The sequence below is a fragment of the Carettochelys insculpta genome, chromosome 12 (assembly GCF_033958435.1).
Source record: "Carettochelys insculpta isolate YL-2023 chromosome 12, ASM3395843v1, whole genome shotgun sequence".
Lineage (NCBI taxonomy): Eukaryota > Metazoa > Chordata > Testudines > Carettochelyidae > Carettochelys > Carettochelys insculpta.
The window spans coordinates 18,056,310-18,200,488 of record NC_134148.1 but is presented as its reverse complement, the minus strand read 5'-3'; the positions used below and the strand labels follow the sequence as shown (position 1 = coordinate 18,200,488).

Here is a 144,179-nt window from a genome sequence, read left to right as displayed (position 1 = left end):
TTATTTTTTTCGCTCAAAATACTTGATTTTATAAGAAAATAATACAGCACAAGGAGAAAGATTTTATGTGAAGATTTTGCTGGGTTTCCAAATAATACCCTTATTGAGAAGTACTTTAAGTGAAAGGGGGAAAAAGTGGGTTTGTATATATTTTTTCTTTGCATGCTTATGTAGTGCTACTGGCTTTTTAATGACAAATTGCAAGTTTCTTCATCTGTCACAGGAATATTTCTTGAAATTTTGGAAGAGGAATTAAATTGGTGACTTTTCAGAACCTTGACATTTGGATTTTGAAAGTTTAAGAGTTCTACGTGGAATAATTTTCTCAATGGGTGAGCTGAAAGCAATAGTCTTAAACCTAGATCTCTCTATTGTGTGATACAATTTCTAATTATCTGGTCTTACCAAAATCATCATCTTAGTGGATTTTGGGATTCAATAGACCTTTGTGAGCTTTAGTTCAATATACATTTGGAGGACTTATTGTATCCATTTTTGTGTACTAGAAGAAAATGAGAAAACCAGACAAATCACCTATTGTTAGTGGACTCAATAGCATGGGAATTTAAACAAATGTTACATATGCCTTCAAACAAATGGTCAACTTCTGAAGCACATGTTTAGCTAGAGCACTTCTGGCTCTGTGGTGATATTTCTCTCATGTTCTTTCTAAGGATATTGACTATGCCTAAATGTCTTCCAAGAGTTAACTTACAAGCGGGATGGAGCTAAAGGAATTGTCACATCTGACATTACAGCTATTCTTTACTATTCTAATGAAGTCAAAAAATCACACTTCTTCCACTGGGAGAAATTAAAGTGCTTGACCATCTGCATATGCATCACAGCTTGGGTTTTCTTCCCATGGTACCTGATTTTGATGTTACATGCTGCTTAAATCGGTCTGGCCTTTACATAGAGGAAAGTTGTCCATCCAAAATCACATCCTCATAGGAAACAAATACAGAGTTTTGTTCCTGAAATGACACTTTTTGAACTACCTTGATAGCAGTCAACTCACATTTTTTCTTTTGTTCCTTAACTGTCAATCAGACACATTCTTAATTTAGGTTTATGCAAACACAGCAAGAAAGAACAGAAGACTTGCCTTCCGAAATAGATGTTGTCCACTTTCTTTCATTACTTCCTTTTAAAATGGAAAGCAACACTCCTGACTATAACTTAAAGCTTTCATCTTGTATGTTTTCAGGCATGGATTATGATGAACCACTGTGCTCCTCACTATAGGCAGGAGAATCAATTTTAAGATGGCTTTTAGGACAGATGACTTGCAGATTAAGAATTACCATAGCCATCATCTTCACCATCCAGATATCTTTTGCTGTAACCAAGGGCAGAAACCAGAATTCCAGTGCCATTTCTGTCAAGTCTGAATGGTTTCAGATATTGAAATTCGGGACTCTAGCTCAAGGAGCTACAAAGTATTAGTTTGAAAGGGCTTCTAGGTATTATGGGTGGTGAATAATCATATATCAGAACTTCCCTTAGCCCGGCTCCTCTGGTTGGAAGGGCTACAACAATCTCTCTATTAACTCCTTGTGCTAAACTGACATCAGTTATTCCAGCCCGTTATTTAATTCAACTGCTCTCAATAAGACTTGCATGAATTGCAAGTACTTAATGAAATGCAGATGTTGCCCTAACTTCATGGTTAGTAAGAATTACATCAGAACATTATTTGTATGCACAATGAAGCACATTGATTAATCAAACATTTATGTGTCAATGACAATCGATTCAGGTTCCTGCGATTTATTCCAGTCAGAATTACATGTTTATATTAGAGGAGTGCTGAGGGAATCATTGGTGATTTCTTTGGGTTTTTTTTTCATAAAAGTTAGGTACTTTGGGCCAAATTCCACTTTCAGGTACAGGATGCACCTCCCTCGTCCATCGCCCTCAGGATCTGATCTGTCCCGGACAAGGGAATTTGCTGGACAAAGGGAGGTTCCTTGCCTGCATGTGCGGCCCCAGCTGCTGACCCTTTGGAGGCCAGCTGCAGCCAGACAGCTGGCTCCAGCCTTACTGCTGGCTCCAGCCTCGGCTGGGGAGATGGCACAAACCCTGACCAGATTGCTGGCTCCACCCCAGGCAGGGAGCCAGCACAAGCCCCATCTGGGGATCGGGGCTGACAGCTTCAGCCTGGGTGGAGGAGCAATACCAGGGACACAGGGCTGCCTGTTACCCATCCTTTACATAGCAGGCTCCCAGCCAGGGCTCTCTGATCCAGTAACATCTATGGCCCTGCCGGATGACAGATGTTGCTGGATGAGATAATTCCAGTTTTGAGGGGTAGAACCTTTTCACACTTGCACATGCTTTGACTTCAATGTGAATCTAACATTGGTCAACATTCTGCCTTTATTCCTTTAATGGGGGTTGGGGGAGAGAGAGTGTTACACCTGTTTTTATTAATTGCACATTTTAAAACGTGGTGTGCGTTGCTTTTGGAAATAAGAAGTGTGAGAGGACATGGCTACTTTCCCAACCACGATGCCAAGCTAGAGGATGTACTGGGCATATTGGCTTACTTACTGTCAGCACTTTTTTTTTTCCATTAAATAGCAAGATACTGTAGGAACAATCAATAATTTCCTTATTTTTTGCACAAGTGCTAATTTCAGTAAGCCAGGCTCAGGGTAAAAACATCTGCCAAGAAGTATTTCCGTATCTCAAAGGCAAGACGAGTATGTATGGCAGTTCTAGAGGATTTTGCCACTAACAAAGCTTAAACCCCCAGATTTGGGCATGGATATTTAATACCTGAATAAAACAAACATCTAAATATTACAAATTTATTTTATAAAACACTCTTTCCTTTGAACAGCAATTATCCTCCCCAAGGCAGGCTTGCTTTCTGGGCTAATGAAACAAAGGGGAGCAGATGGTTTCCTGTATAAATCCATGCAAGCAATCCTATGCCAATGGAATAATGCTTTAAAATCTTGCCGTAGGATTGCACGTAAGGGTTAGAGAAAGAGTTTGCCCAATATTTTCCACAGAGGAGTGGGATTTGGGAAACTTGGGTTTGGGATCTCCCACTGACATGCATTGCAGCCATGAAGAAGTCATTTACAGTCTGTATCCCTATTTAAGTATGCATCAGTCAAATGTGGCTATCTACACCTTGGATTAAGCTCTTTGGGTAATTTGTTTTTATTTATCACAGGAAGAGAGTGATTTTTCTATTCAACATTAATATTCCTACGATTCTTTCAGCTAACTACAGCCAATATTGATCAGGCCTGCACTGTAGATCATAAACTTATTGCATGATTATTTTGAACTTGAGTGTTTTCAGTGACCATGGAAAAAGCTTTTTCCTAGCAAAAAATATAAAAAGAAGTCACAGATTAAAGGTTCTTTACTGAGATTTAGTAAATATTTCTATTAAAAATATTGCTTCAAGCCATAACAGTAACTTGTTTGTGTGTAGCTATACAGCTCTAGACTGGTAGGCTACATCCACATAGGAAGCCTGTCGACAGAAAAACCTCAGCAGTACCTCTGTTGACAAATTGCGTCTACACATAAAAGCAGATCGAAAGAGCCAGCTACTCTGTCGACAGAGAGCAGCCACATTGCCCTGCCCTCTCTCAACATAACAGCTGACCAGAAGCTCTGCAACCAGGGCTGCCCAGGGAACCAGAAGCCCCCTCTGTCAACAGAACAGTCCACACGGGCACTCTGTCAGCAAAGCACTGTCAACAGCGGCTTTATACCTGATAGGGAACAGGGATAACACTGCCAAATGAACATCTGAGTTCTGTTGACAAACTCGTGACAGAGCTCGTTAGCTATGTAGACGCTTGGTGAGTTTTGTCAACAAAAGGGCTGTTCTGTTGATAGAAGCTGTCCAGGTAGATGTGGCCCTAAAGGCCTTTTTAGATTATTATTCTGAACATAAAGCAAGCAAGTGGTAGAGAACAGAGGCCTCACTTCCAAAATATGGACTGATCTTAGTGCTCCCAGGGCAGCTCCTCGTTTTGCTATCTGTGAGCCCACAGGGGAGAACTGTTTTCAGCTGAAGTCAGAACTGTGCCTGGATGTTAGGGTTGCCTCCATTTATACCAGTTCCAGGACTCACTACCCAGCCTATTTCTTTCCAGTGAGATCCTCTGTTCAGGAGTTTAAGTGGCTGCTATAACTTGCCTGAGGCTGGGTTCTGTGTGTGCTAGCTAATGAAGGGCCTGTTCAGGTGGGGTGGGGAGGGGTGAGTTGTAGCCGACAGGCTGTATTTTGAAGCCCTGTTTGGTGCCCCCTGTTGGGATGTGCACTAAATCTAGGCCCATGTTTTGAAGCCTGAGCTGGGAATGACACCCAGAACTGGGTTGGAGGGAGGTGAATTCATCTCACTGTGTATTTGTTTCTGCATTTTTTTGGAGGGGGCAGAGCACTAGGTCCCCCAGGGTGGAGATTCCGCTGGTTTCTAGGGATTCCAGTGGGAAAGAAAACAGCTTAGGAGTGTGGAGATTGGGAGAACAACGAATGCACAGAGGACAGCTGCTTTGAATTTACTGGGACAGCTCGTATGCTTAAACTTGAGTGCCTGTTTAAATGCTTTCCCTGGCTTCCCAGCTGAAGCGTCCTACTCCAGTGGAGCGACTTGGATAGCAGAAATATCTCGTCCAGGGAGGGGGATCGTTTATTTCTCTAATTTCATAGATTGGCCTCTGCAGCCAACAAATACTGTTTGGCTTATTTTTAAAGCATGACAGCAAACCCCAGACACCCTCAAGATTTAGAGGAACCCTCAAACATATTTTTTCAAATATCTACAGCCATCTGTCTCAGTCAGTTCAGATGGCACCCACTCCCTTCATTCTGCACCACCAGCCCAGGCACCACCGTCCCATAGCAATCTTGAAAGCCCATGGTGATTTCAGGAATGGTTACAACCATGTCTTTCTCTTCCTTTACTTTCCTAATAAATGTAACTACAACTCCCTTGCACCCCAAATATTCGGCGAGAGATTGTCACATAATTTATATTAAACGTGTTTTAGGAAAAATTGTTTATAATCCATCGCATCACACCACTGCTGCTTTGACTGTGCATGCACACATATTGCAGGCTTCTGATAGCTCCCCACCCAACCCAGCTTTGCTTGTGGGTGGATGAAAGCCCTGGAATGCCCTCCTATGAATGGGTCAAGCCTCTGATGTTAGAACAGCACTTTGCAAAAATTAAAGCAGCGTCCTGCCTGTGTTTTAAAAACTATTTTCTAGATTTTGGTGGAAGGGCTATAATTCTATATTAATTTTTATTGTTGGGAGAAAGAATAGGCCAGAAGGAAGTTGTTATTCTCTATTATATGGTATACATCTTTTCCCATAAGCTTCTTCTTTCTGGTGTGACAAAGTTTGCCCTGTGAAAGTTCCCCTTTAAGACAGGGTTGGGGAGAGTAAATAGTACACCCAGACGGCAGGTCTCTCCAAACACAAGGTCTTTGGTATGCCTGGTACATCCAGGCACAGCTGTTAGCATATGTGGACAACTTGGCCCCACACCTCCATTCAGCATGTAATCTGGAGGTGAGGAGTAACTGCTGAGCTGCCTGCTGATAAGCAGCAAAGCAGAGATAAGCATCTTCTGCTTCACAGCTTTTATCTGAAGACAAGGTAATGATTATACTCTTAACGCTGTCAGCAAAATGGTTTGTGCTCTAGCAGCAGACTGGAAAGAGACCATTTGTCCACAAAAATATTCCATGCTTTGTCCAGGGAAAAAAAATTCTCCAAGGAAGTAGCGGTGGAGATACGTAACGAATGAAATGTATAAAGCAGCAGAAAAGTAGCACTTGAAAGACTAACAAAATGACTTTTTCAGTGATGAGCTTTCGTGGGACAGACCCACTTCTTCTGAATGGAATGTATGTAATTTGTTATGGGTTTGGCCCTACAAAACTCACAGCCATGCAAAATGTGTCACGGACCATGAAATGTAGTGTCCTCCTGTGAACTCTGGCCTTTTGTGTGCTTTTACCTGACACTATCCAGATTTCACTGGGAAGACCAGCATCTATGGTGTAGGGTGCCTGACCCAAAAGAGAGTGCAAGGTTATTTTAGGAGGTTTGTGGTATTATCACCCTTACATCTGTGCTGCCTTCAGAGCTGGGCAACTGGCAAGCAGTGGCTGTGATGCTGACTGGGTGCCCAGCTTGAAGGCAGCACCCTGTCAGCAGCAGTGGAGAAGTAAGTGTGGCAATACCACACCCATGTCATCCTTAGTTTTCTATTGCTGCTTTCAGAGCTGAATGGCCAGAGAGTGGCGGCTGCTGACCAGTGTTCCTTGTAAGTGGGGTGCTTGTGCAGCCCCTCAGGAGAGATTCAGGTGCCACTCTCCTGATTAGCAGAGCACCCACAGCTATGTTTGTTTCTGTTGGTGGTGCACATGAATCTACCTTAGTGCACATAAAAATTTATTTTGCATATGGAGGAAAAAATCTGCACATAGATGGAAATGATTAGAGGGAACACTGTTACTGATTAAGGGCCCAGCTCTGCAGGAAGCAGCACAGAAGGAAGGGTGGCAACACCATAGCCTGCCGTCCTTACTTCTAAGCTTCTGGTAGCAGCACCGCTGCCTTCCAAGCTCGATTACTGGCCAGGAGCTGCCAGCCTACAGCTGCCCAGCTCTGAAGACAATGACGCTACAGCAGCAGTGCAGAAGTGTCACAGTACAGCAACCCCTTACAATAGCCTGGTGACTCCCACACAACTCTCTTTTGAGTAAGGAGCCCTTCAACTACACCATGATGTTTCACATTTAAATAGATGAAATTATGAAACGGACCATTTTAAGAGTCCCATGACCATGAAATTGACCATAGCAGACTGTGAATTTGGTAGGGCCCTGGATAGGGGAGGGGACTTTAAAATGAAGAGACTGGAGAAAACTGTATTCACATTGACAATCCCAAATGACGCTCCCACAATACAACAGGGAAGATTGTATGTGAAGGTCCATTAATAATGCTCTTCACATATGCTCTGAAAAAGAGGCTGAACTTGCTTTGTTTTGGAACAGGTTAAAATGAATCCACTCTTCTTTTAGGCTACTGAATTATTTTAAAAAAATCAGCCCTTGTTCTGTGCGGTTTACCAACCCTACATAGTTATGCAATAGTTCTCATATGGAGGGGAAAGTGATATTATGGAAAACTGTGCAGGCTTCTTCAAGTTTTCCATTATTTATGGCATTGCGCCTAAAAACACAAAGCGGTGGAGCAGTGAAAGGTGCAACCTTTTGCCAGCATGAGGGCGTGGGATTTTTAGTCTGAGTCTTGCTGTACTTTCAGACAGTAAAATTACATTTTGGTACCTCCCACCATTTTCCCTTCTTCAAATGGAAATAAATCCATACACTCAGAGCTGGTGCAGCCAACGTACAGGTTGAATCTCTCTAATTTGGCAGCCTCAGGACCTGACAGGTGCTGGACAAGAGAAATTACTGAACCACAGGAGGTCAATATTGTCTAGCAGCGTTACCAACATTTCCCCTGCTAACCGGGCTCTTAGAAGACATTTAGGGGTACATTAGAGCTAAATAATAGTGAGAGCCAGGATTTGTGGCTGGAGACAAATTTTATGGGACATGGGAAACTTGGCCACACCCTTGAAAATTGGTAGTCCAGCTAACTAAAATTATGGCAGATTACAGATGTTCCTGGACAAGAGAGTTCCAGATTAGAGAGGTTCAGCCAGTCCAATAAGGAGGCACATGCTCATCCAATGATCCACTCAGGATTGTAAGACTCGAAGGGGTACAGTAACATACAAGCATTCTCCAGGGAGATAGAACATTGGATGCCGTTCTAGGACAACTGAAGGAGAAAGCAAAAAACAATAACATGCATAGAAAAATGTTGATGATTTGGGCCCTATTGTACTTACATATTCTTTGAGGTGGCTTTCATTTACAGTGGCTTCAAACCAGAGTTTTTTGCCCTGGCTTTCGATAGGCATTGCTTTAGGGCATAAGGAAGGAGGATCAGTACTGTTTTAAAAGAAAATAGCTCTGGAATATACTCAGAATAAGCATATTGTATTCTTGGCTGTACCTGTCGAATGGAAACAAACAACCTTACCAAAGAATCATCAGAGACATTTGTCTATTATAGTTGATGCTGAATCTGCCTGCGTATATATGGTACAGAGAAGTTATGCAAATAACATACACACATACAGCCAAAAATATGTTAAAAGAATGTTAAGATTGAAAACTTAAGCTGGCCCCAAGCGTATGTATTAGGAAACAGTCTTCAACCCACTACGCTACTTGTTCCAGTTTATTCCCTTTGCCCCCTTAGGCGTTACATGAAGAATGAAAGAAAATAGAAGTCAGGGAACAGAAGTTAACACTGGACAAAGTATGAATTCACAAGTGGCCTTATAGACAATGTATAGCTCATCAATAAAGAAATAGAAGAAATTCTTAATTTGTTATAAACTTCAGTTGCATCTTTGCTTACTTGCACACTTTGTATTGCATGGATATCTCATGAGCTATATAGCGATTGCATTGCAAAATTAGTAAGTCAATTATAGTGGATAAAGGCCCACCTCTTCTTTCCTCTGTATGTGAATCAGGCAGCTTCCTCTTCCAGGAAGCACACACACCAGCAGTGGGAGAACCAAGAGCACAGGAGAGAGTTTCTCTGCACTCCATTCCAGTTCTGGGTGCCTGAATGGCCTGGAAGGACAAATGCACAGTCCTACTTGATTTCTTCATCCCAGGGCTGGAATATACTCAGTTCTGTGACATCTTCACGGAATTTAGCTGTTGAATACTAACAAACTTCTCGTGAGCATGTGCTAACTGAGATTTGTCAAGGACATTTAAATTGGCCAAAGTTGCGCATTCCCCACAGGAATAGCAAAAGGCATATCTCTGACACAAGGACAAGTCCTCCTCCAAAACATAGAGGTGCTAGAGCTCTCCAAAGACCTGGTTTAACTAAGGCAAAGCAGTCTGTTTTCCCCTAATTTCAGGCACCTGGAATATTCAATTACTGGTGCATAGTTAAAGTTTTGCCGAGATCTCAATTGCTTGAAAGGATTTGATTTTCTATCACTAAATATTTATTCAATTGCACACACACACAAATATTACCATTCATAATGACCACATTTTACAGCTAAATGAAATATGAAAAAAATGCTGTTTGAGAACTTATTAGAGTAAAAAATTCAGAGCACTAGTCTTTTGAATTAGGCTTGTTATAACTAGGCTAGAGAATGAATAGCAAAAACAAGTGAGCTTTGATTTAAGGATATTTCCTTTGTATATTGTGACATGAGGCTGAAAATATAATGGTTTATAAAGCTTTAACTTTTTGAACCTCAATAGCACCTCTCATTTCACAATTTTATTAATATTATTTTCTGTAAATATGAACATTTAAATAGATGAAATTTTTTAGATTTCTGCCAAACTCAGTTATAAAGTAACTCCAGTCAGCGCTTACAGTGGGAGGTGTTGAATCACCTTAAGTGTTCATGTTGTTACTGGTTCCACCCATAATATGTAGTTAATGCTTCCTGTATCAACCATATTTATTATTTGCTGGTGTTTTCGTAGCCTTTACATTGTATGTGTAGACATAGGACAATAATGCCTGTGGACTGAAGTGCTTAGCCAAACAACATTAGGAAGGATTAAAAAGAGTGGTTTGCAGTCAAAGCCAATTGTGTACATCTGTGTCGTTTAGTTAAAAAAGACAGCCATTGTTCCTCACTGTAACTGTTGCTGGGTGGCCAGGTTCTTGTGAGTGTCATGGAAGAAACCTAGGAATGTGTTGAAGGGGAGGAATTCGGGGCAGTGGTTGTACATGGCATATTCAGGCCCCAACCAGTTCAGCATCCTGCTGCAGGGCAGCACTTAGAGACTATGCACATCTTTAAAGGCCATCCTGAATCAGGACAGTATCAAATTTTGTGATAGTTGAAGCAGCAGATGGACTCAAGCAGTGATGTCTGTCGCTGTGTATTCTGGGTGGACATGTCTTACACAGGTTGCCTTGAAACCCTTCTATAATTTATGACATCTAAACTGTACCTGTATCACCTAACTCCACCCCCCCGCCCCCAGACCTTGGGGCTGACCGTCACTGCAGGCCCCAGGACAAGGTGTGGCAAGGCAGTTCTGCACCCCCCAGGAAGGGGCAAAATCGAGGGCAGAAAGAGTAGGGCTGAAGGTAGCCACCCACACCCTGGTGCACCCCAGCTGCCAGATATGTTGGGGCATGTGTTGCATATCAAGATCACAGGGGGAATCCAGGATGGGCAAACCTTTAAACATTAGAGAAATTAAGCTATTGTCCACAATATCAGACAGGTAGGACTTCACAACGTGTGTTGAACAAGAGCATTTGCCAGACCACAGGAGGTCAATATTTGCTAGCACATTGCCAACACTTTCACTGCTTACTGGGCTCTTAGAAGACATTTAGATGTAATGTAGAGCTAAATAACAGCACAGAAAACAAGAGAGTCAGGACTGGTGGCTGTAAACAAGCTTTCTGGGACCACAGGAAACTTGGAAACACCCATGATGTGGTTTTCTGGCTAACGAAAATCATGTTGCATTATGGATGTTGCCAGATGAGAGGGCTCTGGATTAGAGAGGTTCAACCTGTACCCTGAAATGCTGATGCAAGACCCTTTGGTGAGGGAAATAACTTTCCCCATCACAACCCTCTGCTCTTCTCGTAGCCTTTGAATTTATGATGTGGGAATCAAATGGCTTGTCCTGCAGGCCAAACCTCACCAACCCTCTTGTTTTATGTCCTGTATGCCCCAATAGCTGCCATTACAGGGACAGGATAAGTCAGCACAAGAAAGTCACTCACCCTTCTTGTTCTGCCAGCCTTAGTGGGCTGAGTGGCAAGAAAAATTAAAGGCCCTCCTCACTGGTGCTCTTGCCATTCCTTGTTATTGCCAGGCTCTTGCTCCCATCAAAGTTCCACCCTGAATGACAAACCTGGAACGTTTCCAAGTGGGTGCTTGCTGACCTGCATTAGCTGTGACTTACTGAGTCAGTTTCCACATGGGAACTTTAATCATGAGCAGAGGCGGTCTTCAAGTGCTACACTGATTAAGTTAGTAGAGCTATGAACTCTTCCATTCCCTAAGGAAACAAAAATGCAGCTTGACTGAGCCCATTTCACCAGTCCCATTTGCATGTGGAGTGGGCATGTGATGAAGAGGCAAAAGTAATTTTGGCTCCCTTAAATACTCTTTTTACACCTAAAGTTACTATTCTTCAGTTCCCCAAAAGGAGAAGGGTATCCCACACCCACCACAGCAAATGCCAGTCAGTGAGCGCCCACTGATTGGTACTCCCTTCTTTTCATGAGCCTGTATAATTAGACCTGCTCTGGAACCTCCATTCCTTTGCATCTGATGAAGTGAGTTTCTGCCCACAAAAGCTTATGCTCCAAAAAATGTGTTAGTCTATAAGGCACCACAGGACTTCTCATTGTTTCTGCGGATACAGACTAACATGGCTACCCCTCTGATACTTGTCTCCAGCGTAGACTGATCCTGTCCCTGTAATGGCAACTATTAAGGAGTACAGGATGCATCTGAAAAAAATGCCCTTACAGCACAAATATGCTTCGTATCCAGGTCCCATTCTCTGTTCCATGAAGAAAAAAAAGATGATCAGAATAGCAGGAAACCCTCCCTAGTAATGCGATGTATCAAGATATGGAGTAGTTGCTGTCTGGGGCAAGGATGGCCAACCACTTAGAGATGAAGAGCAACTGACAGAGTGTAAAGAGTCACAAGAGCCACGTATATATTTCCCTTTCTCTCTCTCTCAGTATAGCTATAATATATATCTAGATAGCTAGATAAAAATAAACATATAATATGTAGCTCAATGCCCTCCCTCTTCCCAGAGCCAGGCACCCCTCAGTTTCCCCCTCTAAACCAATGCCCCACCCCTTCTCCAGAACCAGCCATACCTAGCTCCCCACAATAACCCAATCTCCCACCTCTCCCCCAGAGCCAGGCACCCCCCCCCACTTGATGCAAGTAACTCACCAGAGCCACTGCCCCCCGACCACTGCCCCAGAGCTGCTGCCACATCTCTGCTGCTGCTATTTGCTTCTCCCACCAGCACTGGGGCATGGGTGTGGAGTGGCAGCCAGCACTCCCACTGCTCAGCTCTGAGGAGGAGCCACCTTTAATGGATCAAAGAGCCACATGTGAGCTGGGAGCCACAGGTTGGTCACCCCTGGTTTTGGGAATTGGAGGAAGCTCCTTTGTCTGAGGCTTTGAAAATCAGACTGCACAAACCCACTCGAAAACAATCCGACTCCAGCAGGAAGAAGATCTTCTCTCATCCAGAAGCTGGGGGACAAGGAATAGCAGCTACATCATTAATGTGCTTTGGAGGCAGTTTGTTTTTTCCACCCACAACTCTCTCTATCTCTCTCCTTTCAGTTAATCTCTAGCTGGACCAGATTTACTTGGAAGCAGCTGAATAGTGAAGTACAGAACTTGCTGAAGAACTAACCCTGTATGATTTGGCTGGACATTTTATAGTGGTTTTTAGTTTATGATACAATTGGTTATAGAATACTTGCCAGTGGAACGTACGATGAGGTCCATTGGTATGGGTACACCCTCTATATGTTGTATAACCACTTTAATGGAGAATGGAGAATTGCACAAAGCAATTAAAAATAATACTGAAAAAGTATGATTATGGGACCACCACAGACTAATCTGTCTCTCTTCCCTTCGTCTGTGGTTAAAATCTGTTGGCATGTGGCCCACAACATATTGCCTTTGTTACAACACAGCAAAAGTATGCAGAAGTATTTCCTCTAACAATCAAAGCTTCAGTGCAAAAGTAGTGACCCAAATTAACTGTTTGGAAGAAAAAGGTTAAAGGTGTTTTGAAAAAGCATTCCTGACCAAACTGAAATAAATCACCCAACATCACCCACACATCCCCCAAACCTGCAATCAGCAATAATTTAATAGAAATAAAACAAATGGATTGCCACATTCCTTCATGTCTATTGCACTTCACTCTTCATTGCAGAAATTACTCCAAAATGAAAGGTTGGAAGGAAACTTGGCTGCTGGTAATGTCTTTATCACTTGGGTTGCTGCAAACCTTCACAGCAATGTCTACAAGGCATTTTCACGAAAGGTCCATTTCTGAGTCCACAAAAACTATGAAAATGCTTTGAGTTTTTAAGGAAAAGTGTAAAGAATTAATTTTGCACATTATAGTAATAAATAATTTATGAGGCTGCTTATCAATGAACACAATATTATAGCAGGGATGCGTAGAAGGTTCCGTGACGTGAAAGTAAGGGTTCCACGGTCAGGGGTCAGCAACCTGTGGCTCCAGAGCTGCATGCAGCTTAGGGAGTCATTTGCTGATTCTGATGCTGCTGCCACTAACTCCTCTGTGGCTCCCTGCCCTGCTGCCACCACTGACACTTCTATAGCTCCCTGCCCTGCTGCCACAGAAAGGGACTCAGACAGGTGCTGTGTAGTCCTGCTCCAGACCCTTGGGACTAGAGTCAGAGGAGCAGACGTACTTTTATCCACCATGTTGGGTGAGGTAGTTGGGTTGGATTGGTTTGGGACTGAGCGCATTTAAGCTTGAGGATGGCAGGGGGGTGGGGGGCAGATTTGGGACAGAGAAGGGTTAAGCCTGGGAATGGGGGAGGGGGCAGAGTCAAAGTTAAGGGGTTATTAAAGGTTCTGCAAAACTCTTTTGCATTTAAAAGAATTCTGTAGCCAAAGAAAATAGGGAAACACTGGTGTAAAACACCCTGTAGTTGAAGTTCAGTTTCAATTTCCGTTTTATCATTAGAACATAACAAATTATGACCTCTACCAGGAAAGCACTTGTGCTTAAGCCTTAGTAAAGTCAATTGGAATTGTGTCTTTCTTGAATTTGGGGGAGGAGCTATGCCTGAGCTGAAATTTTCAGTGCTCTGTCTCAGGCTGAAGAGGAATAAACAATGTTCACCTGCTTTAAAATAAACTCTGTGTACACCTTTCTTCTAGTTGTTATAAGAAATATTGTACCTCGATGATATGTTTAAATATACAAATGTTAGAGGCAAAAAGCTAATGTGTAGCCAGGTTGCCAAGAAAGATAAAAAACAGATCCACAAAACCATCCCCCTGAAAAATAAAAAAATTATTTCCAGGTTCCCACAAACCCTTGATACTTGTCCAGACGGAGTGCTGTGGCATATACATTTTTCTAATCCACTAGGTTTGTGAGAGGCTTTGTCAGCATCAAATTATGGTATTCTTGGGATGTGCTTTGCTACTTTTTTCTTCCTATAATACCTAGGTCACATATGAGATATAACCCTAATGTTTTTCATGACACAAGGTCCTGAAAATTTCCAAGGAAACAAGACAGTCTTTTTTAGCTAATTTAGATTTTTGATTGTGAAAGGGAATGGATTTTCTTAGAGCCTTATAGGACAGTACTTGCTGAATTTATAAAACTATTTCTGCCCAAGTATATTTAATTGTATATTTTATGACTGATTTGCATGTGACAGTTTATTATGAAAACATTGTGTTCTGTTAGATCATGGCAATAATAAACCGCAGGAAAAACTAACAGGCTTCCCCTAGATATTGGCAATACATCATTTTAAAAAGGAAAGCAATAATTTATGGTCTATTTTTTAAAAAGAGCCCAGTTCTTCCTGCTCTGACTCCCCATATATTTTTGATATTTAATGAAGTTTTAAGGTTATAATGTAAAAAAATATTAAGGTATTTAGGGAGTGCCAGTTGTTCTTAAATAACAAGGTAAGATTTTTTTCCCCTTCCTACTACCTTTTTCTTTTCCCCCTGTTTGAGAACAGGACACTCTCCTTGATAAGCCAACCATCTTCCCTTGAGATGGATGATAGGGTAGCGACTAGCCAATGCCCCAAAAGAGAGGCTTCAAGAAAATAGAAAAGATTGCTGCCCTACCACCATCCCACTTGTTGAAGGCAAGCGAACAACCCGAGCCCTGCCTCTTACATATGTTCTGGGAAAAGCTGCTCTTGGCCTTAGGAGTTAGAAAGCAGTGGAGCTGGAGGTCTCTAACTTGGGTGAACAGATTGTGAAATGAGTGTTGAGGGTGAAAGTGCTAGTTTGAGGCTTGGGGTTTAGCGATGAAAGATGAAATTGATGGGCACAAAGCACACGGGAAGAAGAAGAGGAGCAAAGTGAAACAGCAAGAAATACCTTTTTTATATGCTTCAGGAGTTTTGTGGAAATTCTATGGCCTGTGCTCTGTAGGAGGTCACAGCGGTCCCTTCTGGCCTTAGAATATATGAATTTATGAAATGGCAGATGATGGTTTAAGGGAGGCATATAAGTGCAGGAGTATAGGTTGGCTCCAAGTAAAAATATTGGACTGTGTCCATACTTGCATTCCTCTTTTGGAAGAGGAATGCAAATGAGGGAAGTTGAAAATGCGAATTAGGTACTGATTTACATATCTAATGCTTCATTTGCATTATCTATTTTCAGAAGAGATTCTTTTGAAAGAAAAAAGTAGTGTAGCTAGTTCTCTTTCAAAAATAACCCCCATCTCTGAAAGATCCCTTCTTCCTGAAACAAAATAGGAATGGGAATGAGTTAAATGTAGTATTGATGCTAAGAGATGGGAAAGAAGAGGAATCTGGAAGGAGCTTTGAAGAGTGTTGATGTGGATTTGTGAATTAAAGCACACGTGGGACAGGACAGCTACATGGTGCATGTGGATGCAGGGCACTGTAATAGAGTCACTGCCCAGAGATCACTGGATAAATATAGATCCCTTGAATTTTCTTTGGGCAGCAAGTGAAGGTTTGAGGAGTGATCACAGAGGCACATAGATTTGTGTGGGAAGGCCTTGGCCTCTGACAGGTTCATGGTATCCCTGGATTCTGAGGGTTGACCCACTCTTCTCATCCTCTGGGGAAGAAGATAAAGTTAGCCTAGAAATGACCTGTAGGAAACTTCACAAGGAAACTCTCCCTGCTATTTATTCCTCATCACACTCTACCCACAGGTGAGTGATCTGGCCTCTCAGCAGGTAAACATTTAGTAAAATACATTTACAACTAAACTAACCTGGACATAAAAATGGTCTTAAATTCATCAGGCCTTTCAACAGAAACACTCAACCTTTTGAGCCCCGCCCCAAACCAGAGCCTTTGAATACTGTACATTTACTTTTCCTAGCACCCTGTAGTTAAAGCTTTCAAAGTGTTTTTTTTTTTTGTACAATTTAGATATTGATATATTAAGCTTTACAGAACTCCTGTGAAGTAGGGAACTATGTTGATTGCCCTGGAGATACTTTGCCCCAGAGACTTTAAGAGCCTGGCCTAAAGCCAAGTAACATGTCTGTGGCACAGGTGAGAACAGGACACAAGAATCCTGAGTTAGTCTCATTGCCCTGCTCGTTGGTGATTTGTGTTTTGCTGAGTTGAAACAGTTGTGTATCTTTTGGTAGTTTACATTTAGTGCGACTCAAAGAGCTATCAAACTCCTTGGCCAAACCAAGTCACTGACTGAACAACCTGAACGTCTGAATCTTCTTCACCCTGTGCTTTGGTGGTTATTGCAATCATTACACAAAGAGCAGCTAATGTTAGACACACACGGTAAGGGAAATGAAGAAATGGGACGCCAAAGGGCAGGTTTGAACCCCAAGTGTGTGATTTAGCAGTTCTTGACAATACCCCATTCCTTCTGAGTAGTGGGCAGGAAGCACGTAAATCATGGGTTGGCAGGTTTGCAGAAATTTTGGTGGTGCCCAGAATGCCCAGAGTCCAAATGCCTCCCCCAGAACCTGCTTAAGGCTCTGGGAGGGAGTTTGTTTAGCATGTTTCCTTTTAATGCTTCTGATGTACTTAAAATTTTTTGCTATTACTTTTTGAGGTTTTGGCTAGTTCTTCAAAGTGTTTTTTTAGCCTTCCTAATTCCATTTTTACATTTTGTTTGACAGGGATCTCTTTTCCTCACTAGGACTTACCTTCTACTCTTTACACAACGGCTATGTCTACACTAGCCCAAAACTACGAAATGGGATTGGAATAAGGGGATCGGAAAAGGACCCCCATCTGGCCATTTCGAAGTTTTGGGCTAGTGTAGACATGGCCCATGTCTTTTATTTGTTACTGCTTCTTTTACTTGGTTGATACTACTTTTTTGGTTCTATTACATTTTAATTTGAGGCATATGTTTAAGCTGAGCTTTTATTATGGTGTCTTTTGAAAAGTTTCCATGCAGCTTGCAAGGAATTTCAGTTTTGACACTGTACCTCTTAATTTCTGTTTAACTAACCTCCTCATTTTGTGTAGTTTAACTTTCAGAAGTTAAATGCCATGGTGATGGGCTGCGGTGATGTTTTCCCACTATTTCCAAGTGGTCCAGCTATATTCATTTCCTGTATGAAATCCTGTGGTCCACTAAGCCAAGAATTACCTCTCCTTTTGTGGGTTCTAGAACCAGCTGCTCTCAAAAGCAGACATTTGTCAACAAACTTTACCTCTACATCCCTTCCTGAGGTCACATGTAACCAGTCAATATGGGGATAGTTGAAGTCCACCATTATTATTGAGTTTTATTATTTTTAGTCTCTCTCTCTCTCTCTAATCTCCTTGAGCATTTCACAGTCATTATCACCACCATTGTCAGATAGTCAGTAATATAGCCCTACTGCTATATTTGTATTATTAATCAGAATTATTATCCATGGAGATTTTATGGTACAGTTTGGTTAATTTATAATTTTTACAAAATTTTTTTACTAAATTTGATTCTGTGTTTTCTTTCACATATTGTGCCACTCCTCCAACACCATGACCTGTTCTGTCCTTCCAAATATATTTTCCCCTGATATTACCAATTCCATTGATTATCCTCCTTCACCCAAGCTTCTGTGGTACCCCTCAAACTCTGCCTCTAAACTCCATCACAAAACTCCCCTTAGCCCACCTTTTGTTTCTGACCTTTTGAATGGAGTACTTGACAATACTACTACTACTACTACTACTAATTAACCTTTGTACTCCACATGGAGCATAGGTCATCTACAAATCTCCTCGACTTTACTCTGTCTTGGGACAAAACTTGTAGCTGGCTCCAGAAGTACCCTAGTTGTTGTCCTTCAATCATCTCTACGTTGTCTGAGGTCTTTCTCTTTTGCGTTTTCCTTGTGGGTTGCATTTGATAGCTTGACACACTATGCTGGATGATGGTTTTCTGACAGCGTGAGCTTGCCATTCCCCACTTTCTTCTCTTGATTTCAGTGTCAGTTGGTTCTTGTCCTCTGTTCCAAAGCTCCTCATTTCTGGCAAAGTCTTGCCATTGAGTGTGAAGGATATAACTCAGGCATCTGTTTATAAATGTCTGTAGCTTGTGATTCGAAGACTCTTTCGTTCATCAGATCTCACATCCATATGCTTTTGTGATAATCTAATGATCCTTAGTTCACTTTAATGTCAAAACTTTTGTTTTGTTAATCACCCTGCCTCTTTTTTGTACACAAACTTCCTGCCGTAAAGGCTGTGCTGCTCCTGAATTCATGGCAGTCGGACTCAGGCTACGTTGCAGTTAATGTAGCCGGAGCTGAGCACCCAGGTGCCTGAGCACCTTGAACGCATATAACTTGACTCCTGTGCTGGTCTGTATTACTGGAGATGGATATTTAGTTTGTTTTTTTTAAAGGATATTGAATATTTGAGTTAGTGTTATGTCTGGATACAGTGGGCACAATTAAAACCTGACAGATTTGATTTAAGAAAAGAGATCAGGTAATTTCAGTGTGTTCACTGGTCTCTGGACTTCACTATTATTACTACAGAAAACAATCAGAATATTGGAAATAGTGAGTTAGGATTATTTAGCTCTCTAGGATAGTGGGGAAATTAATATTAGTGATCACTGCGTGTGTTCACAGTAATCAGATTGTTATATAAATGTGGTATAAATTTTAACATTTGTGAAAGTAAAATATGAAAATGATAATGAGCACCCTGCAACAACATGAAACAAATGTGACTGCTTTATTATATTGGAGGTTGGAGAAGGGATATTCCTCTGTGCAGAATTATTATGCTTCTGCTCAGCTGCCCCCTGGCCCTGATTACCTTTCTACAAAAGCTCAGTTATATTGTTTGAAACTGCAGACAATGGAAGCACAAATAAACACTAAAACATGTGTTTCAGTCTGCGATTTCTGTCATTCTGTCCTGGTGCAAAGATATCTACCCATATATAATTTCCCTGAGACAGCAGATTTTAAGTATGGAAACCATATCTGAAAGTCTCCCTTCTTCTTCCTATCATTAAAAAGAAAGTAAAAGGCCAGCACATATTGCAGTAAAGAAAAATCTAAGGCCAGCCATTTGAATATGTTGGTAGTTGTTCTGGAGTGAGCAAAACCCATCTCTTGATCTCATTTTAGGACAGGATACAATACCGAGGATCCTTATTTCAAAAGATGCACGAAAGATCCCTTCATTTCCTCAGAAGTGCTGACCATGGATGGTAATATGCTTTTGAATGAGTATCTCTGGGGCAAACTGTTCAAATAAAATTACTCTGGTTTTATATGAGGGATGAACTGTGCCCCTCATATAGGCCATGCTGATATGACTGATGAATTTGATGATGTAAGGTTACTTGAATCTGTGAGTATGGCCTTTTCTCAATAATAGCTTGCTACAGCACAATGTGCATCATATACTACAGACCAGGAGTTAGTTTAGTCATCTCCCTAGATTCCATTATACAGGCTGTTAAGTGGGGTGGCGGGGCAACAAATTTATATAATTGGTTCTGCTCCCAGCCCCACATAATCCAGGCCTTAAAGTTTAAACTCCAGCTGTTTACATTCTGCTCAATGAGGCTCAGTCAAAAGAGAGCAGGAGTTTGGCATTTCAGCTTTATTGATGCACCTTTGATGGAAAGGAACACGAGCTGTAACTGGGAAAATCCATTATAAGTGAGAATTGATGAGAAGGGGGCTAGATGGCAACACTAGAGAGCCTGAGTTGGGACAACTGGAGGAAATACCTCTTTCCTAGCACCATTCCACTAGGTATTCTCAGCTTTCACCATGGTCGTTGTCTAAGCATCCTTCTTCCAGTTCTCTAAGACTTCATTCGGTATTGTTGGCTTGGAGCCAATTAAGTGCTAATAGCCCCCAACCACTATCAACAGCACAGGTGCAACAGCACAAAAATTGCACAAATAGTTAAGTGTGATGTGATAACAAGGAGCAAGAAAAGCCTATAACTTTCCTTTTGCATCAAGACAGTTGAAACTGCGTATGTGTTGGTTTCTACCAATCTCAGTATTGTCTCAAAGGTACAATGTTAAACTTGGACTTCGAAAGTTATTGTCTGAAGAGGAGAATTGTTCTTAATTCTATGATCTCAATGCCTTAAACAAGTGGAGAAAAATATAAGTGAATTGGATGGAGGATATATTTAATAAACTCAGAGATTTGCTTTGAAAAATGTGATTTGGTGAATGTAATGTGTCTAAAATATTTAAAAAATACTAAAAATCTGTCTTGCGACAGTGGCAGCCTCACTATATAATCCTGATGCCAGCAGTAATGCTTGCTATGATCAATAATCTGTCTAGTGACCTTAAAAGTTTGTGGGTTTAATTTCAAAAGAGCAATGAAGACGAGGAGAAGCTAGCGAAAACAGTGCAGGTGCTAAAAAGAGGAAGGGAAATGGTACGGACTGATTATGAACATCGATAAAACAAAAACAATGGTATCTGGAGATAAGGAAATAAGAAGGAAGATCAGTGTAGATGGGACTGAACTAGAGAACGTAGAGAAGTTCTTGGGAGCAACATAATATATGATCTAGACTGTAAGAAGGAAATAGGGACTAGAATAGCGAAAGCAAGAGCGAGTTTGAAGGCGATGGGTAAGATCTGGGAAAGCAAAGCGATTAGCTTTGGAGTGAAGCTGAGCATTTTGGAAACGTGTATTCAGCAGTATGTTGTATGGATGTGAGACATGGGTGACGATATTTGAAGAGAAGAACGTTGGCTTTTGAGGGGAGCTGTTGTAGCAAGATGCTAAGAATAGGATGGATGCAGAAGGTCACCAAGAAGAAACTATATAGGAAGATACAGCCAAAAGAGAACCTGCTGCAGAAGGTTTATACAACGGATGTTACAGCTGGTTGGGCATATTTGCAGAATGAATGATGAATGAAAAATCAAGACCCTGGTATCTGGCATAATGGATGGTTTGAATGGGAGAGGCAGACCCCCACAGAGAATGGGTAGATGATACAGGAGATTGGTGCAGAGCTAGTCTACAGAAACTAAACCACTCTGCATCGGACAGGGAAAGATGGAAGGAAGTAATAAGAGAGGCATCCGGCACTAATGGGCGCTGAGTCCATGGCTGTTGTTGTTGATGATGATGATATTTATTTTAACACCCTCTGTCCCACAAATAAACAACTTTTATTCGAAGAACCCAATGAGCTTGCATTATAAGAATGCTGTTCAGCTAAGAGTTTTGGAATTAGAACTTTGGCTCAGCCCTTTGACTTCAGTGGATCCATGCCAGTTCATGCTAGCTGCGGATATGATCCAGTAATGTTCTTGGAAAACTATTTGATGTTTTGGATGGTAAATCAGACTCTTGCTCAAACGCAAGAGTAAACTGCAAATAACTTTTACATGGTCTTATAACATATGCACCTGCACTTCCTGGTTTTGGTGGATCTGCACTGAATTTGAAATTGTCAAAATAGCACCAGAAAGGCTGTCTCCTGTGAAGTTTTCAGCACCACCTGGCGTTGGATGTTTGAATAACCACATGTCCACCTGTCATTGAAAACAGGACAAATATTTGTCCACTGCTATCAATGGGGTAGAGTGGACAAAACCAACAGTAAATGTTACAGTCATGGTCAATTTTGATGCACAACAGGATGCCAAGAATAAGCTAATGTAGTTTGCAATATTATTGCATAATTAAGTGAGGGGACGTAGTCTTGGGTAGTCCTCCTCTCCCAGTTGGCCTCCAAATGTGAATAGCAAATTTCAAGTTGATATGATCTGAAATAGTAAAAATATTTGTCATATAGCCTGCGAGTTCTCTGGGCAGGGACCATCTCCTTTAGTATATGACTATCCATCATCTAATCCTTGACTGCTGTTTGTGGGCACCTGCTGTAGCACAGATAAGAAATTATTAACTAAAATTGAAAAGTCTAGATTTAGGAGAGGAACACAAATGGAATCTTACCTGTTGAGGGGCCAGTGGGACCTGGAATTATCGAGTCCCAGGTGTCCTGGTATTATTATTTATGCAAAATGTCATACTCTGTAATAATCCACCGTCCGCACTTCATGCATTATTTCAGAGACAGGCTGTATTATATGGCAACTCAGATCCACTGGATTTATTTAGCTACTCTCCCATAAGTTAATAGAAATCAGGCTGGCTGGCACAACTTACTGACCCTGTCAAATCATTCTTTCCTAGTCTACCACAACAAGGATTGGAAGGAGAGCATAAATCTCAGGCATTGTTTCAGTAGTTAGATACATAGTGAAAGCAAGAAGATGTTGGTGATTACTTATGTGGTAATACAGGGCAAAATTGTCACTCTCGACAATGCATATGCATCCCTGCTAAGGCACTAAGTACCCTCCGCTGCTGAAGGCATTGAACACGCACAGATGTTCGTAGGTAGTTTTTAGCAGGATCTGGTCCTGTGGATTTAGACTTGTTTAAATCTTTTAAATAATATTCTGCATTTATTGTTTGCTTGACTTACTTGAAAACTTGACAATCAGGAAATGTCACCCAAATCTTCACAATTTTAGCTTTATATCATCTGGACCCTTCTTTTGTTAAATTGGCAAATGTACAATTGGCTGTGGCACTGGGAACACAGAGCGAGTCCCATCTTGCTAAGAGCATGTGTGCTCCGTACCAGTTAACTGCTTTCATCACCTGCATTCATGTTATAGAGAAACATCTGGATACTATTACAATTATAAAAGGTGCAGTTTTTATCCTTAGTCCAGGTTTGGACTCTGATTTCACAACCCTGCTAGAAGAGTGAAGCTCAAGTAAATACATCCTGTCCCATTTATAATCGACATATGCTCAGCATCAATAAAACATCATAGATCTTTGTTAATTACATCTACATCATCATCATCATCAACTATAATTGAAGCAGCATTAATAAATCTTCTTGCTGAAGAGTAAAGCTTGTCAATGCAACCCTTGTCAACTGGGATCGAAAAGTAAAGATGGGGACTCTTTGGTCTTTTTTCAAGTAGCAAAAAGCCGGAATAATTTTTTTTTTGACTGTGAAGGGAAGCACAAGAGCCTTATTTGACACATGGAGCAAGTGACTGGTTCTTGTGCATGTGGAATAAAGCAGCAACATAGCTCAACCTGTTTCCACTGGTGTCTGTTGTAAATCATCTATTGTCTTTACTCTGACAGGAGAATTGAGCCCTGTTTGCAACCCTTCAAAAGCATTCTGTCTTTGGTTCTTTCTTTCCCCATGAAAATGGGAAGTGAGATATCCACACCTTTCAGCTGGCACACGGCAATGAGGGCTGACCTCACACACCCATTTTTCTGTTTGCACTTTGTCTCACACACACACGTGGGCATGCGGAAACAGAAGCCAGCTTGAGACATGCCCACAGAGTCCTTCCAGCATTTACAATGTAAACAGATGGAAGGGGACTGAAAATTGGGATGGGAAAAAAATGATTTGCCAAATTCTGAATGGAAAGGGGAATAAAGTGTCACTCACTGCCTGTGCTTCCTGTCTCTTTATGACGGTATTTTTGAAAGGTGAGAGACTGTTACTTCACCAGAGAGAACAAGGAAGCTGATATGTAACCACAATGTGAAATCCTGGAGGCGTTTTAGCTCATTTACAAATGTGTTCACACCATTTTATCAGTCAGGCATGGCTAAGCAGGTGTTCTAGTTTCCTCCTGACATTATCCTTTCCCTGTTTCCCACTTGTAGCTTAACTCTTTTCCCTGCATTTATTTAGTTTGCAATAACAGTATCCATAAGACACAGCCAAACTATATGCAGAGGGAAGCTGGATTTTATGTTATGCCTCGAAGTGCTATGCCCAGAAAGTAGCATATTTCAGGAGTGACATCATAGCCTCTGCAATCAGCAATAACTCATCTCTGACTGGCATGTGGTGGAGATGTTACTTTCAGAAATGACACCTTTCCAAATGAAATTAGCCAAAGCTTCAAAGATCTTGATCTGCCAGGACAACTGGTAATAACTCCTAGCATCAAATCATAGGCCTCCAAAACTTCTGTGTCTTGGGTACTCAAACATTTTTATACCAGTTTGGCCAATTTTTAGTGAAGAGCCTTTACCTGTGAAACACTGCTCTATTCAGTCCCTCCAGATTCACCTTCTTGCCTGGTTTTATTACCTTTTTCCTCTTGGTCTCCTTATCCTCAATTCTAAGGGCCACTTGTACACTGATCAGATCAACTGTAAAGCTCATGCAAACATTTCATACCTATCTTTTGGTAAACATCATCTAAATGTTTTTTATACCAGAGGAACATCCTTGTCTATAACCCATCTCTGCTCTCTCTCCCCTCTCTGCTCAGCCCTTCCAATTCACACCACTGCCTAGAAATTTGGCCTCATTTTTGAACCTGGAAAGTAGTTCATTTCCCGCATCTCATATGTCTGACACTCCCTCTGCCACATTGCGCACATAATCCAGCATCTCAATTCACTTCTGCCAAAAGCCTCATCTATGGTGGCTTTCACATCTTCCTGCCTTTTGCTATGAGATATCCTTTCCACAGTTTGAAGCTCTCCAGACTCCAGAGTATGCAGAATGGTGTTGGCCAGAGTTTCGGATAAACGAACACGCACCTGCACGTCTCCCACACCTCCAGTCAACTCATTAACCCATTCAAAATGGCTTTCCTTTGTCTAGGCTGTTTCACAGAGTGCTGCCTGCGGCCACACCTCCCTCAGTTCCACTGGCACAAGCCTCTTCTGCACACTCCCAGTCTTAGACATTGGGTCCCCCAACTCTAGCCTTCACAAAGATTTTTATGCTTCCCGGGTTTGCCGTCTTTTTTCAACTGGTGGTCTAGCTTCTCAGTGTTGATGTTACTATAGTGAAGCTCTTTTCCAACAGCTAAGAATTTGCACCATTTGCTCTCCTTTGTCTTGTAATTTCTGTATCTCCCTTGGCTTTCAGTTCTTATTTCAGCTTTTTCACATTAAATATTTAATTTTTTCAAATATTGTCAGGGAGACAGAGCTACCGGAAGAGGCAATACAAAGTGAACTGGTCTGTTAGGAGGTAGGTGGGAGAAAAACATCTGTCTTTTCTTTCACCCATGGGTATCACATTGACCTGAATACTAGAATGACTTTGGCCAACAATTGTATTGGGAATTATTAAAATATTCCTAAGAAATCCTGATGTCTTTATTATCAGACAGAAAAGCTCATGGTAACCAAAGGAACATTTTTCAAAGTGTCCTGACCATGGCTGAACTGAGCTCCCATTGAAATCAAGGCTATGATGCCCATTGATTTCAATAAGAACAGAATTATGACAATGGTAAGAGAGTTTTAAAAAATCCCATCCAATATATATGACAGGCATTTCCTAAGTCATGTCTTTTTAAATTCATCCCTATGAATTAGCTGGAGGAATGTCAGTGTGTGTACTCAGGGTCAGGACAGACCCATTGTGTAGCAAAAACCCAGACATCCTAAGTAGAGCACTTCTAATTTGATGGGATATGGGAATAGAGCCACATTACACTTGGTTGGAGGTTTAAGGGTGGGCTCGCTCTTTTTTACCTAGAATGTAGTTACTGTCAATTATGTAATACCAGCTAATGGCAAATCATTATGCCATTAAATTGAGAAAAAGCCTTTAGGCACATATGGAGGGCAGAACCGTGAGAGAGAAATGGCATTCCACATTCATGAGTTCTTAAAAATGGCCATTGACCACATGTTTGCTAGAGATGTGAGGAACATGTCATTGCTTCTTACAATTCCTGGTAGTTGATAGGAGTAAATACTGAGCAGACCTGCTGAAAAGAAGACATGAAAAAGAAACAAATAGAGAAACACACTGGCTGTGTCTATACTAGCAAGTTCTTTTGAAAGATTTTTCTAAAGAAGAGGGCTCTTTCAAAAGAGCCCATGGAATGTCTACACACAAAAAGTAAATCAAAAGAATGTGGTGTTCCTTTTGAAATCACTCTTCCTTTCCCGTTTCAGGAAGAGCGCCCCCCTTTCAAAAGCTTCTTTAGAAAGAAAAAATGTGCAGACACTTCACAGGGCCCTTTTTTCAGAAGAACGGTCTTCATTTTCAGTCCCTGGCCTGTTCTTTTGAAACAGTGGAGGCTCTCTTTCAAAAGAGCAGATCACTCTTTCGATCCGCTTTTTTGTGTGTGGACGCACTCTTTCAGAAAAGCTCTTTCAGAAGAGATTTTCTGGAACAGCTTCTTTCGAAAGATCTCTGTAGTGTAGACATAGCCATAGAGTGAGGGACTCTGCAAAGAATTCGTCAGGGAACAGGGAGAAGAAAAAATATATACTGCTCTGTCATCCTGGATTTCTTTTTTCACCTTCATATGACATAATGGGCCTGGCAGTAAGTCATTTTACAGAACATCTTGGCTATGTCTACACTGGCACAAAACTTCGAAATGGCCAAATCAAAGATTACTAATAAGGCGCTGAAATGCATATTCATCGCCTCATTAGCGTGCTGCTGGCCACGGCTCTTCGAAATTTCCACTTTTTGCTCCTTTGTGGCTCGTCCAGATGAGGGTATGAGGGTATAATCCCCTATAAGCTGATAGGAATAAGGGGATTTCAAAGTTGGCGGTGTCCTTTCAAAAAGGACTCCCTGTCTGGATGAGCCACGTGGGAGCAAAGAGCAGCAATTTCGAAGAGCTGCGGCTGATGGTATGCTAATAAGGTGCTGAATATTCATTTCAGCACCTCATTAGTTATCTTTGATTTGGCCATTTGCTTGGCCATTTCGAAGTTTTGTGCCAGGGTAGACACGGCCCTTAAGATATGGTGTGAATAGAACTATTTGTTACAGGGTAAGCGTGGAATTGCTTGTAACTGCAAATTATTGGAAGATGACTTTGGGGGCCTGCTTCTGGCTGAACATGCCACTGCTCAGCTCAAACATGTGGCCAAACACTGACTTTCTTACCATGCCTGTGGCTACCAATGTGTGTTTAGGTAAGTGCAGTTGATTCATTCCCCTTTGGAAATTTTATTTAAGGATGTCCTAAGATGATTTTTGCAGGTTCCATTGTCTAGAATATGGCATGCTGCCTACTTCTGGGTGAGGTTTTTCAGCGGGGCCTTAACATTGTGAAACAGATGTTTCAAAAGTGACCTTTTGAAATGGAATCTGCGTAGTTCTGGCTATATTTTGGTTACAGATGTCAAACATCTCGACATGTTGAACAAAAAAGGATAATATTTGGGACATAAAGCTAGGAGATCATTGCGAATGTTTGGGTGAAAACTCCTGCCAACCTCCCTTTACTTGTCTCTGCACATAATCTTTGTGGGAAGAGCCTGACCCCCTTCCCCGCTCTCCTGCCCCACACAAAGATAGAGTGAAGAAACAAAGGCACTAAGCAAAATTAAAGAATAACCTACCTGAGACAGTGCTGATCTGGCCTCATCTCTTCAGATCTGTAGCAAGTGTCCAGGGACTTCTGCTTGAGCTATCTGAATAAGATTAATGATTAGAGGACACCTCTAAGTATAGTCCGAGCATAGCTATGGAACTGGTTTTCTGTTTTTTCAAACCTATATTCCCTCTGTACTCTTTTCACTCTAGACTAGTGGAAGAGAGATTGTGCCCATCATAGAAGCAAAATGGCTGGCAACATGTATATTTAAATATGATGGTTGCTTGACAAGGTTCTAGTCAGGCTTTCCTGTTCAGCATAGGCAGATATTGTCTGTCTGAGAACCACACTGTTGAACCATGTTGTGGGCTGCTGTGTGGAGACTGTGGCTTTTTAGGACGGTTTGGTGAGGCTGTTTCTGAAAACCGATGCTAGCGAGGTGTGCCAATAACCACTGAGGGACTTGAAGTGAGTTTGACAGCTTCCATCTTGCTTAGCACACCGGGAACCTCCAGAGTGGAAAGATTTCTTTAGCTTGAGCTGAAATGCCAGGCTCTGTAGCTGGAAGCTGTAAAAAACTCACCTCCGATAAGCAATTGGTTACACATTTCCTCTAAACGGAGGAAGACATTTCTAATCCTCTGTGGCTCACAGCAGTATGAATTCAGGCTGAGCCCGCACTTATGCAGTGGCCACCATGTTGGCAGGTGCTGACAGAGCCAGGGATATGACTGAGTTAGTGAGACCTGTGACGTGTCCATATTCTCTGTGGGTAGGAGGCAAGGGAGAAGGAGAGGTTGCATATAACTTCAGCACAATTCTGCCCTCTTTATGGACAAGGACATACTCAGTTCTTCAGTTAATTTAATTTGGATTAATTTGGATGATGTTGCCAGTTGAACACCTTAATGCTACTTCATCCTCAATCCTGGGAAATGGAAGCACTTCTAGCAAGTGAAGTTTTCGTTACGAAGATGCTATGAAGATGATAATGCTTCCCTTGTGTCTTCTTTACAGAAGAAGATTGGTTAAGAACATAAGAGCAGCCATACTGGGTCAAATGAAAGGCCTCTCTAGTTCAGTATCCTGTCTTCCAACAGTGGCCAATGCAGTGAGTCATTCTAAGAAGTTTTTGAACATGCTTTTTGCATGCAAAACCATCGGTCAGACACTCTCAAGCTACGTCTACACGTGCACACTACTTCGAAATAGCTTATTTCGACATAGCGACATCGAAATAGGCTATTTCGATGAGTAACGTCTACACGTCCTCCAGGGCTGGCAACATCGACGTTCAATGTCAACGTTGCACAGACCACATCGAAATAGGCGCTGCGAGGGAACGTCTACACGCCAAAGTAGCACACATCGAAATAAGGGTGCCAGGCACAGCTGCAGACAGGGTCACAGGGCGGACTAGCGCTTCCGGGGCAACAGCTAGCCGCTCCCTTAAAGGGCCCCTCCCAGACACACGCAGCCTGCACAGCACGCAGTCTGCAGAGCCATAGGCATGCACACCTCGAGCGACACAGTCATGATGGACCCCCCAGCAGCAGCAGCAGCCAGAGGTCCACCCAGCCGCCCCTGCAGGAGCAGTGCTCGCCCTGCTCCATGCCATGCAGGAGGCAGCTGAGCACCTCCTTGCCACAGAGGAGGAGCTGCCCGCAGGGGAGGAGGACGCAACCCCCAACCCTGCAGCACCCCGCCCCCCCCCCCGCCTCATACGCCACCGGCTGTGGAGCTACCCCACAAGCACCGACTGGTGGGAGCGGCTGGTGCTTGGAGAGTGGGACGACGACTGCTGGCTCAGGAACTTTTGCATGAGCCGACAGACATTTCTGGAGCTATGCCAGTGGCTCATCCCCGCACTCAGGCACCAGGACACCACCATGCAGCGTGCCCTCAGTGTGGAGAAACGGGTTGGCATCGCTGTCTGGAAGCTGGCCACTCCAGACAGCTACCGATCCATGGGCCAGCAGTTTGGCGTCGGCAAGGCCACCGTCGGGGCTGTCCTCATAGAGGTAAGAGGACCCGGTGGGGAGGGGGAGGCAGCTCTGGGAGGGCAGGGGATGGGAGGGGGGCCCTGGCAGGGGAGGGCCACACACACCCTGCTCACCCCTCATTGGTGCTCTCCCATGTGCTTCCCCTGCAGGTCGGCCGCGCCATCAATGCCCTGCTCCTCCACAGGATCGTGAGGCTTGGGGACCTGGATGCCGCCATTGCGGGCTTTGCCACCCTGGGCTTCCCCAATTGCTTCGGGGCTCTGGATGGGACTCACATCCCCATCTGCGCCCCGGAGCACAGTGGAGCACGTTACATAAACAGGAAGGGCTACCACTCAGTGGTCTTCCAGGCCCTGGTGGACAGCCGGGGCCGTTTCCTGGACATTTATGTGGGCTGGCCTGACAGCACCCACGATGCCCGGGTATTCCGGAACTCGGGCCTGTGCTGCCAGCTGGAGGCGGGGACCTACATCCCCCAGCGGGAGATCCCTGTGGGGGACACCACCATACCCCTCTGCGTCATTGCAGATGTGGCATACCCCCTCCGGCCCTGGCTCATGCACCCGTACACGGGCCATCTGTCTGCCAGCCAAGAGCGCTTCAACCAGCGCCTGAACCACGTGTGCCAGGTGGTGGAGCGCTCATTTGGCCGCCTCAAAGGGCGCTGGAGGTGTCTCCTCACCCGCCTGGAAGCGGGCCCCACCAACATCCCGCAGATTGTGGGTGCGTGCAGCGCCCTACACAACCTGGTGGAGAGCAAGGGGGAGGCCCTCTTTCACGGCCGGGCTGTGGAGGCTGGCAGGGCTGATGTGCAGCCACCCACTGCCCCCAGTTGCCAGGTGGACCCCGAAGGGACTCGGGTCTGGGAGGCCCTGTGGGCCCAGTTCGACGAGGCCGCGGGGTGAATGCTGGCAGGCCCCCCACTGCCCCCCCCATCCTCCACAACACTCCCTGCCCCTACGCCCACACCACAGAGCACCCAAGAGCACACCCCTCCCCCCACTTTTCTTGTAAAAATAAAAGCAGACAGTTGTTTGTCAAATCAAACATCTTTTGAACTCTTATTGTAATGGAAATTCTAACTTATATATGTATATATTACAAAAACAGAGATAACATGAAAGGGGAAGACAAGGAAGGGGAGAACTATTTACATGGGGGGGGTAAGGATCATCATTGGAAAACGGGGGTCACAAATACAAACTATTTACAGCAAAAAATAACTTAAAAGTGGGGGGGGAATATATACAAAGGGGGGAAGCCATGTCCTGGGCCCCACGCCCCTACAGTCCAGCGCTGGGGGTGGGCGGCTGGGATCCCCGCCTCAGCCGCAGCCCTGGCCAGGGCTGGCTGGGGGCCGGGCGGACCGGGAGATACGGCCGGCGAGTGTCAGCTGGCCCCAGGTCCCCTTGGTGGAATGGCCCTCGGTGGGGGGTGGCAGTGCGATGGCGGCCGGCGTGGTGGCTGGAGCAGCGGGTGGCACAGCAGGTGGAGCAGGCAGGGCGGGCGCAGCAGCGGCCGGTGTGGCATGGGGGGGCCAGGTAGTCCGCAATGCGGTTGAAAGTCTGCATGTAGGCCCCCCATGCCTCCTGGCGCCAGGCCAGCGCCCGCTCCTGCAGGTGGAGGCGGCGTTGCTCCACCCGCAGCCGCTGCTCAGCGACCTCCACCTGCAGACGGTGGAGGGCCAGCAGCTGGGGGTCCATCGCCGGCGGCTGCTGGTGCTGGGTCCACCATCTTGCCCGCCGTGGGGGCTGGTCGGTCCTCCGCCGAGGGGCTGGCCTGGAGTGATGGTCCCAGAGGGCTTTCCGGGACCACTGACACCTCGCCGGCGCTCTCCGGTCCTTCCGATGGTGCAGCTGCGGAACACAGGAGTGGGGGAAGAAGAGTGGAGACAGCCGTTAGTGTGGGCCCTGAGCTGTGGCCCTTGTCCCCCGCACCCCTCTGCTGCAGGTTCCCCATCCCCGTCCCTGGGAGATGCTGCTGTGATGGGGTTCAGGGGTCCCCCTGCACTGCACCCTGTCTGCTGGCAGGAGTGACTCTCACTCAGCAGGTATGACAGGAGAGGTTTATTAGGCAACAGATGCCCAGTTTCTCCCAGAAGTGACAGTACAGCAGTCAGAGACGGTCCTTCCAACCCGTCCTGGGGAGAAGACTGCGAGGGGTGCCCCTCTGGGGTGTAGCTTTCCCCCTCCTCACGCTGGCTGCCTTCTAGCTCTCCCTTCCCCTAGCCTCTAACTGCCGCCCCCGATTCAAACCCAGCTCAGCTCCTCCCTCCTCTTTGTTCAGGGCAGAGGTGTAACCTGCCAGTTGTAGCCCCAGGATCATCCTTAGCCACTGGGAGCTATTCAGCTTGTTTCTCATATCTAGCCTGAGTCTCGCATTTGCACTCCCCCCACTCCATCACATGCTGCTGCTGCTGCTGGGTGTCCCACCCCCTCCCCCGGGGGACCCTAGAGGTTCCGCTCCCCCCAGCCCCGGGGATGGGGCATGGCACTGTCGTGCTGGGGGGGAGGGGCAGGGGTTGATGGACTGTTCTGAGGGACATGCCACTGCTGTCCTTGGGGCCATGGTCATCTGGGCATGTGGAGGGCCCTGGTCATATCTATTACCCCCGCCGCTCAACCCTGGGGGTGTGCACCGGGGGGGGGGGGCGGGTACATACCTGACGGTCCACTCCCACGCGTGGGGGACACCTGGGGGGCGGACGCCCGGCTGGAGCTCTGGGACAGCATCATTATTTGGAGCCCGATGTCGCTGGAGGAGGAGGTCCCCCTCCTCCTCCTCCTCCTGCTCCGGTGCCCTGGGGGTGGGCTCCTTGGGGGAGGGCCCCCGGGTGCGGGGCTTGCCTCCAGGGCGGACGCCACCTCCAGGGCCTGCTGGGGCTCCTCAGCCGAGGTGTCAAGAGTGGCTGGAGGGGAGGAGGTGTGCCGGGGGCCCAGGATGTCCCTGAGCTCCCTGTAAAAGGGGCAAGTGACAGGGGCGGCCCCAGATCGGCCGGCCGCATCCCGGGCCTGGGCGTAACCCTGCCACAGCTCCTTCACTTTACTCCGGACATGATCCGGAGTGCGGGCAGGGTGACCCCGGGCGGCCAGGCCCTCGGCCAGCCGAGTGAACGCATCTGCATTCCGCCTCTTGCTCCCCATTACCTGGAGCACCTCTTCCTCGCTCCAGAGCCCCAGCAGGTCCCGAAGCTCGGCCTCCATCCAAGAGGGGCCCCGCTGCCGCTTGCCAGCCTGGCTGCCCTGGCTCCCCTTGGGGGGGGTCCCCTGGGGGCGCTGGGGGGGGCTGCCGGGCTGCCATCGCAGCTGGGTGGGTGTCTGTAGCTGGCTGAGGGACATGCAGGCTGGCCGCGTGTCTGGGCTGCCGCCTGCACATTCTCTCAGCTTCCTGCACAGGAAGGGAGGGGGTGGGGAGCTTTAAGGGGCCGCTCCATGCAGCCACCATTGAGCTCAGGGGCTGGAGAGAGTGTCTCTCAACCCCTCAGCTGATGGCCGCCATGGAGGACCCCGCAATTTCGACGTTGCGGGACGCGTAACTACTACACGTTCCCTACTTCGACGTTGAACGTCGAAGTAGGGCGCTATTCCCATCCCCTCATGGGGTTAGCAGCTTCGATGTCTCGCCGCCTAACATCGATGTTAACTTCGAAAAAGCGCCCAACATGTGTAGCCGTGACGGGCGCTATTTCGAAGTTGGTGCCGCCACTTCGAAGTAGCGTGCACGTGTAGACGCGGCTTCAGTGTGTGTTTCCCAGCTGTACAGACTGTGCCCTTACTTATCTTGTGAAATCCTTGCAACATCACCATCAGTGTTTTGTGGTTGTGAGCCATGATCATATTATTCCCGCTCTGCAGTCTTTGGAACAAATTGACTACGAATTGCCAGAATGAAGCTAGGTTCATACTAGTAGTTTTTAATGTTCTCTAACAATGGTGGCTATATTAAAGACTTCTTCCTTGAGCCCCATCCTGATGTGTATTTGCACTTAGCACTCAGAGATATCACCATCATATCTTGTCAGCAGGTTATAGGGTTTAAATAACTTTTTTTATCTTATACGTTTTTTTTTAGAAATATTTTATTCTATTGCACTGTGCATGCTACTGTTATTTAAATGGATAGCAGTATCAAGCCCCATTACCTTGCTTTGCCATATGAACTCCAGATGCACAGTGACTGACTATACTTTCACACTGGAAAGGGGTTAATAAAGTTGCATCTCCAGGCATAAATCATTTTTGTCCCCAAAAATTATGCCTAGTAGCTTGATAATGGGATGATAAGGTTGTATAGACTTGAATGGACTATTTTAGCAAGCAGATTGCAGTAATTTGTGGGGAATGTGATGCAGAAATTGTTGCGATATGCTTAGGGTTTGGCTCTTGGGAACTTATTTGGTAATCAGAGTCACCTTCCTCTGTCCCAGCCTCACCATTCTGGCCCGTCAGACTGAGCAGCTTTAATTAAAGCCAGTGAAGAAATTCAAAGTAAAAGGGGAAAAAGAATTAGGGCCCTCAGAAATATTTTGTATTCTAGATCAGCTGAGCGGAGCGCAGGAAAAGAGCCTGATCCTGTTTGTTATTTATGTATGATGAGGTACATACAGAATGTATATACATGTATAAAATGTAATGAGACAATGTGGCATAAGGGTGAAGCACCATCCTGCAAGGAGCACCAGAGAGACCAACCCCTGTGGGACACCTCACTGTCCTGGCAAAGACTTCCACCATGGTGGTAAGGGCTGCCACTAAGGCTCCCTGTAAGCTGAGAGCTTGTGCAGTCACTCAGGAGAGAGTTAAATGCTGCTCAGCAGGGCTGCGTCTACACGTGCACGCTACTTCGAAGTAGCGGCAGTAACTTCGAAATAGCGCCCGTCACGTCTACACGTGTTGGGCGCTATTTCGAAGTTGAAATCGACGTTAGGCGGCGAGACGTCGAAGTCGCTAACCCCATGAGCGGATGGGAATAGCGCCCTACTTCGACGTTCAACATCGAAGTAGGGACGTGTAGACGATCCGCGTCCCGCAACATCGAAATAGCGGGGTCCTCCATGGCGGCCATCAGCTGGGGGGTTGAGAGATACTCTCTCTCCAGCCCTTGCGGGGCTCTGTGGTCACCGTGGGCAGCAGCCCTTAGCCCAGGGCTTCTGGCTGCTGCTGCTGTAGCTGGGGGTCCGTGCTGCATATACAGGGTCTGCAACTAGTTGTTGGCTCTGTGTATCTTGCACTGTTTAATGAAAGTGTGTCTGGGAGGGGCCCTTTAAGGGAGCGGCTTGCTGTTGAGTCCGCCCCGTGACCCTGTCTGCAGCTGTGCCTGGCTCCTTTATTTCGATGTGTGCTACTTTGCCGTGTAGACGTTCCCTCGCTGTGCCTATTTCGATGTTGGGCTGAGCAACGTCGAAGTTGAACATCGACGTTGCCAGCCCTGGAGGACGTGTAGACGTTATTCATCGAAATAGCCTATTTCGATGTCGCAACATCGAAATAAGCTATTTCGAAGTTGGGTGCACGTGTAGACGTAGCCCAGATGAGCAGAGCTCCCACAGCCAGGTGTTTGGTTCCACTGGTCGTGCATATTCGCACATGCCTGGGTGCAAATAAGAATTTATTCTTCATGTGGATGGAAAAAATCCGCACAATGCTGAAAAAGATTAGAGGGAACACTGGCTGCCACTGTACTACAGCAACACTTTGCTGAACAAAATATAAACTTAAGAATAATTTAAAAAACTCCAGTGTATCTGAGAATCCGATCCTTCCCTTTCATTTAAATCATTGCAGCTGTAAGCCGGAGAATAAGAGTCATGGTACTAACCTAGTGTGTGATTCTGGGCAAGTTACTCCACTTCTTGTTACCTGTTTCTCCTCCAACTCTATTTAGATCGTGAGCTCTTCAAGACAGGAACTGTCTCCTGTGGTGTGTTTGTACAGTGCCTGTAATGGGCCCAGTTGCTTTTAGATGCTGTTTGGCAGAGCCATCTCTAGGCCCCTGAGAAAGAAGGCATTGATCATTTATTCATATTGATCTGTCTGTCTTGTGCCTGTGATGACTTTGCTTTGGTATATAGTGACATCACTTTGAAGTGCCACCAGAGTTGGCTGTCCTTTCTGTAACAGTTCCTAGATGTCTTTTCCTCATCACTTGATAACTAAATTCAATAGGATAGAATAGCAGGTATGGATTATCCTAGTGAGGCGGGCAGCAACACAGTGGACAAATGAGCTTCTGATACCATATAAGGAGAACGGCGTGTTTTTTCTTATTACTACTCAGCATAAGTGAATAATAAGAGGGGTTGATATTTCTGCTATGCTGCATCTGCTCAGGGTCTTTTACAGAGAAAAATAAACATGCAGGGAGTTGGTGGGATGATTTGCTGGGTGCATGGGGTTTTCTGCGTCTCCTCCCTGCATCTCTTGCTTCCAGCTGGGTCTCCACCCTGGCTTTCTCCCACATTTCAGTTTATTCATTTTTATTTAATGACATTTTAGGTTTCTCAGTAAACTGCGCCCCCCCGCCCGACCATGTTCCCCATGGACCCCACTTCCTTTCTCACATTCCACATAGCTGCTTACCACTCTGCATCCAGAGCTGGTTAGTGGGCTCACAGAAGACTTCTTGCCCCGCGTTTTCAATCTTGGTCTGTCATTGTCATCAAACCAAGGAGCGCACTCTCACTAGTGAAACTGCTACACTAACAGTTCTCATGGTATTTGCAATTAAAAATTCCTGAAATATTTCCAGTGTCAGCCAGCAGAAAAGCTGGGTGATAGCAAACGAATGGTGACAGGAAGGCAAGTGGGAAATGGGGAATGGAAATTTAGGGTGAGACAACAAGGACAGAGAGAGAAACAAGCAGGGAACACGCACAAAAAATAGAGAGATGAAAAGCTGAGAAAATCTAATAAAGGGAATCAAAGAATGAAAACCCGGAATCAAGACAGATTGTGAAATGAAAGTAAATGAATGAAGTGCATGGAACAAATGTTTGGATAGTGGTCAAATATAGAGAGCAGATGCTAAATATGACTGAGAGCCAGGAACTCAACAAAGATTTAAAAAACCTGCAGGAAGATTTGGGCAAATCTCTGATTCTGATACCTCAGCTCTGCTACCTGGGAATCTGGCTGGCCCAAAATCAAAGTTGTTACTAGTTTTGATACAACTCTGTGTTTTATGCAGGGTAATTTCTATGGTGTTTTTTTTCTTTCTTCTTAATTAGAGCAGTCATGTCTGTAATTTGGATATATTCAGATTATATATACCATGACCTTTGTGCGAATGGGTTTCGTCCATCATCCATGTCGAAATGTAGTCACCCAATCCCTGCCCATGTCTCAGGGCAATCTTAGTTCCAAGGAAAGCTCTTTTTGCTGAAAGCTGCATATTCACTTCCTTCTGCCTAACCTGCTAGGGGGGCAAACTCACAGGAAAAAAACAAATGTCCATGTAGAGCATCCTGGGTAAAGGGAAAGACCATTTCACCCAACAAGACAAATATCTAGATGAAAGAAAGAATAACGGAAATGAGCATTGTATAGGGATCTTTCCATCAGGCCAGAGGAAGGACAGATAGCTTAATTTACAGCTTGCTCTCAGTTATTAATTCACTCTTGTTAGGAGCAGCACCTTTACTACATATCTTTTAATGGACGCTATCTTGGATTAATAGCCTTCCTCCTTGGGCACTCTACTTTTCCATATGCATTTCAGGGGAAATGTAATGTGATTTAGTAGGTTCCCTCCTGGCTTTAAAGCAGCCGTTGAACTAAAGCCAGACATAATTAATTGTAAAGATGCTCATTGTCCCTGCACTGGGATCAAAACCATATGCAGCCATATTTACTTCTTGTTGGTGCTAGTGTGTTAATAGTCTTGCTTCCATAACCAGGTTGGATAGGTGTTTTTTTGTTTCCCTGAGAACCACGCTAGCCAAAGTGGGGTAGTATGCGTCTGTAGAGGTTAGGGCAGTTTCATAACATGGCTGAGAACTGTCGCCCGATTACAAACCCTGCCTGCACTGGGAAGATGTGTTAGAACTGTCATATTGCTGCTCGTGGACTGGTCCAAGCTTTTTCTCATTCTCTTTTATTGATCTGCATGGCTGTTGGTTATCTGCTTCCCATCTTTATGTAGAATTCCTTCAAATTCTACCTCAACAACCTACGTTTTCTTATAGCTGTTTTCTACCGCCCTTTGAAAAGGACAATAAAGTAAAATCTGTGTTTTAAAAAGAACAAATATGCTGCTTACTGTGCCACGTAAATAGCCCCATCAACCCATTCTGCGTAGTCCTCCTTCCCTTTCCTTGTACTCTTCTCTGTTTTTGGGTTCCAAGGGTATTTTCTTGCTGTGTATAAGTTAGAATGTCTGCCCTTTGGGGCAGGGAATCTTGGGCATGTCCAAACCCTACTGAAGTCAATGGGAATTTTGTCTCTGACGTCTATAGAACCAGGATTTTCACCTTTGTCTGAAGTCTCTGATTAGAGCATCTACCCACATAGCGTTCAACCTACCAATGCTCAAATGTGAGCTACAGTCTATGACAATGACTCTAAATGATGGACACCAAAAAAATGTCATGAAGAAATGCTGTGGGATTCACCCCTGAATGGAAATGTCTCTGCAACCTCAGTGCCATGATTCCTTATGGGCAGTGTCGGTGTCTTCCCACCATAAAGGGTTCCCACCAGCACTGTGTGGCTGTGCCTTGAAATGAGGGCCATTTCACAGTATTAGAATTGAAAAAGGTATCAAGATGGGCAAGAAGTATGTTATCACTCAGGGATGATTCAGCCATCTCTGCTGAAAAGAACGCCGTCAGAGTAAGTGGCTCAGTTTTGCCTTTGGTTTGATGGCCAACTTTTAGGAAGGTGAGCCTAAGAGCCCCCACTAGAATATATCACTGGAATTAGAACCCGCGAAACACAGAGATGGAGCATTGTGGATGAATGAATCGTCATAGAGGGTGGTGTGTAAATGGACTGGCTCATGTTAACTCCTATCTTCCTGAAATGAGACTCGTAAGTAACAAAAATCACATAGTGAGAGTGAATGTCATGAATTCTAATCCGTAGTAGTACAACAAGAGTGTTAGGACAGAGATTAATATTTATAAAGTTAATGAAAAACAGGGAAGAGAGAGGTCTATTATCCCTGAATAGGAAACATTTTGATTGTTTTCAAATGTAAATGATGCATAAAATTCAACAGTAGGCCCCTGGAGAGCGCCTGAATGCAGGTTCTTGAAACACGGTAACATTGGTTCTATCCAACAGGGTATTCCAAGTCAGTTATATTACACAGCATAAGCAGGTGCATGACACCTGATCTGTCCAACTGGGTATACGAGGCAGACAATGACAAAAATGGTGATCAGTTCCAGGGCATTTAAAAAAACTTCAGTTCATGTAGTCACTGATTGCCGAAGTTTTCGTAAATTGAGCTAAATCAATTTACACTTGAGTGAGTTTTAACTTTTTAAAAGCCTCTACTGAATTATTATTGTGCACGGCAATTACATACAATATTGGCTGTATGATAACAAATTCTTTTGGAGCTGTTTCAAAAAAGGCCTTTTTTGCTTAGCGACTTTTTATACTCTGTACTAAAATCCTAAGTACCTGCTGTAGATGTTGTAGTTGTTTTCCCTGTTTATATCAGTCTTACAGCTGTTGCTTTAGTGGAATTAATTTGTCTCTAAGGGGTTTCAGCACTATCCTCCCTGGTGCATTTTGAGAGCCTGTAATGTCATGTAATCAGGACCATATTATTTTTGTCTAAATCTCTGGGAGTGATGTAAGAGGAAAAAGGAAACTAGCTAACTCCCAGCCATTTGACCAAAGGTTAAATTAGTCTTGGCCTTCTCCCAGCTGGACTTGAAGCTTTTCAGTCAAACATTTGGTCTGTCCAGCTCCAAAAATTGAAGGGCTTTTTCTGTTTTTTTGACTTTTTTTACCATGTGGGTTTTTCCCTATGCAGGATTTTTTGAACATTATTTTACCAATAGTGTCTGCTTTCCTAGATGCCAATAGCCTCATTTGTGGTGGAATGGGTCTCTGGAAATATGAGTGTTATCTTCTGGAGGCTCTGTCTCACTGTTCTTAATTCCAGTAGAAGTTGTGGAATAACGTGGAAAAAGAACAAACCGGTAAAATGTTCATGTGGCAAGTCATACAATGAAACAGCTACATCATTTACCAAACAAACGGATGTGCTCTGGTTTGTGGATAATAGTCAATGCACAGTTCAGATACAGCCAGTCCAAGATCTTGCAAAAATGCCCTCTGTAACTGCAGACATTTGTGGGACTGCTTTGCAGGGTGCCAGAAATTGTTACAGCAGCAGCTACCACGGTTTTGTTGTTGTAAAAAGCCATCTTGCATACTGTTCTTCACAAGTTCTTATACCATCCCGAGCACTGTAGTATCTGAGCACCTTCCAATAGTGTGCTAAGCTAGGTAACTGAACATCTGTGAAGTGTTTGTTTTCTAATCTTCTCCCCAGAGGGAGGAATGTTCAGTGAAATGATTTTATTTTGGAATTTGTGTTCGATACACACATTGCTAATGTATGTAGAGAGGGCCAGGTCAAAGAAATGTGCCTTGCATTTAGCACAGAAGGTGGTGAGGGTTAAGTTGGTCCTTAGTTCCTGTGGGAGTTCATTAGGTGAACATCCGTATCTGATTACAACAGGTTGTGATTTTGACTCTTTCCTTCTGATTAATGATAACAGAAGTCTAAAAAGCTCAGCTTTTGAGTTGGATTAAGCCTTCAAATATCTGAATGCTTAGCCCTCATCTTTGGGTATGGAATCTCCCAAAGAACAGGCTTTCTTCCCAGGATTTTCAGTTGTTTGGACTAAACATTGCAAGTGTTCTTTGTCTCACCATTTTAATAATTTTATTCCCTGGTCTACTTTAAACTAGGAAGGGACTTTGAAGCAATTGGCTGGACTATAAAGCTTTTAAATAAGGCTGGAATATAGTTCTAGCTTTCAGCAGAAGTTCAGGTTGGTTCATATTTTCTCAGATTTGGATGCCTAATTCCTAATGTTGATATCCCACTATTTCTACTGAGAGTCTCAGAGACTTATGGAATTGTAAGACTGGCTGGGTAAATCTTCTAGTAAATATACTGTTTAAAAACCCCACATCTAGATATTAATGGTCAGATTGTGACCATGTAAAGAAACCTGATTTGTTGTCGGTTGCTTTAAAGCATCATTGCTGCACAAATCTCTTGGAATGCTATAACTAGACTCAATCTCCCCCAGTCCCCAGAGTATGCTCAACTTTCAGCAAAGTTTTCAAGGGTCAAAACTCTGAGATAAAATTTGTCCTCAGGTGGTCATTTTTCTTACAGTTAAAACAAATTTGGAGTTATAGATTTGGATGGGAGCTGCCAAAATGTTCTCTGGAAATAATTAAAAAGCGTTGGAGACTGATGTATTTGGAAAAATCACACAGGAGCTGAGCATTGGAGAACTATATAATAACTATTGCATAGCCTTCAAATAAAGCCAAATTATTTTAATGTTAATCATATACCTTTGAAAGCTACTTATAAGAGCTTTTCAGCTCTTGCAAATGATGTTGAAGCTAGTTAATGTGTTAACATTTAGAAATATTTATTTGGCTAACGATGAGCATGTTCAATTTTTGATATAAATATAGATACAAGTTGCACCTCTTAAAACCAGCACTCTCTGGTCCAGCAACATTTGTTGTCCTGAAGCAACACTGATGCTCCTGGACCAGAGAGCCCAGAAACCTAGGGGCGGGAGAGGCAGGGGCAACAGCCTCATCAACCTGGATGTGGACATCACTGAACTCCACAGCAGCCCCAGGGAGTGCAGGGACCGAGCTGGAACTCTGCAGCAGCTCTGTGGTGGCAGCATGGAGCCAGGGCTGGAGCCCAAGCCCCACTGTGGTAGAATAGGGTCAGGCTGGGAATGCACCACAGCTCTGCAGCAGCCCTGGGGGGCACGGAGCTAGGGCTGGAGCTAGGGCAGCCCCGTGAGAGCACATGGCTGTGGCAGCCCTGCCCTACCTCCAGGGCTTGGGGGCCAGTAGCAGGAGATCTCCTCTGGTCCAGCAAATGATCTTGTTTTGGACCAGTCAGGTCCCAACCACACTTGACCAGAGAGGTGCAACTTGTATTTAAGAAAGTAGAAAATTGCTTATTTGGTCTATGGAATGAACTGTGTATTGCCTCCTGGTTCTCTTTGGGCAAAGAAGGGTTGGAAATGGGGCAGAGAGGAGGTCTTTTGCTGTCGGGAAAACCACTGTTCATATTTAATCATTTGTTTGCATCTTTCATTGGCTGGTCCTGGGTTGGAATTCTTCACTTTACCCTCCTCTATTTCAAGCTCATACACCTGAATCCTTGGTGTGAGTGGGGTGAATTTCACTACCAATGCCTATGTGACTAAAGAACCAAAAAGAATAAACAGCAAGAACTTAGAAAGAATAAATCATAAACAATTCTTTGATGGAATCGATATGGCAGGGAAATTTCACATGGAAATTTTATGTACATTGCTTATGATCTGAGCACTCTCTGATGTCAGGACAGCGAAGAGACAGGCAGGCAATCTGGATGTACGTATTTGGTCTAGATGCCATGATAAAACTACAGCTTTATTTTCATACTCTGTGAACACATTTGTCATTGTATTTTAAGTGCTTGAGCTTGGCTATCACTGCTTCAACTTTCTGATGTCTCTTGCCAAGTTAGTTAAAAAGATATGTAGGCCTTCTATGAATTTTATGTTGAAATTGGCATCATTAGTGTGACCTTTTTTCTCCTTTTAAATGTAAAGTTATATCGTGAAATTACCAAACAGTGCTGACTCAGATTGCCTACAACTGCTACATGTCACATAACCCTTTCCATTCATAGCCAGGGAACATTGCTTATGACCACTTCACTGGAGCAGGATGGGTGGCCTTCAAGTTGCAATAGAAGTGGAGGGTATGGAATGGATCAGTACAAAGGTTATAAAAAATAAAAGGGGGAGTGAAAAATATCATGCCTGCTATGTTTACCCAAAGTCTACACAGAAGTGAAGCATGTCCATGATATAATCAGTACCTCTCTGATCTTCTGGGACAAAGGAAAAGAGTTTCCACCATAGCCCTTGCACCATCTTCCTTGCTGCATTTATCTGTTGAATTTAAAATCCTGGATGGGTCTGGAGCAGTCTCACAAGTACAAGAACTTTGGGTTTGGCAGCGCAGTGTTATGGAGCCCCAGGAGTCCGCTCAGTCAGTACAAAACATGGGGACAGGAAATGCGGGTCTATACAGGTTACATCTCCCTGGTTCAGCACCAGAGTGATCCCAAACCAGGGACTTTGCTGGACCAGAGAAGGTTAATGCTTCCCTGCTGGCCACTGACCCCACTCCTAGGCTCCTGTCTCGGCTGTTGACCCACTCCAGGCTGCCAGCCCCAGCCTCCACCAGCACCCCAGCTGCCACCAGCTTCCTGCTCCCTGGCCATGGCTGCCCTCCCCACGCTTCCCAGCCTTGGCCATGGCTCTCACTTCCTTCTTAGTCCCACATGTGGCTCTTGCTCCCTTGGATGCTGCTGGCTTCCAGCCCCACCCATTGTTACTCCTCCCAGGCCAATGATGGCTGCCCAGCCCTGGACAAACCTCCTGCTTCCCATCTGCTGATGGCCTCCCTGCCATGAATCCCCAGTATGCTGGCTTTGGGGCCCTAGTTGGAGCTCCCACTTCAGGACCACCCCCCACTGCCCGGGCCCCACTCCTGGCCACCATGGCTCTCTGGTACAGTAGGATCTTGGATGTTACCAGGCCACTGGATTTCAGAGGTTCAACCTGTGTGTGTAAGGGATGCTGCCTGTACCAGATCCTTTCCCTCATCTCTGGTTTTCATGAGAAAAGGGTGACTTGTCCTAGGTGCCTAACTCCAGGACTGGGTTCTTGGCTGAGACTCCTGAACCGAGATAGGTGCATCCCTCCAGCCCATCAAGCAGGTACCTAAGACCCAGATCAACGGGAGTTAGATATCTTGCATACTACTGAGGTGCTCTGCCCTAGGCCTTGCCCTCTGTCAGCTGGCTAGCTTAGACAGCTCCCTGCTTACCTTTCTGCCTTCTCTGAATCCCTTACTCAGGCATCTAACTCTTTCCGTATACTGCATAGGGAGACTGGGGGCTGTGAATTCCCTCTGGCAGCAGAGTTCCTACCCATATGTATTGCAATGTACACCCAAAGACGGTGTGCAGATGGAGGGTTTGCCTCAAGATATATGCAGGGGGCCTGGGTGAACTGTTAATTTAGGCTTAAACAACCAAAGCAGCCAATCAGAAGTATTTCAGCATGGATTTTAAAATAAAGTTATTCTACACATTTTTGGAGGGTAATTGGTGAATGAATTAGATAGGCTGCCTTCTCTTCCAACTGCAGAAGTTTGTGTGTGTATGTAGCCATTTGCCTTTTCAGTCTGTAATAGATACATTGTACAAAATGTCCATCAATGGTGCTTTTTCCTTTAAAAGGGTGCACTTTGTTAGATTAAACATTACAATCATATTTGTAACAAAGAGAACGCACCATCGTACCTTTAGTTCTTCCTGTCCCTCTGTCCCAGGACCATCGTAAAATTGGAATCTGGTGGCTTTTCTGAAATGACTCAAGACACACACTGGGAGTAGTAATGTAACGAGATCAACTGTATTTTAGAATGTCCCGGGAAGTTGTAGCAAACTGTCATTTGAAATTTGCTATGATAAAATGGCCTTGAACAAAGAAGAGAAATCATTGTAAAGAATCTGAATGAATCCAGCAAAGGGCAGACATCTACACAATAGCATGCCTAAAGCCAGGAACCTACTCCTTGTTTCAGAAAAGCAAAACTCTTTAAAATCAATGGGATTTAAGCACGTGCTTAAAGTTAAGCACACACGTAAATGTTTTCTTGAAGTGAGGCTCTTAACCAATCTTAAGTCATGCAAGGATGTGGTAGACTTTCAGAGGTGCTGAGCATCTATAGGTCCCACTGAAACCAGGGTGGGGGCTGACAATTACCTTTGCCTCGGAAATCAAGCCATTGATTTAGCGTGTAAGTGAGGTCAGTTTCCTAATTTTATGCATTCAGTTTTAAAATTTGTGGCCAAAATATCTGTGCAACACACAAACACACACACACACACACACAAAATGGCTGTCACTTCCAACTAACGAACAAGCCAATTGGCTTCTGAAAGAGGAAGCAACTGAATTAAACTGCAGTAAATTGATACAAGTGCTGAAAACATAATTTGTCCAAAACCAGGCCCTGGTGAAGCTTCATGGCATTATTTATTAGCTAAGAGATCCTGTATTGTGTATTAATATGTAGAAATGAATAGCTGCTGTGACTACTTGTGGGGGATTTGTTTTCAGGCCATTACTTATCTGAGTATCAAACACAATAGCTTAAAGTGTATTTAGTCTCAAAGTGTTACAAGGGGTTTTCCCCCACTTGGTGCGTCAGAAATGAAACCGATTTGCAGGCTGCTCTTGCAGCTCTTCAGCATGTGACATTCCTGTGTATGTCTATAGCACTTCCAGGTGCAGTGGCTCCAGTCTCAGGGGAGCGTACGTGAACATGCATGTGGATTGGAGATACTCTGTTTTAAAACAGACTTAACACAACAGTCTGTGCAGCTGATGTTGTAGGAGAGGAGGAATGCGCTCATGGTGAATCCATTGAATGAGGAATCAGGGAAGCTGGGTTCAGCTCTGGGCTTTTCCGTAGACTGTGTATGAAGGTGGGTAGATTATTTAATCTCTCTGGGCTAGGTCCTCAAAGATATTTAGGTGACTATGGGTGTGTCTGCATTAGAAAGGTAATTTGCCTTTTATTAGGTTGACTTACAGTCACTGCAGTCCTTTCCTGCTGTTGTACATCTTCACCAGGAGATCTAAGGGTGCAGAGCTGAGCGTCTGGTTTCTCAGCTCCATTGGCAGCTCTCTGCTGGAGGTACAGCTGCCCCGCAGGTTCCTGGGGTCCTGCTACCTCTGTTTCCCATTCCCAACCAAGCCAGCTGGGACTTCTCACCTGTCCATTCTCTGCTGGGAGAAGGGGGAAGCCACCCAGGACTTCTCACTTGGTGGGGAGCAGCAAGGTCCAACTCCTGTTATGAAATGGACAAGAAAGTCAATAGCCCATACAAGGAGCACAGTGACTAGCTAGACCCTGGGTCATCCTCATTGCACCCACATAAGCCGTATGCCCCTCGTGGAGGTGGAGTTATATTGGTGCTGTTGGGCACAGACACTGGTGGCATGGGCCGCAGGTAGAGCCCCTCTTTGGGGAAGCTAGACCCTGCCTCCACCACTTGCGTCTCTGGCCCCACCAGCTGGAACCCAAAGCCCCCTGCCTCCTCAACAGTTATAGTTCTGAGACTGAGCCCTGTCTCCCACCTCCCCAAAGGAGTTTCCTGAACCCCCCTTCCCAGACTCCAAGCTGCCTGGGAAAAGCTGCAGTGTGACCGAGTCACTTCCTGAATAAGAACCTAACCTTTTGTTATGCCCCATGCAGGTTCTGGAGTGGTTGAAGAGGTTGTCTGCTTGTTGGTCTCTGCTACTCAGGTTACATCTCTCTGGAGTCCAGGGATGTTACTGATGTACCCAAGAATCTGAATAACAGATCCTACTTCCTTATCCCACTCCCCAACTCATCCTCAGCCCCTGCACAGGACATAATAAAAACAAAAACTTCCCCATCCAAACCTGCAAGTGGATGTTCCGCCAGCCATGGCAGCACTAGGGGAAGCAGAAAGGCAGAACTCACTGCCTATGATTGGTAGGAGGAAGGCTGTCATGTAGACACTGGCCTCATTTGGTTGATGTGAGCTTTCTTATGTCAACTTAATTGTGTAATGTAGCTGAGCCCTAATTTCTATGGATTTCAGTATGGAGTTATATGCCTAAATAACACTGAGAAGCGGGGCCTCAGATTCCCATCTGTAAAATGGGGATAATAATATTTATTTTTTTCCTACCCTTTTTCTGACTTGCCTATTTAGCTTATATGTGCCTCACTGCATGGACTATTTCTGATATGTTTCAGAGCACCTAGCACAATGGGACCCAGTCTTGGGTGGGCCTTTAGGCACTACCTTAATACCAAGAACATTTATTTTTGCTTTTGTGTGCTATGAAGGACATAGGAGCATAAAATATAGACAGGAATGCTGTGAACAGAGAGAAAAAAGGCCATCTCTTCAGGTAAATTGCAGCTGAATTATTTTCGTTTAATTAGAACTGTTTCAAAACCACCATTTGCTTCCTAGTATTGACTGCTTCAGTGCTAAATAGTAACAGAGAGGTAGCTGTGTTAGTCTGTATTCTAACAAAACAAACCAGCAATCATGTAGCACTTTAAAGACTAACAAAATAATTTATGAGGTGATGAGCTGTTGTGGGACAGACCTACTTGAACTGAAGAAGTGGGTTTGTCCCATGAAAGCTCATCACCTAATAAATTATTCTGTTAGTCTTTAAAGTGCTACGTAACTGCTAGTTTGTTTTGCTTCAGTACGAGTAAACTTGGTTAATTAGTTCTGTTAATTCCCTTTCTGGACAGTGATAGGAATATTTGTGGAATCACAGGCCACACTAGCTCGAGAAGGACCCAGCTCAGGATCTGTGTACCCCTGAATATTAGGAAAGTCCATTCCAGACCTGGGCTTCATGAATGACCCTTACACAAATAGATGGCTGAATCAAATCCCCAGCTCTGAATAGTCTCAAACTCTGGCAGATCTAGGTTTTGCAGCTGAGGTTCTAAAGCGAAATGTTTCCATCAATATTCTTCAGGTTTAATTTGTTTTATTAGGCTCCTCACTGTATCAGCAGCATCTGCACATTGCTCAGCTGTGACTGACATCAGTAGGGAGATGGTGTGTGACTCAACTAATGTAAACAAGCACGTCTCCCAGAACTTTAATCACCTTCAAAAACAGGGAACAGTTGGATTGAATGTAGAAACTTAGCCTGTCTTTCGGGTGGTAATTTTTAAAGGTTACAAAAATATTTTTGAACAACGAGTTGTGACTATGTAGCACCTTCACCACTGTCTAATTTCCTGGCAAGAATAGATGACAACATATGAATCCTGATAATTATAACTAAAAAAAAGGGAAAGCTGGAACAGTCATTTCCAGTGCATTAATGTGTGAATTCATACGTATTACTGAACTCTGGTCAAAGCTCTCTTTATGGATGTTCTGTTCCATTCCCAAGCTTTGTTCTGTCTGTCCACTGTGTTCCAAGTTCCGCAAACCTAGAGTAGAAAGAGGAACACAGTTGGCCAGTTTGCCTGACATTGATGAGCAAAGGAGGGTCCTCCTAGTTCGGGAATACTTTTCAGAATTTGAAGGGTTTTTCCCCCTTTTGAAATGGGATGAAAAGACAATTGTGAAAATATTTGTGAACTGAAAAACAAAGTGTTTAGTTTCAGTAATTTTAAAACATTTTGTTTCAGTGTTGATTTTTCCATTCTTTTAAAGGTCCATTGTCTTACTTTTCATAAGGGAAAGTAATTTAGAACCAGAAACACTTTTTTTTTTCCTTTTGAAACAGACAAGTTTGGTTAACTTTGAATTTTTTTCTTCAACACTATTGGGTTTATTGGGAGATGTGTCTAAACCACAACCCTCTTTTCTCAGCAGTTTCAGTCTCAACAAATTAACACTTTTCTGCAAAAAACTTTTCTTCAAAAATTTCCCAACCCTTGCTCTTCACCTTTTTGCCCAAAGCTCACTGGCAGAAAAAGATGCTAGCAGTGACAGTGTGCACTTTGGAGTTAAGCATCTGCTAAAATTCTTTGCTGATTAGGGATGGATGTAATTTTACTTCAGATTAAGCAAGCACATATGTGCCTTGCAAACTTGGGGCCTTCAGGCTAGCACAGCTTTGTATGCACTGTCATAGCGTGTAAGCTAGCTAAAGTTGTTACTGACCATGGCTCTGAGCAAGTACCTGCTGAGGACAAGCACAAGAGGAAGAAATTGCTAAACAGGACAGAGAAAAATAACCTTTAAAACTGAACATAAGTAAAAAAAAAAAAAAGAAAACAAACATCCATTTTCCTCCAGGAGACCCTGAAAACAAGATAGTGGGAAACTAGCCATCAGTTTGTTTTGCTTTGTGCGTGTCTGGCTGTCTAAGCACACCATCCTTACCATGCCAACTGGCTGGGTTTGTGTGACTTAATACTGCATCAAAAAGTTGCTTTAAATGAACTGATGCTATTGATGAAGTAATCATTTTGGGCTGTGTTTATAAAATGCTGAGATTAAAGTTTTCGGGATGTCATTGTTTTATTGCCTCTAGGCCACATTACTCGCATGAAAAGGAAACAACATTAACATTTTGTCTTATTCTCATTTAAAAAAAATATAGGCACAGTGAAGGCTCTTGAACCTGCAACTTGCAACATAGTGCCTGTCCCCTGTTAAGCCTTTGGCATTGGCTTCTACAGTCCTTCATATGAGTTCCAGCAGAGTAAAGATGGGACCCTGAATGTTTGAACCTGTTCATTATAAGGCTAACTGGTAACTACTTTTCCTAGAGTGGACATTGTAAAAACAGAGCATGCCATCATTTGTTGCTGTTTTACCAAAGTGCACAGCTGAAAGAGATTCTGTGCCAAAAAACCTGAGGAAACTCTCAGGATGTTCTATAAGAGCAGTGAAACAACTAAAGAACAAGAGCCCTGGAGATAACAAGATCATGAGAGAAATGATTAAATACAATGGAGAAAGCGTGATGCAGGAAATACACTGACAATGTAATATAGCATGGAAGGAAGGTAGGGCACTTAAGGAATGGCCAAGATACATGCTAGTGACCATACACAAGAAAGGAGGTACACTGAAGTGCAAGAGCTACAGAACGATTGCCCTAATGAGTCATCTAGGCAAGGTGCTGGTGAGGATACTGACGAAGAGATTAAGATCGCAGAGAGAAGAACATCCAGTGGACGAGAAAGCGGGATTCAGGAAAGATAGAAGTACTAAACAGCAGATATTGGCAATAAGAGTGATAGCGGAGAAGAAGATTTGGTGAAAGAACAAGAGCACATACACTTGCTTTGTCAATTTTCAGAAGGCATTTGACAGTATAGATCAGAAAGTGACTTGGGCGGTGTTGGAGTTGTACGGAGTGGATAGCAAACTGATGAGATTGAACTAGACAATGTAGAGGGGGTCACTTATCTGGGGAGCAACATAACGTACGATCTAGACTGTAAGAAGGAAATAGCGACTAGAATTGCGAAAGCAAGAGCGAGTTTGAAGGCGATGGATAAGATCTGGAAAAGCAAAGATTAGCTTAGGAACGAACCTGAGTGTCTTCCTTACATGTATATTTAGCATCATGTTGTATGGATGTGAGACATGGGTGATAATGAAAGATTCAATGAGAAGGAAATTGGCGTTTGAGAGGAGTTGTTATAGAAAGCTCCTAAGAATAGGATGGATGCAGAAGGTCACTGTGGTGAGGTCTCCTGTCCTGCCTTGCTCCCGAGGGCTCCTGAGTTACCTTCAGGGCTCCACAGCCCAATCAGGACTCCATGGCCTGGTCCTGGTTTGTGGACCTCACTGCCCAATCAGGCCTCAGTGGCCTAGTTCTGGTTGTGGGCCTTCAGCCTAGTCAGGCCTCTGTGGCCGAGTCCCCATTTACAGAGGGTCTCACCGTCCAATCAGGCCGCAGCGGCCTAATCCCGGTTCCCAGGCCTGATGACCCAGTCAGGCCTTAGCAGCCTGGGTTCTCCCTTGGGCTCACAGGGAGGTGGGGTAGGGGAGATTGGGCCCTCCCACACCACCAACCTCCAGCGCAGGGCCCTGTTGGTGCTGCGGGTGTGATCCCAGCCACCAAATCAGCAGGGATTCTCACCACAACATGTGGAGCTCACTGGTAGCCTTCCCAGTTCCCCCATCCTGGGCTACTTCCCAGCCTGTTCCTGCTGTGGCCTGCTGTCTCCACTCTGGCCATGCTTCCTCCAGCTGCTCCTGCTGTGGACTGCTCCTCCAGCAGGGGCTGCCACCACTGTTGCTGCTGCTCCTCGGGCAGCTGTGGCTGCTGCTACCGCTGCCGCTGCCACTGCTCAGGCAGCTGCTATGGCTGCTCCTCGGGTAGCTGCGGCTCCCAGGCTTCCACACGAGTTCCTTCCCCCTGCTGGCCAGCCCCAACTGCTAGGCTTCCCCAGCTTTTATACCTGGCCTACAGCTGGAGCATGCCCAGCAGGGCCTCGGGGGTGGGGCCTTTTCTATCCAATAGGCATGGCTCTCACCCCCCGGCTCAGTGTGGGCTTGGTACACCCTGTCACAGTCACCAGTGAGGAATTATATAGGAAGATACAGCTGAAAAAGAACCTACTGCCGAAGGTTATACACAGATGTTACAGCTATTTGGGCATATTTGCAGAATGAATGATGAATGAAAAGTCAAGACCCTGGTATTCGGCGTAATGGATGGCTCATAAAGGAGAGGCAGACCCCACAGAGAATGGGTGGCTGATACAGTAGATTGGTGCAGAGCTAGTCTACAGAAACTAAGCCACTCCGCACTGGAGAGAGAAAGATGTAAGGAAGTAGTGAGAGAGGCATCAGACACCAATGGCCGCTGAACCCATGGTTATTGATGATGGTGATGATGATGCTGATGACAGCTGAGAGGGCATCTATGCCAAAAACCCTGAGGAAATACTCAGGATGTTCTGTTTTAAAACTTAATCCACCACATGCCCAGCCTTTTATCATAGCTGGTAACCAGCCTAGGACTACCAACGCTCTACTGCACAAAACCGAACACTCTTGCTCCTCCCCTTCCTGCCCTTTCCCTTCTCCATGGCCCATCATAGCTCACTCCATCCTCACTCCCTCTATTTGGCCACCATTGCTGAAGATTGCAGAGGAAAATGGCAGCAGACTAAGTGATAGCTCTGCTAGACCTTTGTGTATCGTTAGTGTCTGAGAGGCGACATAAATGGCAGTGTGATTATTGCCCCAGCTTTCTTGATCTGGGTTAGTTGTATATCATTTTATTATCTTAATATGCCTCAAAGTCATTTTTGTGCATTAAGCAGAAATGAGCAGCATTAAAACTGAGTGCCACAGTTCAGTGTCTGGGCCAACAAATACAACACAAATCCACCGGCCATAGTCCCCCATATGTAACCACCTGAAAATAAAATCAGTTTGCTTTACGCTCCCCTGCCATCCTCCCTGCATGTAAAACTTACACTGCAGCTTTGTGATGTTCCAGTAACATGGCTAATGTTCTATGTATTTTTCACTTGCCTCATGTTGTACTGCTCAATTCTATTTGGGAATGGAAGAAAAGTGCCAAAAGATGGAGAGAAAGTGGCTGTTTGAAGGCTATTTTGGCCCAACTCAAAGCAGAAAGTAGCAGAAACCTCACAAGAAATCCTGCTCTCAGGAGAGTTTCAGCCCCATCTTGTAGACCTAATTAGGTTAAACAAAATACAGGGAAGCTCGCCCGCTGCCACCTCTCCCATTTGTTGGGAGAATCAATTGAGTCTGGTTTGTTTTAGTTTTGTAGGGAAGCAGATTTGTCATGCTGCACACACATCTTTCAGGTTTCAGTTGCTGTCTGAAATCTGACCACAGCTGTGCACCTTTCCATCCAGCAGGAAAAGTCACAGAAGAAATGTGTTAATATAAGAGTGTTTGGTAAATAATGCCAGGCTCTTTGCAGGGGAATAGATGGTGGCTAAACATGGTCTTTAAAAAACGGTCAGTGAAAGAACGAGAGCGTGAGCATGTGTGTCTCCTCGATCCTTTAAAAGCATTCACATTTCAATCTTAAAATGGATGATACAACTCAGGTTTTTGGTTCCAGCTTTGCTACATATATAAATGGCCAAAGGAAACATTATCCAAACAGTTCCACTTCAAAGACAGAAAAGGACAAGCTTAGCGGAACTTGCAGTACTTTAAATCTGGCCAATAACCAAGTGAGAAGTGTAAAATATACATGTTTAGGAAGTCGGACACATGCCGTTCCACACAGGCCTTTCCCATGCTCTCCGAGCAGGCTAGCTTCATTTGATGTGCAAATGCATGATGTGTGAGCTACCCCGGCCGCATGCTGCCTGCCAGCAGCACAAACACTCTTTTGGCGTGCTTCAGCAGCTTACGCGCACAGCCTCGTCAGCACCTCCTGGCTGGGGAGGGCGTCTGTTGCAAAACCCAGGTTTATTGAGCTGGCCCCATGAGCGAGGCCGTGCAAATGAAACCCGTCATCAGCACAGCACAGGATTTGTTTGTTAATTAACAGTGCTCAGGTATTAGTGAGGCAACTTGCATTTGTCTTATCCAACCAGCATGTCTCGAGCAACAGCCCTTGGGTGTATCAAAGGGGGCCGGCCGCCAGAGCTGCTAGGCCCCAAGCAAGGTATATTGGGGGGGAGGCAGCTGTGTACTCCCAAAAGGGGAAAGGCCTCAAGTTGAAGAAGCGGGGTTGGGGGCAGACAGCCCTGAGCATCACTGGGAGTAAGCTGTACTGGCCCCCCCCACCTCCCAGCCAGTCCTGAGAGCCACCCAGTGTGTGCTGTGCAGTGCTCCAGCAGGGATTTAAAGGGCCATGGGTTCCAGCTGCCACTGCACCTGCAGCAGTAACAGCAGCAGCTGGGATCCCTGGGCCTTTTTCAATTGCTGGGACTTGGGGCAACTGCACTTCCCCCCTACCCCCACCCCCCGCCAGCATCTCCACGAACAGGTCTGGTGTTTGAGCTAGTGTCAGAACTCAGAAACAGTGTGCTAGGAAACACCTGCTGAAATGTGGACAAGTATTTTTCTTTTGCTTGGTGTCTGGCATCACCCAATCACAGCCATGCTCGGGAGACTGTGATCACAGTATAATCCACAAGGTATTTTTGTATCACTTAACTGTTGATGAATATGTTACAGAGCCCTAAAAATATAACTCTAAATGCCTGATACAACAATAACGTAAGTGGTGGTCCTGGTGCTTCACTCAGGCCAAATTTACCTCAGAGATGTCAATGGCTGTACACAGGTTTAAGGCCAAAATGACAGAGTTCTCTGAAATACAATATACTGGCACCGTTGGGGACATTCCCAAGCATAGCTTAGCTTCTGGAGGGCAGTGATGGGTTGCACAAACATGCTAACCATTATGCTGTTTTTTTGTTTCTTTTTAATTAAATGCACCTGATGTCATTAAGTTAGAGCGCCATTGATTGTACAGTTACATTTACTGAATGATCGACCTGTTTGGGTTGCCTAATGGGGATGTGCAAAATCAAACTACCAGGGGGTCGACAGCTGACCCCGGTACTCCTCATTTTCACTCTCCCGTTGAGCTGCCTCAGTGAGGATGGCCAGATAACGCAGTTGTAGCTATGTTGATTTCAGCTGCACAATTGCTGCAGCTGGTATTGCGTAGACTTTAAGGTCTAGTGTAGACCTGCCCTTAGAGATGCTGGCTGGCTCACCCAGTTTCCCACTTCCTGCCAGCTGCGGTTTCTCTCAGATAGTACACTTCCAATACGCAAGGTTAGTTTTAAAAGGCCTAACTGATGGGGAAAAAAAGGGGGAAGAACACTGAAAATGTGGCAAAGCACAGTTAAAGAAGATTTTGAGAACATTGGCATAACGTGGGAAGAAGCGGAAACAGTGGCATCAGATCAGAATCTCTGGAAAGCACTTGTTGCCCAATGTACCCAGACACACAGGCGGACCTAAGTCTAAGTAACTGATGGGGCTTCCTTTACAGACAGTCCATGGGATCCTGTAGTCCACACTTCAGAAACTAGGTGCTGAGATTCACAGTAAACTATTCCCACATATACCCCCAACGTGTCCCATGTAATTCCTCCCCCTTTGCAGTGGTTATGTCTGTTAAGATTTGTTTGTGGTTTTATGTCTTCCACAGTAAACTTATTTTTCATTAAAAAAGAGATCTTTCTCCATATGTCTCTCCTCCCTTCCCCTGACCCCACAACCTAATTCATCACTCAGGAGCCCTCTTCCAAGCTCCGCCAGTGATCTGCTGTGACCTGAGGTCACTCACAGCAACTTCTCTGCTGACATTTCCTCTTTCGATCTTTCGACTGTAAGTGCTTTGGGATATGGACTTTCTTAATAATGTGCATAGACTCCAGCTAGCACTAACAGTGCACTCTTAAAATGGTCACTATCATTAAAATATCGCTCCTCAGTGAATGTGAAAACCCACAATGGGAAAGTATGCCTGCTTCATTGTCTAGCTATGCCCAAAAATCAGCCCACAGACATGCCAAACTCTGAGCAGCTCTTAAAACGACTCATTTGTGCAATATAGTATGTATGGGAATGTGTGCACGCTCGCCATTCTGGAAAGCACCAGCGCTAATTTAACATTCGTTAGTTTAGCTTGTTTTAATTAACAGATACGTGGACTGGATTCTTCGCACAGTGAAGTTGAACGGCAAAATGCCCACTGCTTTCAGTGGCTCAGGACTGGGCCCTACGGTGTTTAGTTTTCTTTACCTGGACTTCCCACTGCATGTGTGATCGATTTGTGGTTGCACAGTGCAGTGACACAGCAGAAAACTGCTACACTTAGCTTAATAGGGCACACCGCAATACTGAAATACTGTGTAGTGTCCCTATGTACATTCATTGGGAATGATTTCCTGTTACCCACTGAAGAAAGTGGAAACAAAATCCTGATACACTTCAAACCATTCCTGATTCCTAGGATTAGTCAAAAACTGTACCCTTCTCTCTCGTACTGTATTACAATTTAGTTGCGATGCTAATAAAACAACTTCCTGAGTGGCTCCCCTCTTTTTCTGATTAGAGGTTCCCTACATACAGCGGTTGCCCTTAAAAATGTGTTGAAGTAAATCACATTTGTGATAGTGTATCCCCATAGTCTTCATGGAAATATGCCTTGAATATGAATATGCCCATCTTGAATATTTGTGATGCAAAATGTGGCATGCAACCTATCAGTGAAAAGTTTATAATCTGGTGAATGTGTAAATTCTATTTGTGTGTGCATGTGTCACTCCTGTATTTCAAGTTAGAAATATGACACATAAACCTGCTAATATATCTAGATGTGCTAATGAAGGCCATTAATAGTACTCAGTGGTCTGGTACTCATGACAATAATCTATGAATAATCTTGCTTTTCCTACTAACTTGTAGTCCTCTGGCACCTTAGAGACTAACACATTCATTAGGTCAGGAGCTTTCAAGGATAAATCCATTTCCTTGGGTGCCACAGAAATGCTTATTTCTTTTCCTGTAAGCCTGGGCTATGGTTGGTCCTGCCAGGACATGTGGCTAGGTCACCTGATGCTGGAAGCCCTTTTGGATATCGTACTTTTCCATGGGAGCGTGAACGGGTTCAAATTCAACACAGAGGCTTCCTGTCTTGGGCAAAACCAAACAACAGGGGCATTTGCCAGACACCAAGACAACCCCTGCTGACCACCAAGTTGAGTGCTGGAAACATTTAAGAGTAAGCTGGGGGACGAAAGTGGGTGGGACAGGGCATGGGGAAACAAGCTGAAGTTGGGAGACTTCTCAGCTTGTGAGAAAAGATATTTAGAACTACTGTGGGAGTAAGAAATTGAATATAACGTGTCTTAGGGTATGAAGCTCAGCTGGCATGTTTTGTTTTAGTAACATACTGTGATCTAAACAGAAAGCAGTCAAGTAGCACTTTAAAGACTAGCAAAATAGTTTATTAGGTGAGCTTTCGTGGGACAGACCCACTTCAGAAGCTCACCTAATAAACTATTTTGCTAGTCTTTAAAGTGCTACTTGACTGCTTTTTGTTTTGATGGCTAGCATGGCTTCCTCTCTGTTACTATTCATGCTGTGATCTGTCTGTTATCACTTGCAACTCCTTAAATTGTACTTTTCCTATTTAATAAACTCACTTTTTAAATAAATCATGTGTAAAAAAATAATTGTTACATGTGGTGGGTAATGGTTCTCTCAGTGATAAAGGGAATGAAAAACTTATGAGCTTGCTCTGTGTAGAACTTTTATGCAAGTAAGATGGATTTATCTGGAGTTTGATCCAGCTGGGGTGGTGCACTTAGATGATGTGCCTAGTCCTTGTTACTCAGCCTTCCTGGAGCTGAGCTGCTCCCAGTTTCTGTTTTGCTCTGCTGTGGGCTGTAACCCCAACTTCATGCCTTTGCTGGGGGGATGACTAGAGGTTCTGGCTCAGCAGGACATGGTGGTGGGGAGCCACAGAGAGCATGGAGGTGGGCTCAATGGCATGATCAGCTTATTAAGTGTCAATCTCAAGGGGATCTCTGTGACTGATCCTGTCACAACAGTAACCCCGTAATTCTGTTCTGTGTAGGTACTCTTAGTTGTTAGGCTTGGCAGGATTATATTTTTACCAATCAATGTCTGGAAGTAGTGATGTCACTCCTAGGTAAGGTGACCATCCATCCCATTTTCAGCGGGACGGCCCTGTGTTTTGGGTGCCATTTTGGCATCCCAACATATGTTGCAAAAGAGGCCAATTGCCCCATATTTCATGGGGTTCACTGGCTTCCCCCACCTGGAGGAGCCGGGAGCGGGGTACCAGACCACGCAGCGGCTTAGCTGCTGCCCGGCTTCCCCCAGCGGGAGCTGCCGCTGAGTCAGGGCTGTGGGGGGGGTGGGGGATGAGTCAACAAGGACTTCAGTGGGGTTGGATCTGGGGCCTGGGCAGCGGAGGTTGGTGTGGGAGGTGGAATTGGAGCCAGAGCCACGGGGGCTTGAGTGGGGCTGCCAGAGCCAGAGCTGGGAGGGCTAGAGCCGGGCTGTGGAGGTTGGAGTGGGAGCTGGGGCTGGTGCGGCTGGGTTTCAGCAGGGCCACTGGTGCTAGAGCTGAGGCCAGTGGGCAGGACCTGGAGCCAGACCTGCGGCTGTGGGGGGTTTGAGTGGCAGGGGGCGGGGCTGAACCGTGGCTGCAGGGGGTTGGAGCTGGGCAGCCAGGAACCGGACTCTGCTGCAGCACGAGCTGCCACCCACAGCTCGGGGAAGCCAGGAGCTTTGCTGGGGTGGGGTGGCAGCCCTGTTCCCAGAGCCCTGAATAGGGTGACCATCCATCCGTTTTTGCCCAGGATGGGGGTCATTCCCCATGTTGGCCAGGGGAGATACAGTCACCCTGCTCAGAGGTGCTCAGTGTGGGGATTCCAGGGAGCTACTTGTCATGTGCCCCTGCTCATCCCCTTCCCTGCCCTTATCCCTCCCCCTCATCTGCCCAGGCCTTGCCTGCTCCCTGCCCCTGCTCCACCCCCCTCCCCACTCTGTCCCGACTCACCTCTTCCTGCAGAAGTGCCACACCTCTTCTACTGGGTGCAGGAGCACTCCCCACATCCTCCTTCACTAACTGGACGTGGCAGGGCAGATGCTGAAGGGCTCCATGTGACATCCTGTGCACCCCTCACATGTCACCTCTGATGGCACCAAACACACCTAATTGAAAAAAATATTTCCATTGATTATGATAAAGATTTGCTGCTAGGTGCAGTAAGGAAAACGCTGCTCGCAAACTTAGTGTTTGAATTAAGGATAGGCCCTTGGTAGTTGTCAATATGTAGAGATGACATTTCGTGTTTTGATGTAACCCTTAGTATTTTATCTTATTAAAAAGAGACAATTTTTCAAAAGATGAGCACTGCCTGGGGCAATGAAACTATGTGTGGAATTTACAGGCTTGATTGTTAAAAGGGGGTGTTCAATGTAACACAGAATGCAAATTCTACTGCTTCTGAGTGCCTTGACTTTCAAACTGCCCCTTTTGGTGTTAGAAACTATCAGTCCACAATCAGCGAGCATGGTGTTAATTTATTTATATCTGTGACTCATTGGTGGGGAAAGTAAAGTCATCCACATTTTTTTTAACTTTATCCAACACTCAAGCTGTGCTGCAACAGTTTGCAAGGGTGTCCCACTGGTTCAAATGACTTCAGCCCATCACCAATAGCTAAACTTTACGAGCATTGAGGACAACGATGAACTTTGGCTGTGACCTGGATCCACAAGACTTTCTTTTCATACAGCTGCAATAATATTCCAAAAACCATAACCAACCATTTACTTTGTTCACTTTTGCAAATGAAAATAAAGCTACTGTTGTGAGAGCTGTCTCTTCACTAAGGTAACACTTTTTAATTTTTTTGTTAAATTTTTTAATTTTAATTTTTTTTAAATTTTTCTATCAACAAAGAACTTGCGCAGACTGAAATGTCTTTCTCTACACTTTTTTAATGGAAAACATCATAGAAAATATTTCATATCCTTTTACTTTTTAATAACATACCTATATACATGATAAACTGTAACAAAGATCTGCAGGGATTGGGAGGGAAAAAGAAGTTTTGTTGGCTACATGCAGCTGGAACATTGTTCAAAACAAGATTTTCACAAATTCATGTACATCAAATGTAGCAACTGTGACAAAGCTGAGGAAAAATGGCAGATGTATATTATTTACCTGAATTTAATTGGAATAACACACAGACGTACAGAACACACATATAATACAGAAGAATACATAATATAAATGCTTATTGCTAGCAAAGAATGTTTCTTTTTCTTTTTTGTTTTTAAGTAAATAGGAAAGAAATAAAATTCCTTTTTTCACATTTTATATTGCAGTTAAAAAGATAACTAATTTGTTATTTGCTGTATGTTTACTTTGCTCTGGCATATGCTACAGTAGGAGTACATGACAGTCACATGTAACAACTCAGGAATACTTGGTCTCAGTGCTGTGGTTGGGGTATACTGTCATTTGTGAATAACAGCATGTTACATAGTACTTAAAACACCACCCCCTCTCCTAAGACATGGCATAAAAGTTGTAAATACAAAACACTTTTGGGGCTCAGCGCTGGAAGGGGATGGGCACTTGGTTCCTGATGCAGCAAAGCTCCTGGGGCAGGCTTACGTCACATACAGATGTAATCCCTCTGAAGCAGCAGGGCCGACAACTTCTCCAGGCGCACGCACAAGGTGGAGGGGCAAGGGCTACTCTGTGTCCACTGAAGAGGCCGGGCCTCTGGCAGAAGGGCGGGCTAGTGTCAGGCAGTCCTCAGCCTCCCCCTCCTCCCTCCCAGGCCCTTAGTGTTGCCTTTAGTGCAGTGCACACCACTCTGGCAATGATTTAAAGGGCCCATGGCATTGGACACCATTGCTACTGTAGGAGCAGTGGCAGCAGCTGGGAGCTCTGAGACCTTCTGTATCACTGGACTCTGAGGAAGTTGTCCCCTCCCACCACTGGCTGGTGAGCCTGTTCTGAAGTAAAAGCTAAGCAAGTGCCTAAATGATTTGCTGGACTGGACTCAGAATGCTCAGTGCCAGTGTTCTCTCTAATTTTTCCACCCATGTGTGGAATAAATTTTACTATGTGCACCAAGACACGTGTGGATGTGTACCACCAATAGACACACAAGCTGCCCACTGTGGTGGTGCTGCGAATCAGCTGAGTGGCACCTGAATCTCTCCTGGGCAGTCATCCATGAGCTCAGCTTACAGGGAACACTGCTCAGCACCGGGACCCATGGATACTATCGCTGGGAAACAAACAGTTAAATGAGAGACTAGAATTCTGACCTTAAACACCACATCATGTAGCTACAGTAGGATATTTACTGTACTTTTCAATAAATGTTGTTAAAATACACAACCCCCAGCCCAGCTGGCACTTGAGTATTATTCTGCAGCTGGAAAGTAAAACAAGACAAAGACTGCTGGGTTTATGTTCACTTTGTTACTTGGGAATCAGGCGGGATTCTGGAGCTATCAGGAAGGGGTTAGCAGCGTACTGTCAATGTCTCACTTTTAAACTGGCCTGCTCTTACTCTAGTGCTGTGTCAAAACAAGAATGGACATCAACGAAAAGTCCAAGAGCAGCGATTCAGCTCTTCTGGGGCTCACCAGCACCATGAGGACGGCAAGCCATCTTTTTTTTAAAATCAAGCTTGTCGGGCATGGTTTCCAGCACTAATGAACACATCACAATTTCCCAGGTGGCCAAAGTAGAAACATCTGCTGTAATGTATTTTGCTGGCTGAGAAGCCTGCGGAGTCTGTGTAAGGATATGCAGATATTTCATGCGGGGGAGGGGAGATGCTCTGCAAAATACAAAACACTGAAATAGTTCTGTAAAGCCTTTGGGATCTCCTTCCTCACCGGCCATGTGCTTGTGAGAGGATGGGAAAACATTTGAAAAACCCTCACAAATGAGATGGTACATACAATAACATGTCAAATAGGTGTTCAGAGGCACTGTGGATATCAGATGGTCTCTGACCACGAACAAAACTCAGTGCTCATTAAAATCCTTCCAGATTGAATAACCCACAAAATAATTTTGTCCCTCCCTCCTCCTCCTCCTCCCTGCCTAACTAACCACTCTGAAATAGCATGCTGATTGCACAGTGGCCAACATACCATACTGGCTGGCTCCAATTCAAAACAGTTCACTTTTGGTTATTGAAAGACCACCGGTGATACCTAGTCAATTGTGCATGGCTAAAATGGCAGCTCTTCAAAGTTGTAAAGCAATGTAGAAAAATACCAGCCTGAAGCAGCCTGGTTTGAGAAGGTGATTTTAAAACAACCTGCCTTTTTGTACATGTAGACAAAGGATTGCTGTGTGTACCTAGTAGTGGCACCCTTATTAAATTGTATCCAATTGCAACTTAGGGGAAGGGGAATGGTGGCCAGCATAGGGCTATGAAACAATGCAGAGTTGGTTTGCATTATGTATGCAATTATGTGCCTGATTTATATGTTGTAACTTAATATCTTAAATATATACTGTGTAACAACACTTTTTATTCCTGAGCGCTGGTCCCATAAGGTATAGCGAGGATGGGGGTCACACGCTGCTCTGCACAACGTGCTCCATCGTCTTAGGAATTCTTCTGAGGAATCTTTATTGTCACAGTTTTAACTTCGGAATATTCTCTCAGTCCACATTCGCCCCTAGAAAACAAATTGCAGCCTGTCAACGTGTGTCCATGTGTTAGCTCCTTATCCAGCCATAATACATAGCAAAAGGTTACTTGGTCAAGTCCATATATAGCCTGAACCCTGCAGCACAGCTACAGCATTATACTGTAGATTTAACACTTGATCAAGGTTCATTTATCTTCTTAACCACTGACTGTCACATCCCAATTTGGGACAGGAGGAATATGGATGGCTCCAATATTTGCTAAGGAGGTGTGGAGCCACTGTGAATCCTAGCCTACAGGCACACTACTACAGAAAGCTGAGCTAAGGTAAGTAACTTCAGCTACATGAGTAACTTCCCTTACTCTTCTTGTCTGGGGTAGAGTAACAGGGTTGCCCGGAGAACTAGAAGACTAGAAGCCCTCACTGCCTATTGATGAAGCCATGCAAAATGAATCCAGGGTCTCCATTCCTTACAGGTCCTGTAGGAAAAATGGCCACATGCCAAGAATGACCGTCACAACTGTGATCACTCTGTAAAAAGAAGCTGAGGACTGATTTGTGGGAAACTGGAACTACCCTAACACGGAGCTGTGCTTGGCCCTGACCTGCCTGGCTTCTGTTCCTTCTGATTCCTTCCCAGTGAGTGGGGAAAGTGGGCAGCGGTATTTACAGCGGCTGAGGCCAGGTCTACACTAGACAAAGTCGATCAGAGATACGCAATTCCAGCTACGGCAATTGCGTACTGGAATTGATGTAGCTACTATCAACTTATCTGCACTTCCTCACTGAGGTAGGTCGATGGAAGAAACTCTCCCTTCAAGCTCCCTTACACCTCTCAAGAGGGACTGCTGTCAATCCCTCATAGTTCAATTTTATGTCTCCCTAATAAGTGTATGAAACAGAACCCAAGAAGATTGACCCTCACAGGGTCAATCTCGCAGGAAGTGTAGATGTACCCTAAGACTGAGGAAAAAGCTAGCAGCAGGGATTTGGGGCATTAGTACATATCCTACTGCAGAGATCTACCTAATCAGACTACCATAGCCAGAAACCCTCTTGTAGCCCTGGGATTGGATACTCCTGCTGTTGTGGGAAATATGGAGAGTAAACTGTTGGGCTACGTCTACACTACAGCACTCTGTCAACAGTAACACCTGTTGGCATCTATACACAAAAGCAGATCGAATGAGCAATTCACTCTGTCGACAGAGAGCGGCCAGACTGCCCTGCCCTCTGCGACAGAACAGCTGACTTGAAGCTCTGAAAACAGTGCTGCCCAGGGAACTGGAAGCCCCCTCTGTTGACAGAGTGTTATGCCTGAATTTTTGAGGGATAACTCTGTCGAGTCAAAAGTGGAGTTCTCTCGAGACTTTGTTGACAAAAGGCTTTATGAGTGTAGATGCTCCTGAGTTTTGTCAACAGAGGCCCCCTTCTCTTGACAGAACTCTTCAGTGTAGGCACAGGCTTGGTGTTGTCTGGGTATCTGAATAGCTTTTTCTGTAATGGGCTGTACTGCAGCTCCTCTTGGGCAAATCGGCTAAGTGCCTGGAGAGGACACTGTCTGACCCTATTCCTTTTCTCCCTGAGGCGCAGCTGCTTTTCCTTCCTCTTTGTACATTTGGGCTGACTAACAAGTCATTCTTTGCTTTGATGTTGCAGTCTTGCCTACAGGCTGGATTCTGAGACCGGGGCCCTCTTGCATTGAGCACTGACTGCATAGACACAAACACAGGCTCTGCCCCTAAGAGCTTACAATCTAAGTATATGAGTTGACCATCTTTTCTGCCTGGCTTGGGACTAGACATCTCACGTACAGAATCCTCAGGCAAAGGGGCCTTTGCTCCTTATTTAGACTCCTTGTCTCCCTATAGTGAGTCTAATTTCCCCATTTGTAGGAATAAAACCTAGAGAGTTCCTGCAACTGTTGTTCATCTGAGTTTGTTTGGCGTTTGGTTCTGCTCTTCCTCCTTACACAACAGTGCAGGAAGTAACCTTAAACTGCAACATCAAGAAAATTCCAGGGGGACTTTCCTGAACCCCCTTTTAATAAACTTGGCTTTGAAAACGGGGAGGTAATTATTATCCAGAAGCTGTCCACTATAAAACCTCTGGGCATACACTTGATGTTGCATAGCCTGTTCTGAATTTACTTCCAAAGCGTACATTTTTACACACAAATGTTTCCCTGGGGGGGAGACCCTTCTGACCTCAGTTTGGAGTGTTAATTCATTAGTGCAGAAAGGTTGATATTTATCAGGTCATTTCACCCCATCTGCAGTTTTGAATCCCTTCCAACTTGCCTGTTGGCATAGTACAGCTTATACCTGACTTAGGCAGTTGATATTTAACTTGGTCCGACTAATGTTTCAGTCAGTATTGTATGAATTAGTAGAAACTAAGTACAGGAGGGAAATGAACTAACAAGGATTTTTCACAGTTTAGGTTCACAACTGGACAAACCCCCACCACATTTAACAGTAAGTTCTCAAATTTGTCTTCCACACAAAGACCAAAGCATTTATCAAACTTAGCTGAGCCTCAGAGCCATCCCCTAACGGCTCAGTAGGGCCTGTCACAGAGAACTCCATGGAGCTGTAGAACCAATGCTAATAAGTCACTCTGTGTGAAAGTTTCTACTAGCTTCAGAAGGGCTGAAACTTGGCTCCAAACACTCCTTGAACACATTTTTGAGTCAATAATTAACCCAGCCAATGTAGAATGCAGTGCCTTTATAGACCACCAGTTGCCAGCTGCTGTCTTGTTCTGGTCTACCCAACAAAATTGTGTGTGTTTGTGCTTGTGTCAAACTCAAGGTACTTCACAACCTTTTTTTTTTGTTTTGAATTTGAGAAGGTAAACAAATGTGACGTGTCCTAGAGCTACTGGATAGTTGATAACAACAAGAAGTCCTGTGGCACCATATAGACTAACAGATATTTTGGAGCATAAGCTTTCGTGGGCAAAGACCCGCTTCATCTGATGCATGAGTGAGCGGGGGAGTGGTCAGAAGAGGGTTTAAAGAGGGAGACTCAGTCAAGGGGAGGGCCAGAGTTGACAAGGTGTGTTCAGTCACAAAAGATGTGGCTCATTATCAGTAGTTAATGTGGAGTTGTGAACATCAAGAGCGGAGAAACTGCTTTCGTAATTGGCCAACCACTCCCAGTCTGTTGATAGTTGATTCCCCTTTAAAAGCCTATCTGGTTTGTCCCTACCTCTAATACGTACAGCAGAGTAGGGGGCAGAAAGGAGGCCTCAGTGCATGGCCATGTTAGGCCTAACCAGATCATACCTCTAGGAGCAGGGAGAGTGCTGATGTAGTATGCTCCCCTGACCTACAGATGCCTGGAGAAGGAGGAATCAGGGAGTTGCCAGAGCCACCAAGCCACTTCTTCCATGGGCTGGCTAGTTGGGGCAGGGGAGAGCAAGTTGCACTTTGAAAATGGGCAAGGATCTACTTCAGCATATTTACAGTTGGAAAGAGTTTGACCTTATTTTGATCTTACTTCTGAGTGTGTAGTCAGTCACAAGCTATTTTCAGGGTTTAAGTGGTCCCTGTGCACTCTGCCCAGGAATTAGTCTGTTGCCAACCATAATCAAATGTGCTGCATACATGATTGGTAAAACATCTTGATATTTCCACAAGGATATACTATTGGTAGGACCTTAACTAGGTATGGTAGGAAGAGGATTAAGGATGGATTCCATTCCAAGAGATCTGCCATTTACTTCCACATGGAATAGGAAAGGAGATAGATATTCCATAACAAAAGGACAATATTTTTAGCAAGTGTTAATAGAGTCATCTTAGTTTAAGTCTTATTTTATCTAATATTGTTCAACCTAGAAGAGACGAATAGAAGTTTAATTACATGCAGGTGGTCCAGTGTTAGTAACTGTGGGAAACAGCAGTGAAGACTGAAAAAAAAGAATACAAAGAGAACAAGAAGTCCTGTGGCAACCTATAGACTAATAGATATTTGGGGCATAAACTTTTGCAGGCAAAGACCCTGAGATGCATCTGATGAAGCGGGTCTTTGCCCATGAAAGCTTATGCTCCAAAATATCTGTTAGCCTATAAGGTGCCACAGGACTTGTTGTTTTTGAAGATACAGATTAACTCAGCGACCTCTCTAATACAAAAAGAGTTACTGCTAGCAAGTGATACAGTAGAAGAACAGCAGCATGTAAATCTTCCCAGAAAATTGCCAATCAAATGTGTCTGAGGAAAAATCTCCTGGATTGGGCAGATTTGTGTAAACTTCTCTTCTCATTAGGAATGAGAAAACAGTCCCACTAACTCACCTTTCTGTTCCAGAAAGGGAAAAGTAATAATGCCATAGGCGCCAAATATGTATACAATTAAAACATCAGTGTCTCTGTCATCTCAATCTATGACTATCAGTGTGATACATGAGTATCTCTGTTGTTTTCATTCTAAAACTTCACTAATGCTTCCTGACGTACAGATCTGAGGAAAGTTAGAAGGCAATAATACGTACATTTCTCTCCCATTGCCAGACATTTTGAACCCTCCAAACGGACTCTGGGCATTTAAGGCATTGTAACAATTTATCCTGTTAAAAGAAAATATAGCACAGTCAGTCATATATTTGGGAAATCCAGTTGGGAGGACTGAACTCAGGGGCGCTAGCTAACTATTTGCAGTAACAAATAGTTACGAATTGTAATTTCAAACATGTAAAAATAAACACAAGAAGTTTATCTTTTAAGAGTGTAATCCTTGTGCCAAGCAGCAACATAATTCTCAGGGCAGGTCTACACTAGAGTGGAAGTTTGAATTGAGGTATGCAATTCCAGCTACAGTCATCCCTTGATTTACGCGGAGGTTGTGTCCTGGGCAACCTCTGTGTAAATTAAATTTTGTGTAAATTGGGAGGGTTAGGGGAGTGAGCAGCTGGGGGAAATGGGGAGGGGGCAGCCACATGGCCCCGATTCTCACAGCTGGAGGAACCAGGGGCTGGGGTGGGGGAGCGGTTTCGATTTGCACTTAACTTGCATTAATGAAAGTTAAGCGCAAATCAAAACTGCATTTCTTGAGGGTTACTGTATGTTAATTTACATAGCTAGAGTCGACATACCTGAATTCCGACTTGCATGACATTTCCACTAAGAGAGGTCAACAGGAGCATGTGCTCTTGTAGATTTCCTTTCTCCTAATGAATGGCAGGAGTATCAGAGCCCACACAAACATCCTGTAAGTTATATTTAGCGGGTCCCTGTTAGGTGTGCAAAATTGAACTCTGGAAGATTGACCACAGAGTGTCAATCTTCCCTGTAGTGAAGCCTTACCCTTGCTGTTTTCAAAGGGGAGCAGGCTCAAACCCTTAGATGATGAGGGAAAAAACGTAAATAGCTTGGATTCTGCTTCAGTAACAACTGTTAATTTGTTAACACACCTCAGTGCCAGTTTGGAACACTTTGCTATTAGATTTGAAATGGTCTTTTCCCATCTGATTTCCTTTGGGCACTTTAGTTTATCCAGTCCTGACATATCAAATTACCTGCTGTTAACTCGCTTATCAGTCACTAAGGATCAGAGACAGTGGGTTCCTATTTTCTTTGATGTACATACTTAAACATCAGCAACTGCATTACTGTAGGTGTATTCTTCAGAAAAATCTAACAGGGATCCCCCATTCTGAAAACAATCCAGGATATTATGACTATTGTTTGGTTGGGAAGAGGATGACTATTATTTTTTCATATTATTTGCTTTTGGCAGTGCCTATCGGCATGCTAGTGGCTGAGTTTACAAGCTAAAGCCCATAGAGTAGGAGCACAATACACAAGTAAAGTGGTTGGGTGGAGGATGACAAAACACTTTTACCTCTACAGTTAGTAGAGATCTAGATTAGGCTTGAGAAAGGGTGAGAAAATAGAGTGGCACAATGGTGAGTCAACCCCCTTATCTCTCTAACAGCAGGAATGCCTGGTGTCTGCTGCCTTACCAGACTGTCCCAGCTTGCATTGCAGAGGAAACTGTCAGGGCCTTGTTTATGTCATTTGTAAAGACAGCAGCGACCAGGCCAAAATCTGAATTGTTGGCTCTCTCTATAACTTCATCCATGGTTTTAAATCTCAGTATTTCTTGAACAGGCCCAAAGATCTGCAACAGAGATTAATGGTAAATGTGTAAAACAGGCTTGGGATTAAAATACCCTTTCTTCAGCAGTCTCCCTTTTCCAGTTTTACTCCAATGTGAAAAGAAAAATTTACTGGTGGCACCAGCTCCCTGAAAACCCAAGATTTTCCAAAGCAGTGCCCTAGAAAGAAGAGCCATTCAATGGATCCCATCCACTGCCTTTGCTCTTTTCTCAGCTCTAGAAGTTGGCTAACTGGGGCAGATTCTTCACCCAAACTCAGAGGCTATCAGGACTCTCGCCATTACCCAGCAAGACCCACAGTTCATTTACAGCCCTAAATTCCAGCTCTAAAAAGTTTAAAAATAAATCAAAGAAACCGAATCTTGTTTAGACACCACCATATGAGAATTATTTCCCAGAAAGGAATTTGTGGCTACCTCTTCCTTAGCAATCCGCATGTCATCGGTCACATTGGAAAACACCGTCGGTTCAATGAAGAAACCCTTTCTGCCTAGTCCTTTTCCTCCACATTCCAGTTTTGCGCCTTCGGTAATGCCGCTTTGGATAAGTTCCAGGATCTTGTTGTACTGTTTCTTATCGATCTAAAAAGGTTGAAGAAGCTGCGTCAATGCTGCTGCTGGAACAGCACTCTTGGCTACAAAACCAGACTCAGTCTGAGAGCAGGTACCTGAGTCATCCCACATGCAGTTCACTCGAGCCTCTGCTCACCAGGGCTCAAACTTGAGAGGTACTAAATACTTGCACCTTCTGTTGACCTCCCCATCTCAAAGGACCCACACTAACCCTTTGTGCTCTTTGTCCTGCACAGCAGCCCTGAAAGCTACCGTGGGCCTGGGCAGAAGGAGGACCTGGCTTCTGGCAGAAGGGGTGGGGCTTGGGGCAGTCAGCTCTGGGCCCCCTGCCCCATGTTCCCTTAGAGCCATGTGTGCAGCGGCAGCATGGCGCTGCCACAGCCTTTCAAAGGGCTCTGGCCACCGCCACTGCTGCTTCACCCGTGTGAAAGGCTGGGCTCTGGGGCAACTGCCTCCCCTCTGCCCCATCAGTCGGCCTGGCCCTGGTATAGTGGCTGACCTACAAATCAAGGTTATTGCTGTCTCAGGCTCAGTCCCAGCAAATGTCTCAGCAAATGATCCAATCACTGGGGATAGTGGCTGTAGCAGTGAAATGTAGCTACTTTTCCAAATCTGCCTAATTTATGTTCAAAATTCCTTCCTTCCAAGAGATCGACAGTCACAACTATGGCACTATGAACCCCCTGAAGGATGACTGCCTGGACCAGAGGCTGTTGGGCGTCTGCCGCTCCATCGCACGTGATCACTGCACAGCTTGGAGGTGCCCAATGTGGACTTAAGGACAGAATCGCATCTTTAATTCTAGCCCACCCCTCACTTACGGACTGCAGACAAGGACGTGCTAGTGGCTTCAGGGAGTGGCATGGTGCCGCGGCAAGCAGGGAGCCGGCCTTAGCCCTGCTGCACCGCTGGACTTTTTGTGGCCAATCTCCCAGTTTGGCTTCAGAAGCCTGTGGGAGATCAAGCCCCGTTCTGGGAGACTCCTGACAAAACTGAAAGGTTTGTGACCCTAATGCTCACATAAACATGAGGCAGGCGTGACTTTTCGTGATGGGAGAGACACCCACTTCTGCATTGCAACTGATAAGGTTGGCCCCTTTGGAGCTATCATTGCAACCCCTGTGCATCCCAGAAAGGTATGCATTCCTTGTCCACAGGGAAGCACGGAGCTAAACAGGCACTACCACACTCTCTAAACAGCCTGCTTGTGGGTCTCGAAGAGCTGATGCTTCATTCTTTACCTGGGGTCCTTGTTCCGTAGTTGGGTCAAAAGGACTCCCTACCACTCTCCTCTTGGCACGTTCGACGCTCCTTCTCACAAACTCTTCATAGATGGACTCTTCCACGTAAATCCGCGAGCCTGCAGTGCAGCATTGGCCTTGATTGAAGAAGACCCCCTGGTGAGCTTGCTCCACAGCATAGTCCACTACAAAACCAAGACAACCACAGCCACTGTGAGTAGTAATTCACACTCTGCTATTGTGCCAACATCACACATATTGATTACGGATAACAGGCAGTTGTGTACCAGCTAAGGAAGTGGGTCTTATCCATGAAAGCTCATGACCTAATAAATTTGCTAGTTTCTAAGGTGCTACAGGACTGCTTGTATTTGTGAAGCTACAGACGGGGACCAGGACCAACTTATTTACTGACATGTTTGCGTAACTTCAGAGAAGAATTAAGTTTCGTTAGTTAAAAAAAAATGAATTACAGATATGTTACAGTGGTACAGTCCTATACATGAGGGCTCTTTTTATTTTACGTAACAATCCTTGTGGAAACATGATGCACAAGGTGTGGTTTATGTTTAAGAGAGCCGATGCTGTGTGGCCACTTAAGACCTGATTTTTCTCTCATTTACATATAGCTTAACATTGAAATGCTTGTGACATCACTGGAGTTACTTCTCACACCAGGGGGAGGAAAATCAGGTACGTACGGACAAAAGTTCTTCCTCGGGTTATTTATGTGCTACAGGTGCCTAGAATTTGACCCTTGTGGTATTGCCTTTATAAAGACTAAAATTATCACCTTATTTAGCAGGAATGTCCAGCAGTGTGGCTGTAAACCTACTCTCAGTTGCAGCATTTTGGTGTTTTGGTGTAGAACATGATTAATTTGTGGGGTTTTGTTGTTTTTCAGCAATGCTTCATTTTCAGAATATCCTAGAAAACCTTGTCTGAGAAACAATGTCAACTTGTTTTTTTCACCATCTTCTTGAAAAAGTAATTCAGACTGTTTCCTGAAACTCATTCAAAATCTCCCAAGAATCCACCAAGACTGAGAACAATAGTGTTTAGAACTAGTTAACTGATTTCCTTTTTCTTTTCTTAACATAGTTTTGCACTCCGAAGGGCTGTAACCACCCTCTTGTGGCTTTTCAAAGCACAATATAGTTTCTATGGCTTTGCAACACCATCAGCAAACTTTCGCACATGGTCTGTAAACAGATTAAACAGTTTCTTTGTAACAGCCAGCAAGTTCTCTTCAATTTTTAACTAATGGTTTACAATCTCAGGTTGAGTGTGGGTAATGCTTTTTACAGGGAAGCCACAACCTGCTCTGAGCCTCTGTTTTTTGTATGGTACACTGTGAACATAACGAACAATTTATTAGGTAATGAGCTTTCAAGCTGTAATGATCATGGTTATGCCTCTGAGACTGTGAACATAACTGTACTTCAAAAGTAAGTATCTCTGTAGGAGAACACCACAGGTTGGGTAAAGAAGCTCTTGAAACTTTTATGGGATTCGTAATAAGTACTTGGAGGGAGAGCATGGTGTCACCTGCCATACAATTCTCTATCATAATCATAGCTTTGGGCAAGAGCTGGACAACAGTTGTAGGAAGTGAAGTGTAGAGATGGATTCATTCATCGCTGCTGGTTTCAGGTTACCTAGAATTACTGAAGCTGTAGGCAGAACAATTTGCCCCAGTCCAGGAGAACTCTGCCCAGGTTTGTTTATAGGCTGAGTGGCACCTGCTTCAGTTTGAGATGTGATTTCAGCCATTTTACTGAAAATGGGTGTAAAAAGCATGTGGGCAATTTCAGTTTGAATAAGTAATTTTAATGTAGCTTAAATTAACTAGGAAGAGCTTTAACCTAACACAAGATAGACCTCTCAAACTGGAACAACAGGGTCTGGAAATGGCGTTGAAATGGGGTTGCTAACGTTCTGCTTGCACAGAACTGAACATCCCAACCCAGCATCCCTGCCCCCCTCTACTAGCTGCATCACCCCTCCCTCTAATCCTCCTCTCCCCTGCTCTCACTCACTTCCAGCCGGGGCAGGAGATTAGGGTGTGGAAGAGGTGTGAAGGCTCTGGCTGGGAGTGCAAGCTCTGGGGTGTGGCTGGGGATCAGGAGTTTGGGGTGCAGGAGGGGGATCCATACTGGGGAAGAAGATTGGGGGGTGGGGTGGGGAGGCGAGGACTCCAACTGAGGCTGTGAGTTCCAAGAAGAGCCAGAATGGAGGCATTCATGGTGTGAGGGAGGGCTCTGGGCTGGAGGAGAAGGGAGTTGGAGTATAAGGCGGGGCGGAGGGCTCAGGTGGGACTGGGGAAGAGGGGTTTGAGGAGGCTCAGGGCTGGGGTTTGGGATAGCAGGTATGAGGTGTGTACTCTATGAGAGCATTCGGGTGCAGGAGGGGACTTCCATCTGGAGGAGGGAGGTAGGGGTCCCAGCAGTGCTTACTGCCACACCCGGGAAGCAGCTACCAGGTCCCTGTGATGACTCTGTGCAAGGAGGCTCCATGTGCTCTGAGGACACCCTGGCAGCTTCCATTGGTTGCTGTTCCTGGCCAATAAGTGGGCTGGAGCCAGCATCTGGGACCTGGACAGCACATGGAGCACCCGTCCACCTAGCGGCTGCAGGAACTTGTCAGACACTTCTGGGAGCCAGGCAAAGCCAGGCAAGTAGAGAGCCTGCCTTAGCTCCAACCGGACTTTGAATGGCGTGGCAGGCCTGGCAGGCAGTGCCAACTGGAGCAGTCAGGGTCTCTTTTCCACCAGGTGTTTCAGATGAAAACAGCATAGCTGGCAATGGCAACCCTAGTTTGCACTGGTTGAGTTAGATCAGTGTAACTCTGCATGTAGACAAGATTTATTTTTGTGTATGAATTAAAGCAGAGTTATAGTTATATGGTTAACCCTTGATATGGCTGGCTTTATGCCACTGCAATGTATGTCCTGTGGGAAGCTGTTTATCCCGATATAAGATGCTCTGCTTCTTGGATAAGTGGGTCCCAGCAGGATTCCTACCAGGATACCTATAGTTGCGTAACTATATTGTCCCCATGCCATCCGCCCATCCATCCATCTGGCCTTGAAAGTTCTTCAGACTTTATCCAAATCTTACAGAGCTTGACAGCTTTGAAAGTGAATATATGGTCATATCTTTTGGCTTATCTGCATGTGGGTTGTTCTCTTTTGCTTAGGAAAAAAAAAAAATCCTCTATAAATTTCTAGCCCCTCCAGTGGCAAAGGAAGCTTTTCAAAAGTGTAAGGAGTGCAGTGTGCCTGAAAAGGGCCTGAAACAATAGCTCAAAGCAAGGTGTGAACTGCCCCATTCATCGTAATGGAGTGTTAACGTCAAAACCTCCTGCTGACAATTTAAATGTCAACACTTAACTATTTAATTGCTGATCATTTTAGCAGAAGCTCCCAGCTAATGTGCTAAACCCATAATCCTAAAATGTTGCCCTCACCTTCGTAGGCGCTAAAACACCCATTACCCTCAGAGGCTCTGACAAGGGCAATTATGCTTTGTCAACACACAATTCTGCAGCACGTTGTAAATTAATCAAAGCAAGCAGTCCTGTAGCATCTTAAAGATTAACAATTTTGTTTATTAGATAATGAGTTTTCACGGTCCTGCTTTCATTGGTTTGCGAAGCTACAGACTAACACGGCTACCCTGCTGAGATTAATATATTTAGGAACAGTTTAAAATGCACAAACTGCCTACCAAAAGGCATACTGCATGGTTTGGGTTACCTAGCCCTTGACAGATTTAATAACCTCTCCCACATCTTAATCTGAATCTGCTAGAGATCTTCTAGGCATTGCGTGCCTTATGGCAGCATGTAGGTGAAATGGCATGCATGGGCAGTGAAGATGGGTCAGGGTTGGCTATGATCATTGCATCATTTTACTCTTCCCCATGAAACACCAGGTTCAAAGGAGGTATTTTAAAATAGCATACCAATGGGTTGTTACTGTAATATTGGAAAGTTTGCTTTAGCTACACAGTGTCTGTTTTGGTGGGTTCACATTCAGTGGAAACAGACTACTGAAAAAACAGAAGTGGTGGTAAGGAGAATGCCTAATGGAGAATCAGTAAGGAGAACATATAAGTGCTGACTTACAATCAGCATCTGCAAAAATGATGTTGGGGCTCTTCCCTCCCAGCTCCAGCGTTACTCTCTTCAAATTACTCCTTCCAGCTGCTTCTTGGATCAGCTTCCCAACCTGGAAGGAAATGGATGGACCTTTTACATACAGTGCAGTCATACAGTGAGCTCTGGTTATCAGTGTGGCAAGGCTATTAAATAACCCAGCAGCTTCTTCAAATCCAGAGTCATGTATGCAAGAGACAACTTCCCAGGCCTGCCTTGTCACAGGGGAAAGACTAATCCCTGGGGAAAGACTAAGGGTATGTCTATACTTACCATCGACCAGGTCAGGGTTGATCTTCTGGAGTTCAATTTTGCGCATCTGGTCGAGATGCATGAAATCAATCTGTCTGGGGTCAGCAATCGACCACTGAATTCCTCGCTATTGCAAGGAGTAAGGGAGGTTGACGGGAGAAAGTCTCCCGTTCACCTCCCTCAGTGAGGACAGACCTTAAAGTAAACTCCAGATACATTAATTCTCTCTATGCAACTGCCATAGTTGGAAGGATGTCTCTGCAGTCAACTTTAAGGTCTAGTGTAGACCAAGCTAAGCCTGGACCAGAACAGATTAGCCCATTCCAGCCAAAGAGGGCCAGGCTCCAAACAGGCCCACTAAGGACTGCTACTGACAGTTTGGGGGCAGCAGTGATGGGCAAGGGCAAGGAAGTTATCTGGTGTGGAGCTAAGTTCCTAGAGCAAGGCACCAGGTGTCTTGGGATTATAGCTCCAAGAAGGGAGCAGAACTGACTGAAATGGGAAGCTGTGGACCAGCGACCACGGGGGGCCCTGAAGCCTAAGGCTCCGGAGTGTTAAAAGATTGTTTTTCTATTTGTCTGCTGGCTTCCCTTAAGAAAATAAACTTTCTTGCAAGAGACTGGGCATGGCAGTGTACATTTGGGAGCTGGCTCAGTGATCCTGTTCTTCTAGTCACTTTATTTCCAAGATCAGTGGGAGAATGAAGCTGACATCTGTATAACTGGAATGACTTCTTACACCAGCCCATTGTTTTAATTAGCTATGGAGTAAGTGCAAAGGGTTTTCCATGCTATTAACATGAGGTTTAGGCTAACCATTTTCTACTGATACTGAAAATATCGTCACTTCTACCAGCACAGAATGCATGAAGTTGTGCTCTAGTAATAAGCACCACTCTCATGTGTCTTTTATCTGGTACAGCAGTTAGTAATACGATCACTTTAATTGCAATTTATTGCAATCCACTCCAACCACTGACATTTTCCAGATTGTTAGCTGAATCAGTTCTGAGGAGTATGTGTGCATGCGTGCGTGCACGCATGCGAGTGGGTGGGTGGGCAGTTACACCCTTCAAAACTTTCCAATTTTAGTCCCCAAAGAATTCAACTAATTTGAAGAGTGAAATCATCAGCCAGTAAATACACACCTCCTCACACAATTAGCAGCATTATATATATAATATATATAGGATTAACAGCATATAGTAATTATGGAAGGACGACACAAGGAAAACACAACACACACGTACCAGGCCAGATACTAAGCCACACTGCAGCTACAAAAAGTAGTAAGGGTGGGAGTCAAAGAAGGTTTTGAGATCCTTTTGCTCTTTCTCAATCCTAGGGGCTGCTCAAAGCAAATTCAGTCCCTGATGTACTTTGGAACAGCCTGGAGAGAGGACTTTGCTGGTGAATGCAACACCAGTCACTCACACCTATGACATGCCTCCTGTGCCAGCGTAAGAAGAAGTGCATAGCATCAAGCTGGTAACATTGGCTCTATATTCCCTGGAGAGTCTCCTGTGCTAGGGAAATCCCCAATAAACTAGTTTAACCACCTTTCTGCTCATTTTCGTTTGTTCAAGATGAGCTGTATTTTTATGCCCATTTTTTTGGGTTGGGAAACCATCACAGTGATATTAAGGCCCTGATAAAGTAAAATGTAAATACAGAGTTCAGTGCTGTTTTGAACAGGGATGGACTTAAGCATGTTTTTAAGTGCTTTGCTGAATCAGGGCCTACAGCTCAAATCCTCAAAGTTAATTAGGCAGCTCAGTTAGATGCTTAAAAGCTGACGAGAATCTGGTTCTAAATAACGTGCCCAAGGTCACACAGCAAGTCAGCAGGTGGCTGACACACATGCATACCATGTGTGTTTTGACTCCCAGGGCAGGTCTACACTACAGAAGAAGACCAAATTAAAGGTTGCAATTCTAGCCATGTTAACTGTATAGCTGGAGCCAAGGTTCCCTGCCATTTCTGCAAAGGGAAGTGGATGGGGCTGTTCGCTCCCATTGACTTCCCTTACTCCTAATGAGGAGCAGGAATAGCAACGCTGATGCAGGCGTTCTGTAAGTTCAATTTAGTGCGTCCCTACCAGGTATGTCGAATCAAACTCCAGAAGGTCACTTGTGGCAGGTAGGCAGGCAGGTGGACTCCCAGTCCCTCTCTCTAACCATCAGGAATCAGTCTTTCCCTGTGTAAAAATCCTGTCAGCAGCTGAACTTTCATCTACACTGTGCTGCATGGACTAGTTCTTGAGCTTTCTTAATGTAAAATTCTAAGCATAGGGCCAGGTGACTGTGGCTGACAGCATTAATGGGTTAATGGGAGAGATGCCGACCTACAGAATTAAAGTCAGTCTGTTGGAGAAAGTTAAGTCAGCCCTGGAGTAATCACTGAGCAAAATGAAATAGAATCCCAGGCCCCCACCAGAAAAAACAAAGCAAAAAGCCCACAGGATAATTAGGGCATTGTCAACCATTCCATGTACCTCGATGATTAACTGCATATCTGGTGATAATGCTATCGAGTTTGACTGTGGATTTTTAAAAAATAAATTAACTTCAGCATCTTTTCTTTACCTCTGTACTGATGAAATGGAGTGCTGACATTAGCATGACATTCCTTACATATCCCCTTAATTGGAGCTGATTTTGCCGTGATGTTTGACTGGCAGCCAGGCCATACTACGTATTTTTAGCACGTCACTTAGAAATTCTAACATCTCCCAAAGAGTCTCAGAGAGGTGGCTGTGTTACTCTGTATGTTCGCAAAACAAAGCAGGCAGTCCTGCAGCGCCTTAAAAGCTACAAATTATTTTTTAGGTAATGAGCTTTCGTGGGGAAGATCACTGCTTGGTTTTCCTCTCTGTTTTCCTCTCAGTTCTGCTCCAGAATCTGAAGCAGTGGGTCTCTCTCATGAAAGCTCATTACCTAATAAATAATTTGTCAGTCTTTAAGGTGCTACAGGACTGCCTGCTTTGTTTTATCTCCCAAAGAGTTTGCATTTACATTTGAAAAATCAACGAGAGACATTCTAGTCAGCACCAGCCAATGGCTCTCTGCACCCCACTGGCCTCAGCCTGTCTCTTTGAAAACCAGTGATTAACTACTTCCACCCTCCAAAATGACAATACCTCCAAAAAGCAGAACATATGAAGGAGGGCAACATTTATCTTTCCTGCCATGCCCCTTTCCATCTTAATAGTGTATAGTGAGTGACCAAATTTAAAAAAAAGAGAGAGTAAAATGCCTGGCAAAACAACTGGTTGCCCACAGGGCCAGATTTATACCTCTTCACACCCTGGGCAAAGGATTTTCGGTGCCCTTTTGCCTGCAGTTGACCATCATGTTTTCTGTAAAATATTAAACTTTTAGCCCACTTTTAGGTATCCCCAGAAGAGTGTTTCTCAACCTTTTTCTATAAAGTTGCCCTTTTCAAGAAAAAAAATATACATACACATAAGTACCCCCAGTACCGACAATTTTCAGATGTACTTTTTTTATACCATTGCAACACATTTATCTAAACAACTTAATTGTAACTGGCTAGTTGCAAGAAATTGCCTACAGGCAATAAACTTGCCATTGTGCTTATGATTGTACAAAACAAGGATAAATAAAAACAATACATGAACATAAAATAAGTCGAATTTTTTTATTCATAAAAAGGTTGAGAAACACTGAGTTAATGTACCCTCTAGAAGAGCTCTGGGTACCCCGAGGGGTACACGTATTCCTGGTTGAGAACCATGGGTCTAGAACAGCAGCACCTCTAGACACTTGTCCATTGTGCTTAGTGGGAAATCTGGGCCTGGTTGCCAAATGTTATAGAGCCAAAGGGGCTGGAGACCATGGTCTGAATTTGGAAACGTGTTGTCTTCAATATCCAGAGGGTGTCAACATTCTAAGTATAAACTTAACAGAGAGTCTCATTTCAGCTGCCACGCTGGGAATAAAGCTATGCCTATGGAGGAGTTGTGGGGTAGTGCACAAAGTAGCTTAGTACAGGGCATGGTGCTAGTAAGCACTGGTATTTTGTTCAGCCTGTACCATGTCCTCTGCACTCATGGCATGAGGAGAGCCTTAAGGAGAGCACTGGCGCTGAGATTATTTATTGAGCAAAGAAGCCTTTTTCATTGCTCTCTTCATCCACAGGGAGAGTTACAAAGGGATAAGCGATAGCGTTTCAGTCTGTGTAGTCTTTTAGCTCATGTTCTCTGGGGTGTCTCTGTGAATTTCCAACAGGCGAAGCAGCCTAGCAATGGAACTTTGGAAACAAGACTCCCCCACAGATAATGGAGCTGGGCCGATTAATCAGCAGGAATGTTGGCACAGGAAACCTCGACTCCCTATCCTTGTTTTGAATAGGCTGCAAGATAGATATCAGGAGTATCCCTGGATAGGCTGTGAAGTACCACAAACCTGTAGGCTGCATGGAGGGTACGGGTAGATGTAATTTGGCTCTTCTCAAAGAAAATAATCTGTTATGTGGGGGGAGGGAGTGGGGACCCAGCAGTACAGAACAGCTCTGTTCAAAGCAACTACTTGAACCGCAGTCCCTAAAGCAGTCAATTATTAAACCAATTGCTGTTTTCTTTCTATTAATTCAATAATTGACTTGAGTAGTCAATAGTTTGCTTTGGTTTTGGGTGACCAATCTTTCTTACCCAAAAAGATTCCTCTAGTCACATATTAAATAAGAGTGAAAATCAGTTTAGGATGAGACCCCAAACTTCACCCAAGTTCTTTAGAGGGTTGGGTTTTGGATAAGCTTCCGCACCCGTTAGCTTTTCATTCCAGGTGCCTCTGTGCTTTCTGATTCCAGAGAGAAGTGGCATTTACAAAAGCATACAAAAATGGGATAATTTCTAATCTTACTAATGCACTGAAAATCTCAACCTCCCTCCCCTCCACCCCCTGACAAACACTAAACCAAGTCCAGCTCCTGTGAGGTTTCCACTCCATTTCTGAATAGTGCCTATGAATGTTCAGGTGCTTTTCTGAACCAGATCTCCCAATGTTTTCAAGTTGACCTTGGGCTGTGTAGCTGTCTAAGAAACAAGCAAGCACTACCCATAATCTTTGGATTCACACAGCAGCATCAATTTAAGCCCTTGAAACTTCTAAGGAAAATGAATTCAGGGGGATATGTGGACAAAACCTTTTAAGTTCAGTTGGCTCTTTGTTTTGTGTGAACTTTGATTCCATATTGTCTCCAGATCACTCTGTATAAACCTATTTGACTACATGAGTTACTCTGCTTCTAAAATGATGGTCCATGGGCCAGCAAAGACTAATGAACTTCACCAGCCTGAATTGGACAAGAGCAACTTTTGGTGTCTATCCTTATTCCAAATCTGGAGGAAAGTCAACTTCTTAGCTCTCTACCAAATGCAACAAGAAAACACACATACAAAAATATAACCAATGGTTTTGTTTTGGATAGTCTACTCATTCAGGAAGCACAAGCTACCCAGCAGAGTAAGTGACAAAATAATCAAGAGGATTTAAGTTAAATTATGAATGAGTTATTATATCCTTTCCAAAGCTGCCTGTACGGGGCATTTCTGTGGTATGATTACCTCACAGGCTTTTGGGAATGGAACACATGGTATTTAAGAATCTTATTGTTACTGGAAGAAAAACTGGATGTAATCCTGCAAAGAAGATCCAAAAACAAAGAGCACTTCTATGACACTAGAGAGCTGACACAACTCTTTACTCATGCAGAAGGTAGACATGCTGTCTGTATCATGCAACATGTCATTCATCTCACTTAGGAAATGAAAGGAGAATCCTGCTGAGCAAATTAGAATCAATGGTAATACAGCTGTTAGCTACAAACATTTGTTTGGCATGAATCAATCTTGACTCTCCTGTAGCTTGCTTTGATGGTCTCTCTAGTATCTTGTTGACTAATGATGAGATCATGGTTTGTTAATCTAACTGCATAAAGAAAACATTCTGCCAAGCAAAATGCAGCTTGCTTTTTGGGTTTTATTGAAGTTGTTTATGGACCTTGTGTTTACATAGGCATCCAAACCCATGTATTGAATATTTATTTGGCTTATTATGCCCATAACTGCATGAACATAAAACTGAATCATATCTTTAATCTGAGTTACTCGATCTGCTTTTTAATGGGTTTTAGCTTGAACAACATGGAAAACAGCCACCTAAAATACATTTCTGATTGGCTGGTGCTTCAAATGTTTGCATGCTATCACTGATTCCTATATTGAGAGCATGCAAAAACTGGATGGCATTGCAAATCAGTTCAGATTTAGAGGCAATTCATTTGTTTTCAAGCAGAAGTTATTGATACACATTAAAGATTTGCACAGCCAACTGGTGGATAATGTGTAGCAAGATGCAAGTTTATATTAAAACCTTCCCCTTGTCAATACATTTGTGATCTGTATTGTATTATTTTCATTTGTTCTGTTGACTATATACTTACCGGCTACAGTTGGGTATGTCCAGCTTGATTTATTATTTATTATTAATCCTATATGTTCTTACAAGAATTCATGCTTTCTATACACATGGACATAGGATTAGTAGTGTTAGTAGTTTATGATGATAACACTATTATTAATTTAGTAAATGTAATACGAAGGGCCTGGCCTTTTCATCCTGGCCTTAACTTCCCATAAACACCCAATGCATTGTGGTTGCATACATTAAGTTATTTTTTCCATTCATTCAGTAATGCTTCCCTCTCATGATTGTAAAGTACAAGTGGGGATTTTACAAGACCTTGATTAGAACAGACAATACAGGCTCTTCTGCGTCTACTTGAAAAGTAGGAGACTAGTGAGAACTGGATGGACTTAATTGTGTCTGTCACTGTGGCCAAATGCTTCTGACTATATCATGAGTCTGTTGGTTTGGGAAACTTGTTTTAAAGGCCCAGTTCCTTGAGCCATAGGATTAGGTGAGAATCACAGTTTGTTTGTTTTTTAAAGTGAAATAAGCTTCTGGTCCTTTTGGCCATGGCGGGGTGGGGGTGGGGGGACAAAAAAAAAAGAAACTTGAAAATGTGACCCACTAAAGGCTCAATGCCACAAAGCCACATAAAAAAAAAATCCAATTGTGTCTAATGTGTTTAAGCCAATCACAATTTTTTAAAGCTCAGGATTACAAGATAATGGAATAGCAAGAACATATTCTTTATAGTGAAGAGCAGTCTGTTCCTTACTTTGAGGGACACTACAGACACACTAGGAAGTCATCTTCAACCACCCATTAGGAGTTAATTTAATGTGGGAGCAAAACTGCAAAAGAAAATTTCCATTCTCAAAAAAAAAAAAAAAACAAACCACCTTGGCAAATCACGTGCAAATCTGGACGCTGTGTGCTTCAGATATTTATTGGCTTTGACAGATTAAAATCTGATGGTGTTCTAAAACTCTCAGAAAATGCTATTTTGATCTTGACTGTGGTAGAGTTAGCTGACTGCCGAGTACTGCATGTAAAGCACTTCACACAGGCATTTTTGGTTGCTGCAGATTTAAAGTACCTGGATGAGAACTGGATTGGCCCTGCAAGAATGGCTTTTCAGAGCCCTTGTCAGTATTTAGACAAACGGACTCTAAAAATGAGACGATCTTGGGAAGAGGAAGCTTGTTAATGACCATTTGATTGGTTGTATATAACTTTAATATAATCACTTCTTGTGGACTGCCTGGGAGCACTAGATTTTTAAAAAAGGATGTGAATGCAGACAAGGTGGTGAGATAACAGGAGACCAAGCCCGTGAGGTAGGTGGCAAGAGCGAAATCACAAAGGGCTGTGAAAGCCAACCAGAGGGGGCTCATGATGGCATACAAATGTAGGGGGAAGGAGAACTCAGTAGCTTGTGCATTGGCTTGCTAAACCCAGGGTTGTGAGCTCAATTCTTGAGGAGGCCATTTAGGGATGTGGGACAAACAGATTAAAAAAATCTGTCAGGGTGGTGCTAGGCCTTGTTGTGAGTGTAGGGACTGGACTTGATGACCTGTTAAGGCCCCTTCCACCTCTATAAGAGAGGTAAATAGATGGTAACATGGGCAGATCAATAGGTGAGGAAGGGACCATTTAATGTGGCAGCTAAAGTTTGACTGACTGGATGGGGGAGAAAAAGGGTGTCAGTGAGCCCCTCAAGGAAGAAAGGGCAGAAACTGAGAAGGGACATACTGGTACTCAGTTCATTCAAAAGCACCTAAGAGAAACAGCCAACCTGGTTAAAAGTCCCTCCATCAAGCAAGCTGCTGAAGAATATAAATCAGCATGAGCCAAGACACCAGGATCATTGCTGAACCATAAAGGGACCATGGCAAAATTCCCATGTCTGGATCTTGTGCTTAGCATGATTTTTTTTCTTTAGTGCATTGGTTCTCAAACAGTGGTTCATAAACCACCAAGAGCCTGGAGGAGAACTTTTCCTAATGAGCCATCGAGAACCAGGCACTAGGAGATTAGGAGAGGAGATGATCCATGGAGGGATGTTCCTTTTGCAAAGTGTGTAGGATGAAAGAGGTGAAGGATTATTGTTTTGTGCATGAGATGAACCATGAGGGCAAGAAGGTGGAGGAAGGGAATAATGATGGTATCAGGGAAAATATTAGTCATGGGATGGGAAGATGAAAGGGAAGCAGAGGCATAGTTTGACAATATTTTGAGGGTGGTGCTCCAGTCAGACCAGTGGGCCATGCATAAGGGAGGTGAAAGAGCAAATTCCACACCTTCCCAAGGCTTGTGTTTTGTTGGGGACAACACACCTCAACCTCCCAAACTTTGCCCAGGAAGGGAAAATGCACTTGGAACACCCACGATATTTTAAAACAATTCTCTAAGTGTCCAAGCAGCTGATACAGCCATGGAGAAGAGTCAGGGAATACAAACTGACCAACAAAACAGTCAAAGGCCTAACACCAGAGCCATCACAAGGTGACTAGTTCCTACTTTGACTGATTCCAGTACTATGAGCCAGAATGTGCTCTAGCAAGGCCTGCATGGATTCCACTCTTCAGTCTCAGGCAAACTCCCTGTATGGGACCAATGTCCCAGTTTCAGTGTACAGAGCTGCGGAAGGCACACTTGCAAAAATATCTGCCTTTTGGGTCTTTGTTTCCATGAGATGAAGCCAATGGAGATGCAGGACTTCAAACAGAGGGGATGAGGGGCTTGTGGAAGCCAGCTATCCATTGGCTGTTCCACACGACTACGTATTGCTTGCTTTGTACTGACAATTATGGAGACATATTCAATGCTGCCCAGTGCTGTCAGGTGATGTCACAACTGAAATATAATTTTGGTTGCTTGTCAAAAGAGAATAACCAGGCTTGTTGACATGAGAGGCAAAGCGGTAACTACCCCGGGGCCTGGAGATCCAAAACTGTTGACCATTGTTACTGCAGCAGTGGTGGCAGTTGGCCCAGGAGCCCTTTAAGTCATCACTAGAGCAGCAGGTAGCTCACTCCACAAGTGCTGAGAGCTGGGGGAGTGTGATGCCACCTGAGCAGGACTGAGGGCTGGCAGAGAGCACAAAGCCGGTCCCCCGCACCTTGCCCAGGAGCCAGAGAGTCTGTAGGCTCTGCTGAGGACAACATATATAATCACTTCTCTGTACCTCTGCCACCCACTAGGAAGTCAGACCATGCAGAACTCGTCTGAGATGGAGCACTGTTGGCTTTGTGGAGGGACAAGACATAGCAAATGGTCACCTGCCTCTTTTTCTACGTGTTTATCTTTGTTTTACTGATTTTGGTTGGATGTATTTGAGAAAGTTTAGACACATGACATAATCTTTGTTTAAAGATTAATCTTCAATTCCTGGAGACACCAGGACAATTCTGAAGGGCCAGCCAGCCCTGTTTTACTTCCCTTCATTCTGCGCTGCAGGAGGGAATCAGCAGTAAACCAGGTGAGCTGAACAGTGAGTTTGGCCCAACCAACAGATTCTGCCCAGTTCTTGGGGAATTATATTCCTCCAGATTGCCACTATGGGGAGTTACACTTGTTTACTGAGAGAATGGAAATCTTTTATCACGCCAGTCAATTGGGATCATACTAGCTCACTTGGTTTAGGAGAGAAAATGCAGTTTATAGCCCTGACTGAGGAAAGTATCGCTAGACAGGACAGAATTTAAGCATATGCTTAAAATTAAGCATGTTCTGAAGTATTGTCCTGAACAGGCATGGATATAAAAAGGATATACGTCCCCTGAAGTGGGGCCTCAATGTGCCAGGGATTGAATTCAAAATCTGAGAAAAAAAGTTATCCTCATTCTGTGGACAGATTTGAGCCATAACAAAGGACTCCAGCATAGAGTCATGGTCATGCACTTGTTCTTGTTAATTCTTATTTCTATTTTAATTGCTTTTTTCTTATTTGTGAAATTATACCAAAAATGATCTTTTCCTTCACCCTGGCTTCTTGAAGGAACTCTTCTGGGAAAGAGAGAATAAACCTCAATTAATTCTGATTCTGCAAACACAAGATTTTTTTCTTTGTAGGCAGATGGGGTGCTTAATTAGCCTTTGAAGAGACAAAATATGAAATGTTTACTGTATAACCAAGAGGTTCTAGTGGTGGAGACTTGAGATAAACCCATGCTTCAGGCATTTCAACTGGAATAACTTTGCTTTTCTTCTAATAGGTTTTATCATTAACTTGTTAGGGCTAAAATATTAACTGCCTGCACTAGCACCTGGAAGAGCTGTGGGAACAGAATATTTTGGCTTTGTGTGTATCTGATAGCTGTAGGAAATCACATCATTGGAATATACAATTGGCTGGCTGAAGATGAGAGTAGATCCACAAAATGATTCTATTTTTATTTCATTTAAAAAACTCTCTCTGAGAAGTCTGATGCTCTGTACAACCATTGATATTACAGCACCATGTTTAAAAATGTTACAATGTTGACTTGCTATTACAAGAATTCAGTGTTACAGGAAATCAGAAACAATATGGAACAGTTTACACTAACTTTGTATTAAAATGTTCCATCTGTTCTTGCTTTAGGTTCTTAGAGAATTGCTTTTTCATCTCAGTAATGCTTTTCACTTCCTATTAGTAAGGCTTTTAAAGGTAGACACTGAGTTAGTATAAAACCCACAGCTTTTGAGTTTTAAACGCCTGTTAAAACAAAAGCTGTCTTGAACTACAATAAAAATTTATTTTGGCTACAAAAGACAACTTTGAAACTTAACCCATCTGTATTATTTCTCCTCCAAACAGCGCAACATCCTGTATAATAGAATATTTATCTTAAACACAGACCACATACCTTTATGAAAACAATTGTTTCAACTTAATTTATGGGAAGGAGGCAGGGAGAGGGTAAGAGAGAGCTGTCAAGCAAACTCATATTAGGACGTCCAATATTTTGTCATGCTAAGGTGAATTGGTTATAGAACAGGAGTTTTAGTAAAATTGTTTCAATTTTTGAAGTAATCTGAAATCAGACGTTTGTTGCAATTGGCTGTTGCTTTTTTGCATATTACCTACATTTTCATAGAAATCCCCACACAGTTACACATAGTAATTTTCTGCAAGGGAATTGGGTGTGCAAATGAGGCAGACAATTGTATCCACGTTTTACTGACAATTCAGGTCTTAACACAGTCCTAACATCAGAAGTGTAAGTGCACCAGAAAGTACTGAAAGTGATACATTAGCCTGATCCCAGAGTCACTGTGTGCTTAAGACTCCCAGTCACTTCAGTGAGCATTATTATGCATGCATCTAGGGGCTGCAGGATCAGGTTACAATCCCATACCAACAGTAAATCTATTTCACAGCAGAGGGTAGTCTACCCTGGATGGATACAAAATGCCCACTGGGCTCAGTGGGAGTCAGATACCCATGCTACAGAGAGAACAGCTTCGCGCACTTGTAGGATGGGGGGTCCATCCATAAAATGCTCTGTCAAAATCTCAGTGGAACAGAACCTGTTATTCGCACTCTCTAAATATTACCAAGCCTGAAACTCCCATTGTGATTCATTCCCTTCTGGGTTCCTTTCTTTCCCCTCCTCAGACAGCAATAAGGATCCTTCCCTAGTAGCACCAATCTGTATGCCTCTATTATCTTCAACCTGCAAATGGGAAAGGTGGTCTTTGCAGAAACCTGAGAGTCAAGTAAAGTCAGTGTTCTGATTGGTTCAGCCTCTTTGGGCTTGTCTATACTTACCGGGTGATCAACCCATTCAGTGGTTGATCTTCCAGAGTTCGATTTTGCACATCTGGTAAAGATGCACAAAATCGATCTCTCTGAGATTGGCAGTCGACCCTCCATACTCCTTGCTATCACAAGGAGTAAGGGAGTTTGATGGGAGGAATGCTCCCATCTGCCTCCAGCAGTGAGGACAGACCGTAAGGCCAACTGCAGATATGTCAATTCTAGCTACGCAGTTGCTGTAGATAGAACTGTGAATACGCAGTCGACTGTAAGATCTAATGTAGACTAAGCCTAAATGTATGTAGATTAAAACTATTCTCTTTAGAATTAACCTCTTTAGTAGCTTCTAGGTCACGCAGATTATGGACATCAACAAGGGACTTGTGAACCCTATGGCTTACACTACGCAATCTTTCTTACTCACCTTCCCTAATTGTTGCCTTTAGAGTTCATAGGAAATCCTAGCAATATTTTCCCACATGTGCTTCATGTGCCTTGGTATTCGGTATAGCAGGCATTAAGGGGAAAGTGATACACCTCTGCTTTTTTTATAGGTTCAGATGGGAAGGAGAGATCAATCTCATGTGCGTATATCCTTTCTGCTGGATGACTTGAAGGCCCTACAATCATGAGCTTGGCTGTAACTCCCTAAATATTTTCTGGATTGGTATCTTACTGTAACATATTTTAGAAAAATAGACTTACCTCAGTAGATCCAGTAAAAGCAATTTTATCTATGCCAACATGGGAAGCTATTGCTGCTCCTGCAGTTGGCCCGAAGCCTGGCAAAATATTGACGACTCCTGGTGGAAAGCCAGCCTAGCAAAACAGAATTAGAGGAAACATGGGTTGTGAAAATTTACCAAGAGAATTAAACTAGACATGCTGTGGTGGTTCCTTGGTTGTAAGGACAGCCAGAGACATTATTCCTGTCAATTATTCTTACCTCCTTGATGAGGGCTCCCATGTAAAGCGCGCTGAGTGGTGTTTGCTCTGCTGGTTTAATAACTACTGTATTGCCACAGCACAGAGCTGGGGCAATCTTCCATGCAAACATCAGCAGGGGGAAGTTCCACTGTAGAAAAAAATACAAGTTGATAGATGGAAAAATATTGTAGTGGTGCTTTGTTTTCAAGATGTCAAGCTGCTACCACACTGATTTCTCAGGCTTATCCTCCACATAAATCTTTCCCAGCACAAAGCAAGGGGTTTCTTAATTACCCCCATTAAGAAAAAGGCAACAGCAACCTTTCAATTCTTCTTTCTCTTCTACTCAAAGAATTGTAACTTTCACCCCGTCTTCACAAGAAGAATTTTGCATTATATGTTAATTTTTTAAATCAACACTTATATTTTCATTGCATATTTTTGCAGTTGGTTTGGTATCTCTTCTCTCCCTCCCCTGGCCCCTGCTTCAGGACAAATACCTCCTGGCTCCATAGGTGCGGGAACTGAGGTTGCGAGGGTACTGCAGCAATCCTGGGCTCCTGGCCTAGCGCCCAGGGTCCCTGCTGCCTCTCCATACTCTGAGAGCTCTGCAGCCAGCCCCATACCCTGGGTCTTTGCTGCTGGTGCTTCATGCCAGGACTTTGATCCTGGCCTTTGCTTGGGGGAGGGTTAGGACAGGGGTAAGGTGAGAGATGTCAGCACTCCCACTCTTAAAAATGTTCCCGCGCCATGGCCTGCTCTGTGGTGTTCAGAAAGAGCTATTTTGCATGAGTGCCGGAGATTTTTTATTGTTCTATGTGTATCTAGACTTCTAATCCCTGAATGTTTTTTAAGAAAGCCATAACATTTTTAGTCAAACCCATACAAAATGAACTGATGGGATTATAGGAAGTAACTTCCCTACATCCCTCCAAATACCTCTACTGGTTATTATTATTACTCTTTTTTGTCTATTTACTCATAGAGGAAGTTTTAAAGTGTTTACAGATCATTGCCATGGAAATATCAGAGACAAAAAAAAAAAAAAGCAGGCTGTTACCTGTGGCATTTTCATTCCAACTTCATGTTGAACAATTGCTATGATACACATAAGAAAACTAGAGACAATGAATTGGTCCAGACCAAGCATCTGCTGGTGCAAATTTGTGCAACTCCATTTATTTCAATTGAAGGGTGCCAATTTAGCACAGCAGAAAATACGGCACATTATATTTATTTGCTGCACAAAATGTTTAGAATTCCATCTAGTCGCAATCACCAAAGGAATTTATCTTTGGACCTGAGCTTGCCAACACTTATGCATGTGAGTTACTTTTCTCATGTGAGCAGACCTGTTGAGTTCATGTGAGTAAAATTACTCACGTCTGCATCCGCAGTATTGAATGTGTAGATTTAATTAATAATCTCAATTGGAAAAAAACAGAAATATCTGCCATGAAGATTCAGCCGCTCGCTAGAACGTGTTACTGCCTGATACATATCAGCTGCCACTCTCTTAGACCTCTCTCTAGCCCCTGGCAAGCTTGAAAAAATACACAAATGTCTTTCCTTCACTGAACACCCCATTTTTTTCCTCCCTGGTTGTTTATAAACTTTGGAGGCAGAGTGATGCTTTAATTCCATTGCTAGTATATAAACCTGGGAGTGGAGACATTGTGCCAACAGCATGCTGACAAGCCTGCATCTCTATCGCCTTTTTCAGTAAAAGGCTGAAGAGTTTAGCGCAAAATGTGGCAGGGTGACGACAGGCAACCCTCGTCAGGAACTTTGCAAGATCTGTGCTCATCCTTGCCCAGGAAGGTTTCCAAATAATTACAACTGCAACCTACATCTCAGCAGAAAGCAAATGCAATGAAATGTTTGGAATGTATTGTTAGCGCCTAATTTACAGCTGGATCGTGTACTATCTATCTACTGAATCCTTCCTCCCCTTGTGTCACACTGCCACAGCTGTCAAAAATGGAGGCATCTGGGCTGGATACCCCTCCATCAGCAGTAGCACATTCTCCATGAGGGGATCTCAGGTCTGCAAGAAGCTTCATAGCCCTGGCCCCACACGGCCCAGATTTGTTAACCTTCAGGGTATGCTGCAGCATGCATGGCTACAGGGATGGGGGTTAGATCTGGAGCAGGGAAGGGAGTTTTGGGGAGTGCTGGCTGTTTAGCTGTATTTTTGCAATACACCGCAAGGGTGGGTAAAGCCTTGTACAATTTGAAATAAAGTAAATAAATCCTGCGTTCTTCAGAAACTTGGGGACCTCCAGCAAAGTGCTCAGGACTTCCAGCTGCCAGTGGCTTCAGGAGAACTTGCTGGTTGAGAGCACTGAGCAGCTCCCAGGAAGCACACAGTGCCTTAGGACTAGGTGTTAAGGGGCTGTCCCCACAAACACCTATGCACATGCTTAACTTTATACAAGTCTATTGCCACTGAAGTCATTCATTCCACAGAGCTACTTATGTGACTACAATCAAGAACTTGTGTAGGTGTTTCCAGAAAGAGGGCTTAGGCTGTGAGCTTCTTCCCATGGTGTTCATAGAGAGGGTCAACCACAAGAGTCCCTCTTAGAAAAGCAATATAATCACAAATAGTAAGAAGAAAAAGGCCTTTACGTTGTGAAAATTCATTTTTTTTAGGTTGCTCCTTTTTATTGGAATTTCTGCATATGCCAAACTCTCCCCTCTCCCTGGCTGTTCAGTGGCTTGCAGTAGACATGACTAAAACCAGCCTCAACAGAAAAGTCTGAGAGCATCTTGATTAGTTCCCCGATGCTTTGTAAAGGAAAAGCTTCCGCACCATATTTTAATAGCTGTACATGAGCCTCCCATTGAAATTTCTCCCAGAAGCCATTAACCCGCACTTTTGAAGAGAATGCTTATTCAGTGAAGTTCCCATACAGTGTGTCACAGGAGTTTGCTGAGGATATATACTGTGGTGGGGTAGGGGAGTATTAAATTTAATGAAATAACAAGTGCCCTTATCTCTTGCAACAAATACACTAAATCCTTCATGTTTTAATAAACTGCACAATGTTAACTGTAATGATGTCTCTTCTGGAGTTTCTTCTCTTCTAGCTTTATAAAAAGAAATACCAGGAGAGAACAGAATTAAAATACATAACATTGGACCAGGAACTTGGAGGAGTCTGTTAAATTGCTGTAAAAACTAACTAAAAAAATGACTGCCACAGCAAAACATCAATTTTCCATAAGTCATGCGAACATTGATAGCTGATGACAGTGTATTAACACTGTTTTGCTTTGCTTTTTTTAATCATGAGAATTCTATGACTTGAGAACTTAACTCCTAATACCAGAGCTAAAACCTTATTAGCGTGTTCAAATAAGCATTTGCAGGGAGACTGTTAAAGATATGTCAACAATATGAGCTCAGCTTTCTTTTCGTAATGGAAAACACACATAGCTGAGGTCCATGTTTTATGTGTCTTTTAAAGGGAGCTGGTTCAAATGAAAATAAATACAAGGCACTAGCAGAGATACTCACAGGGATGATCTGTCCACACACTCCGATGGGTTCATGTCTTGTAAACGTAAAATAATCTCCATCTGAAACAGATGAGAATGGTTACTCTCAAGAGCAGTTTGACTTGGCAGAACAAATAAAAGGGGAAGGGGAGGTGGGGGGAACTTTAAGGATCAGCTTTTCCTGGCAGTGAAAGAAAGAGTAGTCACTGAAATGTCTTTCGTGAGCCAGCGTGGGAAATTTGGAGCAAACCAATTGTTTCTTCAGAACAATGGTGTTTGGGCAACACATGCAAACATGACATGCTTGATTCCTTTGGAACAAGGACTATACGTGTGCAAAGGGCATGTCTACACAGCAGTTACACTGCACCTGTAGCTCACCTGTGCCAGTGGACTGAGACTTGTGGATCTTTGGCTAAGGGGCTCAGCTTGAATTCTGGGATCCATTCGTTTTGCAGGTTCCCATAGTCTGGCTCCAACCCAAAGCCAAACATCGATACTGCAAATAAACAGCCCCTTAACCTAAGCCTAAGTCAGCTGGCAGGGGCTCCTGTGGGTTTTAATTGCAGCATAGACATGCCCACAGAGGTTCTGGCAGTGGCCTCAAAGGAAGCCACTTACTTGCCTACTCTGCTTCCAAGCTGGAAGAAGAGAACTAAAAAGTAACCCTCCAAACCACAGAGAAAGAGCTGTGTGGCTTGAGAGCTTCTCTTACACATTACCTCCGAAAAAAAAAAAAAGAAGCTGCTCCAGGGAAAGATATTACCTCACCCACCTTGTCTCACTGACTATTTTTTAAAGCCTTGAAACCAAGATGTCAAAAAAACCCACAAAAAAGCCAAACCAAAAACAAACAAAAACCCCAAATGTGGTAGATCCCTGACTTTAAAATCAGGCCTATGCCCGGCCCAGAGGTTAATTTAAGGGGAGCAGGCTCTTTAACTAAATCACCACAGTAAAGAAGGTAAGGTGAATTACTTCAAGAAGTAAGCAAAAAAACTGAAAGCTCCCTGATTTGGGAAAGGGAGTCTGATCTTTCCTTTCTGCCAACCTTTCACTTTGCCCTAGTTAGACCTATAGGTGTCTGAGTGTGTCTAGGAACACATGTATTTACAAACATAGGCCATCTGGTTAAGCACCAGAATCACCTCAGCTAACTATGGGTAAGGCTGGTGGGAAGTGTACCTAGACTCAGTCTGAAGGGAAAGGGTGAAAATTAGATCACTGAGTGCTTTTGGGAACCTGCAGTGGACATTTGTTCCACACATTTGGTCACAGTAAATGGGTTAATCCAGAAAGTGGCCTGGTTTTAAATACAAGCTTCAGCTTGGCTTTGATTAGAAACAACTTTTTTTAGGTTTACTTCTTTTCATAGGTCTATTTCATGTTGTGTAGGGGAAACATACCCATAGAGCACTACTGCACATTAACCAGCTGGGATTTGGCTTCAAAGTTTTCAAGACATCAGAAAGAGAATATTAGTTATAAAGCGGTTAGCAGCAGTCTATGTGCAGCAGAGGGAGACAAAAGAGGAAAAGGGGTCAGAGAAAGAGAAACTAATTCAATAAGAGAGAGAAAAAGTGTGTGTAACCCAGGGGAAGGAAGAAGAAAGGTGGGTGATAAGTCCGTTTGGTCTGCTTGGTGTAGACACAAGAAAAGGAGGAACTCTAGTGAGTGGTTTATGTTTCAAAATTAGTGGACTACTGTATTTAGAGCTTATTTTTAAAAGACTCATAGAAGTGTTAGATGAAACAGCCCACTGATGTAACAGGGGAGCTAAGGAGGACAACTGCACAAGGGCCTAGAGATTCACAGGGACTTGGAGCTAGTAGTGGCTACCGTGGCAATGGTCAGAGCCCCAGACCCCTTTGAATTGCCATCCAAACCCAGAGTGCTGCTTTGCGCAGCTCTGAGGGCTGAGGCGTGCCACAGTGTGGGTGGTGCTAAGGGCTGACTGCTCAAGGCTCTGACCCTGCTCAAGGCATGGACCCAACCCCCTCACCAGCCTTCTGCTCTGAGGTCTGCAGTGGCTGTCTGCCCCACTGGGTGAAAATACCAGCCTGTGCTTGGTAACACCAAGATAAACAGAAGCTAGGCAGAAAGTCCCTGAAAACATAACTGTAACAGGGCAGTAGCACTATCTGTGTTTTGTCCATCATCACATGAGGTAAAGTTGCAGTGAAACCAAACGTGGTTGTGAAGGCAGCTAAATCACGGTTAATTCGATTGGACATAAAAGGCAGGTTCTTTCCTCCCACAGCATTTGCCTCCCAGTGATAATGCCCATACTTGCCATGGGTGCTTGCCAGGCCTTCTGCCAGACTCCACAGTAACTGGCCTTTTTGACAGCTACTTTAAATGTTGGTCATCCACAGACCTGGCAATTCTGGTGGAAGTTTTGGGACTGTTTAATAAAATTTCCTGCAGTCACTGCTGACTACAGATTACAGAGGATGAAGGTGGAGTTGGGAAGGCCAAGGGTGCAGCTCTCGGCTGCCTGGTGCACACTGCATAACAGGTTTTTGCAATGGCAGGATAACTCAGTTTGATGAAGTGAGGCATTCTCACGAAACGATGAGAGTTAAAAATCCCAAGTCCCCTCTGCTTGGAAACTAAATTGGCAACAATTAAACTTTTACAGTTTTAATATAAACTTATAAAACTCACAGTAATGAAAGCACCACTACTTTAAGCTGGTGTGAAAATGTGCTCTCCTAGTAGCAAGTCAGCAGGCAGGAGACTGCTCGGGTGAGGTCTACGTATTTGACACCCACACAGAGGTGACTGAAAGAAGATCCATCTGTGCCAGGCATAAAGGTCTTGACTTTAATCTCTGGAGCACCTGAACCTTTCTGCAAGTGCTTCAGGAGCATGAGCTGTTGTCACTTGAGACAGCTTATTCTGAAGCCCCATGGGAGGGCGAATCTGCTGTCCACTAACTCTGGCCATTCTTCCTGAAGGAGAAGCTTCCCACTGGGATCTCTTTAAATCAGCTAAATTAGCCTTGATGGAGTACCCTGGTGGTAGACAGGGCTCTGGTATGTTGCACTGCAGCTGTTATTAGACATCTTTGTGTGCATTATTAGCCCATCACTCAGCAGAAAACACACAAGTCTACGTTTGGTGAGAAAGCAGAGGCTAGCAGCCACCAGAGACAGCTGTGAAATCCAAAAGGCACATCCCTATTAACCGATTTCACGACTACTAGAAAAATGGTTGCATTGAAAGATACTTTAGAAAGTTACCATGACTGGCTTGTCAGAATGACAACAGGATATACCAGTCCACATCTAGGCCACTGGGTCAAATCCAGCCCAAATCAGAAGTAAGCGGAAGCTGTTGGCTTTCAGAGAGTTCCCCCTCCTCAAGGACTCAGCTGACAAGCGTCTGTACCAAAGCTCACCAACTCATTCATTATCAAGCAACAATATCTTTGTAAGCAGTGAGCAAAGAAACTGGGGATCAAATGGTTCCATCAGAACATAGGAATATAAGAAGGGACTACTGAGTAAGGCCAACGGTCCATTTAACCCCCACTTCTGTCTTCCAACATGGCCAATGCCAGGTGCCTCAGAGGGGATGAACAGAACAGGCAGTCATCAAGTGATCCCATCCCCTGTCACCCATTCCCAGGGTCCAGTGTGAGACAGCCCAGCTGTCTTCCCCTTACTCCTGTTAGTGAACACCTACATGAGTCATCCTTTTGCTTTTGGAGCAGCTTGTGGGAGGGCACGTTTACACGCAGAGCAAAGAATTGCGCTGAGGGTCCCGCATTTCCTTTTTCCGCCTAGAGTTGGTACCTCCCTGTCAGGATGGAAGCATATGGCAGGGTGATGTGTGAAGCCTGCAGTGTTGCATTCTGTACTGTAACTATTTGTAGGTAAAGGACTTCAGCCAGGCTGCTCCTCTGACACCTCTCCTGTATTGTTTTCTCTCAAATTTTTAAGATAAATGGAGAAAAACAAATTAATTTGTCCCTTTTCAAAATTGCTTTAAAAGAGGTTTAAAGACAAGGGCATAGGTTTTGTTTTAAAAAGTATCCTCAGCTGGTGTAAACTGGTCTAACTCACTGACATTAGTAGAGCTGCAAGTTCAGAGCGACTGAGGATTTGACTCATTTTTTAAAAAATTTCCAACTAGAAAGTCAGGTTTGTATTCGGGGATTTCTGCTTTGCTATTACAAAACATTTCATCGGGGAATTTGACCAGAGCTCTCCTGGGAGTCAGACAGTGTCCTGCGTTTTGAGGTGTCACATAAATGGTAATGGGGCAGGTTTAATATGTAGCTTCATACAGTGGCACATACAAAAACAGGAAACAAGAGACTCAGCCTTGGAAACACATTGTGTTGGTAGCATAGAGGTAACAAGAGCAGAATTGGTCCTATAACTTGTGACATGTCATACACTGTAGCTACAGCTACACCAGGGACTGCAATAAGTTTATTAATCTAACAGTGTCTAGTCAGGGCCGATTCTGCTGTCCTTGGCTTTGCAATATACAGCAAAGGGCAGGGAGGAGCCCTTCCTAACACTGAGGGTATATCTACACTCACGTTTGATAGGCAAAACTTAATGCCATTCTTGGGCACTTAACACCCACTCCTGACAAACAACAAAGTTTTGCCACAGCAAGTGGAAGAGTGAATGCTGCTTTGACATCAAGAGCACTCTTCTGTTGGCAAACCAGAAAGCCCTCATGGAAGGTGGACTTATTTTTGTGGGCAAAAGTGCCAACAAAGAGCTTTTGCACAAGCTGACTTTCAGAGACACAGCCTTGTCACTAAACGCTGCGTAGTGTAGTCAGACTCAGACTCTGACTCTGACTCTTCCTTCTTAGCCATGCTTGTAGCCAATGCCTTCCTGCCTGTGTCTCATCGATCTGTAGTTGTTTTAGAGAAGAAAAGCCTTGTCACAACTAAACATCAGAGGACTGCAGGGTGTCTAATGTTTATCATGTTTAACAGATGGGGGTGGGCGAGAGAAATTTAACCTTTTTTGTGTGTTTGTACTGCCATATCTGATTTCCTTAAACAAGTTGACTGTAACTATGTAAACATTCATCCTTGGATAACTCCAGCTTTGTGCTCGCATAACTAACTTTCCACAGGGGTAACGCTACTGATAGCCTTGAGTTTGTCCAGAGTAACACAGTGGTGAATCACTTGCTTGTAGCTGGAGAATCCCATGTTTGCATGATGATCTTGACGCCAGTAATTATGCAGGCCATGGCAGTTTGTGCTGAGGGATGCTCATGCAAAATGCATCCCAGGGACACAAACTGCTTCCCTAACAAATGCAGTTTTGCAGCTGCTTCCCTGAAGTGCTTTGGTTGGTTGCATTTTTAAGGACCGGAGGAAGCAGAGATCTTTTCTCCTGAGTTGGCAATGCCTCTCACTGATTTAACTTCCATATTCCTGCTGGGCTCATGTGTGAGGAGGAGGCATTCACTGACAAGACAGAAAGGGAGTAGGGAGCAGGAAATTTGCTAAATATATGAATTTAGGGTATGCTCTGCACTATTGCTTGGGTCACTTCAAAGTGAAAGCAGGGCAAAAAGAGTTTGGTGATAATAGTTTCTTTAATTTGTACAGAAGAACATTTACCTGGAGCTACAATGCCATTTCTTTAGTGAAAATACACTGGCTCATAGACTTTAAGGCCAGAGGAATTGTCATGGATCACCTAGTCTGAACTCTTACACACTGCAAGCCACAGAACCTACTCATGTCCTCAGTTCATGATTTAAAGACTTCAGGATGCAAAGAGTCCACCCTAGTCTCTCATTCAAACCAGGAAGTGGCACATGCCGCATGCTGCAGAGGAGAGCAAAAAACCCCAGGATCCCTGCAAATTGGTTTGGAGGAGAATTCCTTCCCAACTCCAAATACGGTAATCAGATGGGGCACATCTGCATTCACCAGAAGATCAGCATGGGAGTGCTGGATCTCCCAGGGTTCGATTTAGTGTGCTTAGTGGGGCTGTGCTAAATCGAACGACCAGCGCTCCACTCATGACCCTGGTATTCCTAAGGAAAGTTAACAGGAGAGTTTCTCCCATTATCTTCCTGCTGTGGGGATGGCAGGACAAATCGATTTAGGATCTTAAATCGATGTTTTGCCATAATATAGACTTGGCCTTAGACTATATCTAAGGGTATCCTGTACTTATGGAAGTTTCTCTTGAATGAAATGCTGGATATTAGTAATTCCTGTTTTAAACCACACAAATGATCACAACAATGGCTACAGCTACACTGCAGCAGGGATCGGTGCTCTGAGATCAATCCACCGGCAGTTGATTTAGTGTTTCTAGTGAAGACCCGGAGAGCCACCAAACTGACTGTAGATTGCTTTGCAGTCAGTCCCTGTACTCTGTGCCAATGAGTAACGTAAGTTGATGGGTGAGTTTCTCACATCAGCCCTCTGTGGTGTCGTCTCAGGAGTAACTCAACCTAAGGTATGTCAACTCCAGCTACATTGGTCACGTAGCTGAAGCTGCGTACCTTAGTTTGACTTTCAGTGGTAAATAGTCTCAGAGACACTATTTGTTGATGAAGTAGGTCTTACCCATGAGACTCATTACCTAATAAATACATTTGTTAGTCTTTAAGGTAGTACAGGACAGCTTGTTTTCTGTGGCAGTGTAGACATAGGCTACGACTACAAGATGGGAAAGGCAGGGATCATAGAGGTCAAAAGTAAGGAGTAGCTTTAGTGGGAGAGCTACATGAAAGATTATGCACAGAATTTGCCCAAATCATAACTATATTTTCAAATGCATCAAGGTGCACAATATTCCTCTTGACAATTATATTTATATTTAAATATAGATATCAAAAGATATGTGTAGTCTACCTCAGAATATGCATACATAGGGTTCCAAATATTTCATTGGTTGTGCATGCGAACCTTTCCATTGATTTTAATCACAGTAAGTGATCTAGTTACCTAGTCCATCCCAATACCAGTTTACTATTGTAGCCAACAGCATATCATCTAGTGATTTTTCCAGTCTGATTTTGAGAAATCGAAATGTAAGGCTTCCTGCACCTTCTACGAGAAGTTACTCCATAACCTAATAGGTCTCATGAGTGCCCAGTTTGGCCCAAGTATGTTTGTGTAGATAGATAAACAAATTTGCAAAATTGCAAAGAAGAATCATATCATAGGTAGAATCAGCTGCTTACCCACAGGAATGGTCATTCCATGAATCTTGTCTGCCCAACCTGCATAGTACCTCAGGGTTTTGATGACTCCCTGAAGATCTACATAGAAAGCCTGCAGAAAGGGTTTACCGCTATTCAGTGATTCCATGGTCTGGAGGACAAAAGAAAGCAAAGAGAATATAAGCAAAGGAGCACATCAGGCGATGCCATCTGCAGTACTCTAACCTTAAGTGATAGACAAGCAGTAATGAGGATCAAACCAGGCTTTCCTGCTGTAGTTTTACATCAGGACCTTCAGTAAAGCTACTAAGACCCATTTGTGCTGCTATTTTGGGGATTGCTATAATACTAGGAACAAAGACTTTTCAAGAGTTCCATGGTGAAACTTTAGTTAAATATTTCAACTGACCTGAAACAGAGAATTTTTCTTGAAACCTCCTTGTAATTTTTAAAGCCCCTAAAATCCCCATGATGTTAAGAGTGTGGATGTGTTCGTATGTTCATCTCGTAGTCACTGTGTTTGGTTTAAATACATAAACACAACATTGCTTTAATCAGGAGCCAAGAGGAAAATGCCTGTCAAACTACATTCTGCTCTGTTCATGATAACAGCTCAGACGGGGCACGTGGTAACCCTACAGGAACGATCTGAATTTATAAAGAATAGGATGGACATATTCTGCTTTATATTATTGATGTGAATACAAAATCTTCTTTAAATGGCTACCAAGACCCCTGCTGAGGCATGGGATATCTATAGTGTACAGCTACCATATTTATTACCATCAAATAAACATGCTCTCCTCTAGGGAATCTCATAATTTAATAAGCTAAGGATCTTATTTTAATTCAGTATTACTATTGGACAACAGTCTCTGACTAGATATACTCTTAGAGTCCCTAAGATTATTTAGTGGAAAGGACTGAATAAAACTTCAGTAGCTGATGAGTAGTTTAACTAATTTTCAACAGGTACCATTATCTAACAGAAATTGTTATGAATAGGCACAGTGGGGGTATGATAGCAGGTAAAACACATGACTAGGTACAGACAATAAGTATAATTTGTATACAAAAGAGTAGGGGCCTAATTCTGCACTGACTTACATCTGAAACCAAAATCAGTGGCATTGCGTGTGATGAAATTCAGCAGAGATTTTGGCTCTGGACACAGAAATCAAATGACAGGCAGAATGAGCCTTGGTATGTTGTCCGCTTCCTTCCCTCCATGGTGATTTTACAGTATACTCTGGCAGTAACATGATTTAAATGTTGACAAAGCCGGAATTAAGATGTTCATCAGCTTAGCTCAAAACATTTGACATGCAGAAAATGACATTAACAATGCTGCAGTTTATAAGCTTAATGTATGTGCTAAATAGCATAATATTTAAACTGTGCATTTCTGGTTCCGTACTGCATAGCATTTTTGTCTATCATTTGATTACTCACTGCACAATTAGCTTCATGCAGTTTTCCTTTTTTTAATTTTAGAATATAAAACCAAGCTGTGAACATATGCATGCACCCTGCTCCAAAGCCCACTTGAGTCAATGGAAAATCTGTTTCAACGTATTAGCCAAACTATGAACACGTTTATACTTCTGAGAGCTTATTTGTTCCCAGAATGTAATGTTCATACATGAAACAATTGTTGACTGTTCCCCTACATGACTTACAGCAAGAATTGCCCTGTCTCTTTCAACCAGGTCCGCTAGTTTATCCAAGAGACGGCCTCTTTCCGATGCATCCATTCTCCTCCACACCGAGCCTAGAGAGAAAGCAAGGCGAGCTGCCCTCACTGCTTTGTCCGTATCCGCCTGTCGAAGAGGAAGGAACAATAAGGCCCTGGGGTAAACACTGACAGAAGATTAACTGGTACCTGAAGTTTCCTAACAGATAATATTCCATAATCATACTCTGGAGGGCAGGCATTAATGCAAGATTGCTCTATTATCACTGGGGATTCTGGAGCGGAGTAGTAAAAGGTGTAGGTTTTGGTCTATTATACATTTCTGACCATTCCACAGGGATACTTTACCTTATCAGCTTCCTGGATCTCACAGATCTGCTCTCCTGTTGATGGGTTATACACTGGGAATACGTTCCCGCTCTCAGAATTTTGCCACTCATTATTTATGAAAATCTAGAAAGGGGAAGAATAAGGAAAAGAGTCACTTTAAAGTTTTTGAATCATTCTGTAGGCACCCATTGTTTAGAGCCCTGTCTTGCAAGGCTTTAGTCACGCAAGTAGCATTGGACTCGCAACCCTCGCTGAAGTCATATTAAAGACTTCAATAAAGGTCAGCAGAATCTGGCACCAAAGTGCCGAACTCTGCTTGATTAAAAGTTGCAATATTCAAAAGGTACAAGAAGGGCCTGATCCAGCTGCCACAGACATCAGGGACACAAAGACCCAAAGACCTATATTCTCAACAGGGTATATAATTGATTTAATTGGAAGTTAGGAGCTTCAGTACCTGGGAGCATCGGGGCCTGCATGGCATAGTTGAAGCTGAAATTTGATTCACTCACTGTAGAAAGAAAACACACACACACCACCAAATCATGGGCACAAAACCTTGAAACTACCAAGACTAAGACAAGATGGTGTATTAGTCACTCAAATCTCCATCTTACCAAGTAAATGTTTTGTCATTAAAATAGGGTTAAATCAGGTTATGTCTACACTACATGATAAAGTTGGTTTTAAGGCAGTTATTTACATCAACTTTATTGGTCTCCAGGGGTGTCCCATATGTATTCCACAATGTTCCATGGTTGTCTGCCCTGGCTGCTTCCATCTGTGCTGTTCTCCAGGTGTGCAGGAAGTAGGCACCCCGCGAATTTGAATTCACAGCACCAGGAAGCCCATGGTGGCTAGCCTGGGGGGTCATGCTTATATGAGAGTCCGAGAAACTTCCTTCTCTATTGTCAGAGCAACAATCGCATCCACCTATGAAAAAATAGCCCCAACACAGAGTGGTGGCTTCCTCCCTGCACAGCAGTTTTATAGCAGCAGAGGCCAAGGGTCTTTTTTTCAGCACAGGTGCCAGCCACTGCCCCACTGCACCATGCGGTAGCTAGGCTGTGAGGGCCATGCTTGTAGGAGAGGCCAAGAAACTTCTTTTCTGCAGTTCACATTTGTACAGGGGCAGCTCCCTCTCCCCACAGGTGCCATGCACAGCCACATCATGTGGCTAGCCCCTGGCCCAATAAAAGCCTGCGAGCAGTGAAGGCTCCAAAGGCAGGAAAGATTCTGGGGGCTTGCCGTCAGTGGGGGGAAGTCTCCCTCCCATGGTAAAGGTTCTGGGGGCAGGCTGTCACCAGGGGGGAAGTCTCCTGCCTGCAATAAAGATTTCAGGGGCTTGCTGTTGTTGGGGGGAAACCAATGAGGAGACCCTGTCAACAGGTCCCTCAACTGCATCCCACTGCCAGAGAAAGGACCCTGAAGAGACCTGTCGCCTGAAGCCACCATCTTAAATGGTCTCTCCACTACCCACCCCTGACTGCATGTGGGGGGCTGGCCCCTGCACTGAACGATATTTGCAGCTAGCCTTCCTGCTGGAGAAAGCTTCAGAAATTTGGGTCCATTTCAAGAAAGCACTTTTTGTTTTCATACCATACATACTGTGCTTTCAAGGCAGGGAACAGTAGCTGCAGGACCAGTTGAGATGGCACAGTCACCTGGTGATCGCAGGGCAGTATGAACGGTCTTGTATTCACATGTATTGAAGCTCTTGAATTATTGAGATTTTTACTGAATTGGAAAAAATGGCTCTTTTTCCTATTTTGGTTGTTGACCCCTGAGCTAGTGCATTTTACCAGAAGAGGCAAGGGAATCTTTGCTATTTTCAGGCAAAATAATCCTTGAGTGGGGTGAAGGGGTGCCAAATGACTGGGCTGCACCACAATCTCCCAAGTAGCTTCTGATGAGCTCCACGTCCCATGTTGGACATGTCTGTGTAGTGAAGTGGGAAGCCAAAACTCCTTTCTAACTCAGTGCACCACAAACTGTCGTCTTTCCATTCATGAGTACCGGGAGCTGCAGGCTTTTCCCTTGCCTGAGGGAGTTGTCTTTAGTTGTTATGATTTGCACGTTCCTCAACTTTATCAGTCTACTTCTTCCTCAACTTTGCCATTATCCTACTGCACTTCAGGCAGATTGACCAAAAAATAGCATGCTCCAAACAGCATCTATCTTCACTGGGTCGCACACCAGCAAGTGGACTGAGGCAGGGGCAGGCTTTGCAAAAATGGTGTGAAAATCCTTTGGCTGTTTGTTTTCAACCGCGGGAATGGGGACAGCTATCCAAACTAATAACCTATTCCTGTAATACTTTTGCACGGCTGTTTCTGGTTTCAAGGGGGGAAGTGGCTGGAGAGCCAGATGAGATGGCACAGTCACCTGGGTGATCCTAGGGCAGAGAGTCATTCTGGCACATAGGTATCACAGTCCCCTTCCTACCATGCTAGTTGGCTGATCAGGTAAAAGTCATACTTAAAGGTGTTCTTTCTACAAGGGAAAAGCAGCTGAGCAGTTTATTTGGTTCAGTCACTTCTGAATCCAGCCAATTTGGTTGTCTTTCACTTGGGATTCCCTACTTGTCTTTCTTTCCTCCTGAAAAAATGGCCATTTGCTTTCCATGGGAGGGGAATGAGGGTAAATCAGTGTGAGAAGATGACATCACATACCCACAACCACTTACAGGGCATTTTTTTCCCCATACTGAACCAGCAAGAAAACGCAGAATGCTTCAGGGCTGAGGAAACTGTGGGATAGGTTCCCACAATGCACCTCTGCAGCAGTTGATGTTTGTCAGTTCAGTGCAGAAGCACTAACTCAACTTTGTAGGGAGGTGAGCACAATCAAAATTGAATATATACAACCCAGAGTTATAAAATAAAGTCGTATTTATAGCATCATGTAGACATAGCCTCTGTCATCAGTCCATGGTAAGTCATCTCAAACATCATAATTCTCCAAGAAAAAGTCAGCTGATTATAGATCACTGATAGGAGGAGGTGGGGGGCAAAAGGGACAACTGCCCCAGGGCCTAGTGATATGAAAGGGCTCAGGACTCCTGGTCATGACTGCTGCTATTGCAGCAGCTGGCACCCTGGGCTCTTTAAATCATCTTCAAAGCACCAGAGACTGAACTTCAGGTGGCTCTGAGGCACATGGAGCTTCTTGTCCCATGTAAAGAGCCAATCAAAATTGCTCCCTTCCTCTGGCTCTGAGGCCAGTCTACTACAAAAGGGGATGAGGAATGCAAGGAGCCCGCATGGGCTTGTTCACAGAGCTGGAGATGCAGGTAGATGGGAGTATGCTGCAACTTTTAGGATATGATTTCTGCCCGAGCACCCAGGTATTTTGTGAATACATCTCAGTTTACTCAGGATCATATACTGCCCTGACTGAATTGGCCTCATTAACGTTGGCCCTAAACTTAACAGGTAAGTCACTTCTTTTGATATGCTGATATATATATACACACACACACACACACACACAGAGAGAGAGAGATCTGTACCTGCCTCTGCGATTTCCACTCCATGCATATCTTGAAGTGCTTCTTGCTTAAAGAAGCTTATACCCAAATAAATCTGTTAGTCTTTAAGGTGCCACAGGGCTTCTTGTTTTTTCACTTTCCTCCCTGTAGCTCTTCATGAAACACTGGAAAAATACCTGCATTTGGTGTCAGCTGGCCCACTTTTGAGTTCATAGCTACATGGCATGAGTCCATGACACATTTCACAGCCTTCTCACTTCCTTACAAATCAGTCAACCCAAACTGCACAGCCTGTTCATTCAGAACTGGCACTTCCTATTTAAATAGTCTAAACATCATAGACGTGTCTACAAAAAAGTTATAGATTGACTTCATCACCCCTTTTAATGACTGTAACTGCCACTGCAGGAGTCCATGCACTGACTTCTCTACCTGGAAATAAAGTGAAGGTATCACTTTCCTACTGACAGATGTGCCTCTGAAGTGGTGTTCTCGACAGCCATTGACAGCATGGTTAGAAGAGATGGCCAGGGTCGCTGATGTCTTCATGATGGGGCCACAAACAAAGAGAAGAAATTTGGAAAAAAAGCTGGTGTGACAAAACTGTTGCCTTATTTATCATGGGGTGGCTCTGCAGGAAGCATGTTGTTATATTCCATGACTTCCTCTGCCTCATCAACCAGCAAGTTGACTAGATTTCACAGTTACATTTTGCCATAGCCTGGAAAATGCCTTTCAGCCATTTATGCTCTTAAACATTTCTCTGTTTACCTACTCCTGCCTTATTCCTAATATATCGAAGGCCACTTCAGAAGCTCCAGCTTTCTTGCATGACCATCTGAAACAGATTGCTCCAGCCATGGCATGTGACATAGTATTATGTATACCACTTCAGGCCATCAGTCTTTTGTCCTAGGGGGTACAAAGGTTTCATGTATGATCCTCAGTGGCCTGTATGTATTTCCTTGGATAGACACTGGACATTGACTTTGGTCGTTTGGTCACCTAGTTTGTGAGGATTGGGTAATGCAGTGATAACAGAGCAACAGTGAGCTTTCGGTCTGAGTTTGCTGGTGCTTCTGCACCACCAAAGGCCTCACCAGACTCATTATGCAGCACTTCCTGATGAGAATGTGGCCACTCTTTGAAGTTCAGGTAATGAGAAGGTTGTTAAGGTGACTAACCAGGAAGCCATATGAGACAAGCCCTCTGCAGCACTTGCCAAGAGTTGGGTGGTGATATTATCATTTGGGAAAGCTTAACTAAAGCTATTGCAATTTGATCACAGCTGGTCACAGCACTGAAATCACCCAGAGCTAGTAATATGTAATACGGCGGAATTGACTAGATTTTTGCTGCTAGCTGGTGGTCAAGTGGATCCTTGGCACAGAGCCATCATGTGCCTGGCTGCCAGCCAGAAACAGCCTTTAACATCCCCATCACAAAACCAGACATCGCTCTCTGCTCTTCGAAGGATGAGGTCTAAGACAGATGGAAAACACATTATACACATGTGCTGAAAAACACACATGCTGATGACTGTCCAGAATAATGTGACCTGGCAAATCACAAAGCTGCACAGCCAGCAATGAACACTAATCCTTCATCACTCAAGAGAGTATGAAAGGTCACCCAAAAGTTACAAAAGGGACACCTTTCTGGATCTGCTGGCACTCCACCCTAGCTACTCAAAGGTGCCTTAGAACCAGTAAGCACTGGCCTGCATCAGCTGGTCTTAAAAGTGAGCTTCAGCAGAATGGAAAGTTAACACCATAGTGTCCCTATACAAAGGCAGAGGATGGATCTCACACAGAACGTAGCAACTGCAGGCCAAGTCCATTATCATCAGCCTTCGTTTTCATTGTGCTTGGCAGGATGCAGCCACTCCTTAAAAAACATTGTCATCCAGACAATCAGATTTCACTGTTGGGTGAGCCACAATGGAGGATAGCCTTGCTCGTTGGCTTCTGGCTGAGCTGCACATCCACTTCACGTGGTATGTATCAATATCAATGTAGCTTTTGGTTCAGCTGGCAGGTCAGCCTTTTGGCTTACGCAGTCACACCAACACAATTGGTGTTCCAGATGTTTTGCTAAATCTGGTGCGTGATCTTCCTTTCAGTACCAGTGTAAGAGGGCACATTTGTTTTCAGCTTTCACAGTTTCTACCCATCCTCAGCTGCCTGGCCAGGATTCATTCTCACCCTGGCACTATTCCGTCAAAGTATCAAGTGGTTATTAGGACTTGCAGCTCCACATATTGGAATCAAGGTTGTCCAAGAAGTGTTTGCTAACCAAGACTGTCAACAATGGTGCCATACTTCGGAAGAAGTCAGAGAATCTTAGCCCTAAAATGTAAGACACTGCCTGCACTTTGGAGGCACCTTATGGCAGTATTAACTGGAATGTTTTAATCACCTTCTGGCATACAAGGCCAGCTAAATTGGATGTTGTATGAAATCAAACGTTAGAAAAGGAAGGCTATTTTAACAACTACCCTGACTCAGAATACATACCTATACTGATAGGGTTACACCTGAGCCCAAGACACACTTAAGAGAGGGTACCTCTAGAGTGTGTGTAAAATAGAATTATGTGCAGGTAACAGCAGAAGGTGAAGGTCCAGAACCTTGGAGCTAGGCCACCAGAGCGTTTAGGGTGGAGTGTTGACGACCTAGTTCATCTACCTAGACTGCCAGCACACTTCAAATAGTCACACCAAACTGGATTTTCTTCAGCAATTAGACTCTCCTGCACGAACTCCATGTCTGCCTTATGGCTGCAAAAACCTCTTTGCCCTGAGACTGAGTTCAGGATCTATCAAACCTGTATTACTATATGGGTCACAAACCTGGACCTGCTTACAGGCAGACATGGAGTGGCTAGAAGCAACTGAGGATAAAATGGTTTGATTTTGGGTAAAATGTCATAAACTTGTAGAGATTTGATTTTCCTTCAATCACTCATATTCCAAAGCAGCATTCCATAAGGTGATCTCAAACTCTTCAACAACTTGAGAAGCTCTTCACGCTCTGTTAGGACACCTCAGGGATGTGCGGATTTGCAAGACTTAGACAGAGCTGGGCATTCCAGTATATGACACCTTGAGTGCCACCACACAGTGTGGTGATTCTGGCTGGGATAATGGCCCCCAGTGGAATGTGTATATTTGACAATGATTATGATGATGATGATGTTGTGCACCACAGAGTTCCTTGGAGTTGTGAATTTTGGTGTAGGTCACGTGATAAGTTAATCCATAATTCTAGTTTTCACTATGCTAAGAACATATAAGAGTAGATCTGCTGCTGAGCTGGCTTCCACTAGAGAGACCAGGATCTACAAGTCTACACACGTGGATCAGAGCCATGAATTCCTCAGTTCCAATAATGGCTGTCAGCTTTTCACAATGTTTTCCAGTGTGGCCTTGGGCAAGTTACTTTGCTTTCTGTCTCAGTTTCTCTGTCTACATTGCAGGGCTAGCAACACTTACCTGCCTATTAGAGCTAACAAAGCTTAGCTAGACAATGTTATAACTGCCTTGGGCCTTGACTAAAGCAGCAGAATTGACTATTGAGACAAATCATATAAGACTGCAGTCTGTCTGCTAGGGAGTGAGAGAGGCAGTGAAGACATAAGGCAAAACTAGAGAGAAAGGACAGACAAAACATTAATCTTTGAAAGATACAGGAGAATTATAAATTATTTCTATTTTAGAAAAACCACTCAGCAACTATAGAGGAATCCATGTCATATAGCAATAAACAATGGCCCAGGAACAGAGAGACAACTGAGGAGGACAGTTTAGAGGGCCTGTTTTTTTGTTGAAGTTGAGAGGGAGCCTTGGACCTGGACACGCACACCAATGGGTATTTACAAGACCAGGATGGAGCTGCATATGTAGGAATTTGCTGGACACAGCCTTCTGGGGTTTTTTGGTAACTCTTTCTGAATGACTTGATGTGACAATATTGTAGAGATTACAGATGTGTGTTCTGTATTCTCAGTGACCCACAGCAGAGCGGGGTGGAGCCCCGAATGATCCGTGCCCTCCATAAGTGCCCTTTAGCCCATCTGTGGACATATCACCTAACCTGCTTTTCCTTTACCTGGACACATGGGCTAGAGGAAGGCCAACCTTACCAGGAAAGTTGTCCCCACCCCCCCCAGGAGGACCTCAGTGAGCAGTGTCAGCAGCAGGGCAGGGCACTTTCAGCACCCTGATCAGCAGTGAACTGCTATGCTCACATGGACGCTGGATATCCTTTCCTCATTGCCTCCTGGCTGTTGGCCACAACCTCCTTCCACTGTTTTCCCTTCATCTTCATGCTCTTTACCCTGCTACTCTCCATCCCAATTCAGTGTCCCCCCCCCACCCCTTCCTTCCTTCCTTTCTTCCTTCCTGCTTCTTCTGCTCCCCTACTTCTAGCAAATCCATCCCCTCCACCAGCCTTACCTTCCTAGTACAAATGAGCTTGGGCCTAGCATGGCATTTGACAGCTATTTTTTATTTAGCTGTCGCATCCATCTTCGGTCCGGCATAGTAAGCACTTTATACCAAGAACTGTACTTTTCTCTTGGTTTGTACACCACCTCCAAAATGAGGTGCTCCCACCTGGGACTGAGGTTCTCCCAACTAAGACACTATGGTGCTCCCCCAACAGAAATTATAAAAAGTCGTCATCATCTGTACTAACATCATGAGCTGTATTAATCTGGCATATTATGTAGCATCTTAGTGGATAATTTAAACCAGCACTGAGATGACAAACAATGAGCTGGCTATGACCTGTGTAGAACAAGGATTTAGATTTTACATCATGTTTGTACAGGGGGGCAGGAGGCAGGGGACAGATGATGTAGGGGCAGGCTCTCCATTAGCAGATGCTCAGGAAGGTGACAAGCATGTCTGTGCAAGGTTACAGAGTGCACAAAGTCATGAAGCTTCTTACTGAGTTTTGCTCTGTCTTGAAAGAAAGAATAAAACTTTTGGACTGAATAAAGGAAGTTGAGATGGAGGGTGAGAACAGGAAGGAGAATGGGGACAGGAACAACTGTTTGGTTTTGTTCCTGAATGGAGTTGTTCTGGTACTGTTAAGATCTTAAAACTGCCACATTACGTCTCCTTGAGAGAAGGAGACTTTGAAGGCTAGGACTAAAACAGAATTCAAGAAAGAGCTAGATAAATTCATGGACGGTAGGTCCATAAAAGGCTACTAGCCAAGGTTAGGAATGGTGTCCCCGGCCTCTGATGGTCAGAGGCTGGAAATGGATGGCAGGAGACAACTCACTCGATCATTGTCTTTGATCCATCCCCTCCGGGGCACCTGGCACTGGCCACTGTCAGCAGACAGGCTACGGGGCTAGATGGACCTTTGGTCTGACCCAGTACGGCCATTCTTATGTGCTTCTAGGACCAACAGCTATCAAGTTCAATAGTATATAAGGACCTGGGTATATTAAAATACATTTCAAACCAAGGACTGGATGGTGCAACATGGATGTCACAAAGCTAACTGCAACTATGTGGTGGAATGTTTTTATTGAATACTCCATTTATCCCCCTAGCATTTAAAAAGCAGCACCAGCAAAGATTTGCAGATAGGACACAGGAAAGATCTATTTGGCATAATGTTGAGGTAGAAGGCAAAATAAATTGCTACTGTTAATGGTTAATGTTAGTTTCTTCCTGTTCCACTTTCTATAAACAAGGTAATGCCTATACAAGCTCATTACTGTAAACTGAGCACATTTAAATTGGCAGTAAAATCAGAGTATTTACTCTAGTGCACATATAAAGTACCTCGTCCAATGTTTTGGACCAATTTCAAGTCTTGAAATCCAGCAGCTGGCGGCTTTACAAGCAAAACGTTACACTTAAATAACTCACTTTTGAAAGTTTTAGGTGTTCTGTGTCAGGTAGTACCATTCAGCAGACATTCATACCAGCAAGATTCAGATTCTTTTGCAATAAATTTGCATTCACTGGGGGTTTTATAACTCTTCCAGCACTACTGACTCCAATGGCTGTTGATTAAATGTATATATCCTGTACATTTAATCTGACTTTCATTATGGCCACTTCGTAAAAATGCCATGGAATGGACAAGTGATGACACATTGCAAGAACAAGGAATCCCTGCAAAGCCTCAAATTGGGTTTTTTTTCTTCCTTATTTATAGTGCCCATTGTAGTGGCTGGCTCTAAATCAGGGAAAATATTTGACAGCAAATGTTCCTATCTATGGATTATATATAACCCATCCTAAACACCAGATGAAAAAGGGATAACCCTAGGAAAAGAAGGGCTTGCTTCCATGTAAATCATGCTACAAATTGGACAACACCCAGCAAGCTCATTGTTCAACCTCAATTGTGAAGGCTATTCACATTTACTATTCCCCTGGAATCAATGTTAATTAAGGCTGAGTGAGGCCATAAATCAGCCCTGGGTTTTTACAACTTAATTCAGCATTAAGCATATACATTTAAATAAAAGGTAACTGATTAACCACTTGAGTTTTCCAGGAGTTGCTGAAGTAATTTGTTTTTGTTTGAATCCTAGTGTTCACTTTTGTGGTTTGCAATAGGGGAAAGAGTAAGTATACAGTATGTCATGTATTAGCTATGTGGCACTGTGAGGAGGTAGGTAATTTAGCCCACTGGGTGCCATCAATGAAACTATGGCAAACGAGGGGGAGACATTTTTGGAAGCAATACAGTGAGCATTAAGTTTGCCACCTACACTCCTTCTTGAGTACTTCAGCCATGCCAGATCACAAAGAGAGAACAGAAACGCTCCCGTTTTATTCGCATTCCTTATCAAATAGCCCACGAATCTACCCAGTGCAGTGAACTGCCCAATCATAAATGCAGATGGACAACAAATATGATATCACCCTTAGCAAAATAGAGCTGGTTTTGATTGGCCTGCCACAATACTACAATTGTCTAACTGAGGAAATCACGCCTTTTGTTCACTAACAGTGCAGAAGTGGTGACACTGTGTGGGGAAGGTTTTATTCACTGTTCAGAGTGCCATCTATTCACTGGGGGGGAGAGGGCCTTGCTTGGCTCTTGTGATGGACCTGTCGCACTTTCCCAAAGAGTGGGGACATTCCTGCTCTCAGGAGTGAAGAGAGGGGAGGGAAATGTGGGGGGGCAGAGTATACTGGTGGCTCCCCACAAAACTGTGTTGCATCTAAAATGAAATGAGATTGACTGGGTCCCCATCTTTCACTTGCTGGACCTGGGTATCAGGGTTAATGTTCCCACTATAACTCTCACACGCATGCACCTAGTTTCTAATTCAGAACTTTGCATGCATAATGGTTGCTCCATTTTTTGGCCTGAAGAATCACTTCATTAGTAGAGCCAAAGTCTGCCCTTGGTTAGTCATGTACAAATCCGATTGCCTTCACTGGTGTCGTAACCATGGAAAACACTTGCCTGTTGATTAGGACACATGGCTGCTCCAAACATGGCAAGATATCTTGAAAAATGAAACATGCAGAACCACCCTGAATATTATAGAAAATAAGCAATGGACTTCCCCAGGTCACTCATAGATGTTGCAAACAAATCTCAGTTCCATTTTTTATTTTGGATTATGCATTCTGACCTGTATGGCATCAGTAGGGTTTATGGTTGTTCATCATTTCTGAAAGATCAGGATAGCAGGAGCTAATTTAGCTTAAAGCAAAGAAGGCTACGCTTCATGAAGAAACCATTATAATAGCCCAATTAACTTGCAGTCTATCCCAGTTGTTATTAGCAACAATGTTCACCTCAAAGACGGAGCTGTAACTCATTTCTAGAACATGATGGGCAAGACAAGTTATGTTTACAACCTCCTATTCAGTGACACCCCCCCACAACACACTCCCCTACACAAACATGCCACAGAGCTAATATCTTCTGTGCTGCACTTAATGGGAAGAAATTTGTTTTTGTTGAATTACAAATTCCTTCTGATGTTTACCCTGGGGCTCACTCTGACTTTGGGAAGCGGAACCAATTTTTAACTCCACCAGGGATTCCTGCATGCTCCTTGCCTTGCGTGTTTACGGTCTTCTCTAAAAATACACAGGAACATTAGCAGTTGCGTTGTTTTAATTCAGCAGAGCACTCGACACAGGTGGCAAAGATGTAACTTTTCATTTCCTTTTTTTATAACCTCCTCAGATGATGTGCTAGTGAAATGATGATTTACATTCCTAATTTGATATTACTTAGTGATGATGTCATCAGACATTTTCTACAGGCTCCCCAGGTGCACAAGTCAGAGCCTGAGCTGGTGGACAGACAGTGGCCTAGCACTCAGCTCCTCTGAGATGGAATTATTTTCCCAGGGCTTTAATAAACAGTGTTTTTGTATTTTTGCAGATCCAAAAAATGATTTTGTTTTTTTTTGTGACAGGAAATGGATTTTAACGTCCAAATAATAATGGCTTCCCACAGGAGATATGGTTCTGGATGAATGGAGGAGTGAATGGGAATTTCCTAACTCAATTGATTTAGTAGCTGGTTACAGTTTTGTTCTATCAGAGTGATCCCTTTTTCATATGTGTCTTTTTCCTTGGAGAGCCTTCAACGCCAAGACTGCAGTGGGGGAGGAGGGCATCAGATGCCAAAGTATTTATGAAGGAATCACAGCTGTTTGGCCCCCGGTATCTTCTCATAGCTGGAAGAATTAAGAAATACATAATAGCGCATTCTCGGGGGCGTGGGGGAGGGACAATTCTGAGGCATGCAAAAAATCCAGCAGCATCATTCCCTTGGTAAAAGTTTCATAACATCGCAGATACCGGGCACCTGTACCTCAGTCTGATCAGGAAATTTCATATCCTTTCCCATCTCAGCAACTTCATTTCCTCTCCTCTGGACACATTTCAGGAATCCTAACAGCTAGTCATTTGGAAGGGAATGAGATAGAAAGGGCTGCCAGTCAGAGGTGCAGACTGTTTTCTTGGGCTTGTTTTCTTTCCATTTTATGGCTGCCTTGACACAACAAGCTTCCATCTTTCTAGACAGTGTGTGACCCTTGGCTTTTCTGTGACTGCCAGGGAATTGACAGGTGGCTACACAATCCAGGAAAATCCATATTTTATAAGCTGGCTTTATGACATTTGTCATGAGCGTGGCCTTAGTATGCTGGGGGAGGACTTGGCAATTGGTCAGCAAACTGAATTTAAATAAAACAAGGAGCAATGTTGTGTATGAACACAGCACACAGTGCTTTGCTGTGGCTGCGAAACACATTCCAAGTTACAGGCCGTGCTGGGCTAGGCACTTGTCAGCAATGTGGAGTTGTGTTTATAAAGTCAGTGGCATAATGTGGTCCAATGTTTGGGCTGTGCGTGAGGTGGCACTGCTCTGGAAACTGTATCACTGGATGGAGAAGAGAATCCCAGGTACGGGCAGGACATACAGATGAATGTTTATTCTGTTGTTCACGAAAGCTATGCTGGAGCTTTAGCTGTGCAGCATTTTTCATAATCAGATGTCTTGCAAATGGAGACTGTTTGCAATCATTTTAATTAGAATAAACAACAAGTCGTTGTTACTGTTCTTGTTGTTTTTGAAGACACAGACTAACAGGCTACCTCTCTGATACTTTAATTAGAATGACAATGATCTGCAAACAAAATTTAAACTCTGGCAAGCAAGCTCCTATGGCTTTACTGAGACAGCCTTGCCATTGAACTGCTGTCCAGTCAGGGGAGGGTCAATCCCATTTGCATTGATGCAAATAGACATCTCATGTGCCTATGCAAATTAGTCATACAAATATGCAAATGAACACTGTTTGCATTTGAGGCCTCTCCTTTGCCTCACACTGCTGGCAGCACGGCTCAGTGTAGACACAGCCAGAGATTTTATTTTAATTCAAAGCAAGTGGACCATTTAACTATGCTCCACTCCTAGGAAAAACACTTCTGTCTCTCTATGGTGACTCAAAGGACCATCAAAGGAAGTCTCCTATTGCAAACTTTACTCAGCCAATAAGTCACAGATAACACCAGTTCTGGCCCCCCCTGAATTCTTGTTGACTTCAGTTCAGTTGAAATGTGTCCCAGTTAGGCCATGAACAAGGACAAGACCTGGACCCAGGGAAACCCTTCTCTATGACAATCCATACTCAGGTTACATCTACACTAGAACATAAAATTATTAAAATCCATTTTATAATACTGTTTTTTAAATTTGATTTCGAGTATCCTCACTTCCCACAGGCTCCCAACAAATTCAACATATTGCTTCTACACTGAAATCATCAAACAGACTGTTGCACCAGTGCATTGTGGGAACCTATCCCACAGTTCCCTCAGCCCTGCATTCTGAGCCAGGTACAGCAGCCTGGGGAACCCGGGAAACCGACAGAGCAGCAGCCCTTATCAATTTCTCAGCTCCTGCTAGTAGTGAGGAGCTGGGAACTAGGTGCAGCAGTGCTATCAGTTTCCCAGGTCACTGCAGCTTGAGGAACCCAGGAAACTGACAGCGCAGCAGCCCTGGTCAATTTTCCAGCTCCCCCAAGCTGCAGGACCTGAGAAACTGACAGAACAGCAGCCCTGGTCAGTTTCCCAGCTCCCCCTAGTAGCAGGGAGCTGGGAGCCACGTGTAGCATGTAGCTTTGTGGGATACATACGGGACACTTGTGGAGGCTAATAAATTTGAATGAAAGACATAGCATTTCCAATCTAGCCTTTATTCAGCATTTTAAACTTGAGATTGACATTATACATTTTGTTATCGATATGAGGGCAGTAAATCGAGCTGACACTTACAATGAAGACAGTGATGTTTTAATGTCGAGCTAACTCCTTTAAATTCGATTTTATCTCATAGTGCAGAGGCAGCCTCAGACAAGATGTGTCTTGCACCAGGCTCCAGAGGATAATAAATTCAGGATCAAATAATTTCATTTCTGGGCCAAATCCTCAGCCTCGATAAGGTGCTTTGCACCACAACAGTGACACAAAGAAGTCTTTAAGTTGCTCTAAGTGACTAGCTGAGGAGCCCTCCTGTTTAGGGTACACGTAAGGGCAGGAGCGTATGGCAGGAGACGCATGATCTTTGGTTACTGCAAAGGCCTCAGAGGCTGTACTAACTTATGCTGAGAGCTGAACTGCCCCCAGCAGTGCCATGTCTTAAGAGTGCATTGAAATGGAATAAAGTCATCTTTACAACCCCTTTGAGTGCACAGGTTGAACCTCTCTAATCCGGCACCCTCTGGACCTGACCAAATAAGAGACCAATGCCAAATAAGAGAATTTCCCAGACCCCTAGTGGTCAACATTGTTTAGCACATTACCAACACTTCCACTGCTTACTGGGCTCTTAGAAGACATTTAGGGTAAATTAAAATTAAACAGCAGCACATAACACTGAGATCCAGGACTTGTGGCTGGAATGAAACAAAATGGGATCCTGGGAAACTTGGCCACACTCATGATAAATTGTTGTCTCAAACTAAAATCATGTAGGATAACAGATGTTGTTGTACAAGGGAGTTCCAGATTAGAGAGGTTCAACCTGTAGTGTTTCTGGATAGATCAGACTGGGACCTCTGTAGCATTTCTGGATATAATCCTAGAACAACAAGGGCTTGACCCAAAGTCCAATGAAGTCATTAACAGTCTTTCTATTCACCACAATGGGACTTGAATCAGGATTTAAGTTAAATAGTAAAGTGGATTGCTATCTTGAGAACAGGATTTCAGAGCCAGTTCCTGCTCTTACTTGGACCAGTGTAAATCAGGAATCTCCCCACTGCAACATCATTTGGGTTAAAATGGTACATTTGGAAATGGCTGTAGCTTGAGGGGAAGTTCTGTGGGAAAGTCAACTCCTGAGTAGTAGTGAGAGACTGATGGGGTTTGACAACCTCCCGTCAATTGGTTGTGAATGTGACATGATTTTTCCCCCCTTCCTATGAAACAAAATCCTCACACCAAATGTTTGATCTGCCTATCTTCCTGGCTTAATTAGTCTTCCGTCTTACTGAGAGCCGAGCCTGCTCTTTTGCAAATGGCAGCACATCAGACAAGGGGAGACCTGTCTTGTTTATTTTCTAAGCCATAGGGGGGCACCTATTTGAGAAAACATCCAGCTTAGCTAAATGTGTTTGTATGATTTTGAATTCAGAGGTTTGGGTAATTCATTGAGGAGATTAAATATGTCTTGACGTGCGGTGGTAGCATGCTTCTTTGACTTGTTGCCCTCAGAAGTATTTCCTGCATAAAACCTAGTCTGCCAAACAGCGATTGTACCCTTTTCTATTCAAGTTTCTCACTGGGTTACATGCTGATGAAACAGCTCTTATTTTAATTCAGTCATACTAAAAGGGATTAATTTTGCTTTTGGTTAGTCCAGAAAATTACTGCAGGGGAGAAAAATACATCAACACACATTGTTTCTTACACTGTCCTTGTAACAGATCAGAAACAGCTTATTCATTTTGTCTGTATTATTACAACCTATAAACACAAGTTTACACACAGCCCTGGAAGTAATTGCTTTACTCAAAGTAATTTGCACCTTTCCATTTAATGAAGAATTTCTCTGCTGATTGTAGCACAATACAGGTCCAGTTAAATTTCCTCTAGTCCAGCTAATATTTCAAGTAATCCTAACAAACAAAACTTTAAATCATGCTTTCAATAGTGGAGCTCTCTAGTTTCTGGAGAAACACTCCACTGTCTCAATCTACCCTGCATCAGAAAGGGTTTTGTTGGAAACAAGGATTCCTAATACATTTACGAGGCTCTGTCATTTAAAGAAACGAAAAGCCATTCATTGGAACAAGTAATTGAAAATTTAGTTACATGTGAGGGAAAAATTGTGTTTAGGTCACACAGTCCATCTGGCTGCTTGCACTTACTGAGACCTAAACATCAAACAATGAGAGATTTTTTTAAAATTCATTGTGTCAAGAAGTGAGGTGAGAGAGGAGGTACTTGTTTTCAAGATCAGTTATGGATCAGTCACCCCACTTTAATAAAGCTGCTGCAATTATAAAACCCATCCTGGAAACTGTTCCTCTCACCACTATCCTTACACAAGGACTGCCATTTTACGCAGTGGACACAGGGACTATTCAGATAAAGTTTGTGGTTTTTTGTTTTTTTTTAAGAAATGAATCTAAAACTGAACAACATGTTTTTCTTGAATCACACGTAGGTGCTTGTGAGGTATCCTTTATATGGTGCGTGTCAGCACTCATTTGGTAGCTGAACAATAACACAAAATAGTGGTATGTGTTCATTTTTGCATAGGAGAATGATTCTCATATTTCAGTGAAAACAGTGACATTAGTCTTCAATATTGTCTGTAGTTAACTATTTGTTATTTCACACAGTCATTACCGAAGTACAAGGTGTTACTTACAAATTAGGGTACATTTTAGCTGCTCTACATAAGTATTTACTGCTGCTATGATTTTGACTATTACGGACAACTCTGCCCTCAGAAAAACGTCATGGAAGGGTTCAGTTTGACTTGCAAGTCCCATATGAGAAAATCACTTTATAACAACATATGAGAAATTGCTGGAATGTCAACTTCATTTGCAGTGGCCCCATATGGCCTAATCACTCTCCCTGGCATGATAAATCACTGGCAGGATCCTTACCTTAGCACGTTTGATCTCAGCTCAGCAAGACTTGGTTTTGATGTGAAGAACTCCAGATCTGTTAGGTCAGAGACAAATAGCAGAGCCACTGACCTGCAAAGTGCTAAGTCTATATTAGACCCAAGTGAACAGTCAGAGCTTCTGGAAAATCTGCCCGCAGTAGTAGCCTACTAACCTACTTAATAGTTGCAAATATTTCTGTTACAGCATTTGGAATATGTTTGCTAAATGATACCAGTAAAACTTCCTTTTATTGTAGGTTCTGCAGTGCAACAATTACCTAACAGTGAAAAAAAAGACAGCCCTAAAAGCATTTAGGAATATAACCTTGCATTAACTGTCAATTAATTAATTGTCAGCACTTCTGGGCTACATAAAATCAAGCTGAATATTTATCAGCCTGATTGAATTCTAGCTGAACAGCTATACGTTTGAAAGCGCATTCACTGATGTATCTAGTAATCATGATATTCACTAATAAATCCAACATGTGGGTGATTATTTGACCTCCCCGAATGGTTATAACTGAATACAGGACCAAGTTGCCAAGTTTGGATGTAAATCTGAAGTTCCCTGACTAGTGAGAGGCCCATAGTCCTGTGGCTCAGTTCTGGGTCTGGAACCATTCACTATTGTACTGGTTCAACTGTCACATATCTTCAGGATACTAGGCAGCAATACTAGACTTCCTGAAAAGGAAATATTAATAGTGTCCAGAAAGAGAATAGCTCAGCATCACCAGCACTAAGTTCAGAAGGGCCAACAGCCACCGCACGCCCAGTTCCATGCCCCAGAGGGGGCAGGGCCTCAGGTAGAATGGGTGAGCCAAGGGCAGTCAGCCCTTAACATTGCTTCGAGCATGGTACTGTGTCTGTGGCTCTCCCATGGGCTATGTCTACACTAGCACACTACATCGAAGTAGCCTATTTCAACGTAAGAACATCGAAATCAGCTACTTCAACGCGTATTGTCTACATGTCCTTCAGGGCTGGTGCCAGCAATGTTCATCGTCGAAGTAGCGATGGAGAAGGTTGAAAGGAGCCGCCCCGGAAGGAAATGCGGAACGTCCACACACACGTGCTCCCCGTCAAAATAAGGGGCCAACAAAGCCCCAAGCTGCTCCCTTAAAGGGCCCCTCCCAGACACACTTGGCCTGCACAGCACAAGATCCACAGAGCCGACAACCAGTTGCAGACCCCATGCACACAGCATGGACCCCCAGCTGCAGCAGCAGCAGCAGCCAGAAGCCCTGGGCTAATGGCTGCTGCATGTGGTGACCACAGAGCCCCGCAGGGGCTGGACAGAGCGTCTCTCAACCCCTTAGCTGATGGCCGACATGGAGGACGCCACTATTTCGACGTAGCGGGACGCGGATCATCTACACACGCCCTACTTCGACGCTGAATGTCGAAGTAGCGCGCTATTCTCATGTTCGGATAGGAATAGCGATTTCAATATCTCTCCACCTAACATCGATTTCAACATCGAAATAGCTCACGGCACGTGTAGATTTGACGTGTACCATTTTGACGTTGTGCCAGCTACTAAGAAGTAGCCAGCTAGTGTAGATGCAGCCATGGTGTTTCAAAACAACCCGGAGCTTCTGGCTATAACTGCTACTAGGGCAGCAGCAGTGGCCAGGAGCTTTGGGCTGCCTTGAAACATCAGGCCCCTATGCAGCTGCCCCCTTTCCACTCCCTCAGCAGTGGGCCTGACTAAGTTACATCACATTATGTACTACTTACACCCTAGGGAATAGCACCTCTAACATCCTTGGTGAAAGCCTTTAAGACAAGTTTGGTAGATGCAGGTGGGAAGTAACAATTCCCCAAAGTCTAATTGAGAACTCTTTCACCAATTGCCCTTCAAAAAGCTATGGAACACATCAGCATCTCTCCTCTTCCCTGAAAGACACTCTTTGCTCTCAGGCACAGATGAACAGGGGCTTTTTTTTTCCAACAAAGGAGCCTGGGATATTTTGATTTGTTTATTTTAAACAGTCTCTCTCTTGAAGGAAATAAATCTTTAGTTAGAGTCCAACATGTCAGGGTTCAGTTTTGACTTCTTCAGTTGTTTCAGTCAATTAGCCTTGATTCCACAAAAGCAAAATTAAAACAGCCCTTTCGACTAACTTTCTATTATCCATAAGGCTGATTGGGGAAGGCTGGGATTACATTGTCAAAAGTATCCCACTGTGTTTGGATATCTGACAGATTTACACCCCAAGGTACACTATGGCGCTAAGATGAAAATTGGATGTGAAGAGTTCTTGCAGGAGTTGATTAGTGTGCTGAGGAAATAAAACTCTTTGGGGCATAACAGAATAATGCCAATATTTAATGGTGTTTAACATTAGCCTTTTTTATAATTGTGCGCTGTTCATTACGGCCTTCATGAAAAATGAGCTCTTTTATTTACCTCTAAATAAAAGCAGACCAGTAATTTTAGGTGTGTAAATTAAAAACATAAGGCTTACCTTTTGCCAAACATATAGATTTTACAACATGGACTAAGGCAAACCCCAAACTCCATGACCCAGAGATTTCCCTAAATAACCAGAGTCCATTATAAGTTTCATTAGCACAAAATCTTCCTTACACACACGTTCATTTATCTAACCCTGAGAAATTTTCCATTTGCTTTCAAATCATTGCTTGTTTTCCTCTTTCCGAATGACCCCCACCCCCAACATTTACTCTGCTGGATCCCCTTGTAATGATAGCCCAATGTGGGCACAGCTCATTAGTCTGCTTGCTGTTTACAAGACAGGTTTTATGCTCAGTGTAGTGAACACACTGACACTTGATCACTAAATGGCTAGAACCACCATCAAGGCTTTAATCCGAGAAATTTTTTACCCAGACAGTGCAAATACCTATCAGCATGTAGGAGGATGAAGAGCCCTATTAATTGAAGCTAGCACATGTAGCCCAATAACTAGCCCTCTCAAAAGAGCACACCCATGTGTGAAGGTTAATTTAATACAACCCTTGGCTGTTATCTGGTATAGGATATGTCGCCAATTCTATCCATTAAGTAATAACTGAATTCTCAGGGGGACTAGTTGAAGTCAAATGTTGTTATTCCAGGTTCACTGCTTTTAGTTTCCCTAAAGACCATTTAGGCAAACAGCTGGAAGAGCTGACTACAAAGGTTTTCAGTCACAGAGAGCCACTTTTTGAAAACAGTAACTGATTTCCCAATCAGAAGCCTTGATCAAGCACTCTTCGGATCGTTGTGCAAACGAGCGCATCCATGCTCATTATTAGAGAGAGGAATCCAAAAAGAAAAGCAATTTGTTCTTGCCCTGTGTGTAGCCAAAGGGAAAGTCAGGCTGCCATAAAAACGCTCTCAGCTTTCTTTCCAAATGAGTTGATTTAAAAAAAGAAGCACTGAGCGATCCTAAGCTGATTTTAAACAAAACTAACTAACTAATTAAATAAATAAAAATCAGTCACTAGACGGAGCTATATTGTTACACCAGCAGCGGGGCTGGCCCCAAAAGCTCTATGCAACCTGAACCACCTGGGTAGATGATGTGTGGGACTCTGAGGTGTTCCGGTTGCTGGGTCTCTCTGTCTCTGCAGTTGAGTTTCAGGGCTTCACTCCTTGCCCTTAAAATAATAAACAGCAGAGGGCTTCATTGAGATTGGTGGAAGACCTCAACAGTGATGTCACAAGAGGGAATGAGGTGAACGGCAAATCTTCATCACACCCCACCACAGAAAGAATTCTGTTACTCGTAGAAAACAATAAAAGTGTGTGTGTGTGTGTGTGTGTGTGTGTGTGTGTGTGGCGGGGGGTGGTAGCATTTCAGGGTACAGCCTTGTGTAAGCTCAGTATTCAGCTCTCCCATCAAACTCTGAATTGAATATCTCTACTGAGCAACAGCAGCAAAACCCAACGAACACAGAATCCATCTTCATTCTACTTGAAAAGCAGAAAGCAAATGTAAGCTAGTGTGTGCTCATGTATCAGAGAGGTAGCCCTGTTAGTCTGTAGGTTTGAGAACAACAAGTCGTCTTCTGGCACCTTACAGGCTAACATAATGCACTAAGTTCAGCCTTTACCCTTTCTTTCCTGTTCTCTCTCCTTCTTTGCAGCTCCCGTCGCTCCCCTTCCCTCCATTTACTTCCCCATGAACATTTTAAAGTATTTCAGGAAACAACCCAATTCCAAAAGATCATTATTTTGTCCATGGCGCTTAGCCTCAGACTTCAGTGCTAGGTTGCCTCTGGTGTTATGACTGTTCCTGAGGTCTTTGATACTCATGCATCTCTGCAGAGAAAGTAATTTAGAAAACGTACACTTGAACAACTTAAAATATGCCATTTCTCTATTCAAAGACAAGAGAAGCACATGGCCTAAGTGGTGCAGGAAGCTGAATCACTTGCTCTTTGTTAGAAGCTTTGAGGTCCTTGGACGGAAGATGTTGAGTATTATTTAGTGCCTTGGAATGACTAAGTTAAAATGTCTTTATCAAAATAACAAATGGTTTTAAAATGACTATCAAAGTGCTCAGACAAGTAAGGCCAGGTTAGTGCAGCACAGAATTGTTGCTCTAGTGCTTGGTTTCCCACATGGGGGTGTGCCCCCCTGCGGGGGCATGAAGAAATTCTGGGGGGGGGGTGCAAGGTGACCCAGCCCCCCATCATTTCCCCCCACCTGTGTGAGAGAGCCAACCTTTACTTCTGGCTCTTGGCCCCTGCCATTTTACGTGGGTGACCCAGAGCAGCCTCTATAAAAAGCAGGCAGCCAGTGAAGACCCACGTGGAGCTAGCTGCCTCCTGCAAACATGAGTGAGTGTGGGTGGGGGAGGAGGAGGATGGGGTTAGATGGGGCTGGGGGACTCAGGCGGCTGGCCCTGGTAGCTCTGACCTTGGGTGGCTGGCAGTTGGGTGGCTGGTGGGCGGGCGGCTGGCCCTAGAAGCATGGGACTTGGGCAGGCAGGTGGGCACATGGCCCCAACAGTGTGGGGCTCAGGTGGATTGGGCTGGTGGGCAGTCAGATGGCCCAGGCCATGTGAGGCTAGGGCAGGCGGGTCGGGCATCTGCTGGCTGGGGTGGGCAGCTGGCTAGTGGGTGGCTGGCTGGCTGGCTGGCCCCAGCAGCATGGGACTCAGGTGGCTCGGTTGGGCAGCTGGCCCTGGCAGTGCAAGGCTCAGGCAGCTCAGGCTGGCAGACAGGCAGCTGGCCCTGACAGCATGGAGCTCAAGCGGGTGGCTTAGGCATCTCAGGCCTGTGGCTGGGGCAGGTGGCTGGCCCCAGCAGCACAGGACTCGGGCAGCCAGCTGGCCCCAGCAGCTCTGGCATTGCAGGTGGGCATGTGGCACAGGCAGCTCTGGAGACTGGCATAGGGCTCAGGCAGCAGGCCAGCTGGGCCTGCACTAGACACCCACAAAGGGCCAAGAAAAACTATTTGTGCTTATTTTTAATTTTAAATAACATTTTTATATCAAGTTTTTGTGCTTATTTTAAATTACAAATTGAATTTTTTGTTAAAAGGGGGATGGTTGAGTGATGGTAAAGAAGAAGTGTGGGGGCAGGAGGGTTTCTCAAAAATCAAGAGTTGTGTGATGCCAAAAAGCTTGGGAACCACTGCTCTAGTGCCTCAGACAGCTATCTGAGATCTGGACTGTTTGCCTAAAATGTACCAGTGGGGAGCTACAGCCTGCTCAGGTTCAGTGAAATCAATGGAGAAAGAGTCCCACTGACTTCAGTGAGCTTTGGATCAGAACTTCGTAGAAGTGATAAAAGAATTATGGTAGATACAGGGAAAGAAAGATCAAGAAAACCACATCAGGGATGAAAAAATCAGGGCTGAAATATTATTAAGATCTGCTGCAGACACAATAATTGCAGCCTCAGAACCTCAGGCACCTATGATGAAAAACAGCTGAATCACATATTTTAATTTTGCGAACATTACATGTAAATAAAAACAACATTAAACAAGTCAAGGCTATTGTAGACTTTTGAACAACACACTCCTAAGTTCACTTATCGGGGCCTATTCTTTTGAATGCAGTGGAAAGACTAACATCCATGGGCCTTGGATCAGCCCCTTCGCTAACTTAAGGAGCTGAAAGTTCTTGTCCAAACCTTCAGTGTGCCCTAGTGCAAGGCCCCTGGCTAGGAACTGCTAGAAACATACTCCCTAGCCCAAATGAGGAGGGAACCATTAAAGAAAGCTCTCCATTCTCCTTGATTTTAAGGGGCGAACAGTCCCTTAGACTGAGCCTTTCTGCTCACTCCAGTAAGTTAAGCTGCATGGATAGCTTAATGTTATTAGTATTCCATGCTGCTATGAGGAAACAGATTTTGTATAGTAAAATAACTTGGTTTCTGGTGGAGATGCATACAGGCAAATGCTGGTGTGTGAGGATGTCACTTCTCAAAGGGGTCAGAAAAAGCAGTGATAAACTGTAGAAAGAGTTCAACAGACAAAATAAAATGGCTGTCTTCAAGTTTGGGAGCCTGATTCTCATTTATCCCAAGTCCCTTTCTATCACGGTGGCAGCATAAAAAGAGTCTTAAAGTGGTTGTAAATGTAACTTACATCCATTTTAAGACTCTTTTCACTGCCAGGGTGGTAAATGAGAAGTATGTCCTATGTCTCGGGAAATGCCACAGTGATCTCATTGAAGAAGTTTTGTGGGCTTTTCAGCTAGTCAGCCTGCAGCTTTCATCCAAGTCATCTTATAGTTATAAAAGTATGAGTGCCTATAAACCAATGCAAAAAGCTTAAGACACAAATGGGTGATCTGGACTATCTCACAGGGAGGGGAAAAAAAAAAAACCAACAAAACCTGGCATGTCTGAAACATGGTGGGGGTGAGAATAATCAGTGGCATACCATAATTTCTAGCTATAAACTTCATAGGGAGGACAGGTTAGGCTGCAAAGATGGGGGAGTAGTTCCATACATAAAGAATTCCATGAATTCTGTTGAACAAAAATGTCTGGATAAAGAGGACCCTGAGGTAGACTCTGCAATGGATACAAATCTGTGGTCATAAAATACAAATACAATAGTTGGAGCAGAGTCCTGACCTCTGGATCAGAACAATAATCATGAAGTTAAAACTGATAAAAACCAGGGAAGCAATAAAAGCTATTAGAATAATAACCACATGGTATCCAACTGACCATGAATGCTGTGGAAAGCATGCATTAGAAAAGCAACTCTGACTCTTCTAACCTGCACTTGACTTAGTCCCGTCACACAGGAGTTGGTTTAAGTAGTAACTGTAGCTGAACCACTGAGTAATACTTACCACATAAATAATTTCAACATCATTGCAGGAGAGGCATACATGAAGAAGCACTACTCTCTGGGATACTAAAACTTCAAGAAGAGGATTTTTTTAAAGAAAGGAAGGAAGTTAGGAACCTCCTGCTTGAAGTTAGGAAATTAAAATCCACAGAATCAGCATGGAAGCTTACAAATGTATAAGAGTCACAGAAGATTTGCATTCCCAAGGAAACGGAAAAAAAAAGGGAAGCAAAGAGACAAGAAAATAAATGGGATGGTTAAACAGAAAGATGCAAGGGTTTATGCAGGCTGGAAAATATCCTTTACAAAAGCAAAAGAAATCCTGCCTATGTGATGCCAATAGAAGAAAATTTAAAATGGAAATTAAAAACAGCTTGGAGGTATTCAACCAGAAAATATCAAAGATATAAAGGCAAATTAAAAATTCCTATGGTGTAGAATTTTTTAATTTTAATTTTTGTTATAAAAAATGGCTTGAGAGAGTTAGTTGGGATCACAAGACAACCTTGCTGTGACTAGGAGAATAAAGGAAGCTGCAAACTAAGCTAAGGCTGGCAGTTTTAGAACTGGCTCTGATTTTGTGTGTTTCACTTTGGATACCCAAAACTGGAGGCACGCAAAGCTAAGAGAATTTTGGGGTAATCTGGGACTAAATTAAAGGGGGTGTGGAGGGAACAGTAGGGTCGTAAGTCTTCACCACAGAGAGAATGGAGAAATCCCTACCCTAGGGATTGCTCTTTTCTACTCTATTTAAACAAAAACCTGTCAGTCAAGGATACCACAATTTCATGCAAGTTGCATAGAGAATAAGTCTGTGATCTTAGGAGCAGCCCAAAATGTTAACTTACCTCAAAATCTCACAGCTCAAGCAGGCTGAGGCCCATCCAGTAATTGCCTGAGAAACCTCATAGGAAACCCCAGGGTCCTGCAAATAGTGGAAAAAGTAGTCCTATTGTACCTTAAAGACTAATAATACTATTTATTAGGAGATGATTGGGACAGACCCAGTTCTTCAATCTGGAGAATATTCTCCAGATGTATATCTCCAGATCTGAAGAAGTGGGCCTGTCCCACAAAAGCTCATCACCTGATAAATAATATCATTAGTCTTTAAGTTGCTACAGGACTGCTTTTTTTGTTTTGTGAAGATAAAGACTAACACAGGTACCTGTCTATGAAGAGTGGAGTTACTTAGTATGTGGCATACTTCCCACTGGGCCAAGGATGAAACAATGCCCCAGCATGGTGCTGCCAGGAGTGTCATATCTCAGATGAAATGAATAATTGAGGCCCTGACCAAACACAGTCATTTAAAATCCTGTGGCATTTTTCACCTGTGGGGTGGGAGGGGGGAGGGTTATTAGCCTTTGAGTTATGGTCAAATCGTGTTTCCCCTCCCACTAAAGTGGCTTTACTTCAGCAACAGATGAAGCATTTTATATAGAGAGGTGTGTTTGGAGAGCATCCATGTTGAAAAGCACTTTCTATTACCCAGGTTCATAATTTTTTTTAGGAACTTTCAATCATTTCCTGCTGCTGCATATCCAGAGAACAGCGAAGATTGGTATTGATGCAGCCATGCTTTTTGATGTCTGAGCCTGGCAGAGAGATGGCAAACTTTTCATTCGGAGATGGACTTCATTATAATTCTCCATCCCCCCGCCACCTCCAGGATGGATTACTGCAATTGAATTACTCTTCTATGAAATTTCTACACCTGAAAATCATATGGAAACTGCAGCTTCATTAAAATGTGGCCTAGCACAGAGACCACATTGCACCTCTGCTCAGTATGTCACATTGGCTTCCACTTAGGTTCTGATTGAACTGCAATCAACTAATCTCTATATTGATTAACTCCTGTGTATTCTAGAGATTGCCTCCCTCCTTGTGTTTTATTGTGAAAAATGAGATAGGTTGAGTATCAGGCAATTATCACTGGAGGGCCCTCCCCTCTGAAGCTTACTCCTACTTCAGTCCAATAACATCTGAATGCACTGACTTTCAAGTCAAGAGGCAAAATCTAATTCAACAAGCACCCTCTGGGCAGTGTTTGGAGTGCTACTGAAGGGATGGTTTAAAAATATTTTAGTGCTGACTTTGTGTCACCTTTGATGTGGTGCTTTGTACTAGGTTTAAAGAATGAACTTTTTGTGCACTAAAATTTGAGCATATTGTATTCATTTAAATAACTATTGCATTCATCTACACACCACGTAGATCTTTATTAAAAACAATAGAAAACATTGGCCAGTGGTGTTATGATTTTTGAAAGATTCCAAACCATGGAAAGTCTCGTGTTCTACATTAACGAAACTGTTCATATACAGTCAGAGCAGGCAGCATTTAACTAATAACAAGTGGGAAAATAAACCACAATTGGGTCTGTTTAAAAGCAATCATTTTTAAGCTACATCTTTTTAATATAGAAAATGTAAATAAGGTTTAAAAATCTTTAAATAGCCATTTTAGCCATTCATTTCTATTGGTTCTGAGGTACCTATTACTTGACTGAGGATGGCGTCATGCCTCTCCCAAGGAGAGCACGTAGGGACATTTGTAAGTAAAACACCAGGGAAGGGCTCCAGAACTTCAATTTGATGAAGAAACATACTTTCTTTGATCATAAAGTCTTTATATAGCCCCATTATACTGATGCTTCTCTATAAATACACAATTTGACTCTTCTTCTCTTTCAGCCAGGTTGAGTTTTGGTGCATCCACGTTGAATTGTAATAATGATTAGTTATATTAGCCTATGCAATCTTTCACATTCCTGAGCTGTGTGTCTTTGTCTCTTTGCATCTGTGCTTTTAATTTTGTTTGCTTCAGGGCAAGAGTGGTATTCTGATACTGGAAAAGCTAAAACAAACAAATGAAAAACAGTAATTTCAGAAAATGAGGTGAACTGTAATTAAATTGCAAAATGTCTTGTTTAAATACTAGGAAATCAGTTCAGAAAAATAATAAAAACTGATATTTTCTGAACCCTTTGGCTAGTTATATGAGCAGACTGACCTAGATTCTACCATTTTGCCTCTATAACCTTTTAAGAGTTCTTTGACAAAACGAGTCATCCAATGATGGGCAGAGAAGAATCAGTGATTGTAATTTATTGAGACTTGAAAAAGGCTTTTGATGATAAAGTCCTTTGCAAGAAGCTATTCAGGAAAGTTAGTAACCACATGGTGAGAGATAAAGTCCTGTCATGAATTAAAATCTGGTTAAGAGATAAGAAGTAAAGTGTGGAAATAAATGGAGAATTCTCACTTTGGAAAGAGGTTAATAGAATGGTGCCCCAGGATCATTAGTATGACTAGTGACAATCAATATCTTTGTTCATTAGGTCATTAATAGTGAGGTTCATTGGCTGCAGATAAATATTCAAAGCAGTCAGTCCGGAAAGGGATTGTGAGAAATTCCATCAGGATCTAACCAAACTAGACAACTGGACAACAGTACGACAGATGAAATTCCTCATAGGTAAGTGCAAAGCAGTGCACGCTGAAAGGAAGAATTCAAATTATTAGTACAAATTAACAGAGTCTGAATTAGTTGTAATTTCTAGAGAACAATTTAGGCACTATTGTGGACTGTTCACTGAAGGCCTCTGTTAATGTGCAGCACAAAGAAGTGAACAGAAGATGATATATTAATTCCTCTGTATGTATTCACCTTGAATACAACATTCAAGTTTATTACAAACACCACAATGCATATAGAATCTGATTTGGTGGTAGTGGTGGTGAAATTCTGCACTGTCAGGCAGATGGATTAGTTGACTAGTTGAATAGGCCTTTTCAGTCTAATAGCTATGAGTCTAAGAACAGATATTTATATGAAAATAATAGCATTTTAGTACATTACGGGGTCAGGAAGAAACTCTCTCTTTAGACCACAATACAGGTTTGCACAGTTCTGTGTATCTTCCTCTAACACATTTAGATGTGGTCACAATGGGAGACTGTTACATACCAGTTGGTCCCCTGGTCAGTTCCAGCAGACTCCTGATACAGAAGGATTAGGCCCATAGATTCAGCACAGCATCAAAGCCAATAGCTACTTGGCCAGTCCAGAGAGAAGATTGGTAGAGCTGTAGCCACAACCCTGCCCAGGCTGGCACAGATAAAACCACCCCAGGGTACAATGTCTCAGCACTCTGAACCCTCTGGACAGAAAAAATGAGTGGTTCCCTTTGTCTACTCCTCAGATCCCATCTCTGCTTCTCTTTCAACCATGCACCCCCTACTCCTGGAATCTTCCAGCTCTGATGAGCTACAAGGCCACTAACCTATTCCCATTCACGTGCTTCCCTGACATCAACTTCTGCCAATGAAATGACAAGAAATTAATTATGACCTATTACATAGACAGAATGACTTTTTATATGAAACAAGATACATCAACCCGAAGAGGATCTGCTACCTCAAGGCCAAAGATAGCGAGAGAAAATTCTACTCACCTGAATGTTTCAAACCTTCTGCTTCAGTTGGACACGTGAACAAAGTTTCAGGACAATTATTTTAGATCTTCCCTCCTCTAACTACAATTTTGGTCAAGAAATTACTCTCGGAACCTCCAGCAGGCAAGAAAACTTGCAGGAAAAAAGTTCTTAGGCAATGGCACCAAGTGAAGAGGCAAGAAAGTTTAGTAACTACCAATAAAAAAAATATCCTTTTGGGGGATGAAAATGTTTCTGTTCAGTTCTTATTACACCAGAAGTCACTTGCTCATCCTGAATACAGATTGTGTCATTTTACTGGTTTACTGTAGGGCTGGGTTTACAGTTTGGTTAAATTGCCTGAACTGTAACTAGTTTATATTTCATTTATAGTTTAGGAGTGGAAGACTATTCCTATTACTGGTTTAAAATGGTCATCAGTCTATTCACCTAATCCTAATGTATAAGTCTTTCTGCACAAAGAGCCCTTAATAGGATGATATACTCACTCTTGCCCTAACAAAACAACTTCACCCTGTTAAAGTCATTTTATCACAGGATCTCAAGGGACCAAATTTTGCAAAATTTTACTCATGCTCAAGATCAAGCTAAAAATGCTGTGCAAACAAGAATTAGAACACAACAGCATTTTGTGTATTATCATCCCTGTTATGTGGTGGTAAAATGAAACACAAAGAGGATGAAGCTGTTCTCGCAAAGAAAGGTGACCAGCAGTCCCATTTTCACCAGGACAGTCCTGTATTTCAGTTGTCAGGAAGGTGTCCTGATTTATTTTAACAAAAGGACTAACTGTCCCATATTCACACCCCCTGATGAGCTGCCTTTCCCCTAGGTTAGCACAGCTGCATCTGTGGGTATCAGGCACTGTTCAGAGATCACATGCAGCATGTACGGACGGGCCAGTGGTGCAGGCAGCAGCAGGAGGGGGAGGCTGGGGCCCTGCCATATGGTAAGGCAGGGTATGTTGGGGTGGGGTGGGGTGGAGGTAGTGTGTGTCCACCACTTGCTCCTTGTTTAAGATTTTAAGGCGACCTGTTGCCCCTCTTTAGGGAAGTTGCACCTCCAATCCAGGAGACCCCTGTAGAGAGATAGTCCCACCTCCACTGCACTGCTGGGCAGCTACCTGTGGAACTGGGGACCCCCCCCGACAGGGCAGCTGCCTGTGAAGCTGGGGAACGCCCATGGGGCAGCTGCCTTCTGAAGCCAGGGAGCCCTCCTCTCAGGGCAGGGCAGCAGTCCCATTCCAAACTCCCTGCAGCATGGGGCAACTGGGAGCTGCACTCGTGCAGCTGCAGCTCCTCTCTCAGCTTTCTGCAGTGTATACATGGTTGCAAGACAAGAAGAAAGCTTTTGCATTAAAAACCATGAACACATAATAGCATTCTCCATTATAAACTTCCAGCTAACTTCAGTTCAGTTAAAATACATATATAATTTTTGTACTCATTAATTATAAAAATGAGCTTTTATGGGTAAGACTGAAGAAGTGGCTCTCACCCATGAAAGCTCATTACCTCATAAATAAATCTATTTGTCTTCAAGTGCTACAGGACTGCTTGTTTTTTGTGAAGCAAAGAAACTGTTTCTTTATTTAATTTTTTATCCCCAGGGATAAAAGCAGCATGGAGCGAAAATATATGTGATAGAACTCAAACATTATCTGCTGATTGATTTCACTTTATGTAGCATTTAATGACTTTAAGAAACAATTTTGTAATATTTGGTCACCACCTTGTGGAAATGTCCATGTTTCCAAATGAGGTGTGTGGTTGACTGGTCAGTTTGTAACTATGGTGGTCATAACACTGAGGTTCCATTTATGTTACAGTGTAGTAGTTACCTTTAGTTAACACCAGCAGGGACCACACAGACCAATTCATGTGCAACACAATAATATACTTGAAAAATCCCGACACTCCCCATTATTGCTCCATGCAGATGCAAGTCAGGGAGCAGCAATATTGCCCATATAATAACAAAATGCACTGAGAAACGGGTGACATCAACACAAACTCAGGAACCTTTTCTGGTATTTCTCCAGTGTTTATTGGCTAAACTGCCATATTCCCCCCCACACCTTTTTTTTTTTGGTGTTTAAAACCTAAAATCAGAAGTCCTATCTATAAAACAGGGTTGAAAACAACAGCAAGAGCTCAAGAATTCCTGCAGAAAAGAAAACCCACCAGAGGAGACCCTAGGGGAGGAAAACTCTACAGGGGGAATAGTTGCATTGAAAGAATTCCATGTCTATTTTTAAACACCAGAGAGCTGCTCAGATATTATAGTGTCAGGGAAGCCATATACACACCTAGATTAAAGAACAGATCAAATGATAAGGACGTTCAGACTCCCAGAGTCCACAGAGGTGTACACCAGGGTTCTACGGCAGGCTTGGAATGCCCCGACTGTGTTACTTTACTGCCGTGGGTTCCCTCAACATCTGATGCTCCTGGAACACCCCATTTTAGAGACATTCTCAGCATGGACGTGACACTGTTGGATTGGCTGCTTGTTGCACAGGCAACAAAGCCAGGCACTTCCTCTTGCCTGACCCCTTCCCTATACACGGATCCCTGGGCTGACAGAGAGGTCTCTATTGGTTTGTCTTCTAAGAGCCCAGGAATGAGGAAGGCAGAAAAACAGAACTGTAGAATGACTCTGCTTCTATGTAAGAGGGGAAGACCCTTGTGCCTGGTAATCCAGAGAGAATGATCACTCCCAACATAAGTATATGGGGCTCAGAAATAAAGAATATATTTTAAAAAAAATAATTATAATGGAAATTTTGAATGTCTTACACATACCAGTTCCAATAAGTGTCGCCAGAAGGGGAAATATTTAACCCTAAACCTGTAAATCTGTCTAAATGCTAACATTAATCTTCTTTAAATTTGGACAGAATTTGATTGTTGTTTCTCTTCCAGCATTTTTCTATCATTTACCTATGAAATTAGTTATTTCCTATAATGCTTGATCTAGGGGGATGTATTTCTATGACAAGATTTTTAAAAAGAAAACTATATACCTTTCTGAGGGTCAAATTCAGAGTAAATTACAGCAAATATTAAAAGAAAACTATTTTTGTGCATCAGGAAATTAGCAATGAAGAAATGTATTGTATGCATGTTTCAAAGCATGGAGCAAAAGTATATGGGTAGAATTCAAACATTCTCTGCTGGTTCCTTTCACTTTATCTGGCATTTAATGATTTTAAGAAACAATTTTTAAATATTTGGTCACTAACTAGCAGTAATTCACTCATCTTCAAACACAGCCAGTGTTTATTTTCTGTATGCTACTCAATGGTTCTTAATAGTGTGATATTTTCCTAGGAAAATCATATAAATCCTACAGGTTGAACTTCTCTAATCCAGCACTCTGTTGGACAGCAACATCTGTAATCCGGCATGATTCTAGTTAGCTGGATGACCACTTATATATGTGGTCAAGTTTCCTGTGGTCCCATAAAGTTAGTTTACAGCCACCAGTCCCCACTCTCAGTGTTTTGTGCTGTTATTTAGCAGTAATTTACCCCTAACTGTCTTATAAGAGCCCTGTAAGCAGTGAAGTTTTGGTAATGTGTTAGACAATCTTGACCTTTCATGTTCTGGCAAATTCTCTCATTTGGCACTCATCAGGTCTCATGGGTGCCAGACTAGAGAGATTCAACCTGTACTGTAAAGATTTCTGGGTAAAAAAAAGTGATACTTTCTTTTAATGTGCATTTTAAAAATCTATAATAATCCTGATTTAAGGCTTGATGGAAATCTGATAGTTTTTAGACTTGACTCAAAATTTCTTAAGCAGTTTTTCAAATGTAGAGTTTAAATCAAAGTAGAAAGATAACCTTAAGTAGCAAAAACATTCAAATAAATTTAATTTCTCTTCATTATAAGGTATCCCTTTACTTTAAGTAAAGAATTAACTCCTAAATGGCTAAGACTTTACAGAGAGAATTGTAATAAGGAGTTCAAGAACTCTAAGCACTGCTTGTGTGTTTAAAGATATAACAAGCAGGAGGAGAGAGTCTGCTGGAAACACTTACAGATGTCTCAGTTTTACAAGTTTTTTTTTGTAAAGTGCTTTAGTCTAGCATTATTTATTGTTTATGGAAGTTGTTTGTCACTTAAGACTTAAATTGACCCCTCCCCCAAATTAAAGAATCAAGTTTCTATCCATTATTTCATTTCTGATTGTTTTTCTTTGTAATAGGTGGGAAAGTGGATCCAGGATAAAAGTCCTGCCCAAGACAAGACTCCAAATTGAAGACTCCAATTATCTATAAATCACTTGCCTTTTCCTGCAGAGAGAAAGAAAAGAGAGGGGGAGGAGAAAGAGATGGAGACAGACAGAAAAACAGAGACAGATGACATGCCAAATAAAATATTATATGTACCTGTTCTATACCAAACTTCTTCAAGGGCAATCACAAGTTACCTGATATTTTGAATTCTTGTAAAACATTTTTGTTGTTGCTTTAATACTGAAAAGTGAACTCTCTTACTTCAACCTTGAGGCTAAAATCACATCCCACACACTTTTGAGATTATGGCTTTTTCATTCTAAATGACTAGAGTTATATTCCTGAGTATTATTTTTTAACCAAAAAGAGGCATATGCTCAGTCACAAGCTTGCATTATACTTTAGAAAGACTTTAAACCAATTTTCCACTTGCATAAACTTGACAAATATATACATAATTACTATACACACCAACCTGGATACTAACAGAGAGGGAGCCGTGCTAGTCTATATACTATCAACCTGGACACGCATAACACCATTCAAAGAGTTCTCACAATACCTGACACATATTTTATAATACATAAACTAATAACTTTAACCAGTAAACAAAATTCTTGCAAAATATTTGCTCAAGAGAATAGTCCTTACAATAACACACCAATTACCCTCAAACACACACATACTTTTTTATTTTAATTCAAAATTACCATCTGGAAAATTATAAGTAAGCAAATTTACGTCCTCTTAATTTGTATAGCTAATTTCTCATTAAAAATGATGAAGTCTAAGGTAGTTGAATTTTTCTGCGAACATTCTTCTAAGACTTGGAAAAACTAACAAATTAGAGAATAAATTTGTTTTGGCATTAATTTACAAAAAGACAAAAAAGCTTTTAAAGTGATAATTGGAAAGAAAATCTTACAATGCATTGGCCAATGTACCATTCCTATCAGCTCTAAGACACCTGAAGGTGTATTTCTAGTAGATAAAAATGTTATCACCTTTTTCTAATGTCAAAGTGTTGTCTTTTCCTATTAAATTATTCTGTAACTAGAAATAAAGTCTAAACATTGTAATCTGTTTATACAATGCCTTCAATTGATATTTCTCCAGCAAAAATGAAACACGGTTCAGTTCCAGGCACTAAAGTAAAGATTGAAAATGTAAAACAAATTTAAAAACTGAACTTGCCTTTACAAACAATTGGTCTAAAAGCCTGTTTTAGCTTCTGGAAACAGTTCACTTTTATAAAGTAATACAGAATTTCTGAGTCTATATCTACAGTAACCCAGCTGGATAATTTGTAAGCATGTCTTAATGAAAATATCATTACGCTATATGTCTGAAACGTTAAAGATAATTTCCCCTTTAACCAATGTCATTTCAAGGGCATACTCAGATATTAAGGAAGTAAGTCAAGAAACCTATTTCAAGGCTGGAACAACCTGGTAGAATTAAGAGACCTCCAGGAATTGTAAAACAGTCCTAGGGGCACATGGACCATTTCAAGAACGAAAACATTTTTATTTTCTGATTGAGGAGTATATGTATCTCCAATAATTTCCTCTGATTTCTGAAATGTGTCAGGGAAGCTTTGACTGCTATCCTGAAAATAAAACGGATCACGTTTGGGGAAAAGAACATTTAAAGAAGCCCCGAAATGGTGCAGCCAACCTCAACACATCTCATTTGCTTTTCTCTTATCCTTTGGCCTCCCAGCTGGTTCAGGGCTCCAACAATCCCGGTTCCTTTATGAGTATTTCAAGGCATTTTTGTTTGTTTGTTTTTGTTTTTGTTTTAATCTCTGTGCTGAAGTCGGCCAGGGCAGCCTAGGAGCGATTCGCAGCAGCACCCCTCCGCTGGAGGGCCAGGAGGAGCAAACGAGCCCCACTTACCTTGGTGTGTTTGATTTCAAGGTTGAGCGCGGGCGCAGGCAGCAGCTGCAGGGATGCCATCAGCGCGGCGGGGTCTGCCTTCACCTCCCCTGGCATCTCAATTTTACTGGAAGTCATAGTCTTTGGGGGTTTTATAGGACAAACGTCCCCTGGAGCTGACCTGGCTGCCCCCCCCCTCGCTTTTTTCCGCCCCCCCGGGCAGAGACCAGCGCTGAAGATTTTGCTCCCGGCCTCTGTATATAGGCAGGTGTCAAGCTGGGTCTCTTCTCATTGGCCATGAGGGCAGAGGCAGGGGGCAGGTCCGTCCTACCTAGGGGAGAGAACGAAAACGCGCTGCCCTGCAGCCGCCGCCGCTCGGCCCCGGCCCCGGCCCCGCGCGAGGAGGCAGGAGGATGAGCGGCCGCGGGGGGCGCGGCCCGGCGGGTTCGGAGGGGCGCGCGTGGGGGGCCCGGGGCTGCTCCCCGGGGCGCCCCACTGGGGCCCGGCTCAGCCCTGGGACAGCAGCAACTCCCGGCCCACAGCTCCGGCCCCAGCTCGCCCCCGCCGGACAGACACACGGACACGGGAGCTGCAGGGATAATCACATGCGGGGAGGCACCCCGAGAGACAGACCGACCGACCTCCTCCCGCCGCCGGACAGATACACCCCGCCGGACAGACCGACCGACCCCCCCCAGAGAGACAGGGACACACACACCCCGACAGACAGACAGACAGCCCGCCCCTCCCCCCAGACACGGACAGGTACAGCCCGACAGACAGACCGACCGACCTCCTCCCGCCGCCGGACAGATACACCCCACCGGACAGACCGACCGACCCCCCCAAGAGAGACAGGGACACACACACCCCGACAGACAGCCAGCCCGCCCGCCCCTCCCCCCAGACACGGACAGGTACAGCCCGACGGACAGACCCACACGGATGTACACCCGAACGGACGGACGGACGGACAGACAGACAGACAGACGAGCCGACCTCTCCCAATCCCAGAGACAGGGACAGACTCCCCACCCCCCCCGTGCAGAGTGACACGGACAGATACACCCCGTCCGACAGCCTCCCCCCCACGGGACAGGAACAGACACACCCCGACGGACGGACCCACACGGATGTACACCCGGACAGACAGACAGCCCCCTCCACACACAGACAGGGGCAGATGCACCCCGGCAGACGGCCCCTCCCCCAGCGATACCCCGGTCTACAGTACACCCGGATAGACCCCGAACGATCCCGAGACGCGCAGAGCAGCGCTACTCACAGCCCTAGACAGACACCGAGACCCAAACGTACGCACACCTTCTCATGCACAGGTGCGCACCCAGACCCACACACACGGAGCGACCCATGCGCTGCTTTGACACACACACACACACACACACACAGAGCGAACCATACACGGCTTTAACACACACAGAGCGACCCATACACTGCTTTAACACACACACACACGGAGCGACCCATGCACTGCTTTAACACACACACACACACACACACCCAGAGCGACCCATACACTGCTTTAACACACACACACACACACCCAGAGCGACCCATACACTGCTTTAACAGGCGCGCGCGCGCACACACACACAGAGAGCGACCCATGCACTGCTTTAACACACACACACACACACACACACACACAGAGCGACCCATGCACTGCTTTAACACACACACACACACACACACACACACACACACACACACACACACAGAGCGACCCATGCACTGCTTTAACAGGCACACACACAACAGCACAACCCCAGGAGCACCGCACGGGCGCACACCGACACCCGTTTTGTTGCCCCGTGAGGAGAAAACAGGGACAGAGACCGGAGAAGACGCTGCACAGTTCTGCCTCTTCCCAGCCTGCCCTTCCCTTTGCCAAGCCGGGCCGCCCTCCCGCTCCCCGGGAAAGCGCCCAGGTGGGGGCGGTGATGGCTCTTCGAAACCCAAGTCCTGCCGGGGACAGAGGAACCTGGAGCTCGCGCACAGCTCTCTTCAGGGGCAACCGGGAAACCTTTGTCCTTTGCCAAGAGGAGCTGGACCAGCATGTTTCCAACCCACCCCCTCCCCGGGACCCCAGGAACACTCCCAACGGTTCTTTAGAACTGAGCTCAACCCTGATGTTTTCCCTAGCTGCAGAGCTGCTCCCCTGGGCTTAGCACTTTCCCGCCCAGCCCACCCTTGTTCTCATCTGCCCTTCAAGCGACTTAACCACGCGGACCTTCACTCCCCCCTCAGACACGCTAGGAGAGGGACCCTGCCGCCTCCTCATGCCTCGGTCTCACAGGCTGAGGCTGCAATTTGGGAACCCGGGTTTTTACACAGGTCCTGATGTTTGTTCTCCCCGCCTATATCGCCCCCAGCTTTAGTCTCAGCGTGTCCCAAGTTTCCCAAAATCGCCTCGCTTTTTGCAGCGACTTACATCAAAGAGCCTGGAGCTCAGAGCGTGACAGTGATGGATGTAAACCAAATACCCTCCAAAGAAGTGGCTGGCAGCAGATACCTGGTTAAAGGCAGCAGCAGCAGCAGCATCTTCTGTGAGCCTGCTGCCCTCTGCTGGACCACCTAGGGCCTATCCGTAGTCAGCTTTCCCCAGCAGAAGGGTTCAGTCCGTGGAAACGGAGTCAGTCCTGCAGACAAAGTATGGAAATCAAAACAACCAGGAAAAAGAGTAGGTTATTCCTTTTATTAAACTGTCTAAGAATAGGCAATAGAACATGGGGCCATCTGGTTTTGTTACCCGGACCCCTTTGCAAAGTTCTCACATTCTTGCTGCTCTTGTTTTACAAACATGGATGCAGTTCACGCACAATTTGCCAAAACAAGTATATAGTGTCCAAGGGGGTAGGTAAGGATACAAGGTGAACTTCACTCCTCTGCAGTGGGCCAGCAAAATGTATATGCACCATTTAAGCCAGGTGAGAGCTAACTGTGAGGTATAGGCCCCAGTGCTGATCTCTGAACTCATACAGAGTAGCGGTTCTGTGTTGTGAAAAAGGAAGGTACCCATATTTGTCTTGAGTCTTTTTTCCCCTCCCCAGAAGATGGCTTCATAATGTTCTGATATTATGGGATAGCTGGGTCCATCAAGCTGTGACAATTTGTACGAGTGAGATTTCAAAAATTTAGCAGTGCAGTTTTATAATGCCCTGTGGAAAGCACAGAGCCAATCCTTTATCATCTGAGTGCTATAGCCCAAATGAGAACCTCTTTCCCCCACTCTCATGAAAGTTTTATGCAGGGGGTTGTATTGGCAAAAATTTGAGAGATGGTGCCTGTGGGGCTTTTTCATTTAGAAATAAGAAGGGTGCGAGGGATGAAATCAGAAGACTCTCATTCCAGTGCACACTAGGTAAAGTGAGAAAATCTACTCAGGGGACAAAGATGCTGCTCTGTCTGGGCTGGGACTGTCTGCACAGATGCTTTGTGCCTTTGTATTGCCTCCCAGCTCCATGCAGTACAGATCCTGTGCCCATCGTAGCTGGGGGCTCCTTTGTCTCTCTCTCATATCCTAGACCTGCTTTACTGAGCTAAGGGGCTAGCTGCTCCTGCTACCATTGCTGTTTATGTGGATTCCCCAAAAGCTTGGAGGCGGGATAATGACTGGCACCACTCTAGTCCTGCTGAGCCCACTGCCCAAAAGGACTCCCAAGATAAGCAGCGACAAATCTTTGTTCACTCTTCCTGCCAGCCTAGGGTCTAAAGTGGTTTATCACCTCCTACCTACAAAGGCAATGATTTGGGACTGAAATGAAGTCTGATTGTGCTCTGACTGAAGCCAATGGCAGCTTTGCCAAATGGGAATAGCAGAAAAGTCAAGCCAACAAAATGCTACACAGGCTGCAAGCTTAGCGCCGTGCATGCTTAATTATAATACCAAAGGTCATAGGTTCAGTCCTCCACCCTGTAAGACAAATATTTCTTTGAGTGTAATCCCTTGGGCAGGGACTCTCTCTTCCCGTGTATGCCTGTACCCCCACCTCCATGAAATTTTGAACACTCTCACACTAAACACAAAAATAAATGTAGAACTAAACTTGTTTTGCATTCTCATAGGAGAACAAAATAATTGTATAAAACTATGTTGTGTGGAAAAGGAAGAGGAAAATAATGACTGCGTCTACACTACAGTGCGCTTTTGAAAGGCAATCATCTGGTAGGCATCTTTCGAAAGAGCGCATATACACACAAAAGTGGATTGATCTTCTGACCTGTTTTTTCGAAAGACTGAGGCGCTTTCGAAAGAGGGCGTCAACACAGCAATGGGAGCAGTTTCCAAAGAACGAGCTAGGGAATGCCGCAGATGGTCGCATGGTGGACAAGCCCTTCTGGGCCCCACAGCCAGCTGCTTCCTTAAAGGCTCCCTCCCAAACACCTCCGCCCTGCACATGCCGAGGGCTGCTCTGCAAGATACAGCACCGCAGACCTTGTGCCCGGAGCAAAGCCAGGATCCCGCAGACCCCCATGGATCCCCTTCAGTGTCCTGACAGAGGCGCAACAATCGTCCTTGTTGTCCTCCACCCCCTCCAGCAGCTGACCTCTCCCATCCTAGTCCTGCAGGCCCTCGCCACGAGGCACCACCCAGGCACCATCCCCCATGCCATCCAGCACTACCCCACCTGCGTCGAGTGGTGGAACTGGGTGGTGATGCATGAGTGGGATGATGAACGATGGCTCCAGAACCTCCAGATGAGGAAGGAGACATTTCCGGAGCTGTACCACTGGCTGGCCCCTGCCCTTCAGCACCAGGACTCCCGGATGCGGCTAGCGCTGTCCCTGGAGAAAAGGGCTGTGATTGCCATATGGAAGCTGGCCACCCCAGACAGCCACTGATCAGTGGGCCACCAGTTCAGGTGGGCAAGGCCTCACCTGGAGGTAAGGCATGCTCAGTTCACACAGTCATCATGGGGGGGAACGGGGTCCCTGGCAAGGGGGACCATCGGGGACTGGTGGCAGGGGACTGGAAGGGATGGGGTAGGGACAGGGGAGGGACCTTGAGGGGGACAGGGAAGTGAACAGAGGAGGGGGCCGGGAGGAGTGCCAGGCAGGGGGGCAGAGGCCGGGGATGCGGGGGGTCTGGGGAATTCCACCATGCACTTACAAGTGTGCGCACACTCCATCCCATGCAGGTCATCCAGGCAATCAATGTCATCCTCTGTCAGAGGGGTGTGCAAGTCGGAGACCTTGACGCCACCATGGTAGGATTTCCAGGCTTGGGCTTCTCCAACTGCTTCAGGGTCCTGGATGGGACCCATATTGCCATCTGGGCCCCAGAGCACAGAACAGGGTGATACATCAATAGAAAGGGATACCACTCCATGGTACTCCAGGCCCTTATGGACACCAAGGGGCAATTCATGGACATTTGCATAGGCTGGTCTGGATGAGCTCACAATGTTCAGGTTTTCCAGAACTCCTGGCTTGGCTGCAGGAGGAGACCTACATCCCCCTGCAGGAGCTCCCCATTGGAAACACCACTGTGCCTCCCTACATTGTGGCTGACACCACCTACCCCCTGCACTTGTGGCTCATGTGGCCCTACATGGGACAAACCAACCACACCAAGCAGCATTTCAACCAGCGCCTGAACCAGACCTGGGACATGGTGGAGCAGACCTTTGGCTTCATGAAGGGATGCTTTTGGTGCCTCCTTACGTGCCTGGAGGTCAGCCTACAGAATGTGCCCACAGTGGTGGGGGCATGCTGCGCTCTGCACAGGGGTGGGCTGTCAAGACCGTGGCTGGCTATGAAAAGCTGGCCCATGTCTCATGCTGTCATTTGCACTGGCACAGGATGTGGGTCAGGGTGGCCTTAGGGTGGTCTTTGCCAGGGGCCCCAATGATCCTCCCCCAGGCACCCTCCACCATGACTCCCCCAGACAACTCCCCTCCACCCCCTTCACCTCCCCCACCTATCACACAGGACATGGGTGGTTGTAAATAAACTAGTTAACTCAGAAAAAGAACCCGCTGAGAGCTGGACAAAAGCTACAGCATTCTGGTGCTGGCTGCTGGTGTGGAGGACTACCTCTTCATCCCCCCAGCAGTCCCAGCAAGTGTGATCTCTCCCTTGCTCCAGGAGGGGGCCCTCCTCTTTGGCCCTGGCTGGCCTCCTGGGACCCCTTCTGGTGGGTTGGTGGGGGGCCTCTGGGAGTTGGGAGTACTGAGCGCTGGCCATGGGGACAGTGGGGTGCCTCGCTAGCCTCTGGCATGGCCAGGCGAGCATGCTGCTGGAGGCTTGTGGGGTTCCTGCAGCCAGCACACACACAGCTTCCTGCCACGGGGTTTCTGGGTCCCTGCATCTTTTAACACGTCCGGACACACTGACCATAGAGCCCCACTTGTTCTGGCAGGGGTGTCTCCACATACCAAATGGCCAGTACCACGGAGGACTGCTCTTTTAAAAGAGTGGCCCATGAACCATCTACACACACCCTTTTTTTCCAGAAGAAACTTTCGAAAGATGTTCTTCCTGAAATGGGAATGGAAGAGCGATTTTGAAAGGCAGGCAGTATTCTTTTGAAAGTACTTTTGAAAGCACGTATTTCATGTGTAGACTCTCTGCAGGATCTTTCGAAAGATCCTCTTCCTTCACAAATTCTTTCGAAAGCACTTGCTAGTGTGGACGCAGCCCATCTGGCCGTAACCCTAAGAAGTTCTAGAATCCTAAAAAAAGCCCATGTATGCATGGAAGTGACCGTGTTTTACTGAACTCTTGCAACTTCTATTCTTTTTCTGAGTGGGAGTGTTAAGTAAGCTGATAATTATATCAGTCTGTTTTGCTGTCTTCCATGTGAATGAGTTTTTATTCAACCCAGATTCAGACAGCAACTTCAAATCACTTAATCTGGATGCAAATTTGTTCTGTGGTACATTGTAATGACAAAGATATTACGCCCCTTCCAGACTTTGTAAAGCAATACTCCTTGGCAAAATGGAAAAAGACCTGAATTGTCTTCCTTACTTGCCCATAACAAATTCATTCTGCAACTCTCATAATACTTTGTTACCAGTTAGGCTCAGGTAGATCATAAAGATAGGAAACACTAGGAGAAAATTTTGACTCCATTTCTAAACCTTAATATCCCACTTTCAGATTACACTGTTTACAGTCAAATAAGTGGCATCACCACCTACCAGATCTCAGAAGTGAAGGTATTTGACAATAAGAGAGGGCCCAGGAGCCAGTGCATGGGAAGCAGGATATTCCTGCCTCGAAGGTGATAAAAGCGTGACAGGAGACATGCTAAATCTACATATTTAGCTTGGTGTTCCATTCACATGACAGAGATTAGAGTTACAAACAGTCCTTTGTCACACTGCAGAGGCCAGAATTCACACAATGCAATAGCTACTGTTACATCCAGTAAATCAAACTTCACAAATATCCTTTACCTCAGCAAGTTGTGACTCTACCTGCCTCATATCTTAGGATGGCATCCATGAAGGGACTACTGGCAATACTGAGCCTCCAGCAACAACGCTATGATCCACAAAGCCAAGGCCCCCCAGGCTTCCCATACAAAGTGTGAGGAACAGAAGACTGTGGGCAACAAAAGCCAGAATACTAAGCCTGCCCCTCTTTCAGCCCAGGCTGTGGGGAGGTGCCCGTCTCTGCTTAGTGATGCATGGACAGAAACCCACCACCACCTAAAGTTAGACATCATAGATGTTTCTTGTGGCACTGACTTGGACACCTGCCTCTCTCCACAAGAGACAGGAGGAGCTGGTGATGCCCACCATGTAAGTCTGAGCTGAGTAGTTATAGCACTCCTCTGGGAGCGGGGAGATGGAGCTTTAATTCCCCATTCTGCACCTTCTCTGACCCAAGGACTTTTCCATAATGGATAAATACTTATGCAGTCATTACATGAAAGCAAGAGGACTATGACTCTGTAGCCCAGTGGTAAGGTTACTTCACTGGAGGTAGGACACCCTGGATACAGTCCTCCTGGTCCAACCACTCTATCATGATTTATCCACAGTAGAACAGCTTCAGCTGGAGATACTGAGGGTCCCCTGCATCTGAATAGCCCATAGTTAGAGCATTCACCGAAAGCTGAGAGACTCTGTTCAATTATTTCCCCCTCTTCAAGCAAAGTGGGGGAATTAAACCTGGGTCTCCCACATCCCTATTGAATGCTCTGACTACCAGGTGAAAAGTTATAAGGTGGGCATCAGCAGCATCAGCCACATGTGGAAAGCAATCCAATCCAAGCCAGGAGGAGCCCCACCCCTGTAGGTTTCACACATGGTTTATGTGACCAACTGCCTAGTTCTTTCATTGCTCAGTGTGTTAGGCTGGAGGCAGATAGCTGGACAGCTGCAGGCATAGAGCAGTGTGCATACCCAGAGGCAGAATCATGGCTGCCTAGGGAACTTTTACCCTGAAAATCTCTGAAGCCAATACTGGCCCCTGGGTACCTAAAACAGGAACTTGGGCACCCATGTCTGGTGCTTATGTGCTGACATACTTCCATGGATCTCACCCTTACTACCTATTGCATTCCCATCCAGCACCCTCCAGGTTTGGCCATTGCTTTGTGATGTGCTCATCTCTCCAAGGGTTAGATGTTAGACGTATGTTGTGCCAGAAGCAACACAAGTGCAAATTACAGCCTGTGTAAACCATTAGCAAGTAAAACTACTCAAAAAGTATACGAACAATCAGTGGCCCAGAAAGCAGAAGGAATGCTTCCCTCACTGCGCCTCGGATGACCATTCCAGTAAAGAAATCCCAGGGTAGCGTAATGCCAGCATAGCAGCTCTTCATAAACTACTTCCCCACTCCCAGGGATGCGTAGGGCTGGGAGGAGGTATGGCTAGAGTAATCCATCCTGTGAAGATCCTGGGCTGGCAAAATAGTCCCAAAGGGGCCACATCTACCCTGGGTTGTCCTCAAGATCAGGGAGCAGAAAGGTATCAGGCAGCCATATACATTCTCAAGCTAACTATAGCTCATATGTCCTGGGAGTTTTGCTCATACATAGCGTAGCTGAGCAAGGCTACTAAATCTTAGCCAATGAAGTGGATTTGTAAATAGGCATAATTCTAACAGGCATTCAATTTATTTCATCACCCACTTGAGCACCTGCATCATCTTAGATTTTGTTAACTTAAACCCCACTAAGTATTTTATACAGAAATATGCAATGGTACTCCATTGTCCTTAGAGAATAACATGGAATACATAAATGCTGACCCACTGCTGACAATTATAGGAACTCCATGGCAGGTCAGGTTCTCGTCTGTACCTTTAACTTCTTGATCCTGGACTATTTCCATTCCCAGTGGCTTCTCCTAGAGTCCCCTGGCAGCTCTAGACTGTTTATCACCACCT

General features: G+C 44.2%; 1 protein-coding gene across 1 annotated transcript; it reads right to left on the bottom strand.

Annotated features, from left to right (window-relative positions):
* Window positions 1-58,969: 58,969 nt before the first annotated feature.
* Window positions 58,970-135,474, bottom strand: ALDH1A2 (aldehyde dehydrogenase 1 family member A2). Its single transcript, XM_075007164.1, has 13 exons — window positions 134,832-135,474; window positions 99,850-99,954; window positions 99,488-99,628; window positions 97,830-97,959; window positions 90,661-90,722; window positions 87,157-87,285; window positions 86,916-87,029; window positions 73,756-73,858; window positions 69,628-69,812; window positions 68,231-68,395; window positions 67,659-67,816; window positions 66,189-66,263; window positions 58,970-61,716 (listed from the first exon to the last, which is right to left on the bottom strand). Exons 1-13 carry the CDS (start codon window positions 134,946-134,948, stop codon window positions 61,644-61,646), a joined length of 1,557 nt encoding a protein of 518 aa, XP_074863265.1. The 5' UTR covers window positions 134,949-135,474; the 3' UTR covers window positions 58,970-61,643.
* Between the last annotated feature and the right edge of the window lie 8,705 nt (window positions 135,475-144,179).

What these genes read in the sequence shown, in the direction of transcription:
- ALDH1A2 (XM_075007164.1), bottom strand. Translation starts at nt 134,948, where the DNA reads ATGACTTCCAGTAAAATTGAGATGCCAGGGGAGGTGAAGGCAGACCCC. An exon ending in CATTTTTGCAGATGCTGATT is followed by an intron (nt 69,813 to 73,755) that starts GTAAGTCAGCAC and finishes TTGGTTTTGTAG; the next exon opens with TGGACTATGCTGTGGAGCAA. An exon ending in CTACGGAACAAGGACCCCAG is followed by an intron (nt 68,396 to 69,627) that starts GTAAAGAATGAA and finishes CAACCTTTTTAG; the next exon opens with ATCGATAAGAAACAGTACAA.